Source organism: Chiloscyllium punctatum, chromosome 39 (genome assembly GCF_047496795.1).
Source record: "Chiloscyllium punctatum isolate Juve2018m chromosome 39, sChiPun1.3, whole genome shotgun sequence".
Taxonomy (NCBI): domain Eukaryota; kingdom Metazoa; phylum Chordata; class Chondrichthyes; order Orectolobiformes; family Hemiscylliidae; genus Chiloscyllium; species Chiloscyllium punctatum.
Window position 1 is genome coordinate 25,193,644 of NC_092777.1, and position 139,937 is coordinate 25,333,580.

Here is a 139,937-nt window from a genome sequence, read left to right on the forward strand (position 1 = left end):
TTCAGAACTGAAATCTAAACTGGCTGGTCTACACAGCCAATGTGTTACAGGTATCATTCAGTTCTCATTAGAAAACTGTTGTTTCATTGGCTGTTTACAGCCTGTGTGTTAATCTTTTTCTTTTACTTTGAGAAAAGGACAATGCTGATTTTGTGGCAGGGCTTAGCCCTTGCACTCTGATTTTCTTTTTTTTGCATGTGTTTTCACTTTTTTGGTGTTTAAAATGAGGTCCTGTGAGGAAATGCACATTTCCAGATGAACTATTCCTCTGAATGTAGGCCTGGGCCTTATGGGTGAAGTCGGCCTCTGTAAAGATTTAACCTGCGTGTGTGCTGGGAGGTGAGAATTTGCTGCATCCTAGAGTGGACTCTGCACACTGGAGTGGACTCTCCTTTTGGTTGTGGACTCTGTTTCCTCCGACAATCCAAAGATGTGCAGGTCAGGTGAATTGGCCATGCTAAATTGGCCATAGTGATAGGTCCATTAGTCAGAAGTAAATATCAGGTAGGGGAATGGGTCTGGGTGAGTTACTCTTCGGAGGGTTGGTGTGGACTTGTTGGGCCAAAGGGCATGTTTCCAATCTGTTGGGAATCTAATCTAATCTCAATGGTCTCTGCATACTGGAGTGGATTCTATTTCTGACAATGCACTCTGCACACTGGAGTGGACTCTGTTCCTGGGAATGGACACTGCATTCTGAAGAGAACTGTTTATGGTAATAAACACAGAAGGGACTCTGTTTGTTGGTAATTGACTCTGTCTTGCTGATTGTCAGGTTTATCACCTGCACTGTCTTGTGTGTCCCTGGGTCTGGCAGGCCTCATTGGGAGCTGGGAGATGGGAGGCTCATAGGTCGTCCTGAAAGCTATCACCTCGAGAGCTGGAGGATGATTTGGGCGCTCTCTGGGTGGTCCGAAACCTGTTGATCTTCCAGCTGAAGGAGTTGACCCCGACTGAGTGTTGCAGACTGGCACATTCCAAGGTCCAGGACTACATGTTGAGGGATGCGCTGAAGCTTGGGGCAGCTGCCGCCAAGGCGTGGTGGGGAAAGACCACCGTGTAAGATCGGCCTGCCTAAAGAAGAACAGGGGGCCCATGCGGACGTTTTTTGGGCTCTGCTGATGCCTCAGCCAAATATATGTTTCAGATTGAAAAAATGCACAGACCTGTATATGACAAGGATAAATTCGAATCTGTGTTTGTAAATGTGGATATATGTATGGCATGACCAAATGTCCAGACCATCAAATCATTTTATGAATAAAGTATATTTTTGAAATAAAAAAAAGCTGGAGGATGATTTGGTCGTCCTGAGAACCGGAACGTGGGTAGGCTGCCCAGAGAGCTGGAAGGTGGGTAAGACCACTCTGATGCCGGTCACCATGAAAGCCAGAAGGTGCGTAGGCCATCCTGATCGGCTGTCGTCCTGAGGAGGGGTGATCTGGATGGCCTGTCCTAGAGGTGGGCCGAAGGTGTGTCAAAGCTGCCAAGAGCCAGAAGGCGTGTAAGGGCAGGCAGCGATCCAGAAGGCCTGTGGGCTGCCCTGTGCACCATCGCTGCCAGGGAGGGGGAGACTAGCTGTTCTCAATGCAGCCTGGATGTCTGTCAGTGCCAGCCCACAGGCTGAATGGTGCATCAGAGTGAGCGAGAGCCAAATGGTACGTAGGGGCAGACTGAGAACCAGAAGGCGGGTAGGCTGTCCTCTGCACTGTCATGCCAGGGGGATACATGGGTGGGCTCTTTGAGAGGTAGCTGGAAGGTGTGAAGCGTGGTCAGGAAAGCCAGAAGGTGGGTAGGCATCCTGACCGCTGTTGTCCTTGGGTGGGTGTGGGGAAATAGGATGGACTATCTAGAGGTGGCTGGAAGGTCTACCAGGGTGGACTGAGAGCCGGAAAGGGCATTGGGTGGACCAAGAGCTGGAAAGGGTGTGGGGTAGGCTGCCTTAGAATGGCCTGGTGGGAGGGACAGGTGGCTTGCTGGGTTGCTAGAGGGTGGTCTGTATTCTATGAACTGTTTCTCTTTTTGATTGGACTGTCTTACATGTATTTGTTACTTTTGTGATGACTGGAAGTGGGATTTGAGGTTTGTCCTCATTTTCCTGAAAACTGGTTGTAAAGTGAGTTTTGGGATCTGACTTTGCCGCCGCTTTCCCCTGTAAATTGCTGTTTCTTTTATACGGCTGTTCATGTTAACTGTTTGTAATTTGTACCCGTTAATAAAATAAAAATATATATAAACTGGGGATCCGTGGAGAAGTTATGCTAATGTAATAATACAGTATAAACAGGGGATTATCATCTCAGTTCAGGGCACTGACTCTGAGCTGGCTGGTCACACAGCTAGTGTGTACTGCTGCTGTTGGTTTCTGTGTTTTTTGGGGGAAAGCTGATTCCTGAACCGGCTGATCTACACAGCCAGTTTGTTAACTGGTATTCCATTTTTTAAATTGAGGACTGTCTTCTGAACTGGCTGATCTACACAGTCAATGTGTTACAGATGTATTTCAGTTCTCATGAGGGAATTTGATGTTTCACTGGTTGGTTACAGCCTGTGTGTTACTCTTTACTTTTACTTTGAGAAAAGAACAATGCTGATTTTGTGGCAGGGCTTATCCCTTGCACACTTTTTTTTTCTTCCTTTTGTTTGCACATGTTTTCACTTGTTTTGGTGTTTGGACGAGGCCTCTGTGAATCAATTACACCTTTCCAGATGAACTCTTCCTCTGTGGGTAGGCCTGGCCCTCTGTGGGTGGACTAGGCATCTGTATAAAGTGAACACCTGTGTGTGTGTGTGTGTGTGTGTGTGCTGGGAGGTGAGCATTTGCTGTATGCCAGAATGGACTGTGCCTGTTGGAGTGGACCACCCCCTGTGAGTTAACTGAACTGTTTATAATGAACTGTATTCCTGTGAGTGGACCTGGTCCTCAGTGGATGGACCAGGCCTCTATGGAGACTGTCCATCTGTGTGTGTGTGTGTGTGTGTGTTTGCTGTGAAGTCTGCATTTTCTGTCTTCAGGAGTGGACTCTGAATGCCGACAATGTTTGTCAGGGAGAAGACTGCGATACAGGGCTACTAGACTAGATGGATTGAGATTCGCAAGGAGGAGATGTTAGCATTTCTGGAAAGTGTGAAAATAGATATGTCCTCTGGGCCAATGGGATTTATCGTAGGATTCTCTGGGAAGCCAGAGAGGAGATTGCAGAGCTTTTGGCTTTGATCTTTATCATCTTTGCCTGAAGGATTAGTGCCAGAAGACTGGAGTATAACAAATGTTGTCCCCTTGTTCAAGAAGGGGAGTAGAGATCTAGTAATTATAGACCAGTGAGCCTTACTCCGGTTATGGGTAAAGTTTGGGAAAAGGTTATAAGAGATAGGATTCTTAATCATCTAGAGAGGAATAAGTTGATTAGGGATCGTCTATACGGTTTTGTGAAGGGTAGGTCGTGCCTCATAAACTTTACTTGGTTCTTTGAAATGGTGACCAAACAGATGGATGCGGGTAAAGCAGTTGAAGTGGTGTATATGGATTTTGGTAAGGTGTTTGATAAGGTTCCCCTTGGTAGACTAGTGCACAAAATACGGGGACATGGGGTTGAGGGTGATTTAGCAGTTTGGATTAGAAATTGGCTAGCTGAAAGAAGACAGAGGGTGGTGGTTGATGGGAAATGTTCATCCTGGAATTCAGTTACTAGTGTTGCACTGCAAGGATCTGTTTTGGGGCCACTGCTGTTAGTCGTTTTTACAAATGACCGAGATGAAGCCATAGAAGGATAGGTTAGTAAATTTGCAGATAACACTAAGGTTGGTGGAGTTGTGGATAATGCTGAAGGATGTTGCAGGTTACAGAGGGTCATAGATAAGCTGCAGAGCTGGGCTGAGAGGTGACAAATGGAGTTTAATGTGGAAAAGTGTGAGGTGATTCACTTTGCAAGGAGCAACAGGAATAAAGTGTACTAGGCTAATGGTAAGATTCTTCATCATGTGGATGAGCAGAGAGATCTTGGTGTTCATGTACATAGATCCCGGAAAGTTGTCACCCAGGTTGATGGGGGTTATTAAGAAGGCGTACGGTTGTTAATTTTTATTGGTAGAGGGATTGAGTTCGGAGACACAAGGTCATGCTGCAACTGTAAAAAAACTCTGGTGCGGCCACACATGGAGCATTGCGTACAGTTCTGGTCACCACATTATAGGAAGGATGTAGAAGCTTTGGGAAGGGTGCAGAGGAGATTTACTAGGATGTCACTTGGTATGGAGGGAAGGTCTTATGAGGAAAGGCTGAAGGATTTGAGGTTGTATTTGTTGGAGAGAAGAAGGTTGAGAGGTGACTTAATTGAGACAAATAAGATAATCAGAGGGTTAGATAGGGTGGACAGGGAGAGCCTTTTTCCTCAGATGATGGTGGGGACGAGGGGACATGGCCTTAAATTGAGGGGTGATAGATATAGGACAGATGTCAGAGGTAGTTTCTTTAACTCAGAATAGTGTGGAAGGCAACACACTGCCTGCAACAGTTGTAGACTTGCCAACTTTAAGGGCATTTAAATGGTCATTGGATAAGCATATGGATGACAATTGGAAGTGAAGGATAGATAGGCTTTAGATTGATTCCACAGGTTGGCACAACATTGAGGGCCAAAGGGCCTGTTCTGCACTGCAGTGTTCTATGTTCTACTGGAGTGGACTCTGCTTTTGGTTGTGAACTATGTTTCTGGCAATGGACTCTGAGTACTAGAGTGGACTCCTATTGGAGTAGACTCTGTTTTTGGGAATGGACTCTGCTTCCTGAAAAGAACTATTTATGTACCAATAGGGACTCTGTTGATAATTGACTCTGTCTTGTTACTTGTTGGGTTTATCACCCACACTGTCTTGGGCAGGCCTCACTGTGAACTGGACGGCTCATAGGTCACTCCAAAAACTGTCGAGAGCTGGAGGGTGGGTAGGGGCAGGCTGAAATCCAGAGGGCCTATGGGCCTCCCTGTACGCCATTGTCCCAGGAAGGGGGATGAGCTGGTCTAGACATGGCCCAGACGTTTGTCAGCACAGCCATTGATGCATTGGAGTGGGCGTGAGCCAGATAATATGTAGGGGCAGATTGAGAGCTGGAAGGCGGGCTGGGCTCCTCACCACTGTCACCCTGGGAAGGTACTGGGATGGGCTGTCCTAGAGGTGGTCGGAAGGTGTGAAAGGCAGTTGCGGAAGCCGGAAGGTGGGTAGGCCGGCCTGATAACTGTTATTTGGGGGGGGGGGGGAGGATTGGGGAAACAAGATAGGCTGTTCTAGAGGTGTGTCAGGGTAAACCAAGAGCTGGAAGGAGCGTGGGGCCATCTGCCTTTGAGTGGCTGAAAGGTGGGTGGGACAGGTGGTTTGCTGGGCTGTCAGGGTGTCTGTGTTATATGCACTGTTTTATTGTTGAGTTTATTGGACTATTTGTATGTGATTGCATCTACTGTTTCCTTTTTGATACAATAAGTTGGGATTTGAGGTTTGTTCTTTTTCCCTGTGGAATTGTTATACGGTGGGATTTGGGGGTCTGGCTCTGCCACCCCTTTCTCCTGTAAATTGCTGTTTCTTGTAAACTGCTGTTCATTGTTAACTGTTTGTTTGTAATTTGTACTGTTTAATAAATTATTTTTAAAAATAACCCGGAGATAGGAATCTCCTCAGAACAGGCAACAGAAAAAAAACATTTTTTAATAAAATTTTAAAAATTAACAGAAAAACATATATAAACAGGGAATTTGTGGGGTGGTTATGCTAATGTAATACAATATAAACAGGGGATTTAGAATCTCCTCACTTCAGGGCACTGACTCTGAGCTGGCTGACCACATAGCCAATGTGATCCAGCGAGGAGAACTGATTTCTGAGTTGCAGCTGTATGTACTGTTGTTTGTTCGAACTGGGAGCCAGGAGGAAAGCTGGCATGGGGAGGGTCAGGTAGTGTGCAGGGCGGCCAGAGACCAGAAAGCTGACAACTGGTGCAGAGAAAAGTGAGTTTAGATTAGTGGTGCTGGAAAAGCACAGCAGTTCAGGCAGCATCCGAGGAGCAGTAAAATTGACGTTTCGGGCAAAAGCCCGTCATCAGGAATAGTGACCCGGGTGATCCAGTCAGTACGCGGACTGGCTGGGAGCTGGCTGGTTGATGATCAGTCCAGAGGAAAGCGAACCTCAGGAGGGTCAGTCGGTACGCAGGGTGGCCAAAGACTGGACGGCCAATAACTGCTCTGCAGGAAAGCTAACCAAGGTGTGTGTGTGTGATTAGTACACGATGTGGACTGGTGCCAGGGGGTGTGAAGGGTACCTGGTGACCGGAGGGTGTTGGGGAAAGTTGAGTTGTGTAATCAGTGTTTTTCATTGTTGCTTGCTGTTTTCAGCTATGTTGTGTTTTGAAGGTTGTTTTCTCTTGTGCCTGGGGCGGGCGCTGTGTAAAGCGTCTGAAATTATATATATTGTGAGCTTTTGCCTGCTGTAAACCTTACCCTTAAGGGCTGAAATGGATTGTTTTATGGACTTCTGTTAAAAGGACAGTAACCTGTGTGCAAACTCTATCTTTTATGTAATATTGTTCTGTGAGATTTTGGGTGGCCTTATTTTTCATGTATTGCTAATGCACTGTATTTTGTATAACTATGAATTTAAAAAAAAGAGGATTTAGAATCTCCTTGGTTCATGGGACTGAATCCGAGCTGGCTGAGCACAGCCAGTGTACTAATGCACTAAGTAAAGTAAGGGACCCGGCTCTGTGCCGTTGTTTCAGCATGGAGGCTTTGACCGGGCCTCTGTGTATGGGCTGACAGCGCCATGTGTCGGCTGAAAGCACGGGGCTAGGTTGAAAATCTTCAATGTGAAAAATATAAACAGGGGATTTCGAACCTCCTCCGTTCAGTGGGCTGAATCCAAGCTGACTGGCCACAGCAGTGTACTGTGCACAAGTAAATAAAAGGAGAAAGTGAGGACTGCAGGTGCTGGAGATCAGAGCTGAAAATGTGTTGTTGGGCTTTTCCAGCAACACATTTTCAGCACAAATAAATAAAGGGTGACTTGATAACAGGATACTGGCCTTTGTGCAGTTAAGTTTTGATTAGAGCTGAAAAAGGTGTTGTTGGAAAAGCGCAGCAGGTCAGGCAGCATCAAAAGAGAAGGAGAATCGACGTTTCAGGCATAAGCCCTTCTTCAGGAATGAGGAGGGTGTGCCAAGCAGGCTAAGATAAAAGGTAGGGAGGAGGGACTTGGGGGAGGGGCGTTGGGAATGCAATAGGTGGAAGGAGGTTAAGGTGAGTGTGATAGGCCGGAGAGGGGGTGAGGGCAGAGAGGTCGGGAAGAAGATTGCAGGTCAAGAAGGCGGTGCTGAGTCCGAGGGTTGGGACTGAGATAAGGTGGGGGGAGGGGAAATGAGGAAGCTGGAGAAATCTGCATTCATCCCTTGTGGTTGGAGGGTTCCTAGGCGGAAGATGAGGTGCTCTTCCTCCAGGCATCATGTTGCCATGGTCTGGTGATGGAGGAGGCCAAGGACCTGCACGTCCTTGGCGGAGTGGAAGGGGGAGTTAGTGTTCAGCCACGGGGCGGTTGGGTTGGTTGGTGCAAGTGTCCCAGAGGTGTTCTCTGAAACGTTCCGCAAGTAGGCGGCCTGTCTCCCCACTGTAGAGGAGGCCACATCGGGTGCAGTGGATGCAGTAAATGATATGTGTAGAGGTGCAGGTGAATTTGTGACTGATATGGAAGGATCCCTTGGGGCCTTGGAGGGAAGTGACGGGGGAGGTGTGGGCGCAGGTTTTGCATTTCTTGCGGTTTCAGGGGAAGGTGGCGGGAGTGAAGGTTGGGTTGGTGGGGGGTGTGGACCTGACGAGGGAGTCGCGGAGAGAATGGTCTTTTGGGAATGCTGATAGGGGAGGGGAGGGAAATATATCCTTGGTGGTGGAGTCTGTTTGGAGGTGGCGGAAATGACAAAGGATGATATGATGTATCTGGAGGTTGGTGGTGTGGAAGGTGAGGACCAGTGGGGTTCTGTCCTGGTGGCGATTGGAGGGGCGGGGTTCGAGGCCGGGGTTCAAGGTCGGAGGTGCAGGAAGTGGAGAAGATGTGTTGGAGAGCATCATCAACCACGTCTGAGGGGAAATTGTGGTCTTTGACGAAGGAGGCAATCTGGGTTGTTCGGTATTGGAACTGGTCCTCCTGGGAGCAGATGCGGCAGAGGCAGAGGAATTGGGAATATGGGATGGCGTTTTTACAGGGGGCGGGGTGGGAGGAGGTGTAATCTAGATAGCTGTGGGTGTTGATCGGTTTATAGTGAATGTCCGTGTTGAGTTGGTCGCCCGAGATAGAAATGGAAAGGTCTAGGAAGGGGAGGGAGGAGTCTGAGACAGTCAGGTAAATTTGAGGTTGGGGTGGAAGGTGTTAGTAAAGTGGATGAACTGTTCAACCTCCTCGTGGGAGCACGAGGTAGCGCCGATACAGTCATCGATGTAGCAGAGGAAAAGGTGGGGGTTGGTGCCAGTGTAGCTGCGGAAGATGGACTATTCCACATATCCAACGAAGAGGCAGGCATAGCTGGGGCCCATGCAGGTGCCCATGGCTACACCTTTGGTTTGGAGGAAGTGGGAGGATTGGAAAGAGGAGTTGTTGAGGGTGAGGACCAGTTCAGTCAGTCGAAGTAGGGTGTCAGTGGAAGGGTACTGGTTGGGTCGGCAGGAAAGGAAGAAGCAGAGGGCTTTGAGGTCTTTGTGATGGGGGATGGAGGTGTATAGGGACTGAATGTCCATGGTGAAGATAAGGCGTTGGGGGCCAGGGAAACCAAAATCATAGAGGAGGTGGAGGGTATGGGTGGTGTCCTGAACGTAGGTGGGGAGTTCTTGGACTAAGGGGTTCAAGATCGTGTCGAGGTATGCAGAGGTGAGTTTGGTGGGGCAGGAGCAGGCTGAGACAATGGGTCAGCCGGGGCAGTCAGGTTTGTGGATTTTGGGCAGGAAGTCGAAACGGGCGGTGCGGGTTTGGGGGACGATGAGGTTGGAGGCGGTGGATAGAAGATCCCCTGAGGTGATGAGGTTATGGATAGTCTGGGAGATGGTGGTTTGATGGTGGGAGGTGGGGTCATAGTCAAGGGGCCAGTTGGAGGAGGTGTCCGCGAGCTGGCGTTTAGCCTCAGCAATGTAAAGATTGGTGCGCCAAACTATTACTGCGCCTCCCTTGTCTGCCGGTTTGATAGTGAGGTTCGGGTTGGAGCAGAGGGAGTGGAGGGCTGTACGTTGCGAGGGTGAGAGGTTGGAGTGGGTAAGGGGGGTGGACAGGTTGAGGCGGTTAATGTCGCAGCAGCGGTTGGCTATAAAGAGATAGAGGGCGGGTAAGAGGCCAGCACTGGGTGTCCAGGTGGGTGGGTGGGTGTACTGGAGGCGGGAGAAGGGGTCGTCAGTGGGTGGGTGAGAATCCTGGTTGAAGAAGTAGGTGCGTAGGCGAAGGAAGAATTGATCAATGTCTCGACGCGTGTTCAACTCGTTAATCCGGGAGCGTAGGGGAATGAAGGGGAGGCCTCTGCTGAGGACTGATTTTTTTCCTCCTCAGGGAGGGGGAGGTCTGGAGGGATGGTGAAAATGCGGCAGGACTGGGAGCTTGGAGCTGGAGGTGGGAGTGGGGGCGGGGTTGGGTGTGGGGGTGGAGATCTGCGTGGGGATGGGGTTTTGATCAGTCCTCAGCTATGTTTAGCTAATGTCCTTTATGGAAGGAAACTGCCATCCTTACCTGGTCTGGCCTACATGTGACTCCAGACTCACAGCAATTAGTTGACTCTTAACTGCCCACTGGACAATTAGGGATGGGCAATAAATGCTGGCCTAGTCAGCGACATCCTCATCCCATGAATTAATTTTAAGAAAAGCTTTTGGGCTACTGGGGAGACCAAAACAATTTTCAGATTCAGGTCTGAGTGAGGTCTGTTCTAAGTAGTAGACACCAAATAGGTATTCCCACTGCAACTCACCATTGTCTTCTAATTAATTTTCCACCACAAGAAACAGTCTGTTAGGGTGACTAACTAAATGAAGAATGTATTGAGTGCATGCTGTTAATAGATTGGTATATTTTGTGAACACTTTGGTCTTCAGCAAAAATCCAGAAATATACATTTTCAGAGATCCCTTTGAGACTGACCAGCTACACCTCTTGGCACTTAGAATGTTGGGTATTAACTCTCAATGTGCTCTGCTCATCACCTGAGCAAAACTCTCAATTGAGATCATACAAGAAATTTAGGATTGCAATTTGCATAATTAAACAGCATCTTCCCTAAAAACTGAACCAGGCAGGCAGATAGTGCATGAAGTCACTCACTGATGAGAAATGGTCAGCTACTAGTTGAAAATTCCAACCCAACTGCTTAAATTTTTAAATAACTGAAGAAGTCAAACTGATAGTATGCTTTAACTCCACATTGGTAATATTAGATGGTGTCTAATTGTAGAATGCTATTGTTGGTCATAGAAAAGTCAGACTGTGCATTGATGGAAGGTGATGTGATACTGGACAGTCTCTAAATTAAAGTAAAATAAAATGGATTAAAACTACTTCAGTACCATACCATTCAGCAGTTAAACTACAACGCTTGACAGGGTTACATGATTGCTTTGCCTAAGTGGATTTCTCAAGCTTACAGTTTCATAAACTGTTAAGTGTGCTTGGCCAAAAATATTATAATATTCCAATGGCACCCAAACAAGTTTGTGATTTAATATCAAATTTGAGGCACCAGAAGTTCTACTGAATTTATTCTGATTGTGGTTTCAGTTAATTAGAAATGTATTAAAATCTTATTTCAACTTTTCTCCTCCCACCAACCTGGAAACAAAGCCAGCTAAACTATCAGCTCCAAAGGCAGCCTATTGACCGAGGTAACTTTATAGTCTAACAAGTTTCCACAGCCATAAGCCTCATTGTCTATTTATAATGTTCTTTGAGTTTAAAAAAAGATCTGAAATTTTATTCTGAAACCTGTAAAAAGCTGGAACAGCAGTTCAGCCAGATTCTAAACTACTATTTGAAAAGTCAACAGTTTTCTTGGATAGTTGGGACTGCCCTTTGTACGACTATGTAAACCCACGATGAAAAGTTTATGGATATAATGAATGGAAAATGCTGATATGTGTTTTGTGCCTTTTTGTACTGGAACTGGTTTTCTTTTTAAACTTAAACTTTCACTGTTTTTAATGATGGAACGGACTTTGGCTGCTTAACACCACAAATTGTAATAAATGCTGATGATGCTCATCCTGAGGAAATAGGAGGATAATGCAAAATTTTCAATGTTATTTTCCCACCTGACAAAATATATTGCCATAATTTTTCATGTCCTACCATTGAAATGAACAGCAAGTATGAGATTTTGAAAATTAGGACCTGGCTCTTCATTATGCAATCCCAGGCTGCATAGTTTTCAAATGTGTGATGACGTAGGATATACAACTTCATAAACTGAGAGCATTCCTTTAATTGCAAGGCACAATCATATATGGCACCCTAATAGAAACAGAATATACTGGAAATGGCCTTCCCACAAAAACGTTATCAACATGAAACACTAAATTTATTTCAGTCTCCAAAGACATTAACTGACCTGCTGTGTATTTCAAGCATTTAGTATTTATTTCAGATTTCCAGCACCTGCATTTGCAATAGATAGCATCCATTTTGTATAGAAGCATTACACATCAATACCATTATTTTCATGAGGCTGTTTTGGATTTGCACTCAATGTTGTTTTGACTGATAGTTGGGACAAAAAAATCCTTACACAAATCAGTGGTCATTGTCCAGGAATCAGCTGCAATATTTTTATTGCATAGCATTTTAGGAGATGAGTAGCATTGGATGATTCCTCTGCGCACAAGATCATTGTTCAACGTGACAAATAGCAGACAAGTACTTTAGATTGGACACAGTCTAAAAGAGTGGTCTGAGTGAACCAAATAAGTACAAAGTGAAGATGTTGCATTTCCAGCACTTGGTGGGAAGGTCAGCAAGGGATATGGGAAGCGGAACTTTTGCTTTTGGAGTGACCAGCATTGCTTGTTGAGCTAAAGTTCACAACACTTTTATCATTCAATGCCCAATGAGGAATCTTCTTTTCTCACCCAAGCCCAAGAAACATACTAAATAACATTATCATAACTAATCAGTCTGCCAATTCAGTCAATACTTTCAATCCTCCCCTGATCCATTATCACAATTCCTAAACAGTAATTTCTCAGAATTATGCTCTGGTCACTCATTATGCAGATACTCAAAATCAAGGTTTTCTGTAAATTAAGCCTAAATTGTATGGCCACTTCAAATTGTTTAAAAACAAAACAGAATGAACAAGTAAATTCTTGTAATTTCTATTAATTTTCAATTATTATTCTTAGATAGGCTGCATATGTTGCTGGCTGGGCCAGCAGTTATTGCCCATCACTTGCCCTTCAGAAGTTGGTGGTGAGCTGCCTTTTTCCTCACCCAGTGCTGTTAGGGAGTTCCAGTTTGAAAGTCACAAGTTTGAAAGATGTTTTCAAAGAACCTTGCTGAGATATTGCCATGCATTTTATACATACTGCTGCTATTGTGTTGGTGGTGAAGGTGGTAGATTAGGTGCCAAACTACTTACTTTGTGCTGGATGGTAAGCTTCGAAAGGATTCTCGGCATGGCACTCATCCAGGCAAGAGTATTCTGACACAGCCCTTATTTGTGCCTTGTAAGCAACTTGCTGCAAAAATCTGCAGCTCTCACCTGTTTGTGTTGCCAAGTATTTATATGGCTGGTGCATTGCACCTTTTGGTCAATGGTAACTGCAATGGCAATGGGGGGAGATTCATTAATGATAACCATTGTTATTTGGGCTCCAGCGTGAAGTGATGCCTTGGTATAAAAGGCAGTCATAATCACCTCCCCGCTGGAGTTCAGCTCTTTATTCATGTTTGGGCCAAAAAGAGGGGTTCTAGTCTTGTTGCAGTTGGAGGGGTGGGGTTCAAGGGCGGAGGTGCAGGAAGTGGAGGAGATGCACTGGAGGACACTGTTGATCACATGGGAGGGGAAATTGCAGTCCTTGAAAAATTGCTCCTCCTAGGAGCAGATACAGCGGAGGAATTGGGAGGAAGGGGTAGGAGGTGGGGTGGGTATAGTCCAGGTAGCTGTGGGAATTGGTGGGTTTTGAATTTGACATAATGATCTTATGGGCGGCACGGTGGCACAGTGGTTAGCACTGCTGCCTCACAGCGCCAGAGACCCGGGTTCAATTCCCACCTCAGGCGACTGACTGTGTGGAGTTTGCACGATCTCCCCGTGTCTGCGTGGGTTTCCTCCGGGTGCTCCGGTTTCCTCCCACAGTCCAAAGATGTGCAGGTCAGGTGAATTGGCCATGCTAAATTGCCCTTAGTGTTAGGTAAGGGGTAGATGTAGATGTAGGGGTATGGGTGGGTTACGCTTCGGCTGGGCGGTGTGGACTTGTTGGGGCGAAGGGCCTGTTTCTACACTAAGTAATCTAATCTAATCTAATCTTCTCTGAATAATTATGAAGTAATACATTTGTAATTCCAACTGTCAGCAGAGATCGTTCTTCAGAAAGGAAGGCAGAACGAATCAAAGTATTGAGTTTTTCACTGATGTGGTCAAAATCAACATATGTAATTGACTATCAGTTGCACTGTTGGTCTGACTGGTACAGACAGGCCACTTTTGCCTTTGTGTCACTTGATCAAATACAGACATGTGTTTCCTATAGAATTATTGAGGTAAAGTACAACTCAAAACTTACACATAGAATGCAAATGCAAATACAGAATTGAATACAACAATTATTGGCAGTTACGCCACTTCTCCAAACTTTTTGCATTTCATCAAGATGCAGGTACTCAAAGTAACTGCATCTTTACTCTTTTTAACAGAAGCATTTTGTTTATGAAACCCACCATAGAACAATGGCCCAGGCTGTAAAGCTGCCAGTAATCCACTCAAATAATTGAGCCACCATCAGCAATAAGACAGGAAAACCTAGGTTGATATTTCAATCTTTTTAAAACAGACACATATACTATCATTTTAAAGTACACTTCTGGTGAGAAAAACATTTTCCCCCAAAAGATATTTTAATTACAAAACATTATGGATAATTAACTCAGAAATCTTTGACCACATACTGTTAAACATTTCTACCATCATCATCTTTGGCATTTCTGGTCAGCTTAGCATTATACATCTTAGTTTAATAGTGTTTTTTTCTTTCTGTACAAAACAACAAATTGTAGTCCCACAAGGAAAATTATATTTACAAATGACCAAGTTAGTATTAATCCACAATAGTTAACAACCACCAGAGGAACTTGAAAATGGATTAATGTACAAATTCATAATAATTCTCAGCATATGATTTTTACATACAAATTTGAAGGTTTTTTCTGGATGGCTGCAAATTGTCAAGACAAGTCACATTCCCAGAAACAGACCTTCAACTGTCAGGAAGAATCATTTCCTGGCTTTAATATTTAAGAATGTTTTGAAAACAGAGTATAGCTTACAGTGCAATTAAAATTCCAACTCCCAGTATAACTTTAAATATTCAACAACATCACACATGCCTAATTCCTCCAATCTACTCAAAACATTCAATCAGATACAATTCAATGTCTGGTTCTCACAAAAATGGACAAGTATAATATTGACTTTGAGCTACGATAAAACAAACTTTCGCTCCCATCTCAATTGAAACAATCAGTCCAGAGAATCAGAGATCCCTGTGAGTAACACACCTTTTGCAATCACTTTTTAAATTAGCAGCATAATTTCTTACTCCCTTGTGCAAATTTTGAATCAACAGTTTATGGGCCCTTTTCATTTCTAGTTGTTGAAGAAGTTCTCTCACTGGAACAGCCAAGATACTGGCATGGCAAGGCGGCATATGTAGTGATCAGATATACAATGTTCGTTTATAACACATGGACATAGCTAAGAGATTTTACAGCTGTTTCGACTGCAGCTCTGTGTCGGACTTTGGGAAGGACGAATGATCTTGGATTTCTTCAGACTACTTTGCTTACCACCATTAGGAGTTAGAGAGTAGGAACGTCCATGCATCATCCTAGCATTCAGTCCATTGGCCATAGAAAAAGACTTAAGGTGACTCTTTAAGGTAACAGGAAGGGGTAGTTTGTCCACTAGATGTACATGCGTGCATGAAACAATGGCTCGGCAACACAGATCTTGTAGGCTTAGCACTGCAAAGAAAACAATACATCAGAGATAAGAATTAGTTACCTTGGAGTAGTTATAACAGGCCTCAAGAACCACCAATAATCAATCCCAATAGCAATATACTGCTAATTTATTGCAAGAAATAAAAGATTTGAATTTCAGGCTACACTAAATTTGGTTTTCTGATCTTGCTCCAGATAGGCCAAGGTTGGGCCAGCAAACGACCCCAAAAGGCAGGCAAGGCAACTAAATATGTTCAGATCCTGAGGAAGGAGACCTAAACGAGGTTAATTAGGATTCTCCAGTTTCCTGATCTGATGAGATAGTTTAACTGCCTGCAGGTGAGCTGTTGGGGTAAGGCAGGGAACAGATCATATACAGTGAAATCACAAACAAATAACAGGACAATAACAAGATTATCATTGAAAATTGTTAAGTGCTTATTTGCATCAGTGTGAGAAACATTTCTGCTTTTAGATCTTCACAAATTGAAGCCTAGTCCCAATTTTCTTAACCATATGTCCTGAAAGTATAGTATTGAGAAACATGGTCCTGAAAAAATAGCAAAATGAAAAATGGAAGTCTCAGAATGAAACATTTACTGCCCTAACAAGATATTCATTACCATAGTAGAATAGAAAGAGGTTTCAGTTTGATCCCCCTCACCTGGAGAATTAACTGCAATTCTAGCACCGTTTAATAAGAATGCTGTTAAATGTGAAAGTTTAGTGCATTGTTTGTTAGCCCATTCACCAGATGGTGGCAGCATACTATACATTCCAAAGCTAGGTTGCCTGTCCAGGAAAGCAGATTTTCTTTCAATCTGTTGTTTTAAACTGACCACTCAGCATAACTCACGGTTCAATCTTGCGGACCCTGTAACAAACTTTTAAATAAATGCTGGATTCAGCTTGGCAAATTTGATATGAATTCATATTTGAGTAAATCAATAAAAATTAAGTTGCAGGTCAAGATAACTCTCAAACTGCTGCACTCCCTTCAAGATTGTTCATAACTTGGGCAATATATTCTTCTATCTGCTCCTTGATTGTAACTGATTGCTGTGAACTAATAGATACTTCATGAATCCTCTGGCTTTTGTAGATTACAGACTTATAAACTTGTGATAGATATTCCAGTGTACTTATACGAACATGGAATTTGAAGCAATATTAGGTTATTCAACGTGTTGAGTCTGTCCCAATCAATCAACAAGATCATGGCTGATCTGTTCATGTTTCATATTCTATATTTCTATCCAACCCCCATAACCTTTGATTATCCTGCCTAACAAGAATCTATCTTTGCCTTAAAAGTATTCAATAATCTTGTCTCCACTACTTTGGAGATAGAAAGCTCCAAATTTGGACAACTTAGAAAACAAAGTTCTCCTCATCCTTGCCTAAAAGAGTGATCTCTAATTTTTAAAGTGGTCTTCCTAGATACCCACAGGAGAGGCATTATTTTCAGACCCATTATATCAAGAGCCATTATATTCAAGACCTTATTCAGTTCAATCAAGTCAATTCTCATACTCCAGCGGGAATGGGTCCAAGTCTCCCCAATGTTTCCTCTGGAGACAATCCACTCATTCTAGGCATCAGTCTCATAAATCATCTCAAATACCTCCAACAGATTTACATCATTTCTTAAATAAGGAAATCAAAATTGTACAAAGTATTCAGGATATGATCTCATCATTACACTGTAAAACTAAAGCATAGCATTATTGCTTTTATATTCAATCCCTCTTGTAATAAAGAAATGCTCACAATTGCTTATTGTACTTGCATACTAACGTGTTATGACTCACTCCAGAACTGCATATTTGAATTTTACAGTTATTCTCTACTTAGGTAATACTCTTACTTATCCTTATTTTAAAGTGAACATGTTACCACGTAATGCTCCATCTGCCTGGTATTTGCCCATTCACTGTAACACATTTTGATATGCATATTTCCTATCCTCCTGTTCTTCATAGCATACTTTACTACCGATCTTTGTGTCATCTGAAATTTTAGCTACCATGTGGACACTCTCTTCCTCTAAATCAATGATATAAATTGTAAAAAGATGAGGCCCCAGCAAAATCTTTGTGGAGCGTCACTGTTACATTCTGAAAGTCAGAAGAAGACCCATTTGCACATACACACTGTTTTCTGTGAGCTTGCCAATTTCCTATCCATACCAACAAGTCACCCACTATACAATGAACCCCTACTTTGTGCAATCATCTTTATGACTCCTTTCCAAATGCCTTTTGGAAATCCAAGTACATCTACAGGCTACCTTTTATCCACACAGCATGTTACTCCTCCAAAAAAAAAACACCAATAAGTTGGATTAAAATGGTTAAACTCCATTGATTCAAATGACTTTATGGATCCATGATAAGAAATTGCTTAAAAGCAATAATTTTCATGTGGTAATCCAACCAATTCTCTACACACTAACCAGTAAATGCAAGTAAATTAAGACACACAAACTAAAGAAAAAATTTAAAAGAGAAGTTACAAACAACCTGATTTGGATGGAGAGAAATAAAGAGGATGAAAAAGGACTAGCATGCAATTGTAGAGCAAAGAAACCAGGGAACAAAAAAAAAAGGTGAAACTGATTTTGGGCATGATAAAGGAAAGGGGCATAGATAGGATAAATAAACAAGGTCTTTTCCTTGGGATGGGGGAGTCCAGAACTCGAGGGCATAGGTTTAAGGTGAAAAGGGAAAGATATGAAAGGGACCTAAGGGACAACTTCTGCACACAGAGGGTGGTGCATGTATGGAATGAGCTGCCAAAGGAAGTGGTGGAGGCTGGTACAATTACAGCATTTAAAAGGCATCTGCATGAGTACTTGAATAGGAAGGGTTTAGAAAGATATGGGCCAAGGGCTGGCAAATGGGACTAGATTAGGTTAGGATATCTGGTCAGCATGGACGACTTGGACCAAAATATTAGATCAGATCACTTACAGTGTGGAAACAGGCCCTTCAGCCCAACAACACCATAGAACATAGAACATAGAACAATACAGCACAGAACAGGCCCTTCGGCCCACGATGTTGTGCTGAACTTCTATCCTGGATTAAGCACCCATCCATGTACCTATCCAAATGCCGCTTAAAGGTCGCCAATGAATCTGACTCTACCACTCCCTCGGGCAGCGCATTCCATGCCCCCACCACTCTCTGGGTAAAGAACCCACCCCTGACATCTCCCCTATACCTTCCACCCTTCACCTTAAATTTATGTCCCCTTGTAACACTCTGTTGTACCCGGGGAAAAAGTTTCTGACTGTCTACTCTATCTATTCCTCTGATCATCTTATAAACCTCTATCAAGTCACCCCTCATCCTTCGCCGTTCCAACGAGAAAAGGCCGAGAACTCTCAACCTATCCTCGTACGACCTACTCTCCATTCCAGGCAACATCCTGGTAAATCTTCTCTGCACCCTCTCCAAAGCTTCCACATCTTTCCTAAAGTGAGGCGACCAGAACTGCACACAGTACTCCAAATGTGGCCTAACCAAAGTCCTGTACAGCTGCAACATCACCTCACGACTCTTGAATTCAATCCCTCTGCTAATGAACGATAATACTCCATAGGCCTTCTTACAAACTCTATCCACCTGAGTGGCAACCTTCAAAGATCTATGTACATAGACCCCAAGATCCCTCTGTTCCTCCAGCTGACCAAGAACCCTACCATTTACCCTGTATTCCGCATTCTTATTTGTTCTTCCAAAATGGACAACCTCACACTTGGCAGGGTTGAACTCCATCTTCCACTCCTCAGCCCAGCTCTGCATCATATCTAAGTCCCTCTGCAGCCGACAACAGCCCTCCTCACTGTCCACAACTCCACCTATCTTTGTATCATCTGCAAATTTACTGACCCACCCTTCGACTCCCTCCTCTAAGTCATTAATAAAAATTACAAACAGCAGAGGACCCAGAACTGATCCCTGCGGAACTCCACTTGTAACTGGACTCCATGCTGAATATTTACCATCTACCACCACTCTCTGACTTCGACCAGTTAGCCAGTTTTCTATCCAATTGGCCAAATTTCCCTCTATCCCATGCCTCCTGACTTTCCGCATAAGCCTACCATGGGGAACCTTATCAAATGCCTTACTAAAATCCATGTACACTACATCCACTGCTCTACCCTCATCCACATGCTTGGTCACCTCCTCGAAGAATTCAATAAGACTTGTAAGGCAAGACCTACCCTTCACAAATCCGTGCTGGCTGTCCCTAATCAAGCAGTGTCTTTCCAGATACTCGTAAATCCTATCCCTCAGTACCCTTTCCATTACTTTGCCTACCACAGAAGTAAGACTAACTGGCCTGTAATTCCCGGGGTTATCCCTATTCCCTTTTTTGAACAGGGGCACAACATTCGCTACTCTCCAGTCCCCTGGTACCACCCCCGTTGCCAGTGAAGACGAGAAGATCATTGCCAACGGTACTGCAATTTCCTCTCTTGCTTCCCACATAATCCTAGGATATATCCCGTCAGGCCCGGGGGACTTGTCTATCCTCAAGTTGTTCAAAATGTCCAACACATCTTCCTTCCTAACAGGTATCTCTTCTAGCTTATCAGTCCGTTTCACACTCTCCTCTTCAACAATACGGTCCCTCTCGTTCGTAAATACTGAAGAGAAGTACTTGTTCAAGACCTCTCCTATCTCTTCCGACTCAATACACAGTCTCCCACCACTGTCCTTGATCGGACCTACCCTCGTTCTCGTCATTCTCAGGTTTCTCACATACGCATAGAATGCCTTGGGGTTATCCTTGATCCTATCCGCCAGGGATTTTTCATGGCCTCTCTTAGCTCTCCTAATCCCTTTCTTCAGGTCCCTTCTAGCTATCCTGTATCCCTCCACTGCTCTGTCTGAACCTTGTTTCCTCAACCTTATGTAAGCCTCCTTCTTCCTCTTTACTAGACATTCAACCTCCCTCGTCAACCAAGGCTCCCTCACACGACCATTTCTTTCCTGCCTGATCGGTACATACATATCAAGGACACGTCGTATCTGCTCCTTGAAAAAGTCCCACATTTCCACCACATCCTTCCCTGACAGCCTATGCTCCCAACATATGCTCCTCAAATTCTGTCTTACAGCATCGTAATTTCCCTTCCCAGACCGACCCTCCGAAGAGCAACTCACCCAGATCCATTCCCTTACACTTACCCCTTCACCTAACACTTCGGGCAATTTAGCATGGCCAATTCACCTAACCTGCACATCTTTGGACTGTGAGGAAACCGGACCACCCGGAGGAAACCCACAGAGACACAAGAGGAATGTACAAACTCCACACAGACAGTTGCCTGAGGCGGAAATTGAACCCCGGTCTCTGGTGCTGTGAGGCAGCAGTTCTAGCCACTGTGCCTCCCATAATGGTCTGCTTCCGTGCTGTATATCTCTATGACAAAGGAAAGAAGAGGCAATGGGAATGAGACATTACCCAAGATGGGGAAAGCAATTCCAATGTAATGTAAAGAGTCTAAAAATCCAAGGTGATTAGTCAACGATTTGGTGGAAATGGGATCAAGAGAGCAAAAGGTGAGCCTCATTGACAAAATGGCTTTGAAGAAAGCGTTACTATAAAATTATGAAAGATACTATGTAAATGCATGCTTTTCTTTCTTTTTAGAGGAGTGTGAATGCTGAGGGATGGTGGGGGATCTCATTTGATTGGAGTGTCTCAATTTTAGTTGCTAAAATGTTCATGAGTCTGCTCGCACATGCTGTTCAAGGTTAGGGGAAAAATAGGGAGCAGCATCTCAGAAGAAAACAGATAGCGGAGAAAAGAAACCCACAATTATCTTCTTCCAACGTCATACTAAATTAGTTAATTTTAGCTATACGGAGTGAGAGGTTGATGGAAGCACCAGGAGAGCAATAAAAGATGAGGATTTCAAAGGGATAGGCATCAAGGCTGAAACAAGATGATGACCTATCGTCAGATATATCCTGAGCCAATGTAGCCCAGTGACAGGGACAATGAATGACAAGACACAGTCAGCAAAAGACAACATAAGAAATGTAATCCAAAGGCAATGAAGACATCCCTAATAGTTCCATCTGGTGGTGGGAGTAAGGAGGAGTGAAAGCAGACCTAAGTGCAACTTAGTTGCCTTGATCATTGTAATGAAATCTGACGCATAGCTCAGAATTGACAAGCCATTGACATCTAGCTAGACTGTGCACCCAGGGAGAGGGATGATTATTTCAATTTAGGATTGAAACATCTGGAAAGTAGCATTTTGTACTGATTTCAGGTTGCAATAAACACCACAATTATGAATAGAAAAAGAGTTCCTGTATTTACAGTTATAATATTTTAAGAGTTTCATTTTGGGTGTTGGCACCTTATATCTTATAACTTTGGAGAGGAAAAATAAATTTCTCTAACTTAATAGCATTAAGAAAATTAAAATCTTACCTCGGTTAGGCCTCCAAAGCCTGTCCATTCCATGCCGCATTAAAACGATCCTTGCCAATTCTGTGAATGACTCAATGATGTTAAAGTTGCACAAAGGGCTAACTTCAAAGAATGTCATGCCTTGCCGTTCAGCATAAGCTTGAGCCTGTTCTGTTGATACCTGCCGCTTAAAGGCTAAGTGAAGACGATTTCCAACCAGGATCTTAGGTACACCTGGGGCATGCTGAGTAAAGGAAATCAGAACATTACTCAAAGAGTTGTTTTGTGAGTGAATTAGAAGTTCAGATGTGTGGACAAATGATCCAGTTCACATGTGACTCCAGAACCACAGTAGTATGGATGATTCTTAACTGTCTTGTGAAATGACTCGCAAGCCAGTCAACAATATACAAGAATAAAACCAGGCATCTATTCTACATTGACCAAGGAGAGTACTTCTCACTAACATCTGGAATTTGTTCCAAAATGGGGAGAACAATCTCAAAAGACTATTTGAGTAAAATGTGCATTCATACTAATCTAATCATCAAAGATAGATCTGTCCATGAAAGTATTGGCAGGAGTAACCATAGCATAGCCCTTGAGTCTTCACATTAGGCTCAACTTAGCGGTAGAGTGCACTGGAACTCAAGCCTCACTATTTCTGAAGTTGTCCCATGAAAACTGAATATCCAACATTTTCAATTTGCCCGACTGACAAATCCATTCTACCAGAACCCAATAAGTCAAGGGACCAATATTGGTTCAACAAAGTTTTCAGGAGAGCATGATTGGACCAACTATACCTAAAAATAAGATCCAAACCTGCTAGCCCACGAGGCTGCATGTAAAACAAAAATTGTGGAGCAGCATGTTATATGGTAAAGCTAAATAATCTCAGAACCAACTGGTCTAATCAATATTTTGCAGTTCTGTTGAATGCAGGTTTGAGTAGTAGTGGGCAGTTACACAAATGGGAGAATGCTTCTCCATTAACAACTCCATCTTCAATGAAAGTAGAGAAAATACAACACACTGCAAAAGCGAAAGATGAAACATTTGCATCCATCTTCTGCCTGAAGTACCAAGTGGAAGGCACCCATACCTCACCACACAATTCATCTCTTTTGTCCATCATAGGATCAAGATTATAATGATACTTGGAGTCAATTGGTCCTCATGAAATAATATTCCGCAAATTCAACATACACAGAAAAAAAAACACGGCGGTCAACTAACCTTTTGTTAGTAGTGTTCATGACTTCATTCAACTTCCTTTTTTCTTAGTTCATGTTTCAATTTAAGAATATTGCTCTCTTTTTAATCATAGAATCCCGACAGAATGGGAACAGGCCATTAGGCCCAACATGTTCACACCGACCTTCTGAAGAGTATCCTACCCGGACCCATTCGCCTGTCCTATTACTTTACATTACCATGACTAACTCACCTAACCTACACATCCCTGGATACTATGGGCAATGTAACATGACCAATTCACCTAACCTGCACACCTTTGGACTCAAACTAGAAATAACTTGACTAACATAAACCTATTTGAATTAGTCCATCATAACAACAAGTTCTGTTTTACAGTTTAATGCACCAATTGTATGAAAGCATTATCTTCATAAGACTTCTTTTTTATTGCCTAAATCAGAACAGAGACAGATTTACCCGAGGTTACAGAGGAAGCTAAGGGAGGATATTGCTGGAGCCTTGACAGAGATCCAGCAGGCCAAAACTGTGAAAAGATTGGAGAACAGTGAATGATGTTTCTTTGTTTAAGAAGGGCAACAGGGGTAATCCAGAAAATCATAGGCCAGTAAGCCTTACATCGAAGGAATGGAAATTATTAGAGAAGATTCTTAGGGATGGGATTTCCTCGCATTTGGAAAAAAATGACCTTATTACAGATAGTCAGCATGGCTTTATGTGGGTGAGGTCTTGTCTCACAAATTTGATTGAGTTTTCAAGGATGTGACAAAGATGGTTAAGGCTAGTGCACTGGATGTTGTCTAAATGGACTTTACTAAAGCATTTGATAAGATCCCTTAGTAGCCTTCTCCAGAAGATTAAGTCACATGAGATCCACAGTGAGTTAGTAAGTTGGATGTAAAATTGGCTTGGTCATAGACAGTAGTTGTGGAGGGACGTTTTTCTGACTGTGGTGTTCTGCAAGGGTCAGTGGACTGGGACCTCTGTTGTTTGTAATCGATATAAATGATTTGGATGAAAATGGAGGGAGTTTAATTAGAAATTTTGTACGTATATGAAAATTGATGGTGAGCTGTGGATAGTGAGGAAGGTTGTCAAAGGGTACAGCAGGATATACATTGGTTGTTAAACTGGGTGGAGAAATGACAGATGGAGCTTAATCCAGACAAGTGAGAGGTGATGCATTTTGGGAGGTCAAATGCAAGAGTAAGGAATACAGTAAATGACATGATCTTTAGGATCATTAATATACAGTGAGATCATGAGGTGCAAGTCCATACCTCCCTGAAAGTGACAACACTTGTATCAAGTGGTCAAGATGGCATATAGCTTGCTTGCCTTCATCGGAGTATAAAAGTTGACAAATTACATTACAGCTGTATAAGAAATTTTAACTGTGTCACATTTAGAGTATTCACAGGAAGGATGTGGAAGCTTTGGAGATTTTGCAAAAGAGGTTTACCAGGATGTGGCCTGGATTGGAGTGTATTAGTTATATGGAGAGGTTGAACAAGCTTGAATTACTTTCACAACAGCATCAGAGGCTGAGGGGGCAACTTGATAGAAGTTTAGAAGATTTCGAGAAGCATAGATAGGATGGATAATTTGAGTATTTTTCCCATGGTGGAAATGTCAAATGCTAAGGGGCATGGGTTTAAAGTGAGTGGGACAAGTTTAAAAGGAGATGTGCAAGGCAATTTCTTTTAAATACAGATAATGACTGGAATGCACTGTCAGGGAAGTTGATGGAAGTAGATATGATAGCAACATTTAAGAGGCATTTAGACAGAGATTAATAGATGGAGAATAGAGGAATATGAACCATGTGCTGGCAGATAGGACTAGTTTAGAACGGCAGCATGATCAGCATAGATGCAGCAGGCTGAAAGGCCAATTCCTTTTCTGTACTGTTCTATGTTCTTCATTTATCTCCAGTTCAAATTCCAATAAAATTATCTTCATTCTTCTTCAGTATTTAGGTTAGTCACCTTTGCTCACAAACCACTCGAGATGAAATGTGCCTTACCTCATCTATTTCTTTGATCCACCTGTCAATACCATCAAATGACCAACGATTTGTAATGTCGTAGACCAAGATGACACCCTATAAAATCAAAGGCAGATGATAACAATCCAATTGTTTCCTAAGTATTTTGCAATTTACAAAAGAAAGTTTTCTGACAAAGCATTCTCTGACATACCTACCCAGCTAACAATGCCTATCTTCTCACTTAAAACATATTTTCATTCCTATATTCATTTATTTTCTTCACCCTACGCATTACTTTCTTCTTCCGACTTTAATTTTTCATACTTTTATTTTTCTGCTCTTCTTCCTTTGTCTTGGCTCCACATTATTTTTAAGCTGCAGTTATTTTGTTTCCTTTTTTGTTTGGATTTTCAGTACTTTTATTTTGTCAACATTTTTAAAACAATTCATGCACTGAATGCTGGTTTCACTGACTATGCCAGCATTTATTACACATCCCAACTACCCTTGAGAAGGTTGTGATGAGCTAACTTCTTGACCTGCTGCAGTTCATCTGGTGTAGGTATATCTATATGACAGCTAGCAAGTACAACTTTGGTCCGAAGACAGCAAAAAGAACAGGGATATATTTACAAGTCAGGATTATGTATGACTTGCAGATGGTGGCATTTCCATGCATTTGTTGTTATTGTCCTTCTCTATGGTCCAAATCAAGGTTTGAAAGTTTGAAAGGTTTGAAGGTGGCTTGAAGAATCACTGCAGTGCATCTTATAAATGATATATACTGCTGTTACTAAGTATGGAGGAATTGAATGTTTAAGATGGGCTGACACAACTGCAAATAAACAAAGTAAATACTATATGAAATTTAGACAGTGAAATATGGTTAATGCAATTTTTTTATGCATTTTGGCTTTTTAATATGGACATCCCCTTTGAGACTTGTTGCCTTTGGACAGTTTGCTAATTTTAGAATGATTCTGTCAAACAGTGTAAAGTATCAGAAATGATGTGATGTTAGTCACAAAGTTGTTGTGGTTCTGTTCGCCGAGCTGGGAATTTGTCTTGCAAACGTTTCGTCCCCTGTCTAGGTGACATCCTCAGTGCTTGGGAGCCTCCTGTGAAGCGCTTCTGTGCTGTTTCCTCCGGCCTTTATAGTGGCCAGTCTCTGCCGCTTCCAGTTGTCAGTTCGAGCTGTCTGCTGCAGTGGCCGGTATATTGGGTCCAGGTCGATGTGTTTGTTGATGTGTCACTATACTGGCCACTACAGCGGACAGCTCGAACTGACAACCGGAAGCGGCAGAGACAGGCCACTATAAATGCCGGAGGAAACAGCACAGAAACGCTTCATAGGAGGCTCCCAAGCACTGAGGGTGTCACCTAGATAGGGGACGAAACGTTTGCAAGACAAATTCCCAGCTCAGCGAACAGAACCACAACAACGAGCACCCGAGCTACAAATCTTCTCCCAAACTTTCGTCACAGAGTTTTAAGCCACTGATGACAACGTTATCATTCTATGTTTTACTCTTTATTAATAACCTTTGAAAAGTTATTTACAGATTATTTCTCAATTGCTTTCTACAAATGCAACTAAATTAAACATTCCATCTGTACCATTCAATATGTTTCTTTCTTCAATCTCTATGTTGCTGGTGATTCAAACTTCCTTTTCACATTTCTTACCCTAGGCTGCTAAATGGAACATCAGACATCACAGCTATATCTTCCAAGCTCAAAGCTCAACAAAAATACATTTTCTGGTCTATGCTATCTAAATTGTGCTTAATAATAGTAAATATAGTGGAAGTAGCAAGATTAACTGGAAAGATCTATGACCAAGAGTACACAAACTTCTGGCTGCAAGGAGGATGCACTTTATTCAGAACAATGAAAAGTAATTTTAAAAAAATTGTTCTGCATTTGGTTCTTTTATGTAATATTGAAATATAGATGGATACCATATGCAAGGTGACCAATTAATCCATTGTCCCTGTGCCAGCTTTACAGTAGAGTGTTCACTTAAACACGTTCCACTGCTTTCAAGCCAGAACTTTGTATATTTTCCCTTCACGTATTTATTCCATTCAATGAATGTTGCAATTAAGTCTGCTTGCATCCAAGTGTATCAAAAGTTACAGGGAGAAGGCAGGAGAAATGGGGTTGAGAAACATGTCAGCTATGATTGAACGGCAGAGCAGACTTAACGAGCTAAATGGCTTAACTGTGCTCCTCTACTTTAGGGATAAATTTCGGGTTGGACTCCAGAACAGAACCCATTCACAACCCAGTGGACTGCAAAGAGATTACCTCGGAAAATCTGGTCCATAGTTTCTTGTGCACCTGTTACCTTTATTTATTGGACTTGTTTACTACTTAGATAGTTAATAATTTTTAAAAGCTGTAGTCACTCATTTAACAGGCTCTTTGATGGATAGCAATATTTTTTCCACTTCTGATCCACAGTCCAAAAATAAGGAAAAAAAAATATGTGAACTTTACAATGTGTTCTCTACCCCTACTCCAGCGACCAAAGATCAAAATCTGAGAACAGGACATGCCTGAAGTACTGTACAATGACCAGATAGGATGGCAAAAACTCCTTTGCGAATGTAATGAGTAATAATGAAGGTGCACATGAATAGAATAGAATAGAATAACTATTGATATCCCACGAGATATCAAACATTCAAAGTTGAGCCATAAACAAAACATCAACAGGTAATACAAGAACAATTTCTATTTATATTACACCTTTAACGTAGTAAAACATTGTAAAGCATCATACACAAGTGTTATCAGAAGATGCAAGAGATGGAAAACTGTGGGGGGAAAAGAGAATTCCAGTGCTTACGTTCATGGGAATAGAAAGTGATTGACAAGGAATGATGAAAATCAAGGGTGTAGAAGAGGCCAGAACTGGGTTAGTTGGGTCATTGAGTACTGCCCTGCTCATCTTTTACACTTAACTGAAATGGAGACGGAGTCTCATTTAATATCTCATCCAAAGGCAGTAGTTGCAAAAAGATTATATTTCCATTGTGTGTTTGAATTGTGTGATGCTTGTTATGGAAAGAGATGATATTTTCACTGTTCTCAGCACAGAGTTGCAGGAAGCTGGGACGCTGCTCCAACAAGCTGTTTGAGAGTACTGAAACAGTGAAAGGTCATGGGAAATGCTATGCATTACCAGTACATGAGTGAAAAGCTGACCTCATGAGTCAAATGAGTCTTTATTACTTGTGGTTATGTTGTCGTAAGAAATTAGTGTTGGATTTATAAATTGCATGAGATAACAGAACAGATGAACCACAAATATAGCTAAAACAAAGAACAAAAAAGTTCTCTCAAAAATAAAGGATTAAAGGTTTTTTTTCCAAAAAACCTGTGTTTTACACTATACTATTGTCAAGTTACCTCATGATTAGCAAACTAAAATCTTCAATCAGTTCATGTAGACATATACTTCATATGTAGCAGTTACACTGTAATCATTGCAGTTCAAACAGTGAAAAATTAACATTTACATCAAGATTTCAATTAAAATCTATTTCATTGTACTAATCAAGCTGTTGTGCAGTTTGCAAAGATGGTCATTAGTTTTTGCTAAACAAGCTATGAAGCAGTAATTTATGTGAATCCATACTGTACTCTATTGCTTACCAGGAAGAGAGATCCATTGATGGTAAATAGAAACTGAAGTACTTCAGGACATTTCAGAGTGGTTCACCAAACCAAAATGTGTCATATAAATAATGAAGACATACCCAACCAGGAATTTAAAAAACAATTTTTCAAAACAAAATAAACATATTCTTTGGCAGCACAGTAATTATCTTCACATTATCACCTTTTTTAAATTGGGACTGCTCTTGCATCTTCCACTTCAAAATTATTTCCGCATTCTCTTAGTGAATAAAAATGCTATTCAACCTTCAGGTATAGCACGTGAAGACAACATGTTCAACAATACAAATTTTAGTTCAAAACATAGTTTGCTTTACCTGGGCTCCTCGAGAGTAGGAACGGAAGATGGTGCAGAACCTGCCCTGACCAGATGTATCCCTGTAGATAAAATTAAACAGTAAAACATTTTTAAAAAATCAATTAAAAAACAAAGAATGTTGCCATTATTTAATAAAGGAACAGAATTATGCATTTTTCAAACTTAGATATTTTACAAGCACAGACTTGCAAGTACAACATAAAGGTTGCAAGTAGAAAAGATGACAGCAGCATGTTTCTTAACCCCTTTGGACCATCATTGACCGTGTTTAAGAAAAATGTTCCATTGTAAAAAAACGAGAGTATTGTGGTCAGTGCAAGGAATGCAGTTTAAAATATTTGAAAGCATTTTTCTCAGCCTTTGCTAACACCACACTGTATTTAACATATATAAAGATGTGAATGTAATAACTTGATGGGTGGCACGGTGGCACAGTGGTTAGCACTGCTGCCTCACAGCGCCAGAGACCCAGGTTCAATTCCCGCTTCAGGCGACTGTGTGTGTGGAGTTTGCACATTCTCCCAGTGTCTGTGTGGGTTTCCTCCGGGTACTCCAGTTTCCTCCCACAGATTAGGTGAATTGGCCATGCTAAATTGCCCGTAGTGTTAGGTGAAGGGGTAAATGTAGGGGAATGGGTCTGGGTGGGTTACGCTTCGGCGGGTCAGTGTGGACTTGTTGGGCCGAAGGGCCTGTTTCCACACTATGTAATCTAACCTAATCTAATCTAATATCACTGGTCTGGGGTTAAGTGCATCCCTGCACCAGGCAGAACTCTCTCACAGCTGCACTTCCATGATTTTAATTCAGTGTTCTGTCCTATCTCAATGATTTAACAAATAAACATATCACTTGGTGGGATTTTTGAACAATGAAAATCCAAATGTAATTATGGAGCAGTACCAGGTTAGGCCAAACATGGGAAGGGAGAAAAGTGAGACTTAAGGACCGCGGGAGATGTGAAAGAGAAAATAGGCGAAAATTAACTTCCTTGAAGTCCATACATCTTTTTGCACCCATGCCCATCTTTCACGGTTGCAGGGGCCATCAAGAGTGCACTGGCAGGTAATGCTGCAGCTAAACACGAATTGAAAAACAAATAAACAAATTTCCTTCAACAGAATCACTTCGGGATAAAATAATTTGAATATTTTAAATAATTACATTAGTCTGTGTTCTGCACTTTAAGATTTAAATAAACTTGACACGCTGATTATCCATAGCTTGTGATTTGTTAGTAACTGCGTTTTCAGTCTGTCATGTATGATAAAGAAAATATTAACTATTTGTGACTGTTCACAAGTGCTTAGTTGTACAGGTTTCATTGTTCACTGTACACAGTTCCAAAGAGTGACTGAATTTGAAACAGTTTTTCTCTCCACAGATACTGCCCAACTGGCTGTGTTTCTCCAACTCTGTTTTCAATTCTTTCACTTTTTGCTCTCCAGCATGCACAGTATTTTGGTATTCAAAGGAACAAATAAAGATGAGCAAGAATTAGACAATAGGCCAGTGCATTTTTATGTGGGATAGAATGAAAGTAGCTTTTCAAGGAATGCTTTGTTTCATTGAAGGTGATGAGAACAATATAGGAAATCTAATGGTGTGCGCAAGATAGAATAGCAATAAAGATTACATAAATTCAGATATTTGCATACACAAATGAGAGAATGAGGGGGTGTGAGAAAACCAGCAAGGTTAGAACCTTGAATTTTTTTTCTTTAATTATCCACCTTAGTGGATGGAGGAAAACTATTGACATAAGGTGGATAGAGTAAGTGAACATATTCTGGGGTGGGGGAAGGAGGTTAGTCACTACTACAGGGAGCAAGACATCACGATTTGAAGCTCAGAAGAGAGACAGAAAAGGAAGAAAGGTTTAGGATTGTGGCAAGATGGAGATACAGGATGTAACTGACAAAGAGACCAATTGAGGTTTTCTTGAGGAGCTGGGAGGAGCTCTCCTGCTCCTGCTAGCTGACAAGGACTGCAAAAAGGAAAATTTATTTTCTTCTGCTCCCAGTTCCTTTTCAGTACCAGGTTTCCCAAAACCTTGGAAAATGGCAACTTATGTGCCAACCATTAAATAGTTATATGTCAGGCTTCCAGTTGTGCTGCAGGAACCAGATTTAAATATGTTAATAGAGTGATTTATTTCCAACGTGGGACTTCCATGATAAGAAAACTGTTGCTGTCAAAACATTTCTGCTAATCCCATGTCCCTGGTAAGTAGACCTATCTGCTCTCCTTGGCTGCAGCAGCAGGCCCAAGCAGTTTGGTGGCTTCCAAACCAACTGGACTTCAACCTGTCCGACTGACTACTGTGAAAACCGGCAGAAATTTAAAGGGACACTGCAGGTGAAAAATATAGGATGTCCAAGAAACCTGTTCTTCCAAAATTTCCTGACCTTAAAGCAATTTCTTGCATGGAATGAGATAACCTAACCCCATCCGCAGGCTAAAATTTAGGCTGCAATGTTTATTTTTTTTAAATGTGGCATTACAGATTAGTTCATATCAAAGACTACAGAGAGACTGAGGGATATTGTTTTGTAATTGTACAGAATGTTTTTGGTGAACTCAGAATCTACGAAAGGAATTGTATTTCAGGACCTTAGGAAATGGGACAGCAATTAGAGAGAATGGAGGATCAAAGATAAGCTTTTACATATGAGATCATTGTGTGAGGTTGAAACTGTGAAGGAAACACTGTTCAACACAACAATACAGTTGACAACGTCAGCAAGCACTAGGCAATGGAGGGGTCATAAGAAGCCTAAGAACTGGAAGTATAGAATGACAAGAATTAGGAGACGTATCTTATGAATGGAGATTACTTTGGTGATAGCAGTTTGGGACAAAGGAGAAGTGATAATGTTGTCAGGTATGGATCAAGGTGTGGTGGAATGGGGAGATCAAAATATGGTCAAGAAGTGCACAGCCCAGATTTCTTCTCTCACATAAAGAGTTTCCAGAATCAGGCCTCACGGTCTAAAGATACAAGACATACCAGTTAGGACTGAGATGTGGAGAAATGTTTTCATTCAGAGACTGATGAGCTTGTGGAATTTGCTACTACAGAAAGTAGCCAAGGCCAAAACATTAGGAGAAAGTGAGGACTGCAGATGCTGGAGATCAGAGTCGAAAAGTGTGGTACTGGAAAAGCACAGCCGGTCAGTCAGCATACGAGGAGCAGGACAGTCCACCTTTCGGGCATAAGCTCTTCATCAACATTCCTACGAAGAGTTCATGCTCGAAACATTGACTCTCCTGCTCCTCAAAGGCCAAAACATTGTATGATTTCAAGAAGGAGTTGGAAATAGCACCCGCGCTAAATGGATCAAAGGATATGAGGGAAAACAGGAAGAGGCTACGGAGTTGGATGATCAACCATTACTACAATGAACAGCGGAGCAGATTCTAAAAGCTGAATGTCTTACATCTGCTCCTATTTTCTAATGTAGTAGGCAAGTCAATTCATTTCAGATATTAATTATTGAGTAAGATTCAAAATCACAACTTACTTTCTGACTGTACACACATTTTGGCTGGGTAAAATCCTTACCTGCTAAACCCCTCTATCATCCCTTTTTAAAAAAAAGTACAAAGTGGGAGGAGAGACGTAGCATTATTTGATTGTTACTGGTACGACATGAAAATACCTTATTACTTGCATAGCTACTGTGTACAGATGAGAAATTGGGAAACGCATCAAATATCCCTTACCACATACCTCAAACCTCTGATTCCACATCCTTCATATCACTTACTTTGTAAGTCTCCATAAAGTAGGGCTACCTTTAATTTTGCTGAATGACAGATCGAAAGATAATACTAAAATAAAATAGAGTGGCAGAAACATGTTTAAAGTAGGGAAGGGGGGGTTGGCCAAAATCATTAGTTCCTAGCATTAGTTCATTAATGTCCATGTGAAGGATCTGTGGCAACATATTGCAAGGACAATGCCATTTGGGCTATCTAAGCTCCCCTCATGCACAATAATTTATCAACTTAAAATAGCAGGAATTAAAACTAATTTAATAAGACACAATGAACGAGCACCTGGTGATGTAGGATAATGCAAATCCAATAGTGCAAAGTTCAGCGAGAGTAACACTTACACAGAAACCAAATGTGCATCATCAAAATTCATAAGGTCTACTTGGGGGTAAATTACATTGTATATCAGGCAAAGAAAAACTTCATCAGCTAACCATTTCAAATTCCACTTTCCTTTCTGAGATGTCACAAAAACATATGGTGTGCTAAATACCAAGGAGGAAAGTCTTAGATCATAGAACATTATCAACAGATTAGTCAGATGAACAGATGGAAAATAGAATTATTCTTGAACATTGTGAGATGATGCATTTTGGGAGGACTAACAAGGCAAGGGAGTACACATCGATTGATAGGTTTCTAGGAAGAAGAGAATATCAGAGTGACCTTGATGTGCAATTTCCACAGATTCCTAAGGAGGACAAGGTAAGTAGGTAAGGTAATTAGGAAGCACATGGAATATTGCCTTTTTTAGATGAGACATGAAATACAACAGCAGGAAGGTGATAGTTGAGCTGTACAGGATATTATTTGGACGACTGGGGGAATACTGTATGCAAGTCTGGTCATCACACTACAGGAAGGATGTGATTGCATGGGAGAGGGTGCAGAGGAGGTTCACTAGAGAGCTTAAGCCCAGAAGATAGATTTGACAGGCTGGGACTATTTTCCTGAGAATGAAAAAGTTGAGGGTCGGGGTGGGGGTATATGAGTGGTGTAAACACAACTGAGGGGCATAGATACAAATGAACTTTTCCCCTTAGTACATGGGCATAGATTTAAAGGGCAAGAAGTTTAGAGGGGATTTAAGGAAGAAATCTTTTCACCCAAAGGGTGGCAGATATCTGGAAGTTAATGCCTCAGAAGTATTACAGCATTTCAGAAGTATTTAAATGATTACTAAAAGCACCATAAAAGCCTAAAATGTTACAGGCCAAATGCTGAGAAATGGGACTAGAACAGATAGGTGCTTGATGACTGGCATAGCCACCATGAGCCAAAGGACCTTTTTGTGAGCTCGGGTCAATTCGGATTCGAAATGTATTCTTAAAGGAAACCTCTTCTAAACTAATAATAAACACGAATGCCCAGTTTCCGTGAAATTATACATTGTTTCAAATACTTCAAAGAAATAACATTTTACATTTAAAGAAGTTAAAATATTTGTGAAGTCTCAAATTCCACTCAAAGCAAATTCTCAACAGTGTCATTAGCCTTGGTGACTTGGAGTTAAGTGAAACTGAATTATTATATGACTGTGTACTCATTTAACATATATGTTATTTTCAGCACAAAAAGAAATTAAGCATTAGGAGTAAGAATAACATAATAATCAAGTAATGTTCATGCTGTCATATTTCATGAAAATCAAATAATAAATAGAGGTTCTTTGCAAAACTTTGATTGCAAAAGTAAGGGATCATTAGTTCTAACCATTTACTGATTAATGGGGATCATCTAATGATTATAGCATCGTTCAGTCTTGTAGCTATTGTCTGTGTTATGGACTAGGCCAGACCACTCAAGACATTCTTAAACGGGCAGCTCAGACTGTAACTTTACAATTTGTCTTTGTAAGTGTACAGTGAAAATTACCCAGAGTAAGTTAGCTCAGTTGACTACCAGGTTTTAAAACAGACAAATATTTATTCACAAAATTAGGGAAAGAAACACAAAGAACAGAATATAGAATACCCACAGAACTCACCCTATCCCAGACTAGATTTAATTATGCTGTTTTGAATACAGAGGAAACTCGATTATCCAAATATCAATTATCTGAACAGAATCCGAAGGCCTCATGAAACCATTATAACAAAGTGGTGTTGCTGACATTGGTCTTTTGTTAACAGTACAGGATCAATGACGGTTACCTGCACTGAAGAAGATGGGACTAGAACTGATAGTTGCATAAAAAAGGTGTTAATAATATTGGTGCAACACCGAAGTCAGTCAATTGCAGCAGTGTTAAAATAATTTTAACTGACCAATGGTGCAACGATCGCGCCTTTAGTTTAATTGAGGACTACGGGGTGGAGGGGGGTAACTTGCACAGAAAGTGGTGTGCAAGCATTGCAGCGAAGAGGTCTTAATGATTCTGGCGCAACAATCTTAGTCATTCAATTGTCACAGTGTTGAAAGAATTTTAACACATGAAAATGACTGACATGCCGAAGGATTCAAAATGCATAACAAAATCAGTGGTGTCTTCATTCCCTCTACAACTTTTTTCTGAGTTCGTATCTGGTGTAACTGATCGAGTTTGTTGTACGTACTTACCATGTCTGTGAAAAGAAAGCGGACCACAGTGACAAAAAGTAAGATTTTACAGTGTTTGGATCATGGTGAAAAGGCATCGAAGATTGCACAGGAGTACAACATTGGAATAGCAACCTTGTCCGACATCAGGAAAACAAGACCGGCAATTAAGAAATTAATCAGCCAAGTGACACGGCAAATGCTCTAAAAAGAAAATTCATCAAGCCAGCAAAGGATGAGCAACTCAACCAAGGTTATATTTTTGTGGTTTTCACAGCAGCATGAAAAGGGAATTCCCGTATCTGGCCCGATGATACTGGAAAAAGCTGCCAGTTTCCATGAACTATTCCACTCCGATGAGTCTGATCACAGCGTGTCATTGGGCTGGTTACAGCACTTCAAATATCGTCACGGCATTGGGCAATTCAGCGTCCTTGGACAAGAGAAGTCTGTGATTGACAGCACCATGGAAGGCTACAGAATGAAACTGCAATCCATCATTAATGAAGGAAAGTATGAACCTGAGCAATTATATAATAGTGATGAAAGTGGATTGTTCTGGTGTGCACTACCGGATAAAACGCTTGCGTTCAGCACAGAAAAGGAGCTATCGGGACATAAAGTGCAGAAAGATCACATCATGATTTTCCCTTGTTAACGCCACGGGCACTCATAAATTACCGCTTGTCTGCATTAGGTGATATGTTAATCCGCGTTGCTTCACAAATTGTAACAAGATCTCATTTCCCGTGAAGTACAAAACACAAAATAAGGCATAGATGACATATTCACCTTTGTCATTATGATTCCATGAAGGTTTTGTACCAGCTGTCAGATCACATTTGGCAAGCAAAAAACTTAAGCAACACACTTTACTGCTTGTTGACAACACGGTGGCACACACTGTGAAAAGCAGCCAGTTAGAATCAGCAGACTGAGCTATCAAGTGTTTGTTTTATCACCCAACACCACTTCAAGATTACAGCCGCTTGATCAGGGAATCATTGCAATTCTGAAAAAATATTATTGCTGTGACATATTTCGTGCCATCCTGGGTGAAGACAATGCAGAGAAAGGACTGCAGAAAATGATGAAGGCATTCACAGTCAAGGACACTCTGTTCATGATTGCTGAATCTTGGGACCACATCAAACCATAGACAATCCCAGAGTGTTGGTACAATGGCTTGCATGTTAGGAGCCATGCCAGTGAAGGGGACACCCGTCCAGAACAAAGGCTAACCACTGACATCACCAAAAGCTGCAAACAGGTGGGTTTAGGAGACATTTTAGAGAATGAGATCAATGGTTGGGTGAACTTTGACAACGACATTGGAACAGAGACACTCATTGATGATCAGCTAGTCAACATAGTCACAGAAGAACAGCAGGAATGTACGGATGGCGTGGATACTAAGGAAAATCTGATACAGACACCACCTCCAGTCCCCATTAACAAAGCCATTGAAGTTTGTGACTTTTCATGGAGTGGTATGAAGCACAAGATGAAGTTGATGCATCTTTGCCAAATGTTACTGTTCGCAAAAAAAAAGAGACAGCAGCACCTCAAGCAACAGTGGCTGGATATTTTCTTTGGAAACAATAACCAACTTCCACCTCAAATGAATTATTTTTACTGCTCAGGTACAGAAAAAGTGATTTGATTTGTAAAACATCATGAATTTTAAGTGACAGCCAGTGTTTATACAAATTTTAGAGATTGAATGAAAACAAAACTCTGTAAACATGCTTTTTAACGCGATTATGGGCAGCTCAGCCTCCTTTGTTTAAGGTCAAATCAATTTAAAGTATAACCAATTATTTGAATGAAAACCTGCCTGCCCATGGACAATCAAGGTTCCTCTGTATACAAAACAGTCGCAGTAAACAAACACACTTAAACACCATAAAAATGAAACAAAGGCTTACAGGTCTAAGTTAGAAGGGCAGAAGGAGAGAGAATTTAGCAGCCTGTTTCCACGCAGCTCCACAGCTGAACTCCCAACAAGGTTCTGAACTGAACTGTTCAGCTAAAGAGCTGGCCACCATGTCCCCTTGACTTATACAGGTTACTTTTAAAAACATGAAAGCTTTGGCCTAAAGTCTCACTATCCTTTTATCTCTGTACCAAACCCAGCCGTTTCAGAGCCTGGCCTCTTTACAACCCCTCTGAAAGAAAAACCAAGGACACAGTACCCTGGAGAAAAGGAACAGCTTTGAGAAAAAAGGACCAGCTTTGTGACATCTGCATGGATATGATTCATATTATCACAGCTGAACTTTTCACTAACCAGCTATCAACCTCAACATCTAAATCACAAAATATAGCACAAAAAAAATCAGTAAATGAATCCAGTAGTTTTGGTGGTAACTAATTAAAATTATAGATACTTATAACTGCATAAAATCAATTCTATTTCCATTCTGTGGATTCCAATAAATGCTGCAGTCCCCAAGGTCTCCAACTCAGCACCTGGAGTTCAGCATGAAATGGATACATCAGCAGAATGCCACTGTTTCTAAATCCTGAACATATCCTGGTTGGCAGGATTGGATGGGGTAGGCTGAGCTTTTCAGATGGCTGGGCCTTTAACTGGCAATTAAATGTAGTTGGAGGGCTCTCAAAAATTGAGGGCCAGTTGACAAAAAGGCAACTAACTTAATATTTTCAATTTTTTAATTCCAAGTGCATTTCCAGCCAGAGGTATGAGGTGACTCACTGTTGGGGTGGGAGGGAAGCCCTCATTCACAGGACAGCTACTTTTGCATCCAAGCAAGCTGAGAGTGTCTCTGTGCCTGCTTGGAGTGCTGAACTCAGGCTTTCCCAATATATTCCCAGTCTGCGAAAAGATACCCTCCTCCAAGTAATCAGTGTGGTGAACTAGAGGCCTCAGGAAACACAAAGCCATCCCCTTAAATTTGTCCCTAAATAAGTCTCTGTGAAACTGATCAGTTTGGGCAAGTAAGGGGAATCTTGCATTTTGGTTCCACAACTAATTTTCACTCCTCTTGCCTTTGACTGTCATCCCAACTGAGTTGGAAATCCTGCCCAGTGTGCAGAGGAGGGGGAAGACTTCTAAGATACACTTGACAATTGAAACCTGATTTTTATAAAACATTGGAAAGCAGAGTTCCCAGTTATAATCTACAAATAACTTTAAAGGTCCGTTTGACTTGTGCATCTAATGTGAAAGATGGCAGGAGGGGCACCATTCTGTGCTTCTTTACCTTGCTACACATGGAGTTTTTCAAATGTTTTATTACATGCAGTTATTTTTCAGAGTTTTCATTTGGCTATACATTATTGTATTGAAGATCTCAAATTTATGCTGTATTTACTACTCTGCAATTATTTTGGTGCAAATGATGCTTGACTTCAGTGTTCCTTAGTCTTCTTTCTTCACTTTGATATTACACTGCTTTATCACAAATTCCCCATTTTTCATTGTTTCCATCAAACTGAATGAAAGTTTTTGACGTTTCTTCTTGAAGGGATCATGAGAATTTGAGTGCACTTATTTTTCTTTAAATTATTTAATCTTGGCACATATCCATACATGTCAAAAGTTTCAATCTCACCATTGTTAAATTGTGGGTTTGCAACAGGAAAGAAAACCACAACTAATTCACTTACCATCTTCATAGAAGAAAACCTGTCATCTCGATCACATCTAGTCTCAGTCAATTTTCAAACCCTTTCCGGCAATGAATGACATCTCTGCCGAGTTACACATTCTTACACAAAAAAAAGTGTCCCCTTCATAGGCTACCTGGTTTTTACTGAAGACTACAGATTAGCTTCTTATTCTCTTTATTCTGTCTTTCTTAATGTAATGGCTTTTACTTCTTGTCAAGTGAAATAAATTACCATCATTTTAAATGGAAAACACCAAGTTGGCTTCTTTCCAAGTTGCTTTATTTGACCAAAGGAAATGTGAGAAGCGCTACTGCCACTTAGCCAACCACTCAAACTTTGAAGCAGACAGGAAAGTGTGCAAGTGTTACTAAACACCAAAATTGTTACTTCATCATCTTTTACTTCTACCTGTCTTTACCTAGAACAATTCAATTTGACATCAAAATATCTACACTTAACAGCAATTCTTTCACATTGTTTAAATGTGGCAATTGTTGGTGACCTTGATGGTATCTTAAAATATCAGATTAAATAAACTAATAGGACATAGCTCACCTCTTCAGCAAACTGCATTACTTTCTTGTACGAGTGGGGCAATTCCTTGCTGGCTATGTACTGTAAATTTAATCTAAAACAAATGGGTTATTACAAACCACAGTTGGATTGATTCGAGTCCTGGTTGCCCTGTGAGTATCTGGTGAATTAACTTAATTGGGTTTGCAGACTGTGTTCCAGTGGCCATTGGTCTAGATGTACTAGAACATCTGGAAAGGTCTGGTAGGAGGTGACAATACCTATATTCTTCGAGATCTGCAGAATATTCCAATTCAATTATATTATTGCACAGCAGTCCTCCAGAGAAGAATGTGTGAAGATCATTTTGAAAAGAAAGATTAATTTTGAAGAATGGATTCAAAAGGTTAAAAGCTAAGGACTGAGTTCAACAGGAGTTTTTTTTATATTTTTATGAAATCGAGTGAAATTGAATTTGCTTTTGCAAAGTCTAAATAGAAGCTTTTATGAAAATGGACATAAACTGAGGCGGTTCCTTTCCCACATCCAGAGAAGAACTACGCAAGTGAGATCTCCAAGGATAATTTGACATTAATTCAAAATCTTACAAATTCTGTTAAGTAGCATACAATTGCATTTTTAGTTGTTAACATTCTACTTTACTGGATTCTCCCAACACACTGAAGAGGCTTTTATGTCATAATAGGGAAGATTCGGGTATGGAAAAATTCCCTTTTCATGGCTCTAAACTGTCTTTTCGAAAGAGTACCCGCTATGATATTTGGAAAGCGCTTCATTACACTCAGTCAGTACAAACCCAATTGGAGTTTGTGAAACAAATCCCCACACTGAAAAAGATGAACAAATTAGTTTCTTTCAGAACTGTTATAAAGCACTTACCAGAGTTGTAATTTCACCCGACGCCCATCTAACAGAATTGTTGTTGTCTTGTAATCAATACCTGTCAGGAAAGAAAAACAACTGTTCACAGATTTTTTTAAAAAATCTGGAATGGGTTTGATTATTTAACATTTAACAGAATCAATAAAGTTACAGAAACGTTTTGCTGCATTGATGATTACCCAGATGTGTCTCAGTCTGGGAACATAGTGATAGTGACAGAATACTGCTGTGTATAACCTTAAGCCATGATTTTCTGTTGAGGAACAGAGAGCTAGGCAGAGTAGTAAAAGCAGAGAGTGCTCATGTTATTGCATTACTGCATTATCCAAAATACTGCAGTCTTTGAAAGTGATCAAATTGAGTGTTTGCACAAGACAATTCTTGCAATACTGTAACTTACAAATAACTCGAGATATAATTAGAAAATTGGGGAGTTTGTTGGCCTTTCTTCCTCCTTCCGCCAAAACAAAAGGACTATGTTAATTTTTTTTTACAACTTAGTTACTAAGATCAAAACTAAATAACTTCAGAATTACATTAATTCTCTGGGAATATCATACATGTTAGGTGTCAAATTTATAAGCTAAAGTTTATTTTTTGGGTTCATGAGAGAATTTTATTTTGTCTTCAAACGATACATCAGATACCATCATAATTAAGAAAGACTGTTAGCAATGTGGATCACATCATATTGATATTTGAACATACATCTGTTATGATTTGGAGGTGCCGGTGTTGGACTGGGGTGGACAAAGAAAAATCACACAACACCAGGTTATAGTCCAACGGGTTTACTTGGAAGCACTAGCTTTCTGAGTGCTGCTCCTTCATCAGGTAACTAGATTAGATTCCCTACAGAGTAGAAACAGGCCCTTCGGCCCAACAAGTCCACACCGACCCTCCGAAGAGCAACCCAACCAGACCCATTTCCCTCTGGCTAATGCAGCTAACACTCCTTTGGAGTCATACCTAACAAAAAGAAAGATCCTTGCAATTGTTGGAAGTCAGATGTATCAGCTGTAGGACATCATGCAGTCTAAAAGCTGTTTGAAGTTGCATTGCAACCACACCGACCCTCTGAAGAGGAATCCACCCACACCCATACCCATTCCCCTATACCCCTATACCTAAGGCTGCGGGCAATTTAGCATGGCCAATTCACCTGACCTGCACAGCCTTGGACTGTGGGAGGAAACAGGAGCACCTGGAGGAAACCAAAGCAGACACGGGGAGAATGTGCAAGCTCCATACAGACAGTTGCCTGAGGCGGGAATTGAATCTGGGACTCTGGTGCTGTGAGGCAGTAGTGCTAACTACTGAGCCACGGTGGGACAGGGTCATAAGACACAGAATTTATACCAAAAGATCAGTGTCATGCAATTAAAACAATATATTGAACAAACCTAGACTGCTGTTAATCAAGTCTTTCATCTTCTGCAATGGGTTGCAGGTTTCAGTTAATTCATATGTAAATCCCAGAACTTCCTTTAGGTCACATTCTCGAGATAACTTAAGGTTTATAAAAAAGGGTGACATCTCAGCTCAGTAAAGGTACAATCTGTCCATATCCCAATCTTGAGTCAGACTGGTTCTATTTCCAAATTAGGAACTTATAAAATGTTATAAGGATTGCCTGCCTGGAAGGTGTGTGTTTTTGAGCAAATTCACCCCATAGACTTTGTCTGCATGTAAGAGAGAGAGAGAGAGAGAGAGAGAGAGAGAGAGAGAGAGAGAGAGAGAGAGAGAGAGAGAGAGAGAGAGAGAGAGAGAGAGAGAGAGAGAGAGAGAAAAAAAAATGAAAATACATCAGAAAATGTGTATTTGCGTGAGTGTGATGGTCTATGTGAGAGGATGTGTGCATGGGTGTGAGTGTTATATTATAGGAACGTAATAGATATACCAGGGAGGTACAGAGAAACTTTACACAGATGATACCAAAATCTACCAAGTATATAATTCAGATCAAATTAGATTCCTACAGTATGGAAACAGGCCATTTGGTCGAACAAGACCTTCCAAAGAGTAATCCACCCAGACCCATTCTTGATGAAGGGCTTATGCCCGAAACATTGATTTTCCTACTCCTCGGATGCTGCCTGATCTGTGCTTTTCCAGCACTACACTCTCGACTCTGAGCTTGAGCATCTGCAGTCCTCACTTCCTCCTAGACCCATTCCCCCACCCTATATTTACCCCTGACTAATACACCTCACACAATGGTCAATTTAGTATCTGATCTGCACATCTTTGGATTGTGGGAGGAGACTGGAGCAGCTGGAGGAAACCCATACAGACATGGGGAGGAAACTCCACATAGACAGTCACCCAAGGTGGGAACCAAACCTGGGTCCCTGGTGCTGTGAGGCAGCAGTGCTAGCCATCGAGCCACCATGCCACCAAAGATTGACGGAATCTCTTTTCCTTTAAAAGAAAAGTTTAGTGGTGACCTAATTGAGGTTTTGTAATTAGGTAAGGTTTTGAAGGAGTGGACAAAAGGAGACCTTTTCACCATAATTGGAACCAGGGGTAAATACAAACAGAGGAATTAGGACTGGGTTGCTTGGGGGGGGGGGGGTGGGGGGAGGTTACCATTCCCACCAATAACCTTAGTTTCTTGACTAACAAGACAGTCAATTTACCTCTATCATAAAAGTATTTAATGTTCACGCTACTACTGCTCTCTGGGAGGAGAAAATTGGATGGGCTCATGATCCTAAAAAAAACTTCTATACTGCCTTAAATGGGAGATCCCCTATTAAATTATGCCCACTAGTTCTGGTCTCTCCCAGAAGGAGAGAGAGCCTTTCAACACCTGCCCTGCCATGTCTCCTCAGGGTCTTTTATATTTCAATAGAATCAACACTCATACTTCTGCACTCCAATGGATTTGGATACAGCATATCAAACTTTGCTCAATAACTGGTCACCAATCTAAGGTAGTAATCAAGAAATCTAATAGGGATTTCAGAGAAATGTCCTTACCCAAAAAAAAGAGTTGTCAATGTGAAACTTACTACCTCTGGAAGTGGCTGAATTGAACAGGACAATTACATACCAAAAAGGTGAATCTGGTTAAGTGCAGATTCCAGTAAGTTTAGCTGAAGTTGGGAGGAAATTCAAGTGGACCATAAATGTTGGGTTGAATAATACGTTTCTGTACTGGCTACATTATATGGTGATGGACTAAGCTTTGTCCTCATATTTATAAGAATATATGAAATAGGAGTAAAATTAGGGCAGACAGTTCCTCAAGCCTAATCCATCATTCAATAAAATAATTTTCCCCGACCAAATTGCATTTTGCTGTGACCACTGATCTCACTTGAGATCATGAAAAAGATATTACCAGATCAGGTCACTCTAGGCTGCCTCACAGCTGTGGATTGCACTGTAAAGATCTAGCAGCAGGTAATGAAATGCTGCATGGCACAGGACAGCCTGAAAGAAAACATTTTATAGGAGAGGGTGAAAACCCTTATTGGGTTGAACTAGTTCCATAAAATGTTGTGGTTAGGCATTTAAATTTTAAGGAGAATAGGCCATTACGAAAGACTAACTTCTCAGCAATCATTATTATTGAAACCACAAAATCCAATCCAATAACTTCTCCCTTGCATCATAATGTTACTGCCAAGTGATGTGAAAAACGTCAAGAAAAATATTTGATGATTGTTGATCTTTATGGATTTTATTTCTTCAGATGTATGAAGTCACCCATATCCTACCTTATGAGCAAATGTGGAAACAATATGTGGCAAACTAGTAAAAAAAACAAGATAGTTAAATTTGTCACATAACATTTCAGTGTTTTTGCAATGTTTGAAACGAGGAACATCATTGCTAAGCTGCTATACTACATAATTTGGTGGGTGCCTAGAGACTGAAATTGAGTTAATATTTTGTTGTTTCCGTATATTTTCACATTACGATAGTAGGAATTTGGATCTCTCATTTGTACATTATTTAAAGTTGCCATAGTTTGCAGAGGATCATAAAACTGCTTTCTCAGAGAGTGGTGGTTTAACCGGAGGGTTTACCTGATAACCTCAGCTGCTGCAGGAAATGAACCTTGCTGTTAACATCACTCCGCATTGCCAACCAGTCATCTGGATTAACTTATGTCTCGATTATATAAGAGTTTCACAAAAATTCCTTCCTCTGCATTCAGTTGGACAGAATGCAAGTTAAGTTTAGATTAAGTAGCTACTTTCAGGTGTCAAGTTGATCTAAAACTCTACCTTGAGCATTTCTCATCACAAGTAGTCCTCATTTAACAGTGTCCCACTTAACGTTATTTTATTTTAATGTTGTTTATTCTTTGGGCTTGTTTTACTTTAGTTAAGTGTCACCATTTCAATTTTAGCATAATTTGCATGCATTGTTAGCATTTATCATCATCAGAAATCTGCATCGAGGACTGCATCCTAGATTTGTTTTGGTTTTGCACAAGGTGTCGCCTTGATATCCTGCCTTGTTTCACTTCTTGCCCCCCTTGAGTCAAGGTTTGGTCTGCCCTTAACTCCTGGGTTTTCACTTCCCTCCTGAAATTTAACTGCAGTCCGAGATTCTGCTTATGTTGGTCAGTGCAGGTCGTCCTGGAAGTCCAGCGACGCCGATGAACCTGTGCCACTAGATGGAGCCTGAATAATCTAACAATGCAATTTATGATATTTATATTTTTTATTTTAAAATTTATTTTTGTTATTTCATTTCCCAACATAAAAACATAGCAATTGAAAGTACTGGTGGCATTGTATTTCAGTTTAGAGGGTGTAGGTATTTTTCCCTCTCTGCTGAGGAAAGCTTGATACAGCTTAGCTCCAGTTTTAACTTAATACTTCACCCTTCACGATCTTCAGGAATGCAATCCTGGCTTTAAATGAGGATACCCTGTAATTTTTTGCCCTGCCTTAAAAAAAACAACACACTACAAAGTGACTTCAAAATGGAAAACAAGAAGAATGGACAAAATTATGTCATTGCATTCGTTGAGCCAAAGATAGTAGCTGAGTCAGGAATAAAATCAAAGTGGTTAAAATTATGATAAACGTACAATGTTTTTGGAAAAGGGAATGCAGAAGTCTTTCCAAAATACTATTATTCCAGCTGATGGTAAGACTGGATAAGTCAGATTGCAGAGTGAAATTTGGTTTGATTGCTCCCCCGATTCTGGTTCTCCTTATCTATTCTAAGAGATTTCTCCTCAAAAAATTGATAGATTTGTTAAGCATGACTTCTCTTTCATTAACCCCTGCTGGCCTTATCCAATCCTATTAATGCTTTCCAAATGTTCTGTTATGTCTTTTACAACGCACCCTAGCATTTTTCTCACTACTGGTGTTAGGCTAATTGGTCTGTAATTCTGTTTTATTTCTTTCTCTCATTTTAAATATAGAGGGGCTACATCTGTAGGAACGGCTTCAAAGTCTATAGATGACCATCAATGCATTCAATATGTCCAGAGTGACTACTATCGTACTCTAGGATCTAGAGATTATGCCAGTCTTTAATCAGCACCAATTAATTTAAATTTCCCGAGAACTGTTTTTTTTAAACTACCACTGATTTTCTTAAATTCTCCCTCTCATTAAACCTTTAATTCCATAGCATTTGTGGGAGGTTACCTGTGCCCTATTTTATGAAGTTAGAACCAAAGTATGTTTTCAATTCTTCTGCCATTTCTTTGTTCCACATTATAACTTCCACAGCTTGACTGTAAGGGACCTATATTTGTCTTTATTAATTGTTTTCTCTTCATATATTTCTAGCAGAGAAGCACAGAAATGAAGAGCTTTCATTGCCTATTTCCAGATGAACATAGGATAGGGGTAGGCCTGCTCCACTACTCAACAGGATCGTGGCTGGTTGAACACTTCAATGTTTCTCTTTACATATACTATTGCCATAACTCTCTGGATTTATTAATACCAATGGTCTATCAAGCAAGCTCTAGTCAGAGTCACACAACACTGAAACAGACCCTTCGGTCGAACAAGTCCATGCCGAACATAATCCCAAACTAAACTTGTCCCATCCACCTGTTCCTGGCCCAAAACCCTCCAAACTGTTCCTATTCATGTATATATCCAAATGTCTTTTAAATGTTGTAATCATACCCGCATCCACCACTTCCTCAGGGATTTAATTCCACATTTGAACCATCCACTGTGAAAAAAATTTTCCTCATGTCTTTTTTAAATCTCTCTACTCTCACCTTAAAAATGTCCCCCTAGTCTTGAAATTCCCCGTCTTAGGGAAAAGACGACTACCATTAACTCTATGTTGCTCATTATGTTATAAACTTCTATCAGGTCATCTCTCAGCCTTGACTTTGGACATACTCAACGATTGAGATTTCAGTGTCCTCAGGAATAAAGAATACCAAAGTTTCATAACCCTCTAGGTAAAGGAAATGTTATTCATCCCAGTCCTAGACATCATTTCCCTTTTTTATTATTAAAATTGTTCTGCCTTCCCCCACCCCCAAGTTCTAGATTTGAAAAATTCTTCTGGCCACTTTAGAACCCTGGTTTTTCTAAGTAATAGTAGTCTTCATGACAACATCACCATCCATTATTTTTCCTGGTCTCACGACCACACACGAACATGCCAACTCACACTCACTGGATGCAGCCTAGGCCACTGGCTTTGGCCACATTCTGGCAGTAGTGCTCCAGAAATAGTCACGTCCTGACTAGACTGCTTCAGTACTGATTAAACACTGGCTTTTACCCACGTGGAAAATTGCTCAGACAGCAATATTCCAATCTGCAACCTCTACCACCAATAAGGACAAGGACAGCAGATATGAAAACATGACCTAAAAGCTCCCTTCCAAGCTACACACCATCCAGACTCAGAACCGTACTGATATTTCTTTACTGTTGCTAGGTCAAAATCCTGGAATGCCTCTGCTCGTAACACTATGGTTGTATACATACACTCCAAGGACTGCAGTCAATCACAAAATCAGCTTACCACCACCTTCTAAAGGGAAATTAGGGTAGAATAGCTATCTGCTGGCCTAGCTAGTGATGCCCACAGTATCTTAAATGGGAAAAAAAGCGCAAAGATAAGATGGGAAGTCTTTCCTTGGTGAATTTTAAGAGCAAAGTAAATAACAAACTCCAGTTAATTGTTCCTTGAGCAAAGTCTGTGTTTTTGCCCATTGATTAAAGTTCCTACATAGTATCTAGAGTCTGGATCCAGCAGGTATCAGCATTTTTATAGATAGTTTTGGGCATTTCACATCAAATTACATGCAAGTTTGAAATGATTTTACTACAAAACTGCAAGAGAACAATTAAAATATGCCTCATACTAACGACATCTAAAAGTGCTTCAGTAAACAATTTCAGAATTACAGTTTCTGTTGTTCATCTTGTAAGAAAAAGCAACAGCAATAATCATGGATGATTTTAGTAAGCATATAAACTTGAGGGAGTCTATAAGCATATAGACTGGAGATCATTTCTCAGAGAAATGTGTTTTGGAGCCAACCAGGGAGCAGACTTTTCTGATTTGGTATTATGTAGTGAGGTTTAATACATGATTCTCTAGGGAAGATTAATCATAGCATGCTAGAATTTCAAATTCAGTTGCAGGGTGAGAGACTAAAGTCCTACACTAGCGTTCTGGTGTTCAACCAAAAGTATGCACAGGTATGAGGATGAATCTCAACCTAGCAGACTGGATAAGAAGCCTAAAAGATAGTCGATGAGTAGTGGCAGATACTTAAGGACATACTCAATTGTTCCCAACTAAAATATATTCCAGGAAAAAAGAAAACTTGTAAGAGGGCTAAAAATATCCATGGCGAAAGTGAGGACTGCAACTGCTGGAGATAAGAATTGAGAGTGTGGCGCTGGAATAGCACAGCAGGTTAGGCAGAATCTGAGGAACAAGAAAATCAACATTTCAGGCAAAAGCCCTTCATCAGAAATGAGGCTGGGAGCCTTGAGGTGGGAGATAAATGGGATGAGAGTGGAGCTGGGGAGGGTCCTGAGTCCTGGGTCTCGGCCATCACCACTCCCTTACCATCTGACTCCTGGAGGAAGAACGCCTCATCTTCTGCCTCAGAACCCTCCAACCCCATGGCATCAATGTGGATTTCACCAGTTTCCTCATTTCCTCTCCCCCCACCCCCCCCACCTTATCCCAGTTCCAATCTTCCAGCTCAGCACTGCCCTCATGACCTGTCCTACCTGTCCATCTTCCTTCCCACCTATCCACTCCACCCTTTCCTCTGACCTATCATTACCCCCACCTCCATCCACCTACTGCACTCTCAGTTACTTTCCCCCCCAAGCCCCACCCCCTCCCTTGTAGCTCTCCACCTGAGGCACCTAGCTCATTCCTGATGAAGGGCTTTTTGCCCGAGACGTCGATTTTCCTGCTCCGCTTTTACAGCACCACACACTCGACTAAAAATATTCATGGCTTAGCAAGAAGGTTAAAAGATAACAGGTACAAGTTAGACTGAAGGGTTTGTTTCCATGCTGTATGATTCTCTAACTCCATAATGTAAAGACAAAAACCAAAGCATACCATATTTAAAAGGTGAGTAGCAGGCTGGAATATTGGGGAAACTTTTAAAGATCTACAAAGGATTATTTAAAAAGTCACAACAAGAGAAAAGGTAAATTATGAAAGAAAATTAGTGCAAAGTATAAACATGAATGGCAAAAGCTCTGTAAATATATAAAAAGGGAAGAGAGTAGCCAAACTGAATGTTGGGTCCCTTGGAGGATGCGACCAGGGGGAAGTCAGAAATGGCAGTCACTAAAACAATATTTCATAGAAAGCGGAGAACAATCAACACCACCAGGAAAAAGCACTGGGTAAACTATTGGGATTGATGGCAGGCCAGTTCCCAGTGCCTGATGGTCTATATCCTAGGATCTTCAAGGGACTGAGATTGTGGGTCCATTGGTTGTAATATTCCAAAATTCCCTGGATGTGGAAAATGTTCCAGCACACAATTATTTCCTATTATCTTCACACTTCAGGAATAGTTGAATTTTTTTTCAGTTGTTTAGTTTTCATACACACTGTGACATGCTTTAAATACAGAAAACTACATTTTACTGTGGCTCATTCTGTTTTCACCTTAAATCACATTCATTGAACTCTCAATTTATAAACCATTGGTGTTTTAAATAAAGACTATACATCATATAATTTTGTTTATATCTGGACAGCGATTTCGATTCATATTTGTAGGCAAACATTACAGGAAGGCAAAAGATAAATTATAGCTCACTTAAATCTAGTGTGGTTTTGAAGGCTAACTGATATGCTTTTCATTATTAGTTAAATTATTCTAACAATATTACGTACAATAAAGAATGTATGTCAGAAACTATAGACTTATGCAAAAGCAACTGATTGCATGACTGGCAAACAGCTGCAATTGTAATTACTTCATTTTAGTTTTGGTGAATTGCTATTTCTTTTCTGACTGAATGCACAAGGAGAGTTTAATTCCAAAGCTCAAAACAATAAATGCTGGAAGTCTCAAAAGAAAACAGAAAATTCTGACATTGGCCTTTGCCTTTGGCCTCAAACTGAGCTCAACATATGCTGAAGGAACAGAAGCACGTCTTTCGCTTGGGTGTTTTTCAGCTTTGCAGACTCAGCATTGAGTTCAACATTTTCAGACTGTATATCTCCACACCCACGTTTTTGGGCAGTGATGACTGTCTTTCCCATTTACACATCCTGCTCTCAACCCATCTTCTGTTTCTTCACTTGTTCCATCTCCTTTTCTCAAATGATTTCTCCTCCTTCAAGCGACTGCATGCTTTTACTTTTGCGGCTCAATTCAATTAGACTTGCTTGTTCATTACCCATAATGCCTAATATTTTCCAGTTTCTGTTCTCTTGGAACAGATGTTGCATGACCTACTGAGTAATGCCTTCTGTAATTTATTTTTGTTGCGGTGGATTGTTTGTTTCAATGCACAGTTTTTTTGTTTTGGTGCATTTTCGTAAATGGGATAGTTTTTGAGTAATATCTGCAATGCCTTCGTGATTGCTGTATAGAATTCAGTACTAGGCCTACTGCTTGCTGCTTTTTATATATATTATTGATTTAGACTTGGGGTTGCAAAGTGCACATTATGGAATTTGAAGTTAACAAGAAACTTGATAATGCAGTAAACACACAGAGGAACCTGGGAGATGAAATTCATCATGGACAAGTGTGAGATGATAGATATTATGATCAAAATTGTTCAATGTAAAACTTTCATCTTTTATCAGACACTTATTTGATATTATGATCAGAATTGTTTGGTTATACACTTTGTTGGGATGATTGAGGAGAAATAGAGAGTCATAGAGATGTACAGCATGGAAACAGACCCTTCGATCCAACCCGTCCATGCCGACCAGATATCTCAACCTAGCCTAGTCCCACCTGCCAGCACCTGGCCCATATCCCTCCAAACCTTTCCTATTCATATACCCATCCAAATGCCTCTTCAATGTTGCAATTGTACTAGCCTCCACCACTTCCTCTGGCAGCTCATTCCATACGCACACCACCCTGTGTGAAAAAGTTGCCCTTCAGGTCTCTTTTATATCTTTCCCCTCTCACCATAAACCTATGCCCTCTAGTTCTGGACTCTCCGACCCCAGGGAAAAGACTTTGTCTATTTATCCTATCCATGCCCCTCAATTTTGTAAACCTCTAAGGTCATCTTTTCTAAAGAGCGGTGACTACGACTGGGTGAAAATATTCTACATGAAAGCCAACCAAAACTTCTTAAAAGGTTCTGCATAATATCCTTGCTTTTGCACTCAATATCTTTATTTTGTGAACTCAATATATCCTGCCATCAGCATACATAGCTCTCCCAGGTGCCTCTATCCTTGCATATTCTTTAAAGTGTACCACTAAATTTATATTGCCTATCCCCAAACTGCTAAAATGCATCAGTTCAAACTTGCATATTAAATCACATCCGCTATCGATCTGCCCATGCACCACAACAGCTCACCAAGGCTCCTTCAACAGAGCATTCTAAACTCCCAACCTCTACCCCCGAGAAGGATATGTGCAGCTGGCATGGGAGTACCATACCTGCAAATTCTCACATCAGCCTGAACCAGCGTTCCTTCACTCCTGGATGAAAATCTTGTCATTCCCTTAGTACATATTAAGCAGTATAATTTTAAAGAATTCAAGCAGTGACAGATCTAGGCAATGGAAATATTTAAAAAGCACAGAACAGCTTAACAACACAGCTAAAAGAGCATAAGGGATAAATAAAGGCACAGAGCAAAAAACTAGAAAGTCATGCTCAACCTACATAATTTATCCAGAGCCCAGATTATGGTGTGCAATAGTTAAGAATAGACTTGAAAGCTGTGGAGAAACAGTTTAATCAAATTACATAAAGGATAAATGATTACACCTATGTAGATAAACTGGGACATGCTGAAGTTCAAAAAATTAATTTTCTATGGGGTAAAGGGGTGAGCACTGCAGTCTAACAGCGGTTTGAAGTTGTATTGCAAATCTCCTCGGTAGGATTTTTCATGTACATACTTAGGAGGTTGACCACAACACAGTAAAAAGTATGGTTCAAAAAACTTTCGATCTGTGGCTCCTCCCCACTTCCAATTGCTCTCCACTCTTGGATAAGTGGCACAAGGCCAGACGGTGCCTTGAGAGCTTCAAAGTCTAAGATTTGAGAAGATTTGATAGAAGCACTTAAAATCATGAAGAGTTTAGGAAAAAAGTCACTGGAGTGAAACTCTTTCTCATGAATGAAGCATTTACAACTAGAGGGAACAAGATAAATGGCAAAACAATGAGAAATGGTAGGAGGGAAAAAGAAATTCCATTATGAACACTGCCTGATTAGGAGGAGGAAGTAGGTACAATAGTAGCCTTCAAAAGAGAATGTGACAAACACTAGAAGGAAAAACAATCGCAGGTATGTCTGAAACAAATGGGGATGGGAAAGTGAACTGGAGTGTTATTTTAAAAAAAAGTTGAGATAACACCTTGAGCCAAATGGTAGCATCCTGTGCTGTACTGATTCTACATGTAGGCATTGTAACCTAGCTGAACTTCCAAAGGAAACTAAATGGAATTGTTTTGACAAACTGAAAAATACTTGAGAATGTGAGCCATTTTTATTCTAATATCTGTCATTATAGCAACTGAGTGAATTAACTTGTTCTATGAATCTGCCGGAGCAACTGTGGTCTTCATTAATTCTTAGGATGCAATAAAAGCAAGAAATTCCGATTGCATATATATCCTGTTAATGGATAGTGATGTTTATAAATGAAATTTTACACATGTCGGAGGTCATCTGAAGTGCCACTTGAATGTTGTACATCCAGAATGCGTCATGAATTACAGTATTTGGATATTAGTTATATCACAAAGAACTTGTTAAGTCCTGGCCTTGGTTACATTATCTGAGTACAATTGCCTCCTCTTGCAGCTCCCAGCAATTCCCCCAACAGACAACTGAGTTTAAGGACCTTCTTTGTTTCTTCAAATGAAAATCTATTGTTGTTTATAGTATTTTAAAAAATTAACAAGGTCTTTCAAGACCTGTGGGTGGTACAGTGGTAAGCACTGCTGCCTCAGTGCCAGAGACCCAGGTTCAATTCCCGCCTCAGGCGACTGTGTGGAGTTTGCACATTCTCCCAGTGTCTGTGTGGGTTTCCTCCGAGTGCTGCGGTTTCCTCCCACAGCCCAAAGATGTGCAGGTTAGATGAACTGGCCATGCTAAATTGCCCGCAGCCTTAGGTATAGGGGAATGGGTATGGGTATGGGTGGGTTGCTCTTCAGAGGGTCGGTGTGGTTGCAATGCAACTTCAAACAGCTTTTAGACTACAGTGATGTCCTACAGCTGATACATCTGACTTCCAACAATTGCAAGGATCTTTCTTTTTGTTAGGTATGACTCCAAATGAGTGCTGTTTTTCCAGATTTCTATTGAGTCGTCTTGGCAATGCTAGACACAAAGCCATAATTGTTGAAATGCTGCTTGGATGTCAAAGGAAGTGACTCTCACCTCTGCAGTTCAGCTTTTTCGTCCATGTTTGTACAAAAGGTGTAATGAGGTTAACAGCCAAATGGCCTGGCAGACTTGAGAGCAATGGCGACTTGAGAGACCTTTTCTGCTGCCCACCTGACAGAAAACGATCAGACAGATGCAATCCGAAATGCCTTGCACGGCACCCTTCAAAAACCCTTTGATCTTACAAAAATTCTAAACTGTAAACCTAAGAAAGATGACGATGGTCTGGACTTTTATGACAGGTTCTGTTCCACTTATGCCACCTATGCTGGCAATACCTCCTTTAATACAGGTATAATTTCCGCCCAGTTCAATGCACCTTTAATGGAGTGTCTCTCTAATGAAATAGATGAATCCATCCATATTCATGCCCCAGATTGGTCATAAAAACGTAGGTCCCAGATGAAATTACTGGTCACCCATTTCTGGAGTTTGACCAAGTCTAGCCCACCTGTGTCTGTTAAGCACGAAATAGTTCAGAGCCCTGTCTGAGATATGACTGCACTACATGACACCGCAGGCTATCAAATGGCACTGCTGCCCTATATCTCAGGGTGGGGTGATCCATACAGCAATGGCTATGCCAAATACCCTAATGGTCCTGTGGCACCTCACTATACACTAGGCTTCCCTCCTTGCCCTGGCCCAATAAAAATGGCCAGGGACCTCAACACATCCCCCAGACAAATTGTTTCACCTGTGGTTCCTTCGGCTACTGGAGGCACGACTGTCCACACAAACAGTCCTTTGTCAGGCCCATTAGCCGCCCCCCCCCCCCCCCCCCCCCACACACACACACACAACGACAGAGTCACGCAGAACTACAAACACAGTGCCCTGTTCTCCACTCACAACCAGTTCTCTCACTGACTAGCACTTGGCAGACAAGGCCCCTCTCTAGAATGCAAAATTTTCCCATCCTCACCTCCTCTTCTGAAGAGGAGCCCATCCTTTACCTTTGAGTTGAGTCTGCCTGACTACCTTTCCTTTTAGACATCGGTGCTATATCCTTTATGCTAGATGCCGACGTCTGCTCACAGTATCAATCCCCCTTAACTGATGAAAAGCTGATCCTCTCAGTCCTTTCCTCCCAGGTCCAGGAATTTCCCTGACCTCTAAACTCATGGTGCGTTATGGGCAACAGAGTTCCCTTAATAAGTTTGCAGTCACGCCCTCTCTGGGCCTCAAACTTGCTAGTAGAGACATTCTCTGCCATTTGAATCTAACAGTCACTTTGTGTGGATGGAGGAATTAGTATTTCCAGAGTTGCTGACCATCATACCCTTTGGGTACATAGACCACCCCAATGGTGGTCCTTGGACATCTCAGACTTTTCCCTGCCTCCTTACGTACCCCCACCCAGTGAAAAATTCAAACCTCATGCTACTGTTACATACAATCTGGATGTTCTGATATACCAACAGCCCTGTTTGCTCTCTACTTAGGATGGAATGTCCCCATTATGATCCATGCCCTTGTTAACAGCATGCTGGGTCTGTTGTTGTTAAAGTACGTACTTTCCTTTGGCACCAGACACCAGGTGTCAGCCCTCACATTTCACAGGCCACATGGCCATCCAGCATGAGCAGTGTAATGAGGCCCATGGATTTTAAAGCCTTGGCTAATATTGACCCTGTGCTCTGCGGTTGTCCCACTTGGCCATTGGCAACCTACTTCCCAGGACTGTACCCTGTCTGGGGCACTGGGGACCAGCACACAGCCACTAGAAACGTGGTGTCTCAGGGGAATTTTGCGCTGCCTATAAAAAACCTTCCCACCCTCACTGCCAGGCTGGCAGCAGGTTACAGTGTAGCAGGCTTTTTCTCCCTTGGGGCTTCTGGGCTAACATAGTTGCCCAGAACTGTAACTATCTCACATGTGGACTTACCATGTTGGGCAATACTACCTGAGGGGTGCTCAAGGTCATCACCCAGAACCTGAACCAACTCAGATTTTTCTCCATGCAAAATCGCTATGCATTGGATTACCTCCTCAACCGTCAGGGTGGAGTTTGCCCTACAATACAGGACAAATGTACCGTGGATCTGGATGACGTCACCGATAATTTCACCCATTATGTCCACAAGATAGGTGAACAATTAGGGTCTATAAAGGCGGCAAGGGATGTGCCAGATGGGGTGACTGGGGGCTCGGAGGGTGGAAGGACCGGTTAGTTAACATGGCCATTTACACAGGGGTAATTATTATAGGAATCTTCCTGGGAATAGCTGTCCTGAAATGCATCTTACATCGAATGATAGACTCCATGCAAGGAGTATTTCCAAAGGACGGGCTTTGATGACTCGATGTTTAGATTAGAGTGGTGCTGGAAAAGCACAGTAGGTCAGGCAGCATCCAAGGAGCAGGAAAATCGACGTTTCGGGCAAAAGCGCTTCATCAGGAATGGAGGCAGGGAGCCTCCAGTGTAGAGAGATAAATGGGGTGGGGGGGCTGGGGAGAAGTTGGCAAAGAGTACAATAGGTAAATGGGGGTGGGGATGGAGGTGATAGGTCAGAGAGGAGGGTGGAGCGGATAGGTGGGAAGATAGATAAGTAGGACAGGTCATGAAGAGGCATCCAGTCTTCCCAATGTAGAGGAGACTGCATTGGGAGCAATGGATACAATAAATGACATTGGTGGACGTGCAGGTGAAACTTTGATGATTCAATACCCAGCTAATGTGGATTCAAACGACGACAGCACTGAGGTCAGCCCCTTTACCACAGGTTATCATGAAATGACAAAAGGGGGTAATGAGAACATGTATTGGGTATGAACAGGTTGGGAAAGAGTTAAATTTTGTGTTTTGTGAAGCAAGGTTCAGTTGAGCATGAGTCAGATCAGATAAGAACTTGCAGTTAACAGTGGAGTGCTGGAAGCAAGGGTAATGGGTTAACAAGGTGGAAAAGCATTCAGTCTGTAAAGCCATTTAACAATATTGGAAGCATTCAGTATGTAAGGTCAGCTAACAAGAGAAAAAGTATCCATTATGGGAAGTCAGTTAACAAGGTTAAGAACATTCATTGTGTAACAGCAAAAGGCTTAATCTCTACTATTGACACTCTCTGATTGTAATGGTCACCCAATTAATATGTATGTTTCCTTATCTGGATGCTCCTCCCTGTAAAATGACTAAACAGTTCATTAAGAAACTGCTGTTCGAGAGAAGACTGAGAACTCATGTCCCTGCGCACATGGGCAATCATTCTCTCTCTCCCCTCAGAGCCTGGAATAAAGGAAGGTAAACCTACTGTGTCTCTGAGCATTTTGCTTCAACTGAGGTGGGAACGGGATGACAAGATGACTGTCTTTGTGGATCTGCATATTCTCCCTATGTTTGCATGGATTACCTCTGGTTTCCTCCGACAGCCCAAAATTGTGCAGGTTAGATGGACTGGCCATGCTGAATTGTCGATGGTGTGCATGGATGTACAAGTAGGAGGATTACCCATGGGAAATGTAGGATTATAGGGTGGGGGGTGGGTATGGGATGTTCTTTGAAGGTTGGTGTGGACTCGATGGGTCAAATGGCCTGCTTCCACCCCATAGGGATTCTATGATTCTATTGCTCCAAAGTTCTCAGAGCCTACAGCCATTGCCATAATTCAGTGCCTTGAGCCATTTCACGATATCACGTGAAGTGAATTAGCTGAAAACTGGCATATGTGATACGGAGTACTTTAGCAGTAAGCCAAGATGGAGAATTCATTCCTGCTGGATGAATTTGGATACTTATAAATACTTACTTAACTTTGTCTTCAGCATTCATTCTTCTAGACTCAATGAGGTTTAGATAATAAGAGAGCACTACACTCTTTTCTATGTGACTTTCAAGTGTCATCTGGTTTCTCAGGTGGACATAAAAGCAGAGAAGTTCTCCTGGTGGCCTAGCCAATCTTTATCTCTCAATGAACACCACAGGTTGAGATGATCGAAAATTGTAAATAATGTTAGAAAATAAATAATGAACTTGCATTTATACAAGTCTATAAAGGACGAATCAAAGTGCTACAGAAGTTCTGGATTTTAGTACCATTTAGAGTGAGGCAATAGGATAGTTATGTTATTGATCTAATAATTCAAAGGTCCATAATCCAATGCTTTAGGGTACATGGATTTAAATTCTACCGCAGCAGCTATTGGAATTTAGTTTGGAAATTAATAAATATGAAACAGAAATCCAGCAATGATGACCATGCGGATTATTGATTGCCACAAATATCCATTTGTTTCATTAACGTCCTTCACATAAGGAAGTCTCACCAATCTCTAACTCCAGACCCACAGCAACGTGGTTGACTCTTTAAAGTCAAATCAGGGTTGGGAAAATCCAACTTCTGTACAATGTGGTGGAGAAGCGATGCCAACAAGGAGAAAATAAATCAGATAATCTGGAATAACTCTTGATTATATATCGTTGAATTGCATTTAGAGTCATAGAGATGTACAGCATGGAAATAGACCCTTTGGAGAAAGTGAAGACTGCAATGCTGGAGATGCGAGTTGAACAGTGTGGCGTTGGAAAAGCACAGCAGATCAGGCAGCATCAGAGGAGCAAGAGAATCAACGTTTTGGGCATAAGCCCTTCATCAGGAATTGCTCTTTGGATTCTGCAAATATACGCTTTGGTTCAACTTGCCCATGCCGACATGATTATCCAAAACAAATCTAGTCCCATTTGCTAGCATTTCGCCCATATCCCTCTAAACTCTTCCTATTCATGTACTCATCCAGGTCCTTTTTTTGTTTGTGTAATTGGGATCAATTACACAAAAACTGATGTGAGACATTAGCTGATCCTCTATTTACCATGAACACAAATTCATTGAAAGGAGCCAAATGGAAGAGTCAGCTCCAGACTAACAAGGTGACATGCCATTTTAGAAATGCTGCTTTAAAATGCATCCTTGATGATTCACAGAAAGGTTTATATTTAGAAGTGATTTCTTGGCAGTTATTATCTTAACTACATATCCCAAATACAAATTCTAGCAACTTGAAATAACCATGATCTACAGAATACCATTCCATTACGTTATAGAACATAGAACAGTACAGCACAGAACAGGCCCTTCAGCCCACGATGTCGTGCCGACCACTGATCCTCATGTATGTACCCTCAAATTTCTGTGACCATACGTATGTTGAGGAGTCTCTTAAATGTCCCCAATGACCCTGCCTCCACAACTGCTGCTGGCAACGCATTCCATGCTCTCACAACTCTCTGTGTAAAGAACCCGCCTCGGACAGCCCCTCTATACTTTCCTCCAACCAGCTTAAAACTATGACCCCTCATGTTAGTCATTTCTGCCCTGGGAAATAGTCTCTGGCTATCGACTCTATCTATGCTTCTCATTACCTTGTATGCCTCAATTAGGTCCCCTCTTCTCCTCCTTCTCTCCAATGAAAAAAGTCCAAGCTCAGTCAACCTCTCCTTATAAGATAAGCCCTCCAGTCCAGGCAGCATCCTGGTAAACCTCCTCTGAACCCGCTCCAAAGCATCCACATCTTTCTTATAATAGGGCGACCAGAACTGGACAGTATTCCAAGTGCGGTCTAACCAAAGTTTTATAGAGTTGCAACAAGATCTCACGACCTTAAACTCAATACCTCTGTTAATGAAAGCCAAAACACCATATGCTTTCTTAACAACCCTGTCCACTTGGGTGGCCATTTTAAGGGATCTATGTACCTGCACCCCAAGATCCCTCTGTTCCTCCACACTGCCAAGATTCCTATCCTTAATCCTGTACTCAGCTTTCAAATTCGACCTTCCAAAATGCATCACCTCGCATTTATCCAGGTTGAACTCCATCTGCCACCTCTCAGCCCATCTCTGCATCCTGTTAATGTCCCGCTGCAGCCTACAACAGCCCTCGATACTGTCAACGACACCTCCAACCTTTGTGTCATCTGCAAACTTGCTGACCCATCCTTCAATGCCCTCTTCCAAGTCATGAATAAAAATTACAAACAATAGAGGCCCAAGGACAGAGCCCTGTGGAACACCACTCACCACAGACTTCCAGGCAGAATATTTTCCTTCTACTACCACTCACTGTCTTCTGTTGGCCAGCCAATTCTGTATCCAGACAGCTATGGTCCCCTGAATCCCATTCCTCCTGACGTTCTGAATGAGCCTACCATAGGGAACCTTATCAAATGCCTTGCTAAAGTCCATATACATCACATCCACAGCTTGACCCTCATCAACTTTTCTAGTCACATCCTCAAAGAACTCAATAAGGTTTGTGAGGCATGACCTGCCCCTCATAAAGCTGTGTTGACTGCATTTAATCAAGCCATGCTCTTCCAGATGGTCATAAATCCTATCCCTCAGAATCCTTTCTAACACCTTGCAGACGACAGACGTGAGACTTACTGGTCTGTAATTGCTGGGCATTTCTTTTCTTGAAGAGAGGAATTACATTTGCCTCTCTCCAGTCCTCAGGTACTACTCCAGTGGAGAGTGAGGATGAAAAGATCTTTGCAAGTGGCGAAGCAATTGCGTTTCTCGTTTCCCAAAGCAGCAGAGGACAAATCTGGTCCGGGCCTGGCGACTTGTCAATCTTAATGTTTGACAAAATTTTCAGCACATCAGCTTCCTCTATCTCTATCCATTTCAGCATGCACACCTGCTCTTCAAAGGTTTCATTCACTACAAAGTTCGTTTCTTTCGTAAAGACAGAAGCAAATAACTCATTTAGGGCTTCCCCTACCTCCTCAGACTCCACAAACAAATTTCCTATGCTATCCCTGATCGGGCCTACTCTTTCTTTGACCATTCTCTTATTCCTCACATAAGTGTAAAATGCCTTTGTGTTCGCCCTAATCCGTTCTGCCAAGCCTTTCTCGTGCCTCCTCCTGACTCTCCTCAGACCATTTTTAAGCTCCTTCCTTGCCTGCCTGTAATCCTGTAGAGGAGAAAGTGAGGACAGCAGATGCTGGAGATCAGAGCTGAAAATGTGTTGCTGGAAAAGCACAGCAGGTCAGGCAGCATCCAAGGAACAGGAGAATCGACGTTTCGGGCATGAGCCCTTCTTCAGGAATGAGGAAAGTGTGTCCAGCAGGCTAAGATAAAAGGTAGGGAGGAGGGACTTGGGGGAGGGGTATTGGAAATGCGATAGGTGGAAGGAGGTCAAGGTGAGGGTGATAGGCCGGAGTGGGGTGGGGGCGGAGTGGTCAGGAAGGCGGTACTGAGTTAGAGGGATTTGACTGAGACAAGGTGGGGGGAGGGGAAATGAGGAAACTGGAGAAATTGGAGTTCATCCCTTGTGGTTGGAGGGTTCCTAGGCGGAAGATGAGGCGCTCTTCCTCCAACCGTCGTGTTGCTATGGTCTGGCGATGGAGGAGTCCAAGGACCTGCATGTCCTTGGTGGAGTGGAAGGGAGAGTTGAAGTGTTGAGCTACGGGGTGGTTGGGTTGGTTGGTCCGGGTGTCCCAGAGGTGTTCTCTGAAACGTTCCGCAGGTAGGTGGCCTGTCTCCACAATATAGAGGAGGCCACATCGGGTGCAGCGGATGCAATAGATGAGGTGCAGGTGAATTTGTGATGGATATGGAAGTATCCCTTGGGGCCTTGGAGGGAAGTAAGGGGGGAGGTGTGGGCGCAAGTTTTGCATTTCTTGCGGTCGCAGGGGAAGGTGCCTGGAGTGGAGGTTGGGTTGGTGGGGGGTGTGGACCTGACGAAGGAGTCACGGAGGGAGTGGTCTTTTCGGAACGCTGATAGGGGAGGGAAGGGAAATATATCCCTGCTGGTGGTAATCCTGTAGAGCTAAGCTTGACCCTAGCTTCCTCCACCTTACGTAAGCTACCTTTTTCCTTTTGACGAGAAGCTCCACCATTCTTGTCATCCAAGGTTCCTTTATCTTACTACTTCTTGCCTGTCTCAGAGGGACATATTTATTCATCACTTACAACAACTGTTCCTTAAACAGTCTCCACATGCCTTTACCGTGGAACAATTGCTCACAATCCATGCTTCCTAACTCATGTCTAATCGCATCGTAGTTTCCTCTTCCCCAATTAAATATTCTCCCATTTTGCCTAATCCTCTCCTTCTCCATAGCTATGTAGAATGTGAGGCAGTTGTGTTCACTATCACCAAAATGCTCTCCCACCACAAGATCTGATACCTGCCCCGGCTCATTGCTGAGCACCAAGTCAAGAATGGCCTCTCCCCTCGTCGGCCTGTTAGGAAACCCTCCTGAACACACCTTACAAAAACAGCTCCATTCAAATCTTCTGCTCGAAGGAGGTTCCAATCAATATTGGGAAAGTTAAAGTCACCCATTACAACAACCCTACTACGTCCACACTTTTTCAAAATCTGCCGAGCTATGCTTTCTTCCATCCCCTTGCTGCTATTGGGGGGCCTGTAGTAAACCCCTAAAGAGGTGACTGCTCCCTTGCTGTTCCTAATTTCCACCCATACTGACTCAGTAGGCAGATCTTCGACAATTATATTAAGAACAAATGCTTAACAACAAGGATATACTGCGTACCAAGAAAATTATGGTCAATGACAACAGGACTACATCCTTGCAAACTAGTTCCTCTGTTATTTCACATCATCTTTCTTTTAAAAACATATTCAAGCAACAAATGACGATAATAATACAAAAGAGCATATTCGCATATTTCCAGAATTTGCCTAATCTCAAAAAAAAAGTAGATAACAAAGCTGTTCTGTGCCCCACCCTCACTGATTCTTTACGGCTGTGTACTAATAAGAATGAGAAGGCAACAATGCAGTACAGAATTTTTGCCATGACAAAAATACACTACACACACTAAGCAAACACTACCATTCTTTTACACAATTCCAGTAAGTCTCAGGACCTTTTTTCCCCACCTCCAAGGGATTGAATGATACACATATGATTCTATGACATCTAATTTCTTTAAGCAAGCTAAAACTGTAGAATTGAAAAGTAGGTGACAGGGGGAAAAAAAAGGCAAGAACGAAGTTCAACCACGAACAAAACTATTTCAAAATTTGGCACATTCAATTGCTCCTCTGAAGTAGAGCAATAAAATTTCTGCAAATCATTAACTGCTCAATTTGGAAAATTAAATAATTACAGCAATAACATAAGCATGCATCATACATTAATTTGTCTTAGAATAAAGTCAGAAGATCATTTAAGAAAGAATAATTTTCAGCTAGCTTTCTTAATCAAAGAAAAAAGCTGTTTCCAGATTACTGTTTAAAAACCACATTTACAAAGAAACCAAATTTACAACACAACTGAGCTACATTCCTGTCATAACATTGCTTTTTTTAAATTTCTGTGGCTAGCAAGCAACTGTAGTTCAATGTCAAAGTTGACAATCTAATCAGTGGCTTCAGCTGACAGTATGGTAGTGACCGCACAGGGATGGTTCATTATTTGGACAATAGTCTGATTTGAATATCCAGAATTTAACTTGAATTGATCCCTATCGTCCTTTGTGGAGCAAGTAGCTACATCTTCCCTGGCCCATCCTAAAGCAATTGAACACTGTCTAGGTTTTCCATACAAAGTCGAAATCTGGGACTTACCATTTGTCATGACCAAAGTTGTTTGTTGATATTTGCAGCGAAACAAGCGGTATACCATTGCAAGTTGGAATTATTACCAATTTGTAGGTGTAGCGCGTGGTCTACAGAATCACAGAATTGCTATGGTGCAGGAGGTTTTTCAACACTTTGCATCAATATGAGCTCTCAAAGCAAACATTAAACCTCAGTGCCATTCTTCTATCTTTTCCCTATACTCTGGCACACAGAGTTTCTATTCAAACAATGATTTAATGCCCTCTTGCAAGTTTCAATTCAACCTGCCTTCAACCACACAGTGCATTCCAAACCCAAACCACTCATGTAGAAAAGTATTTTCTCACATTACATATACTTTTTTTGCAAATCAATTTACATCTGTCCCATCTTGTTCTCAATCATTTTACAAGCAGAAATAGTTTCTCCCTAACTACTCTACCCAGTCCCCTCATGATTCTGAAATTACATCTCCTCTTAAGCCTTTTTCTCTCCAAGGAGAACAGTCCCAAACTCTCCAATCTATCCTCCTAAATGAAGTTTCTCATCCTGGGAACAGTTGTGTAAATCTCTCTTTCATTTTCTCTAATGTATTGACATCCTGACCATAGCATGGCACACAGAACAGTATGCAATATTCCAGATGAGATCTGACAAGTAGCTTCTATAAGTTCAGCATAACCACCTTGCTCTTGAACTCCCTGTTCCTATTAATAAAGCCAGGATTATTGCACCACCCCTTGATATTCAATGGCTTTACCATCACTGTGTCCCCACAATGAACATTCTGGGGATTATCCTAAGAGCAGGTCCGTTGCGAGGAAACCTTACAACAAGTAACTCACCTGCTGACTCCCCAAAGCCTGTCCACTATCTATAAGGCACAAGTCAGGAGTGATGAAATACTTTCCATTTACCTGCAGGAGTGCAGCTCCCACAACACTGAAGCAGCTTGACAACACCCAGAGCAAAGTGATTCACTTGATTGGCACCAGGCCAATAAATGCGCACTTCCTCCACCACAGACACAGATATTCAGTAGCAGCAGTGCATCCCATCTACAAGATGCACTGTGCAATTCACAAAGATCCTTCCACAGCAACTTCCAAATGTCAGACCCACTCCCTTATAGAAGGGTAAGGGCAATTGACACATGGGAAACACCACCTTCTACAAGTTTTCCTCCAATCCATTCCATCCTGATTTGGAAATACATTACAACTCCTTCAATGTTGCTGGGTCAAAATCCTGAAATTCCATCCTTAACAGCAAGATGGTCTACCGAGAGCAAATGGACTGCAGCTGTTCAAAACAAGAGCTCATAATCACATTCTCTGGGGAAATTATGGATAGGTAAGCCAGCACTGCCAACATCCAATCACTGAAGAGTTTAAAGATACACATAACAATATTGCTTTTATATATAGGTACACATTAACAGAAATCCTATGACAAAGGTTTAAAACCATATGAATTCAAAAGCAGCTGCAATAAGTATTACTAGAATAAAGTTATAATTACAAATCTGCAAGTAAAACACAAGACCACATGATACAGGAGTAGAATTAGGCTGTTCAGCCCATTGAGTCTGTTCTGCCATTCCAATAGGTTTCTCAATCTCATTTCTTGCCTTCTCCCCATTACCCCGATCCCCTTACTAATCAAGAACCTAGCTTTTTCTGCCTTAATTATACACAAATAACTTGGTCTCTACAGTCCTCTACAGCAATGAGTTCCAGAGTCACCAGCCTGTGGCTGAAGAAATACAAAAACCAATTAACGATTCCATAAATTTATATTTATTCTAAAGTTCAAAAATGACATTATTTATTCAAAAGAAGTTTGCCTTTTTATTGTAAGAACAGTGTCAATATGGGCAAAACACAAATAACGTCATGTAAATCTTATCACAATTTACACTGAAAAGTGAAAAATCACACAACACCAGGTTATAGTCCAACAGGTTTATTTGGAAGCACCGGATAGGCACCGGCACCACCAAATCTTAAAAAAATGAGAGATAGATTTCTTCTGAAACTTGCAACAAGACAGCAGATATGTGAACAATCACAAAATGATGCATGAAATGTGATGACTAAATATTATAAGATTATTGCACCTGATTCACTTCTTCAGGCTGTACCATATATTGGATGTGATCAGTGAGAATAGCATTAATTATTGATTACACTTATAGTCAGACATTCCATAGGTTTTTGCACTGAACCTTGCTTTGATCAGGATACCATTTCAGCACAAATCACCTATATAGGTTTGAAAACTATCTGAATGGTTCAATTGACAGTTATAAATTCAATTCCTTACCAAGACAAGATTTACATTAGTAAGGTTTGAATCAGAAGGTATTAGTCCACGAGATACAAAGCAAGTTCAGGAAACCAGGATGCAGAAAGAGTTGGTTAAGAATAATAGAAGATCAAGGTAGGAAGTCACTTGTGAGAGTGGTGTCTCGGTACATAACAAATAACATATGGTAGGATATGGTGGGCGGCACGGTGGCACAGTAGTTAGCACTGCTGCCTCACAGCGCCAGAGACCCGGGTTCAGTTCCCGCCTCAGGCGACTGACTGTGTGGAGTTTGCACGTTCTCCCCGTGTCTGCGTGGGTTTCCTCCGGGTGCTCCGGTTTCCTCCCACAGTCCAAAGATGTGCAGGTCAGGTGAATTGACCATCCTAAATTTGCCCGTAGTGTAGGTAAGGGGTAGATGTAGGGGTATGGGTGGGTTGCGCTTCGGCGGGGCGGTGTGGACTTGTTGGGCCGAAGGGCCTGTTTCCACACTGTAAGTAATCTAATCTAATCTAATCTAAAATATAAAACGAAGAAATAATTGGAGCTATTCAGCAAGGTATGGCACTAATTATGCCAGATTTTTATCTAAACATAGACTGGAAAAAATTTAATGGGCACAGGTAGTCTAGATTAGGAGTTCATAGAGAAAGAGTGTTTTCAGATTATTCTGTTCGAACAGTATACTCTGGAGCCAGAGAGCAGGCTATATAGATAAAAACTATATAGACGTGGCATTATGCAATGAAGTAGGATTAGTTGATGATCTCATTGCAAAAGTCTCCCTGGGTGAGGGAGTTTGAGGGAAAGGAGAGCAACTCCCCGACTTGTGTTTTAAACTTTAAAAAAGGGAATTATAGGAGTGTGAAAGCAGAGCTAGCTAATATGGACTGGTAAATTGGGTTAGGAGATAGGTCAATGGAGTTGCAATGGCAGACATTTAAGGGGATATTTCAGAATGCACAGGTAGTTATATTCGAGTGAGAAACAAAATTTCCAAGGGTGAATGCATCATCTGTAGTTAAGTAAAAAGTTAAAAATAATATCAAACTTACAAGAACAAGTATAACATTGTGCAAAACGGAGTGGCATGTCAAAAACTGGACAGAATATAAAGAATAGCAAAGAATGACTGAAATATTATCAACAAAGGGAAAAATTAAAGCACAAGGGAAAGCTAGCCACAATATAAAAATAGACAGCATTAAAAAAAAGGACATGTATCCTAGAGAAAGGGTGTCTTGGGAATTAATAATGGAAACTAAGGAGATGCCAGGTTAGCTGAACAGGTATTTTGCACTGGTTTTCATTGTACAGGACACAAGTAACAGCCCAGAAATAGCGGTTAAGTAGTAGAATGGAAGGATGAACTCAAAAAAATTACAATTATTAATTACAATTACTGAGGTACTGAGCAAACTGTTGGATCTGCAATTTCACAAGACCCCCAAGAACTGATGACATTCATTGATGTTTCCATAATTTCCTAGATTCAGAAAAGTTTCTATTAGAACTTAATGGGAAATAGTGAATGTAATTATTTCATTGGGGTTTTGGTGAGGGGGGTGGAACGCTGTTTGTGATGGTGGCAGCACACAGCAATCCAGAACCCCTAGGTCATATCTGGGTACATGAGTTCAAATGGTGAAATTTGAATTGGACAAAAAAATCTGGAATCAAAAACTAACTAACAATTACCATGTAAATTAATTCATTGACAATTATTGTAAAAACCCATCTGGTTCACTCATGTCCTTTAGGGAAGGAAATCTGTCATTATTACTTTTTTGGTCTGGCCAACATGACTCCCGATCAATAGCAACATTGTTAACTCTTAATAGCCGTCTGAGCAATAAGTGGTGGGCAATAAATGCTGGCTAGCCAGCAATGCTGACATTGCATAAACAAATTTTTAAAAAGTAGATGACAATGGGAGGCAAGCAGAAAGCAGAAAACTGTAGGCCAGTTAGCTTAATATCTGAAAGAAGGAAAATTTGTAAAGTATTATTGATGGCATTACAGCAGGACACTTTGAAAATATTGATGCAACCAAGCAAAGTCAATATGGTTCTATGAAAAGGAAATTTTTAACCAATTCATTAATTGAAGAACAAACATGGGTTGTGGATAAAACAGCGGCTGAACTGTACTTCGACTTCAACAAGACAATCGATAAGATGCCACATCAAACATTATTAATCAATACCATGATTTAGTGAGTAGGATACTGGCATAGTTAGAAGATTGGCTAAATGGATCTTTCTCTGGTTTGTAAGATGTAATAAACGTGTGCATAGCTATCAGTGCTGGGGCTCCCACTTTTCACAATTTATGCAACTGACTTGGATTAATGGACTGGGTGTACAGTTGCTAAATTTGATGACAAATTCATTGAAAGCAAAGTAATTTTGAAAGATTAATATGTGGTGACTACAAATGGACATATAGATAGGTTAACAGAATGGGCAAAAATCTGACAAATGGCGTATAATGTGGGAAAATGTGCAACTGTGAAACAGGACCTAATAAAAATAACACTATTATTTAAATGAGAGAGATACAGACCACAAACTGCACTAAACAGCCTTATGTATAAATCACAAACTATTAGTGTGTAGGTAGCACAGGTAATTTTTTATAGTTGATTAGATTAGATTAGATTAGATTAGATTAGATCACTTACAGTGTGGAAACAGGCCCTTCGGCCCAACAAGTCCACACCGATCTGCCGAAGCACAACTCACCCAGACCCATTCCCTTACATTTACCACTTCACCTAACACTACGTGCAATTTAGCATGGCTACTTCATCTAACCTGCACATTTTTGGGGATGTGGGAGGAAACCGGAGCACCCGGAGGAAACCCACGCAGACACAGGGAGAATGTGCAAACTCCGCACAGACAGTCGCCTGAGGCGGGAATTGAACCCGACTCTGGCGCTGTGAGGCAGCAGTGCTAACAACTGTGTCACCGTGCCACCCATACAAGGGAATTGAATACAAAAGCAGGGATGCCAGCCAGTATTAAGATTGATCAAAGGATTCAAATGTTATTTATGTGGAGTGGAAATTCTATTCTTGTCTGGTGAGTTGAGAGAGCATCTACAACATTACATGAACAATGTGTTTTAATGCCAAAATCTTTGATGCAAAATTTTAGAGCATAGCTTCTGGGGATCGAAATTACCAGATATAATGTTGTGGGTACCACACAGATGTAGATGCAAAGGATCAGGGCTGGTAGGTAAATATCCAAGGTTACGCATCTTATCAAAAGGATAGGCAGAGGGGCAGAGTTATCTTGTTAGTAAGAAATTAAATTAATTCACTTATTGCTAACAATTTAGAGATGGAAGATGTAGAATCTGTGTGGGTACAGTAGAGGAACTACAAAGGAAAGTACACCCTGCTGGGAGTTATGTACAGGCCTTCTAGCAGTAGTTAGGATCTGCATGTAGGCTTTCTCGTTGAGCTGGAAGGTTCATTTTTAGACATTTTGTCACCATACTAGGTAACATCTTCAGTGAGCCTCCGGACGAAGCACTGCTAGTGTTTCCTGCTTTCTATCTGTTTGGGTTCCCTTGGGTTGGTGATGTCATTTCCTATGGTGATGCCATTTCCTGTTCTTTTTCTCGGGGGTGGTAAATGGGATCCAAATCAATGTGTTTGTTGATAGAGTTCTGGTTGGAATGCCACGCTTCTAGGAACTCTCGCGCATGTCTTTGTTTGGCTTGTCCTAGGATGGATATGTTGTCCCAATCGAACTGGTGCCCTTCCTCATCTGTATTTAAGGATACTAGTGAGAGTGGGTCATGTTGTTTTGTGGCTAGTTGATGTTCACGTATGCTAGACTTGGATCCCATTTACCATCCCTGAGAAAAAGAACAGGAAATAACATCACCATAGGAAATGAAAAGCAGGAATTTGCTGCTGAGACATTCATGCTCTGGTCAGACCACATCTGGAATCTTGACAGCAGTTTTAGGCCCTGTATCTAAGGTATTTGCTGGGGTTGGGGGGGGCTCCAGAATGAGAATTCTAGGTAGAGTGCAGGTAGAGAAGATCTTTCCAGTAGTAGGGGAGACTAGGATATGAGGGCACAGCTTCAAAAGGATGACCCTTTAGAACTAAGAATAAATGAATCCTTAGAGTGGAAGCAAGCTAGTTGACCCTTTGAGTCCATAGTGACCTTCGAAAAGCATCCCTCCGAGATCCACTTTCCTACTCTATAACCCTGTATTTCCCACAGCCAATCCACCTAGCCTGCACAACCCTGGACACTATGGGCAATTTAGCATGGCCAATCCACCTAACCTGCACATCTTTGGACTGTGGGAGGAAACCAGAGCACCCGGAGGAAATCAATGCTACATAAGGAGAACATGCAAGCTCCATACGGACCACCACCTGAGGGTGGTATCAAACCCAGGTCCCTGGTGCTGTGAGGTAGCTGCACTAACCACTGAGCCACCGTGCCACTCATTGGAGAGGAGGAGGATTTTCTTCAGTTAGGTGCTTGTGACTCTGTTAAACTCATTGTCGCAGACGGCTGTGGAGGCCAAGACACTAAGTGTATTTAAGGCAGATAGGTTCTTGATTAGTAAGGGGAACAAGGGATTACAGGGAGAAGGTAGAACAATATAGAGCTGAGAAATGCAACTGAATGGCGTAATTCTACTCCTATATATTATGGTTTTATGGTGAGCACAACAGTTTCCTGGTTTCTTTCTTTAGCCACTTCAACATTGAGTGCTGAAAGCCTCGCTATTACTTTTACCCCAAAATCTGGGTTATATTACTTTTCACATACATTCCATTTCAAGGTCTGTGTAAAGATTTATAGCTCAGGTTCCTGTTGCTGTGGTTGCGGCTATGTTTGCCGAGCTCTGCAGTACTGCAGCGCCTTGCTGAAGATGTCACCTAGACAGGGAACGAAATGCCTGGCAATCAACTTCCCAGCTCGGCAGTCATACCCACAACCACGATTACATTATATTTATTAGGAAAGGCAGAAAATTTCTTCCAAAAAAGGGGCACAAAAAGGAGTTTATGTGCACAACCTCACATTCTCTTGGACAACACATCTATCTTGAGACAGGCTAAGCAAAGACATGCCAGAGAATTTCTGAGGCCTGGCACTTCAACCACAACGCCATAAACAAACGCATAGATCTAGATGCCATCTATCAACCCCTCAGAAAATGAACAGGAAATGACATCACCACAAATCCCAGGAACCCCATCCAGGACAAACATATAAATAGAAAGCAGGAAACAACAGCTTCGCTTCACTTCACTTGGAGGTTGCCACTGATGATGTTATCTAGCCAGGTAATGAAATGTCTGGATATCAAACCTACAGCTCAGCGAGCAAACCTACACCCTGAACGAGTCAGACTTCATCCCTCTCCCCGAGTCAAAGGTACCACCATCAATGTCAACACTACTCAGTCTGTCTTTATCCTGGTGGTCTGTCAATTTGTTTTAACCATGATGCTTAAATATACAAACATTAGATTCATTTTGCACCAAATTTCTATTTGGTAAAAGTGTTAATTTAGCATGCGTTTTCAAAATTTGTTCATCGGATATGGATGTCACAACTTATTGCCCACTAAATTTTTTAAAATTCATTCACAAGTTGAGACAATATCCAGAGGATATTGTTGTGCATCTGGAGTCACATGTATGCCAGACTGGGTAAGGATGGCAGTTTCCTTCCCTAAAGGACATGAGTAAATCAAATAAGTTTTTCCAACAATCAACAATGGTCACCAATAGATTTTAGTTCCAGATTTTTATTGAATTCAAACTTCACCATCTGCCATGGTGGGATTCCAACCAAGGTCCTCAGATTAAAAGTGCAGTAATAATGGCAGCAGGCCAATGCCTACCCTCATGTCCAAGAGAATGTGAAGTTGTGCACATAAACTGCTGCATGTCAGTGTGAAGATGGGGAAATCCAGAATTTTGACATAGCAACAATGAATGAACAATAACATATTTCCAAGTCAAGATGGTTTTTGACTTAAGTGTGATGATCTTTTAAAATACCTACTGCCCTTGTCCTGTCCTTGCCGAGATCACTGGTGGGTTGTCAAATTCTTGGCAAGCTCAGTCTTGTAGCTATGTCCTTCAGTACACAGACAGCTAGGTTAATAGAGACACCAGCCAGCCATATTTAAGTATTGGAATTCAATGTCCATTAATCAGAGTGTATTTCTGTGCACTTGCAAGTGGCAATGTTTAGAAGTACTGATTCAGCAATCGAGGCCGCAACAGGTGGCAATTAGCAGGAAGTTTCTTTGCTCCTGTTTGACCAAATGCTGAGACTTTATGGAATGGGAGTCAATGTCCATTAACACAGTGTTGCCATCACTGGTGGTTTTATCCTGGTAGTTGGAGAGAATATATCCAGAGATGATGATGCAAAGGTATTATTCCATGAGCATGATTATGTCAGCCTCTTAATTTTATTACAAATGCCCACATGCTCACAAGCAGGACTTTGCAGATTGACCTTTGCTTGGTGTGACTTTGTAATGTCAGAGTCGAGTGCTCAGATGACATCAGGAAGACAGTCTTGTTTTATACTTAAGTACTTAGCCATCGTCACCAAATAGTTTACAAGGTTATTTCAGAGCACTGTTCTTGCTGTGTATCTGCAAATAGGTTGGAAACTAAGACCATAAAATAAGAAAAGTAAGCTAATCAGCCTATCGAGTCTGCTCTGCCATTCAATGAGATCATAATTGATCAGATAATCTTTAATTCCACTTTCTTGCCTTTCCCCCTCACACCTTTGATTCCCTTACTGATTAAAAAAAAATCAGTCTATCTCAGCCTTGAATATACTTCCTGACCCAGCCGCAACAGGCCTCTGCAGTGAAAGAATTCCATGGATTCACCACCCTCAGAAAAAATTCCTCATCTTAATCTTAAATGTAACCCTTTATTCGGAGATTATTCCCTCTGTTCCTATACTGTCTCACAAGTCGTAACAACCTTTCCACATCTATCCTGTCAAGTCAGATCATTAGTCCAACCTTCTGAATTATTAACCCAGTCACAAAATCTCCATGCTACTACACTTGTTGCTGCAAATGTTGTACAACTAAAGCTGAAGCTATATTTATATTCCTACTTGCAATCTAATCTTGAACTTTCAAGCAGCTCTTAAAAGCACAAAAATAATAGCTTTCCTGTAGACTGGATGTCCTCTTTTCCAATTTACCAATGTGATATTGCAGGATTACACTGCTACTACAAATACAACAATTCATGTTATCAGTCATGCAACGACTACAAGTGCTGTAAGTTACCCAGGTTGTCATAGTTACAGCACAAAGAAGCAAATAAAAGATATTTCTGTTATGAATAATTATGACACTGTCGTGTCACCAAGAACAAAAATAGATTAAAATGCCTGACACTTTCAAAACTGCAGATGTTGTTCTCTTCCCAAAACTTACAAGTCCAGAAAGCTTTGATTATAAGCTCCATAATTATGCCAAGCACTGTTCCATTTCATAAACTACCATTTAACTGCTTCTTTATTTAAATGCATTTTCTGATCTTTCAACTCATCACCTAACTGCTGATACCAACTCGGTGAGGTTCCATCAGAACTAGTAGATTGGCATTCTTTCTGAAAAGGTCAAATCTAATTAAGAACATTTAGTATAACACCAAATCAACACATCTTCCATAGGAGAATGCAAAAGTTCAAATCTTCAGATTTCTTCTGCCATATATTACAGTTCCTCTCAAGTTGGTGGCTTATGCTGTAGTGGGGTTCCATATGCTCTGGTGGTCTGCCATTTCTTGCCTAAGTGGTCATGTGATCAGTGAGTCAGCATGCTCAAATGGAGAACATGACAGCCAAATTCAAATCAGTCATTACAGGAAGTACACACCTGGCCATTTCAGAACGGAACAATTGGATAGTTATCAATAGCAGAGACCACAGCCTATTTTACATCTTTCAAGTTCAGAGGTTCAGAGTACAAGTATAATATCACAGACAGGTGACTGTAACAAAAAACTACTGTATTTTCTGTACTTCAGACCCTCATGGGTAGTACACCTGGTCCACAACTTGTGGTTGTATTCCTGAAAACTCCGTGAAATCACATTAAGTAAATCACAGGTTTCCATAGGAATTAATGTTAAAGCCAGAGTTAAGTTCCTTCAGACATTTCTCAAGTAGACAAACTAAAGTTGAAATTCCGTATGTACAGCATAGCACTGTGTATTCTTAGTTGAAATAACTTACAACTTACAAACCAAAGTAAACTATGAAATGTAAAATACATCAATACAGGTCTGACTACATCTACACTCACACAGATATCTTGGAGGCCTGGAGCTTCCACTGTTTGAAATTGGAGACAGAAGATTAATTTTAAAAATGCACAGTGATGAGCAGAATATACTAAAAATATTCCCACATAACTAAGTGTTGCTTCTTTGTATATAATGCTTCCTTCTGGATGCATGGTCTCTCTTTACCTTGAAATTGGTAAAACTGCCATGAATGCACTTGGCCTACACAATAACAAGGCTGTGATTCCTCCAAAGTACAAAAGGATTCCATCTTGCAACTTTGCTGAATATGAACATAATTTCATTAATGAAGTCAAACAAACTTAAATGACAGCTAACTCATCCATTCAAAAATAGACGACCCTCTGCTTTTAAAGGACTATTCCACAACTAGCTCTGCTTCACATTGAAGGTTCAAAACAAGAAAAAAGTCTGTGTCCGCCTCTTTATAGCTTCTCTCTAAATAGCCCAAAAGCACATAATTATTGTAACGACTGCACTGCTTTCAGAATTATTCAATGCAAGCATATAAATCATGCTTTGAAAACATTTTAAAAACTTATTCCAAATGACTGCATCTATTATAGCATACTGTTATTTCATATCATAAGTAATATACATTGTTATGAATGCATTTTATGAACCAGTTCAATCAAATTGAGACTTCTGAAATGGATAAAATTCATCTTCATAACAATATAATAATTCCTGATTAGAGTTCACCAAGTTATTCGATCCTATTTAAAATTCTCAAAGAAATTTATTTTAAAAATGCCTTTAAATTCACTTAAAATGGCAGTGGATCATTCATAAAGAAGTTGAATATATTTTGGTCAGCATAAATATGGTGGGCAAAGAGCCTGTTTCTATGCTGTATGACTCTATTTGGTGTAAGGTAAACTTGACCTGTAATTTGGAACTATTACTCAGAGATAATTAGATGAAACTTGCAAAGACTTGTCCATGTTACTATTGCTTGTCTAGACATGCAGAAATTTACAATTTTTTAAAATAAATCTTACTTGCTAAAATTGTCTCATGAATGAATAGTGCTGGGTGAATCATTTATTTGAAGTATAGATTAAATTACGATTTTTAAGATTGTGAGAAGGACAGCTTCATGTCTATTATGCGAGTATCAAAATAATTAACAAAGGGGAATTTTGTTTTGCAACCTTCAAAGTGGCTATTAATATTACACCACACAGCGATACTTTGCGTTGCAGAGTACTTGAACCCCAATGTAAAATATTATAATTTAGATCATCACTTTCAGGAAATAAATTTCACACAACATTGCCTATTTTCCATTGATGACTTAGGAGCAGAATAACCAGAACAAATTGTCAATTTTGACGCAACAAGTATATATAGTTATTTTTCTTGCGTCAATTGTCCTTGCAGTGTGATTTTAAAAAATTAAAAATGAACGTATTGGAGCTACAAAGTATCCCCCAAAGATTACACCCCTGGCTTTAGGTAAGTGAAGTACCTGAACACTTCAACTGCCTCAAGTAAAATAGTCATCATCTTCAAATATTTTTTCATTCAAGTAGCAGTACTTACATGGTCTGCCAACCTGCAAGGGCCATTCTTCGAAGGATAACCATTCTCCAACAATCTGTCTCAAAGCATCATGCCCATTTCAAGCAGATCAATTTTTATTTTTAACAACTGCAATTTAACTTAACTAATGGAGACCTAGGTTCACTCTCCAATTTCAATTTAGTTCCCACAATTTGGTCAGTAATTAGAAAAAGTCCAGGCATAATCCTCTAAATGAACAAATGTAGGGAACATTGCATTTGCCATTAACTGCAACAAAATGAACATCTTGCCTGCATTACATTTTTATTGTAAAATAACTGAACTTGAATTGTTCTTTGGACTAAGAACAGATTAATTTAAAACCCCTTCAGTTTCATTTTGTTTACTTTGGCAGTAAAGTGGAAGCTAAACAATCACAATCATAAAATAAAGAGCATACTGCACCAATTATCATGGGTCCGAGTTTGTAGAAACTTTTAAAAGGAATTTCGTCTGAACATCAAATGTAAATGCAATTTTTTTTCTGTTATGTTCGTGTTTGGCTACAGAATTACTTCTATAATTGCAGAATTAATATAAAATCTTAACAGATGTAATGATACATGGTATGAGGTTTATTATATAATGCATGTTATTACCAAATGTTAAAACACATCATTTCACATCATGTATTCAAATATCTTGGAAGTACTTCCATTTGGATTACAAAATTATAATGTGCCTCACTGGAGTAACATGCTGATAATCAAGACATGCGATTCTCAGAATTATCTCAAAAGTAAAGCTTGTGAACAATATGTAAAATTTCATAATAACCTTTAGACCCAGATGACAGAAAGCATGGAGCAGTTTTCTGTACTTGAGAAGATGACTATTTATTGCAAATTAAGAGATTGTAGCTACAGATAATCAATGATAACCTGTCACTATGTAATTCTACTAGTTAAAACTCGAGATGTTCTCTGAAGCATTCTGCGAGGAGGCGTCCGGTCTCCCCAATATAGAGGAGACTGCATCTGGAGCAATGGATACAATAAAGGTGTGGAAGTGCAGGTGAAACTTTGATGGATGTGGAATGCTCCTTTGGGGTCTTGGACGGAGAGGAGGGGGAGGTGCAGGCACAGAGAGGTCCACCCTCCCCTCCTGGCACCTTCCCCTGCCACCGCAGGAATTGCAAGTCTATGCAAGATGCACTTTGAGGGTCAGTATGGACTCAATGGGCTGAATGGCCTACTGCCACATTGTAGGGATTCTATTCTATGAAAAGGTGGTGGAAGCAGATAAAACTTTTTTTTTAAGGTAAGGGAAAATATATTATTTGTAAGCAAGGCAGTGGAAGGTTATCAGGATTAGGCAGAAACGTGAATTAATGTTACAATCAGGTCAGCCATGATTCTCTGAAATGATACAGCAGACTTGAAAATCAAATGGTGTACTCATGCTCCTTGTTTGTAAATGCTGCAATTGTGAGAAAAACTCTCAAAAGGAAACAGTCTGTTGTGGCTGTAAACATAATGAATGGCAAGTCTCACTTACCTATTGCTGATAGCAAAAATCAGGACCATACAATGAGATTGAAGTCAAATGCATGCAAGTTTCAAATTTGAATTCAATCTTTTTTAAATTCCTCTCTGGCCACAGGGCAAGTGCCAGAGGACTGGAGAATGGCTAATGAGGTTCTACTTTTTAAGGGTGGTAGCAATGAACCAGGAAATTACCAACTGGTAAGTCTCACATCAGCAGTAGGGAAACTGCTGGAGGAGTGAATTACTACCCACTTGGACAGGCATGGCTTAATTACAGATAGTCAGCATGGCTTTGTAAGAGGGAGATCATGCCTAACAAATTTGTTAGATTTTTTTGAGAACCTGATTAAGTGTGTGGATAAGGCAAGTACAGTTGATGTAGTTATATATGGCCTATAGCAAAGTTTTTTTACAAGGTTCCACAAGGACTGATTGAGAAGGTTAAAACATATGAAATTGACAGAAAGTTGATGAGATGTATCAGAAACTGGTTTAGTAATCATCGTCCAGTGATGTATGACAAGGATCAGTACTGAGACCTTCATTATTTGGAGATGCTGGTGTTGGACTGAGTTGTACAAAGTTAAAAATCACACACCAGATTATAGTCCAACTGGTTTAATTGGAAGCACTAGCTTTCGGAGCGCTGCTCCTTCATCAGCATAACCACCTTGATGAAGGAGCAGTGCTCCCAATTAAACCTGTTGGACTATAACCTGGTGTTGTGAGACCTTCATTGTTTGTTATATGCACAAATGATATCGATGAAAATGTTGGGAAGAAATATTAAGCAAATTTGCAGATGACACCAAGATTGGTAGAGTGGTCAATAGCAAAAATGGTTGTGAGTTACAGGAAGCTATGAATGTGTTGATCAGATGGGCAAATCAACGGCAGATGGTATTTAACCCTGATAAGTGTAAGGTGATGCATTTTGGAAGAAGAAACAAAATGAGGGAGCATTTAATGAGGATCTTAAGGTAATTATGCACAGATCCCTGAATTTGGCAGAGCATGTGAATGGGATAGTTCTGAAGACAAATGGGACAATTGCTTTCATTAGTTGTGGCATAGATTAAAGGAGGTAATGTTGGAGCTGCATAGAATGTTGGTCAGGCCACAACTAGAATAATGAGTGCAGTTGTGATCACCTCAAAACATGAAGGCTGTGCTAGCACTACAAGAGGTTCACCAGAATGTTGCCTGGGGTGGTGAAACTGAGCTACAAGGACAGACTAAATAGGTTAGATTGTTTTTCTTTAGAGCAGAGAAAACTGAAGGGAGACGTGATTGGAGGTGCATAAGATTGTAAAGTATACGGACAGGGTAAAGAGGAGCAGCTGTTTCCCTTGGTTGAGGGGTCAATCATGCGAGGGAATAATTTAGGGTAAGGGGATTTGGAAAAAACGTTTTCACTCAGCGGGTGGTGGAAATCTGGAATGACTGCCTGGGAAGGTAATGGAGACTGGAAACCTTACTACCTTCAAAAATATTTGGATGAGTACTTCAATTATCATAAATTCATGATATGGGACATGTGGAGGAAATTGGGATTACCGCACTTTTAGTGGTCGTTATGTCAGTGCAGACTGGATGTGTGAAAGGGCTCTACTCTGTATGAATCTGTGAGACAATGAAAATGAGAAATTCAAAAAATGCTCATGTTTGATCAAATTAGTATTCACCCCATCTGAGATTTATTTTTATTTTAAATTTACTTAGATCCACTCTTCATTTGTTTAACAGTTATCTAATATATAAATTAATTTGAAGTAAGAAACTAACCAGTTTTTGCATACACATAAATTACTCCAATTAAGAAATAACAAATTTAAATAAAAGAACACAAATATATTTATGCAAACTTAAATATACATCTCCACACCAACGTGAAGAGCATACTCAAAATCTCTGAAAGCTGTATTTTTAAATTACAGGGTTTTTTTGTGGAGCTATTTACATTTCCCCAGTTAGCCAGTGTTATCAAAGGAAGAACATGTATTTATATAGTACCTGTCAATTTGTTGGTATCAGTCAAATATATATATTTGAAGTGTAGTTACTAATCCAAAATTAACAATATGAATCACCAGAATCCATGAAAATAACGAGATACATAGTTGGACAATATTAAGTTGGTGTCAATTCATCTGCCACTGAAACCTTCGTTCATGCCTTCATCAACTCTATATTCAGCTGGGTCGACAAACTCTGGGTTCGTCTCTAACATTCCACACTCCATAAAACACAAGGTCATCCAAAACTCTGCTGTTTGTATCTTAACTAGCAGGAAGTTTCATTCCCCTATCACTCCTGTGCTTACTGTCTGATATTGGCTGCCCGTCAAACAATATCTTGACATTAAAATTACTCCAAAATTGTTTTCAAATCCTTCATGCCTCCACACCTCTGTCTCTATAATGTCTTTTAGCTCCACAATTCAGATACTTACACACCTCTAATTTCTCTCTTGAATTCTCGATTTTAAATGTTGCAACATTGGTGGCTGTGCTGTCAGCTGCCTACACCCCAAGCTCTACAACTTCCTGCTTCCAATTCACCACCTTGCTTTTCTCCCTTTCATAAAAATTCCGGAAAATACCTCTTGGCCCAAAATTCCAGTCATCCTAGTTAGTATGTCTCTGTGTTATACTTTGTTCTATACTTTGTGAAACACTGACATTACATTTGCATGCAGACACCACATAAATATAATTTGTTGTGCTGATTGAGGGAAAAAAGAAAGTTGGCCAGAACTTGAGAAGGATTTCTCTCTGCGACACATAGAAATCTTTCAACTACATGAAGTCACAGTCCTACATCTCAGACATCACACCTCAAACAGTATCGGCCAGGATCATGTGCACAAATCTCTTGAAAGAACTTGAACCTATTACTTTATGACTCACATGGAAAAATGCTGCTGTCACCAAAATTAGTCTCACACTTTGAAAAACATTAGAATTCCATTTTCACGAAATTTCACGTTTTCTAATTAGATGCATAGTGCAATGAAAACAAATTATTGAAAAATAAAGCTGCTAATAAATGGAATTAGGATTTGACAATCCTAGGAACAAAACAAAAGTCACATCTATAAATCAACATCTTTCACCCCTCCCAAAGTCTAAATGCTGGCCCATTACAAATAATTAATTCTGTTGAATAAGCACACCTGCATCTCAATTTCACAATAATACAATTTGCAAGCTTAGTTACATTTCTTCTCACTTTTGGTCTTCAAAACAGATTGAACTGAAATATCTTGGAAAAGTTAAGGAAATCTGACTGAATAAGCACGAGATTACCAAAATCATGCATATCTAAATTATTTTTATTGAACTAGATGAGATTTTTAAACTTCACCAAGAATGCAAATACTGTCCACACATCACACAACAATAATGCAACAACAATACGTTGTACCTAAATAGGTCCACTGCAAAACTGCTATGTAAATGACAACACTTTACTTGCTTGGATAACTTTTATAATTAATTCAAGTCACTAAAAACGCTCAAGGTAGGAAGTAATCTGGACGTTTTATTGCACTGACTGCATATCAAAATCCACACTACTAATATTGTGGCTTGTTTTGTTGATAATTAATAAAAGGCTTGGATTGCCCAAGTTGATTTCAAACAAACTATGTTCTTTTCAAATCTAGTCATTTTTAAATTTGTTTGCCTAATTACAGTTTCAGCATGAAAACACAGCAAAACATCTAGAGCAGATGGGTTATATTCATCAATATGGAAACTGAAGTCAAATGAGAGAATAATTGGATAAATAATTCAACTTTACTTTCTTTGAAGCAAGTGTGCAATCTCAAACTATTAATATACTTAGAACCTGTGATAGATTTAAGCTCAAATCCAGGACTTGAATCCATTTTGACATATCAAATATTTTGTGACATTATGATAAAAGTACACTTGACTCTTCTCCATTCCAACTATGGATGCTTCCTGACTGTAGCAGAAAGACTATAGAGGGTAATGGGGCCAAACATCACACCAGTTGCCAGCTTTGAGATGACATGCTAAGATATACTAAAGCTTGGAGGAGCATGGCAAAAGTACTTAGGGAAAGACCACCATCTTTCATAGCGAAACAGGTGGCTGGAAGAACACAGCAAGCCAGGCAGCATCAGGAGGTGGAGAAGTCAATGGTTTTATACCTGAAACATTATGGACCAATTGTTGGCAAATGGGACTAGATTTAGGTTAGGATATCTGGTTGGTATGGATGAGTTGAACCAAAGGGTTGTTTCTGTGTTATACATTCCTAAGACTCTTAGTGCTGCCTGAATTAAATTGAAATGAATCGAATTGAACTGAACTGAGTTGGATTGGATTGAATTTATTGTCACGTGAAAAGAGGCACAGTGAAAAGCTTTGTCTTGTGCGAGCAATACAGGCAGATCACATAATTAAGTAGCATAGATAAGTAAATAATAGGTAAACAGCAGCAAAAACAAAAACACAGGTACAGGTGAACGTAAAGAGTTTGAGAGTCCATTCAGTATTCTAACAACACTAGGGTAGAAACTGTTTCAAAACTGGCTGGTGCGTGTTCAGGCTTCTGTACCTTCTCCCCAATGATAGAGGCTGTAGAAAAACATTGCCAGGGTGGGATGGATCTTTGAGAACACTTGCTGTGTTCTTCCAGCCTCCGGTTTATCTACTTTGGATTCCAGCATCTGCAGGGTTTTTTTTGCCTCTATCTAAATCCTTTCAGCCATAGTGCAGAATATATATTACAATAGGTAACAATAGTTTGACATTGATGAATACTGGAAGTATTAACTAAAAGTAACAACATACCGTGTTGGAAAAGACTGATTTGGTTTATAACCTACGTAGTCAACTTTGACATTACAGTTATGTAATGCTTCCCTTATAAATAAGGTATATTTCTGGATGAGGAAAAAATATAGCCTGGTTGTCATCTCTGTTTACTGTTCGTCTTCCAAGGAGAGGCCGTGTTTACTACTCACCCATATTGTAACCATAGGGAGATTCGCTCGCTCCATCCTGCAGGCTGGCCAGGATCTCTCCTTTCCCCACATCACTGTCACCCACCAGCAGGAATTTCAACAGAAAGTCGTAAGCCTTCACGGGGCTGCCTTTCTGGCTCATCCTCTCACGAGCTACGCTCCATGCTGGGGCGGACCGAGGACAGTTCCTTTCGTTGAACAAGTAAAAATTCATCAAACAAGTTTCAGCTCGCCCCGCTGCTGCTGCTGCTGCTGCTGCCGCCACCATTCACTTTCCAGAGGAAAATTTCCCCAAGGAGCTCTCGCGCTGCCAACCATTCGCCGCCTGAAACAACAACCGTCCTCGCTTCTCTTAGCCCATTCCCTTTTCACCTCCACCTATTTTTCGAACTGACACACATTTTTACACACATAAATATTTTCCACCTCCGATCTTTCGGACGCAATCCAAGCCACTTTAAAACCACCTCTAAACACGGTCCCAAACCGTCCGCCGTCACCATGTACACCAGCGACCTCCCCCCCTTTCCGACGCTTCGACACCCCTTTTGGCCGTCTGGTGCGGCCCCCACACCCCAACCCGCCCCAACTCAGCCGTCATTGGTCGTCTCTCCACGAAAGTTGGCCCCACGGGTCAACTTTCCCGCTGTTGATTGGGTACATTATCCGTCCATCAGTTATAACCCCGCCCCATCCACCCCGCCTACTCCCTTGTTTACACATCGCTCCCGCTGAGGTCCTGGCCCTCCAGGAAGTCTGGGACATGTAGTTTATCCCATTGGCAGGTGTCGGCTTTCAACACCCCCATTTCGTTCTTATATTTTTTTGATCCCTGAAATTTAAAAGTGAAACTGTCGGACCTCCAGAAAATTAGTCTCAGGTGCACGAAATACACGATGTAAGAGTTTTTTTTTCAGGTCAGCGGCAGGCGGTCCATAGACAGATCCCTGCCGAAGTCCCGCTGCGAGTTGAAGAAGATGGAGAACTTGTTAAAGCGGGAGCTGAATACAGTTCGTCTGAAACAATTGGGATATGCAGGGGGTGGGTGCATTAGTCAAGGGCAGAGTTATGAGACGGATACAGGAAGAGTTTTTGTCAAAGTCAATCACAAAAATCAGGTTAATGTATTTTCTTTCCGGATTGTTTGAATGTTTTGATGTGTTCCATGAATAGTCTGAGACAATTCAATGTTGCAGGCCAGTGCAAAGAGTAACACTGATGCCTCCAGTCAAAATGATAGAAGGGGCAGGGTGTGGTTGGGCTTTTCACCCTGCAAAGATAGTAGAAGAACACTCTATAATTAGGAGTTATAAGTGAAAAGTGAATATTTTTAAATTGTGGGACTGAAATACTACTGCATAGGTTATTTTAGATAAGCAGGAGGCTGGAAGAACACAGCAAGCCAGGCAGCATTAGGAGGTGGAGAAATCAGCGTTTCAGGTATAACCCTGCTTTAGGTTAAATTAGCAACAGCATATGTAGAATTGATAGACAGGGAATGATCACGTATGACATACATTTCCAGAAAGGAGGAACCATTTAGAAGCATATGCAGCGAGGGGGAAAAAAAATGAGGATTTAACAGAGAAAATTTGGGTGAATTGTTTTTGAATAGATGTATTAAGCTGTGGTACAATCGGAGTTGCCAGCACTTTTTTTGATATCTTCCTTGCAATTTCATCATACCATCTCCTATCTCCAGTGAAACTGTCCTTTCTTTCATTTCCAATAGAGTATTTCTATAACTAATAAAGGAAAATGTTCAAATAGATTTAATATATGATTTTTACCCCAAGATTATAGCAGCACTGTGTAGATGGTTAATTCATTAGAGAGTACAGAGCCATTGTGCAGGATTGGCAACCTTAAGTTAATTTCCTGCTTTTATTTGCAGTTATTTTATGATTTTAAATGTGGCACAAAATAGGAGGGAATATGTTCTGTACGAGACATGTTTAAGGCTGGCAGAATCAAATGTGAAGAAATGTACTGAAGATATACAATACTTAATTTGTCTGGTAGATATTTATTAACATATGTTCTTGTACATTTATGAATAGCACAGTAGCATCAAGGAAAAAGTAATGAAAACATTGCTTTTTGTGAAAAGATTGTAAAAATGTGTACCTGTTACCATAAATCAGAGCTACTGAGGCTGGTTAAATCATATCATTAAAGAGGAACTTAGAAGAAACAGTTACAAAATCTCATGTAGTACAGGGAAAATATGATGAAAGTAGATAGTATATGTAATAGATGTTATAACATAGTAGATGTTATAATGCAAAGTTAGTCACAGCTAAGCCATGGTGCACCAATATGACATATTTCTAATAAGGTGAGTATTTTAATGTGTATATTATTCCTCAAGAAAGGTTGGATGCGTCATTGGAAATGTAAACCACATTTTGTATTATAGTTCTCTTATACTGGCAGCAGCTATCTTAATGAAATTTGATTGATTTGTTTCAGTGTGTACATGTTCTTTTAACTGAGATTTATTAACGACCAAAATGTGCAATTCACTGAATTTGGAAATTTAAGTCCTCACTTGTCTTGATGCTCCTGCAATCATGAATATGGGCAGGTTTGATGGACTAGCTGGTCTTTTCCTGCCTACTAGTTTTGTATGTTGAGAAACAAAGTTCATTGGTTTAAATTCCTTTTAATGTATCTACATTTTATGTTCTTTTATAAACCATGCCGCACATATAGTAATGGATAGGTAACATCTTGTTTTTGATGCAGAAGAAACCTAAGTAATCAGTACCTGTGGTTACAATAATGGATTTTATTTCTTTGTTGTAAATTCATGTGGATTACAGTTAATTTGTCATTTTTCCTCATTTCCTAACACTTGTGCCTACTGGGAGTTACACTTTCAGTAGGCTTCAAAGCAAGCTATTATATTTGAGAACAGAAATATTATTAATCAAGATGAAGTTACTTACAAACAATGAAGAGTGAACCACAAAAATGTTACATAAATTAAAAAATTGATATCTTTTCCATTTCTTTTGTGGTTTAATTTTTTTGATCCTCAAATAATTACAAGCACACCAAGATGAATGTATCCGTAATAAGCTGAGACAAGCAGATCCTTGAACTATATTTCTTTATATTTGAGGGAAAATTTCACCATGGTTCCCATCCCTTATTACTGCACAACAAGCTCTGCTGTCATATCCCTGAGAAAATTTTAGTTGGATTTTCCCGTTATAAGCTGTCAGCCACATTATATCTTTGGCTGCTTCATAAAAAATAGAATCGATATATTCCCATTCCAAAACTTAGGCAATTTTGTTCTGACTCTGCTAACTGAGAAGATCCACCAAATACTTGAAGATATTCTGAATGAATGGTGCCCAACTAAATTAATCAGTTTTATTTTCAATAACTAGTTCTTGAATCCAACTAATTAACACACTATGCTTCAATGCCAAGACCAATAACTGAAGTTTCTATGAAGACTGATGTTTCACAACTCAGATGAAACTGCTACAGAGCCCACTAGTATATTGATCTGACACTTTTAATCAGTCAAACTTCATATAGTTTCTTTTCCTTTCATGGAATGTTGGTATCGCTGACAAACATAGCATTTATTGCTCTTCCTTTATTGCCTTTGAACTGAGTGTTGTGCAAGACCATTTCAGAGGGCAATTGAGTTCATTATTTCACTGGGGTCTGGAGTCACATGCTGAAGACTATACTAGATAAAGATGGTAGATTTCCTTCCCCTAAAGGGCATTAGCAAACTATATGGGTTGGTGCAACATTTGAAAATAGCTCAATGGTTAGCATTACGAAGATTAGCTTTCAACTTCTGATTAATTAATTAAATTCAAATTCACTGCTCTTTTAGGATTTGAAACCATTTCCCTAGATCATTAACCTGTCCCTCAGGATTATTAGTCCAGTGACACGACCATCATGCCACCATCTTCCCAGGGTAAATAAAACTTTGAAAGTGGGTCATGGATAGGATAAATAGAGAAAGTCTTTTCCCTGGGGTCAGGGAGTCCAGAACTAGAGGGCATAGATTTACGGTGAGAGGGGAAAGATATAAAAGAGACCAAATGGGGCAACTTTTTCACACAGAGGGTGGTGCGTGTATGGAATGAGCTACCAGAGGAAGTGGTGGAGGCTGGTACAATTGCAGCATTTAAGAGGCATTTGGATGGGTATATGAATAGGAAGGGTTGGAGGGATTTGGGCCGGGTGCTGGCAGGTGGGACTAGATTGGGTTGGGATATCTGGTTGGCATAGATCAGTTGGATTGAAGGGTCTGTTTCCATGCTGTACATCTCTATGACTATGACTCTAGTGCTGAATGAAGACACATTTTATCAAGGCTCTTCATCCTGCACTCTTCAGAACAATTCACAAACTATGCCAAAGTAAAGGGAAACCAACATTTCAACTCTGAGAGGAGAGTGCGAATTGGTTTCCAAGTGGACCCTGATTGATGGAGGCATTGCTATGGAGAATACAATATTAATCATGGTTGAAAGTTAACTGGCAAGCTTCATTTAAATTTTTGAAACATGGCAGGTCAGGGTATTGCTACAAGAAATGAACCAACGAATGACGATTATATATTGTGTTCATGTTCTCTCTGCTTAAGACAGGATCCTGTGTATTCATGTAGCTTCAACTATATGCAGGTGCACCATTGGCTCTTAGCATAATTCTTCACTCACTCTGGATAATGTAGCAAATGTCGTCCAGTTGAGATGTCATATCTAATTGCATGGTGAACAAATGGCTGGGGCCTTTTTTATGAGGTGCTATTAAGTCCGAGCTTCTACCAGGTGGAACTGTAGGAATGCCAATGTGTACCCTGACTAGAGATGTTAGATGTGCAGAGGCAGTAATAGAGACAGCCCTTGTCAATTTCTCAGTAAGAGCAGGAAGGAAAGGGAGCTGATATGTCAGCTCCATTTCAGAGGTGAATGTGATTTCAGGATTGAGCCCATTAAGACATGTAAAGAAGTTCTTAAATGCAGAAGCAAATTCAAATATGATAAATGTATCTTCTATGTATCAGAACAATGTAAGGGGTAGGAGCTTAGGTCTCATTCCATAAAATGTGTATTTCTAATGGAATCCAGCAAATATATTTGCTATAGCTGGGATGCCGTGGCAGTGCCCATCTGTTTGGCCATACGTGGTATTGTTACGGAGAGGAGGTTGAGCCTTCCTCTGAGAGTTAATAATCTAAACACTCTAAGGGAGCATCTTGACATATTTTGAACCTGTCATTTAGAATGATGTGTATTTTGATGTTCGAGTCACACTTATTGAATGTTGTTTTACCCTTCCTTTGGTATTTCTTGCAAATTGTCCTGATGAATGCAGGATGAAAAGCTTAGTCTTTTTTCAGCAATATTCATTCAACAACGTTGCATTATCTGGTATGTAATATAAATGCGTACAATGGTATGTAATATAAATGCGTACAAAAATTGAACCAGTATAAGCAAAAATTAAATCCAATTCTAAAACTTAACTCTCAGGCCAAGGCTGTTTCTGCCCTTATATGTGCTAGGAAACAATTATTTTGGCTCTGATTGTTTGTGTGCATATATTCGAATTATGGCCATCTATTGATAGGTAGATGGCAAAAATTTCAGGACCAGGAAAGGAAGAAAATTAGTTTAAAATTAATTGTTGAAAAAAAAGACATCCTTCCAAAATCTTTCATCTCATACTCATCACGACAAAAGCAAGAATATCAAATTTTAAACAATCTTGTCACTTTACGCAAAAGGAGAAAGAAGTAGTGATTGATTGGCAGAATTATTCTGATTGAACCAAGGTGTTATTACTGAATGTCACAAAGCTGGTCCTTTTCTCAAGAATACTGTGTCTTTGTTTTTTTTCAGACGGGTTGTAAACAGGTCGGGCTCTGAAACGGCTGGGTTTGGGACAGAGATGAATTGTCTCTTTGTTTATGCGTAGATAGATGAGTCTTTAGGCCAAAGCATTTATGTTTTTCGAAGTAACCTGTATAAATCAATGGGACTTGGCCAGCTCTCTAGCTGAGCAGTTCAGTTCAGCGCTTCAGTTTGAGAAGCTCAGCTGTGGAGCTGTGTGGAAACAGGCTGCTAGACTCTCTGTCCTTCTAACTTCACCCTGTTTCATGTTTTGCTCTGTGTTTAAGGGGTTTGTTTATTGGGACTGTTGTGCATATTTGGTACACTTACTGAAACAAATTGCAAAGTTATGGTCTGGGCTGCTTGCTTAAGAATGTTTTGAGTGGTCTGGCCTTGTTCGTAAAACAGATTGATGGCTCTTTGCGGGATTTAAACAGAGAGTGGTCAGTGCTAGTGTCTTTATTTTGGGCGTTGGTTTGATTGGGTAGACAAAGCTTGGGATAACAATGGCTCCTTCAGTCGCCAAGAGTTTTCTGGAGGTGGACACAGTGACTTTGGAAGTTTTACAAAAAGTGAATAAGACCAAGCTGCTGGAATTAGCAGACAAGCTGGGGTTGGAGCTGCCTCCTTTTGTGAGGAAAGGAGAGATACGTACAGCAGTAGCTTAGCATTTAAATTTGCTGGAAACACCATCAGAATCTGTAGAGATGGCAAGAATTCAATTGCAAATGAAGCAGCTTGAGTTAGAGGCGAGAGATAAGGAAAGGGCAGCAAGCACGATGGCTCAGTGGTTAGCACTGCTGCCTCACAGCACCAGGGTTCCAGGTTTGATTCCAGCCACAGGTAATTGTCTGTGTGGAGTTTGCACACACTCCCTGTGTCTGCGTGGGTTTCCTCCAGGTGCTCTGGTTTCCTCCCACAGTCCAAAGATGTGCAGGTCAGGTGAATTGGCCGTGCTAAATTGCCCATAGTGTTAGGTACATTAGTCAGAGGGAAATGAGTCTGGTTGGGTTACTCTTCGGAGGGTCGGTGTGGACTAGTTAGGCTGAAGGCCTGTTTCCACACTGTAGGGAATCTAGTCCAAATGAAACAGTTTGAGTTATGACTAAAAGCAGAGGAGAGGGAAAAAGAGAAAGCAGCAGAGGAGATGGAAAAAGAGAGCAGCAGAAGAGAGAGAGAGAAAAAGAGATCATGTTTGATCTTCAAAACCTGATGCTTAAAAAGGAAAGAGTGAGGACTGCAGATGCTGGAGATCAGAGCAGAAAATGTGTTGCTGGAAAAGCGCAGCAGGTCAGGCAGCATCCAAGGAGCAGGAGAATCGACGTTTCGGGCATGAGCCCTTCTTCAGGAATGAGGAAAGTGTGTCCAGCAGGCTAAGATAAAGGTAGGGAGGAGGGACTTGGGGGAGGGGGGTTGGAAATGCGATAGGTGGAAGGAGGTCAAGGTGAGGGTGATAGGCCGGAGTGGGGGTGGGGGCGGAGAGGTCAGGAAGAAGATTGCATGTTAGGAAGGTGGTGCTGAATTTGAGGGATTTGACTGAGACAAGGTGGGGGGAAGGGGAAATGAGGAAACTGGAGAAATCTGAGTTCATCCCTTGTGGTTGGAGGGTTCCTAGGTGGAAGATGAGGTGCTCTTCCTCCAACCGTCGTGTAGCTATGGTCTGACGATGGAGGAGTCCAAGGACCTGCATGTCCTTGGTGGAATGGGAGGGGGAGTTGAAGTATTGAGCGACGGGGTGGTTGGGTTGGTTGGTCCGGGTGTCCCAGATGTGTTCTCTGAAACGTTCCGCAAGTAGGCGGCCTGTATCCCCAATATAGAGGAGGCCACATCGGGTGCAGCGGATGCAATAAATGATGTGTGTGGAGGTGCAGGTGAATTTGTGGCGGATATGGAGGGATCCCTTGGGGTCTTGGAGGGAAGTAAGGGGGGAGGTGTGGGCGCAGGTTTTGCATTTCTTGCGGTTGCAGGAAAGTCAACTTAAAAGGCTGGAGATAAAGGCAGAAGGTAGGTTTAGTGAGGAAGAGAGTGAGGAGGAGCAAGCCCCTGGTATTCAGAAGCCTAGTCTAAGTACGTTCAGGAATTGCCTAAATTTGACGAGAAGGAGATGGAAGCCTTTTTCACCTCATTTGAAAATGTGGCTGAACAACCACTGGCCAGTGACCATGTGAGTTTTGTTGATCCAAACAAAACTTGTAGGTAGTGCTAGTGAGATATTCGCATTTCTATCAGAGGAGGTATATGGGAGTATAAGGAGGTGAAAAAAGCTATCTTAAGTACATACGAGCTTATACCAGAAGTCTATAGACAATGTTTCAGGAATCTAAGGAGAGACTCTGGTCAAACCTATATTTAGTTTGAAAGGATCAAACAGAGTAATTTTGATCGATGGATAAAAGCTTTAAAAATAGAGCAAACCTACAATGCTCTTAGAGAGATCATTATTTTGGAGGAATTCGGAGATTCATTGCTTAAAGCAGTGTGAGCTCGTGGAAGAGCAGAGAGTTAAAACAGCAAGGTTAGCAGCTGAAGTGGCTGATGATTATGAGCTACTCCATAAAACACAGTTTGGCTTCCAGAATCAATTTCAGTCCATGAGGGATAGAAATTGGGGCAAAGAGAAATCCTCATGTGGAAAGGGAAAGGTAGATCTCAGTGAAGATCATTAGGAGAACTTACCACAGGATATAAAGGAAATCCTTTAGGGGGGGTGGGAGACAAAGAAGTTAAAACGCTCTGGTGTTTTCATTGTAATAAAGTGGGCCACACAAAATCACAGTTTTGGTGGGCCAGGAGAAAGCCAGATGTAGGACAACAGGATAAGCCTGGAAGTGCCAGATCTGCTTAAAAAATATACGTGCAAGGCTAAGGTTTATTCACATAGGCCAGGAATAACAGGTAAAGAGGTTACAATATTAGGGGACCCAGGATACTCTCAGGCTGTGATGCTGAAGGATGAGGAGAGATGTACTCCTGAAGGATTATTGTCAGAAAAGGTTGGAAGACTGTGTTGAAAAGGTGGGACAAGCAACTTACATTTCCAAGTTAGACTTGTGCAAAGGCTACTGGCAGGTACCTTTTTCAGAAAGAGCAAAGGCAATTTCAGCTTCCGCAATGCCAAATAGACTACAGCAATTTTAAATCATGCCATTTGGTATGAAAAATGCTTTGGCTACGTTTCAGAGACTGACTAATAAGGTCATTACTGGGTTACCCAACTGTTTTGTTTACATTGATGCGCCAGTGATTTTTAGTCATTCATGGAGTGAACATTTACAGCATTTATTGGACTTGTTTGATCGATTTCAGAAGGCAGGCTTGGTGGTAAACCTAGCTAAAAGTGAATTTGCCAAAGCCCAAGTCATCTTCCTGGGCCATGTTATTGGACAAGGACAAATGGCCCCATGAGATGCAAAGACAAAAGTAATAGGGGAATTTAGCCGTCGACAAAAAGAGCAGTACGACAGTTGCTGTGATTGAGTGGATTTTGCCACAAGTTTGTGCCGAATTTTAGCAGTATGGCTGTTCCACTCACCGAATTGTTAAAAAAGGCAAGAAATTTCAGTGGACAACAGACTGTCAAAAGGCATCTGACAGCCTATAAAATGTGTTAACCACTGCCCCAGTATTAGCCACACCGGATTACCCAAAGCCTTTCAAGATGGCTATTGATGCCAGTTATGTGGGTGTCGGTTTTTGCTCCTGCAGGAGGATGATGAGGGAATAGAAAGACCCATCGGGTATTTTTCCAGGAAGTTGAACATTCATCAACAGAAATATTCAGTGGTGGTGAAAGAGACTTTGAGCTTGGTGTTGGCATTATAACATTTCAGTGTTTATATTGCCAGCAACACAACTGAGACAACCATGTACACTGATCACAACCCTTTGGCATTTGTGGAGAAATTCAAGGACAAAAATGCCAGACTGCCTTAGATGGAGCTTGTTGTTGCAGCCATTCAATTTGACAATTGTACATGTGGCAGGTTGTTAAAACATGATTGCTGATGCGTTGACGAGACTCGAATGAGATTCGGTGACGTTCGGTGGCGGGTGTGCCACGGCCTGAATTTGCATGTGGTTGTGCATATTTGCATGTGGTCGTGTATATGTGTATTTTACACTACTAAACAGTTTTTTTTTGAAGGGTTTTAGAAATGAAGCCATCTTCTAATAAAGCTACCTCCAAATCATGACTTTGATATTGATGGTTCAATTTTTTTTAAGGGGGAAGGTGTCACAAAGCTGGTCCTTTTTTCGAAAAGCTGTTCTTTTTATCAAGGATATTGTATCTTTGGTTTTTTCAGAGGGGTCGTAAACAGGCCGGGCTCTGAAACAGCTGGGTTTGGTACAGAGGTGAAAGGCCTTTTTGTTTATACATAAACAGGTGAGACTATAGGCGAAAGCTTTTATGTTTTTCGAAGTAACCTGTATAGGTCAAGGGGGCATGGCCAGCTCTCTAGCTGAGCAGTTCAGTTCAGCATTTTAGCAAGAGAAGTTCAGCTGTAGGCTGTTTGGAACCAGGCTGCTAGACTCTCTCTCCTTCTGCCTTTCTAACTTCAACCTGTAAGCCTTTGTTTCATTTCTTGCTCTTGTTTAGGGGGTTTGTTTATTGTGACTGTTGGGCATACTTGGAACAGCATAATTAAGTCTAGTTTGGACAGACTGAGGTGTTCTTTATTCTGTTTTTTGTGTTTCATTCCATAGTTTTGTGAATAAATATTTGGCTGTTTTAAAACCTGGTAGTCAATCTAGCTAACTTACTGAGTAATTTTCACTGTACACTTAGTGAAACAAATTGCAAAGTTATGGTATATATCTGATTGGCTAAGAATGTGCCTGCTTAAGAAGGTTTTGAGTGGTCAGCATATTCCATAACGTGACAAACAGGGAACTCTCCATTCCCCATTCTGCTGGATAATTTTCAGAAATGTACTAGGCATGAAAAGATCCTTTTGTTTGCAGAGAGTAAGTCAGTCTGCATGAATGTAGGTTTTTTAGCAAGCATAAATGAGCCTGTTACAAGCTTGACTGATTTTTTTTAAAGTACTGTTTGTGTAGCACTTAGTGCATTCAGGATTGTGCTGCAGGTGCTGTCGAATTTCAGAATCATATCTCTATAATATAAAACTATAATATCTTTTGGGTTGTGCAAGCATGATCAGCATTTTGCCTGTTTTGAATAACTGATACAACATGCTGTTTCATTTGATCAGCCAATTCTTGGGACATAGGGTTTGGGTATATGACATCACATCAGTACGACAATTCATAGTCAATATTGTTAAGTTGTGTGGTAGGCAGAAATGTTTTTGGACTGTTAGTGGAAAGTAATAATTGTTTCCAATTGAAAGAATTTTGAAAAGTTACTAATTGCATTTACTTCATCATAACCTTCCATCTTCTGGATGCATTCCTTTGAGCTTCTTGATTTATGTTCTTTTAGTTCTTAACTTTTCAATATTTATCTCCCGTAGTCACTCTTACATGTTTCTTTTGGTTACTGTTGCAGTTATCTAGCTTTCATCATCTGTAAAAACTGAGGAAAGATACTCATATCTCATCTTTGCCAGTCCCTTACTGTTTCATCCACAGTTCCACTCTTTACAATGTCAACAGATATATTAGGAAGGTGCCACAGTGAGTAATCTGGAAGGAAGTAAAGAAAATGGATTGAAAGGATGATTTCATCTGAAATCATCTTGTGATGAATATTGTGGTTGTATGTTTAAAATGAAATAATCAACTGTTCTGAATTATGGTTTTGAACCATGAAATTAATTGTATTCAGATAGTCTCATCTTTTGAAATACAACAGTCTTGTTGTTGGGTGAAGTGTGAATTTATGTGAGAGACAGCTGCTCTGCATGCTTAATTGCTGGCTGGTGATGTATAAACATTCATGGGTAGAAGTGTCTGCCTTTTGAATCATGGTAATGTTGATTGAGTCAAATGTTATCATTTCTAGGGTCTTTCATAATAGCTTTTGTATTTAATTCTTCTCAAGAATTAAAAGGTTGTTGTGTTAAGAAATGTTCTTTGTGAAATGAGAATTTCAATGTTACTTTTTTGGTGCAATTTCCTCTGGTGTGTCAATAGATTAAGCTTCAAAGCAAATTTAACCTGATCAACTGGTTACCTTGCTGAAAGAAGAACCTCACTAAAAACTGAAGGAGAGATCTCAGGAACACACAGTACGCAGCGGAGTGAGAATTGAAGTTTGTGTTCACACAATACTTTGTCGAGAACTTTGCAAAATGGACAGTTAATTTTCACTTTGTCATAGATTTTAGCATATTTTAAAAATCCCTGATGTAGACAGCAATTTATGCTCACCATTTCTGTATTGAGGATTAATATCATGAATGTTTTTGGCAAAATTACAGCTAATTTTATTTTACAGTAGTTCAGAATTGTGATTTTTTTGGTGTCTAGATTCAGTGTTGCAGTAGGAACTTACTGTAAAGTTCAAGATAGGGTGCACTAAAATTGGAGATGCTGGTGTTGGACCGGGGTGTACAAAGTTAAAAATCACACAGCACCAGGTTATAGTCCAACTGATTTATTTGAAAGCACTCGCTTTCAGAGCGCTGCTCCTTTATTAGGAGGTTTTGGAGTACAAGATCATAAGACACAGAATTTATAGCAAAAGTTTACAGTGTGATGTAACTGAAATTGTATATTGAAAAAGACCTGGATTGTTTGTTAAGCCTCTCATCTTTTAGAATGAACATGTTGGTTTCAGTTCGTTCATATGTAAATTGCAGAACTTTTTCAAAGTTACATATCACGTGAACTTTAACAATTGGTGTCATGTCAGCCCAGATAATGCATTGAAGGTGTGAGTTACCCTGTGTGAGACTGTCTATGCCACAATGTTCAGACTGATTCTAATCTCAAAAACAGATCTCCAGAATTTTTTATGGATTCATGCAGTTTTTGAGCAAAATAAAATGTAATTCTGCAAGTACACATTCACCCCACAAACTTATATTTATGTGTGTCCATATGGGTATGTGTTTGGGGTGGGGTGGTTATGAGTGTCTGTGAGAGAGTGTGTGTATGTGAGAGTGTAAAGGGGTATAAGTCTGCGAGAGGGTGTGAGTGTGTGTGGGAATGTACATGTGAGCGTATGAGAGAGAGCTTCTGTGTGGGTGTGTGTGTGTGTCTATAGGAGTGTCTGTGTCTGTGTGTCGTGCAGTGAGGTCACCTGTAGTGTGACATGAACCCAAGGTCCTGGTTGAAGCCATCCCCCTGGGAACCGGACTTGGCTATTAGCCTCAGCTTGGCCACTTGCATTGTTGTCTGTCCCGAAGTCCGCCATGGAGGACAGTCACCCGAAAGTCCAAGGTTGAATGTCCCAGACTGCTGAAGTGTTGTCCAATTGGAAGGGAACGCTCCTGTCTGTTGATTGTTGTACGGTGTCCATACGGCCATTGCCGTAGCCTTTGTTCGGTCTTGCCAATGTACCATGCCTCAGGGCATCTTTGTCTGCAGCATATGAGACACTAATTGTTAAAGTTCACTTGAGAATATAACTTTAAAAGATTTCTGCAATTTACATATGAAAGAACTGAAACCAACATGTTCATTCTAAAAGATGAGAGACTTAACAAACAACAGGTCTTTTTAAATATATAATTTCAGTTACATCACACTGTAAACTTTTGCTATAAATTCTGTGGCTTATGATCTTATACTCCACAACCACCTGATGAAGGAATAGTGCTCAGAAAGCATGTGCTTCCAAATAAACCTGGTGGACTATAACCTGGTGTTGTGTGATTTCTAACTAAAATTGGATTAATTGTTAGATCTGTGTTGAGGAAGAACAAGTAAAACAATTATTTCTGAGAGAAAATCTACTTAAAAACAATAGTGTATAATGACTGAAAGGAAGAACTCATTTAAAAAATTGCAACAGTGGTGAATGTTTAAACTTGCTTCTTAACTAGTTGTAACTGAATCAAAGTCTGGTTTTGCTTTTAGAGTACGGCAAACTTTTGTTTTAACTGGCACTGTATGAATCGGCACTCTGGATAGGTCAGCAACAATTATATACCTCAAATACGGCAAAGCTTACTGTACTATTCTATTCAATTATTATAGTTTTTAATTTAATTATCGCAATCTAAATAGACTTGTTCAATCGAATGGCCACAGGTAATATCAACACTTCATTAAATTTCAAGTCAATTTTTCCTCAAATACCCCAATCTACTGCGATATCCAAGTAGTCAGTTGAGGGTGCGAGTGACAAACTGTCTGCCCGTAAGTTTTATTTAAAGCAAAGTTGCATTATTATTTAAATGATTAATGCTGTAAATAAAGTAAAACAATGATGTATATACCCATTGCAATACAATGGGTCTATTACTTAACATGTGTTTATACTTGGATTATGTGGATCTCTTGGTTATCCAGTGGATTTGATGAACTGGCGCACTCCTGGTCGCATGGGTGCTGATTATTAATAAAAGGTTTGCTTTACTACAGTACTTAAAAATTTATACTGTATCAACAGCACATCTGGAGAAGGCAAAAAGATGATTTTGTGCACCGAATAACTATTTATAGCTTTAAATCACTAAAATCCTTTTTGATGATTTTATTAGTCTATGGGATTTGTATTATATTAATAGTTAGGTGAATAACAAGGACAATCAGCAACAAGAGCTAAAACACAATTGGCCAGTTTTGTACCAATTCTCTAGCTGATCCATCCAAGTGTAGCCATTTCTGGCACAGTAGACTCCTCTTCCTAGACTCTTGTTGCTGATTACATTTGCTAAATGACTCAAATGTGAAATACTGATTGCTGAAATAAAACCAGAAAGTGCTGGAGAAACTAAGAATTCTGGCAGCATCTGTGAAGATATTGAGTCCAATTCGACTAATCTTTGAAATGGAGGAAACATTGAGAAGTTTTGAGTTTTAGCATGTAGAAAAGGTGAAGAAATATAGGAAAACAATAACATGAATTGAAGTGGACTAGCTGCAAGAGTAGATCATAATTTAGGAATATTGCATCAAGTATCTCACCTCTTGACTTTCACGATGACAGTTCACCATCTACAAGGCACAAGTCAAAAGTGTGACAGAATACTCCCCACTTGCCTGGATGGGTGCAGGTCCAAAAACACTCAAGAAGCTTGACATTATCCTGGATAAAGTAGCCTGCTTGATTTGTATCACATCCACAAGCATCCATTCCCTCCATCACTGGACACTCAGTGGCAGCATTGTGTACCATTTACAATATGCACTGCACAACTTTACCAAAATTCCTTAATTAGCACTCTCCAAGCCCACAACCATTTCTTAGAAGGTCAATGGCACAAGATATATGGGAACACCACACGCACATTCCGTTCCAAGCTTCTCACCACGCTGACTCAGAAGTGTTCCTTCAATGTTGAATCAAAATTCTGGAATTTCTTCCCTAATGATATTAAGGGCATTTCCTCCCCAGTCAACTGCAGTGGCTCACCACCACCACCTTCTCAAATGTGACTAAGAATGTGCAATGACGATGCCCCAGCCAGCAATGCCCACATCTCAAGAAGTAAATTTTAAAAATATATATGTATAACATGCTGCCTTTCACAGGGTCAGAGTTGTATAGTGTGGAAACAGCCTCTGGGAGTTATTAATTTGAAGAGCGTAGTTGCAATTAAAAGGAAGCCTAGGTAAATACCTACGAGGTAAGAGATTTTGAGAGCTGTGCTGATACGGTTGGCTGAAGTAGGGAGATGGAAGCAGACTGAGGCCAAATGGAAATTGGAGGAACAACACCTTTATGTTTTGCCTGGGAAGTTTACAGCCCAATGGCCTCAATATCGACATCACCAGCTTCAAAGTCCCTCCTACTCCAGCCTTATCCCATGCCGAGCCTCTCCTCCTTGCCTCCCTGACATGTTCTGACCTGTCCATCTTCCTATCTACTCCACCGTTCCCACTGACCAATCACAATAACCCTACATGCATCCACGTATTACCATCCCACCTACCCTTCCCCAGCCCCACCTCCCCATCCCTCTTTTTTACTTATGGACTCCTCTTCCCCCTCCCCAGTACTGACAAAGGGTTTTGGTCTGAAACTTTCTTACTTCTCGAATGCTGTTTGACCTCATGTCTTCTTTCAGCTTCACATCTATTGACCCACACACTAGCATTAGCTTGACCCACACACTTTTCAATTCTAAGTGATTGAATCAAAGGTTAAAATAATGCATGGGGCCAATTAAAATATGTAATCCTTAGCTGCAAACACCCAAAGCTGATCTATGACTTTTTTTTAAATGAGGTACAGATTGTTGCTTGCACAAGAGAATTATTAAAGGTGAATGCACAGAAGGACATTTAAATAGTTGCCTGTTGTTGGGGAATTGCATTGACTGGATTCTAGCATTTGGTTAAATCAATATAAATGTAGCATTTAGGAATGGAGACAATAGTAACACAGGAAGCTGTGTCACAGACATGAACTTAGTGGTTGCTGATAGAGTCATACAGCATGGAAACACACCCTTCAGTCCATGCCAACCAGATTAGTAGAGAAAAGAGAGAAATTTGGACAAGTTTTAGTAGATAAATCCTCAGATTTTTAATGATCTATTGCTTGTTACAGCACATGATTAACTCTACATTTAAATGACATGCAAGAAGCAAAGTTACAGGCGAAGTGAAAGTAGTTGTTTGGTAACTGGGTGCCTCAAAATGTTCTGGTTTGATTGATGTTGGTGATACTTTAAGTACTTTGGTTCTTGGAATTGTTGGTAATGTTCGTGATCTCACTAACCACGTTCTTTGAAACAGGCCAAGACGATGTTTGATGGAGAAATGGCAAGTCTGGAGGCAATCTTGAAAACCAGCACCATGAAAGTGCCAAAGCCAATAAAAGTGATCAGCCTCTCGGATGGTGGAGCAATGTTTGTTATGGAACATTTAGATATTCATGGTTTAAACAGGTAATCTATAATCTGAAAATAAGACAGTTTCATATCATCATTCATCCAGTGTGAACCAGCTAATTTTAAAAATAGAAACACAATTTCCAAGTGAAAAGCTTGTTTTATACTCTGTGCTTTTGGAGATCAGGTGAGGTGGGTCTGCAGATAAAAGTTGGGATTCAACTCCATAATGGTGTAATTACATCTCGCATTTTGGTGTTTGTGAATGGGATGTATATGGGATGTGAACGCCACTGCTTATCCCTAACTAAAGTTTAAGGGTCAACTGCCTTGCTGTGGGTCTGGAGTCCAATGTCGATGCGTAACAAAAGTAGATTTTCTTCCCTGAAGGATAAGTGAATCTGACGTATTTTTATGACTATCAACAATGGTTATATGATGTTTGCTAGGCAAGCTTAATGATTGCATCAAAAGTAGACAGTATATTTGTAAGTTGATGGCAAAAATATTCCTTTCAGTTATGTCTGTTAAGTTTTGTGATTGCAGCTGATGAGAATGCTGGACAAATTGGTTCTCCGAGTGACTTGATAAATCATAAGTTTTATTTTTCTTATTTACTGTCTCTGAACATTTTCATAAAATGATTCCAATATGCTATTAACAAAAAACATGAACATTTATTTCCAAAAGGAAAATAAATCATAAACTGTTTTATATTACGCAAGAACATTTGAAACAAACTCATTACAATTATCAGTTTAAAAAAAAGTTCAAAATACTTATCCAACAACAACCTTATGGATACCAAAACCTAAGTGAAGGTTCTATCCCTGTCTCCAAAGTCAAGTTCCTTGTTCAATTGAGATGATTAATTGACTTATTTTTGGCATAATTCTGCATTCATTCATTGTTATCTTCTTTTGTTTAAGTATTTTCCTAGTCATTTAAACAAGCTGCTGATTCAGTTCACTTACTGACTATCATCTTCCTAACTGAACTGGTTTGTGTCTGGATGAACCAGCCCTTGTCTGCCTCAGGTTGTATTCCATAAGTCAGCAAACAACTTAGCAATTATCTCAGTGGCTTGCTAGTCATTTGGCTAAATTCAGATATCTTGGATGTGTGAATATCTTAGAAATACTGTTTTTAGTTCTTTGTACAAAAATTCGTTTCTGGCTTTTTTTTGTTTAAAAGGCCAGTTCTTCACGGAATTGCAAATAAAACTTCATTTTACTTGAATTTAGAACCTAAGCTTTCAAACAAGAATATGTTATGAACTTTCATCTCACAGTTCATATTCTCGTGATATTTGCCATCTTCACAAAAGAATGAAAATAGAACAAAAGTCATTGAAACTCCTTAGAGTGCATTGTTTTTAAGTATATGGAAAAATGATTTTAATGGTCATCTGTGTCAATTGGAAGCTTTGAAGTTTCAAATTCTTAATGCAGGACATTGTTCACATGCTTTGGTTTGACTACTGTCCTGCAATACTCCTGAATTTTAATTCCTACATTATATAAAAGACTTCTAGAAATCTTATGGTATGCTTCTTGTAGGAACTTTATCATGAATCCATAATAATGATGCCTCAGTCCTTAATTTGTTTGAGTGATTTTGATCAGGTGAAAGTATTATGGTGCCCAAGTTAGCAATTGTTGTCCAGACTCTTGTGGTGCTGTGGTAGTCTCCCTACCTCTGAGTCAGCAAGCTCTATTTCAAGTCTCAGTTACTCCAGAGTTGTGCCATAAGATCTCTGAACAGGATTTTTTAGAGAATATCTATTCTGTTGAAAATCTCTACCTGTGTTACTTTTGCAGAAGGCAGTGGTGAAGTGATAATGTCACTGGGCTAGTGATCCAGAGGCCCAGCTAATACCCAATAATGGGTTCAAATCCCATTATTATAGTTGGTGGAATTTAAATTAATCTTTTAAAACAGCAACTGTTGTCAGGACTCTTATGGTGCAGTAATACTGTCCCTGCCTCTAGTTCAGGAGACCTGAGTTCACCTCCCACCTGTCAAAAGCATCTCTGAGCAGGTTGATGAAAATAATCTTTGTCAGAGCTCTTGATGGCACAGTGGTAGTGTCTCTTTGAGCCAGAAGGCCTGAATTCAGGTCACACTTGCTGTAGAGGAGTGAACAGGTTGATTAAAATTAGCAACTGTTGTCCTGAAAGTAGATTAGAAATATTGTTTGAAATCTATTTTGTTATAAATATAGTTATCAGTAATGTTTCAATGCACTGATTTCTTCGTAGACTGGTAGAGTCATACTACAGTTGTTGAGATTAATTTTGTTATAAATAAAGTCATACAGCAGGGAAACCGGCCCTTCAGTCCAACTCGTTCATGCTAACCAAGTTGCTCAAACTAAACTAGTCCCACTTGCCTGCATTTATCCCATATCTCTCTCAACCTTTCCTATTCACATACCTACCCAAATGTCTTTTAAATGTTGTGATTGTACCTGCATCTACAACTTTCGCTGGCAGTTCATTCCACATATGAACCACTCTCTGTATGAAAAAGTTGCCCCTCAAGTCCCTTTTAAATATTTCTCCTCTCATCTTAAAATTTTGCCCCTTAGTTTTGAGCACCCCCCCACACACACACACACACCCCAAGAGAAAAGATCTTTGTTATTCACCACTTCTCTGTCCCTCATGATTTTATATCATTTTATAAGGTCACCCCCACCCCAGTGAGAAAAGTTCCAGCCAGTCCTTGTAACTCAAACCCAGAGTGCAAGCTACATCCTGGTAAATTTTTTCTGTGCCCTCTCCAATTTAATAATATCCTTCCTAAAGTAGGGCAACCAGAACTGTAGACAGCACTCCAGAGGTGGCTTCACCAACATCCTGTACAACCTCAACTTGACATCCCAACTCCTACTCTCAATGGTCTGAGCACTGAAGGCTAGCATGCCAAATGCTTTCTTAACCAACCTGTCTATCTGTGACACAGCTTCCAAAGAATGATGCACCTGAGCCCCGAAGTCTGTCTGTTTGACAGTAGTATATTTGTGCTGAGATGTTGGATCTGCTTGTGAAATAATTACAGCCAGTTTGTGGTGCAGTAACCTAAGCAACACTTCAAAAAGACAAGCTAGGAATTAGATGGAATTGGGCAAAATCAGAAATGGAATGTGAGTCATTGAGTTACACAGCAGGGAAATAGACCCTTTGGTTCAACCAGTCCATGCCGAACATTATCCCAACTAAACAAGTCCCACCTGCCTGCTCCTGGCCCATATCCCTGCAAACCTTTCCTCTTCATGTATCTATCCAAATGACTTTTAAACATTGTAATTGTACTCACATCCACCGCTTTCTCAGGAAATTCAATCCACACACGAACCACCCTCTGTGTTTAAAAAAAAGATGCTTCTTACATCTTTTTTAAATCCTTCTCCTCTCAACTTAAAAATGTTCCTCCTAGTCTTGAAAACACCCATAATAGGAAAAAGACAACTACTATTAACCCTATCTATAACCCTCATTATTTTATAAACTTCTATCAGATCACCTGTCAACCTCCTGCGCTCTAGTGAAAAATGCCCCGGCCTATCCAGCCTTTCTTCACAATGCTGACCTTCCATGCCTGGAATGTTCTGGTAAATCTCTTCTGAACCCTCTCCAGCTTGATAATATCCTTCCTATAATCAGAACTGGAAACAGTATTTCACAAGAGTCCTCACCAATGTCCTGTACAACCTCAAAATGACTTCCCAACTCCTACACTCAAAGGACTGAGCAATGAAGGCAAGTGTGCCAAATGCCTTTTTAACCATCCTGTTTATATGTGACGAAAACTTCAAAGAATTATGTACCTGCACCCCTCAGTCCCTCTGTTTTACAACACTACCCAAGGCCCTATCATTAATTATATAAGTCTTATCCATGTTTGTTGTACAAAAATGCAGTATCTTGCATTTATCCAGATTGAACTCCATCTGCTATTTTTCGTTCATTGACCCATTTGATCAAGATCCCTTTGGAATCTTAGAAAACCTTCTTCACTATGTACAATGTCACCAATTTTGGTGTCATCCACAAACTTACTAACCATGCTTTCTATATTCTTATCCAAATCATTTATGTGAACGACAAACAAAAGAGGACCCAGAACCAATCCCTGTGGAACACCACTGATCACAGGCCTCCAATCTGAAAAGCAACCCTTCACCATTACTCTCTGTCTCCCGGCAGTAAGCCAATTTTGTATCCAGTTGGCAAGCTCATCCTGAATCCCATGTGACCCAACTTTACTAATTAATCTACCGTACTGAACCTTCTCAAAACTTTACTAAAATCCAAATAAACAATGTCTACTTGCTTCAATCTTTTGAGAACAGGTCTCTGAGCTCTTTGGATCAATCTTTTTGTTAACTTCCTCAAAAAACTCAAATCAAGTATGTGAAATGCAATTTTCCTTGCAGAAAACCATGCTGACTGTCTTTAATCAATTTTTGCCTCTCTTCAGGTCTGTAAATCTTATATTTTAGAGTCACCTCCAACAATTACATACAACTGAAGTCAGCCTCTCAGTCTCAAGTTCCCTGGTTTCTCCTTACAATCTTTCTTAAACAAAGGTACAACATTAGTCACCCTCCAGTCATCAGGCACCTCAACTGTAGTTATAGGTGATGCAAATATTTCTGCAAAGGGGTCTTCTTCTCTTACTTCCCATAACATTCTTCGATACAATAGATCAGATCCCAGACATTTATCCAACTTTATAGTCTTTGAGACCTCCTGAACTTCCTGTTCCATAATGTGAACTGTTTTTAAAACATCAAGGTTTATTTCTCTGCATTCTCTAGACTCCATTTCTTTCTCCACAGTAAAAACTGACGTGAAATAGTATCTCTCCCAAAGTTCAACATAAACTTATTCTTTGAGGGGCTCTACCCTCTCTCTCGTTACCCTCTTGCTCTTAATGCATTTGTAGAATCTCTTTGGATTATCCTTAACCTTATCTGTCAATGCTATCTCATATCCCCTGTTTGCATGGAATGGGTTTGGCATTTTACTTTTGGGGAAATGAAAGCAGAGTGCTTCCTGGAGTTAAGACTGGAAGGTTGAATATGATGCACATTTGTAGATGTTCAAAGAGTGGCACCAGACAATAGATACTCTTAAAAATATAGTATTGATTCTTTGTTTTGCAGTGCCTATAAGTAGTGACAACTGGCCAATCAACAGATTCTTCTTGGTTTGCTTGTTCAACGCGTTTTGAAAATATGTTGCTATTTCCAATTCTGGTGTTGTTGTTTCCTTCTAGACATATGGCCACATTAGGAGAGCAGCTGGCAAATCTGCATCTCCACAATGAAAAGCTAAGGGATCGGGAAAGTAAAGATGCACATACTGTTGGTAAATTTATTTATCGTTGCTATAATCTAAGTGTTGAGCTTCAGTTTCATGAATTACATAATCCAGATTCTTATATATTTTTTATTGACACCAACACAACCAAAGGGAAAAATCATATCTGGTGGTTGTGGATAATTTTTATGTTCTGCAATCCCCTTTGGACATTGTCAGATGTTGACATTATAAGACCCCTAGGGTCCCAAACTTTTAAGTCGTATGTATGAACTGGAGTCATATTTGCAGATGATACAAAAATAGATGGAAAGGCAGGTTGCGAGAGGGATGCAAATAGTTTACAGAGAGATATTGACAGTTTAAGTAAATTGGCAAAGAGTTGGCAAATGGGATCTTGTGGAAAAATGTGAAGTTGTTCATTTTGGATGAGAGAACAAAAGAACAAGGTATTATTTCAATTGAGAAAAGCTGCAGATAGCTTCAACACAAAGGGAACTTGGATACTTGTGTACGAAACACAGAAATCTAACAAACAGGTGCACCATGTAATCAGAAAGACTGATGGACTGTTGGCCATTATTTCAAGGGGGTTGGAGAGCAACAGTAGTCGTGTTCTTAGTGCAACTGTACAAGGTGCTAGTGAGACTACATCTGGAATATTGTGAGCAGTTTTGGCTCTTTATTTAAGGAAAGATATTATATCATTTGAGGCATTTCAGAGAAGGTTCGTTAGGATGATTCCCGGTATGGAAGGATATTTTTCTAAGGAAAGCTGAAACCACTTGTGACTCTCTTCCCTGGAGCTTAGAAGCATGAGAGGTGATTTCATTGAAACATAAAGAATTCTTAAGGGGCTTGACAAGGCTAAATGCTGAGAGGATGTTTCCCCTCATGGAACGGTCTAGGACCAGAGGGCATAGTCTCAGAATAAAGGGATGCCAATTTAAGACTGAAATGAGGAGGAATCTATTCTCTGAGAGGATTGTGAGTCATTGGAACCCCATGCCATGGAGAGGTGTTGGTGCAGAGTCTTTTGAATATTGAATGTTAAGATAAGTAGTTTCTTGATCAATAGGGGATTCAAGGGTTATGGGGAAAGGGCAGGAAAATGGATGTGAGAAGTGTTGGATCAGCCATGACCCGGTTGAATGGTGGAGCAGACTCGAAGGGCTGAATGGCCTACTCCGTCCCTAATTGTTATGAATTATATTTGGTTCATTATTGGCTGGTGATAGATGATACACAACTCTGTTTGGAAAGTAGTATTAAAATTGAATGAATGTAGTTGTACTTACTAAAATCGTGTGAAGACACTGGTCTAAACATGCTTTTTTTCTGTCTGAGATAGGCAAAGGACCAGGACAGTCTGAAATCCAGTATGTGAGCAGATTTGGGTTTCATACCACTACCTGCTGTGGTTATATCCCACAGGTAGGCTAATGTTTGTATTCCTTGCACACATATAGGACTTCAACACACTCAGATGCATTCTTAAGAAATTGTTGTCAAATTATTGTGCTTTTTAAAATTAAATTTACAGACTTGGATGATAAAGAAAACCTTCATTATATTGTCTCTGCTTCATAAATTGCTTCAAAACTAATGAAGTATTTCTGAAGTGGAGCTAATATTAGAACGTAGTGAAATGCAGCAACCAGTTTGTGCATAGCATAGTCTTCCAAACAGTGACCTCTTTATCTCCAACTGCCTCACCTACTCCAACCTTTCATCCTTGCAATGCGCAGCCTTCCACTCCATCTGCTCCAACACCAACCTCACCACTAAACCAGTGAACGAGATGGAGGGGGGGTTGCAGTGGTAGTAGGGTGCACAGACCTCCACTTCACCAAAGCCAGATGCCAACTTGCTGATATCTCCTCCTACTGCTCCCTCAACCACGAGTCCACCTCTCATCACCAAACCATGATCTCCCAAATTATCCACAACCTCATCACCTCAGGAGATCTCCCATCTGCTGCCTCTAACCTCATAGCTCCCCAGCCCTGCACTGCCCAGTTCTACCTTACCCAAAATTCCCAAACCTGACTGTCTCAGTCAACATATTGTCTCTGCCAGCTTCTGTCCCATTGAACTCATCTCCTCATATCTTGACTCCGTCCTGTGCCCCTTGGTCCAGGAACACCCCACATACGTTTGGGACACCACCCATTCCCTCCACCACCTCCATGATTTTCGATTCCCCAGCCCCCATACCTCTTCTTCACCATGGACATCCCTATACATGTCCATCCCCCATGGCGAAGCCCACAAGCCCTCCATCCCTTCCTCTCCCACCAACCCAACCAGTACTTCTCCATTGATGCACACATTTGTTTAAGGGAACTGGTCCTCACCCTCAATAACTTTGAATCCTCCCATTCTAACAAACCAGAGGGCTAGCCATGGGCACCCACATGGTTCCAGCTATGACTGCCTCTTCATAGGATGCATTGGACAGTCTACCTTCCCTATTTATACTGGCACCATCCCCTATCTTTCCCTCCGCTACATTAATGATTATATTGGTGTCACCTCATGCTCCCTTGAGGAGGTTGAACAGTTTATCAACTTCACCAATACCTTCCAGTCTGAACTCAAATTCACATGGATCATTTCCAACACCTCCCTCTCCTTTCTGGACCTCTCTGTCTCCATCTTTGGCAACTGACTAAATATAGATATCTATTTCAAACCCAAAGACTCCCACAGCTTCCTTGGCTGCACCTCTTCCCAGCCCCCTTCTGTAAAAACACAATCCCGTACTTCCAGTTCTTCTGCCTCCACTGTATCTGTTCTGAGGAGAAGCAATTCCACTCCAGGACATCCCAGATGGCCTTCTATTTCAGGGATCGAAATTTCCCTCCCCACCCCTATCAGCATTCCATAGAGACCATTCCATCTGTGATTTCCTTGTTAGGTTCATGCCCCCGCCATCACCGTCCCACCCCCCCACCAACTCACCCTCCACATTCGGCACCTTCCCTTGCCACTGCAAGAGTATAAAACCTGCGCCCACACTTCCACTCCCCCCATCCCCCATCATCTCCGTCCAAGGCCCCGGTGGATCTTTTCACATCCGGCAGAGATTTTCCTGCACATTCACTCACCTCATCTACTGTGTCCATTGCTCGCGATGTGTCCTCTACATTGGGGAGGTAGGATGTCAACTCGTGAAGTGTTTCAGGGAACATCCCTGGGACACATGCTCCAAACAACCCACCGCCCTGTGACCACTTCCCATTCCCCCAATGACATGCAAGTCCAGGGCCGCCACCACCGCCACATCAAAGCCACCTGCCAACTGGAGCAACAACGCCTCATCTTCCACCTTGGGACCTTTCAACCACACAGTATCAATACCAACTTCACCAGTTTCCAAATCTCCCCTACCCCCACCTCATCCCAGAACAAACCCTCCACTAGGCACTGCCAGCTTGACCCGTCCTACCTGTCCATCTTCCTCCTCACCTATCTGCTCCACCCTCCCCACCGACCTATCACAATTGCCTGCTAGCTGTATCCACCTATTGCCTTTTCACCTATCCTGTGCCCCACTCCCACCCCATCATTTATCTCTCACCCCGTTTCCCCTCCACATTCCTGAAGAAGAAGTGCTTATGGCCAAAATGTCGAATCTCCTCCTCTTCGGATTCTGCCTGTCCTGCTGTGTTTTCCTAGCGCCACACTTTTTGACTCTGACTCTCCAGCATCTGCAATCCTCACTTTCTCCTAACAGTGATAAAGGAGCAGATAATGATTTGTTGATGTTGATTTAAGATTCAATGTTGATTGGGACACTGCAGAGATTCCTTTACACACACACTGCCATGGTACCTTTAAGGCCCATTTAGACAGCATGTGTGTTGAAGTACATTTGTTGCAAAAAAAGCCCTCTGACCTATTTATGTAGAAGTAAAATACTACAGATGCTGGAAATCTAGAATAAGATATGAAGAAGAGTCGTATTGGACTCAAAACATTAATTCTGTTCTCTCTCTCCATGGATGCTGGCAGACCTGCTAAGTTTCTCCAGCATTGTCTGTGAGTATTTTAATGTATGGATAGCAATTATATCTAGAACTGAATTTCAAATTTGCTAAGGTGCAAATAAAACTTCCCATGAAATTCAATTATAAATCTTGATCTTTCTGAATTTTGTTGAGTTACTATACATTTGTGGTTTAATCAAATCTGGAGGGGTAAGTAAATTCACTCTCTTACTCCAGAGTTTGTTTATAACAGAGTAGATTATTTTTATGGAGGTGTGTTTCTTTACTGTTTAAGCTGAACTAGAATTCAGATTAAACAATAAAGACAAAAAAACGCTGCTCCTTCATCCAGGTGGTTGTGGAGCAAGATCATAAGACACAGGATTTATAGCAACAGCATTGCAGTGTCATGGAATGTAATATTAAACAAATTTATGTCATTCTAAAACATGGAAGACTGTAGGACTTACTGCAGTGTATCTTGTATATGGAGTGCATTCCTGCCACTGTCCATTGATTATGAAGGGAGTGAATGTTGAAGATGGTGGATAGAGTGCCAATCAAGGGAGCTACTTGTCTTGGATGGTGTCAAGCTCCTTGCAGATACAGCCATCCAAGCAAGTGGAGAGAATTCCATCACACTGCTGAATTATACCTTGTAGATGGAGGACAGGCAATGAAGAAGTAGGTGATAAGTTACTTGCCTTAGAAGTATGATCTGTTCATTGTAGCCACAATACATATTTGATTGTTCCAGTTTATTTTCTGGTCAGTGATAACTCCCAGGATGTTGATGGTTGAGGCATTTGGTGATGGTAATGCCACTGAACACTAAAGGTTAATGGTTTAATTCTCTCTTAATGAGAATGATCGTTTCACACCACGTACGTGATGCGAATTTCTCTTGATCTCAATAGCCCAAGCCTGGATTTTATCCAGGTCTTGCTGCAAATGGATATAGACTGCTTCAATATCTGAGGGCTTATGAATTGTGCTGAGCAATATCAGCGAGCAGGGTCACTTCTGGCCTTATGATGAAGGGAAAGTCATTGATGGAGCAACTGAAGATGGTTGGGCCTTGAACATTACCTTGAGAAAAGTTTTCCTCAGCATTGAAAGAATGACCTCCAAAAACTGCAAGGTATGACTTAACCAGTGGAAAAAGTCCCCTGCCCTCCCAATTGTCTCCAGTTTTGCTGGGTTCCAACCTCGGGCAACTGTCTGTGTGGAGTTTACACATTCTCCCCGTGTCTGCGTGGGTTTCCTCCGGGTGCTCTGGTTTCCTCAAATGATGTCCAAAGATGTGCAGATTAGGTGAATTGGCCAAGCTAAATTGCCTCTAGTGTTCAGGGATGTGTAGGTTAGGGGCATTTGTCAGGGGTAAATAAATGTAGGATAATAGGGAAATGGATTGGGTCTGGGTGAGTTACTCTTCAGAGGGTTGGTGTAGACTTTTTGAGCCAAAGGGTCTGTTTCCACTCTAGGCATTCCATGATTCTATGACTCCTTCATGCCATACTTGGTCAATTGCTACTTTTATGTCGAGGGCAGTCACTCGCACTTCACCTCTCAAGTTAAGCTCTTTTTATCCATGTTTGAACCAAGGTTGGACAAGAGGAGGAGGAGTTAATTTACACTGATGGAAACCAAATTGAGCATCAATGAGCAGGTTATTCCTTTGCAAGTGTTGCTTGATAGTTCTGTTGACTACCCCTTTCATCAGTTTACTGATGATTGAGAATGGACTAATCGGCTGCAATTAGCCAAGTTGAGCTTGTCTACTTTTTCTCTATGGGACATATCTGGGAAATTTTCCACATTGTTTGGTAGATGCCAGTGTTGTAGCTGTACTGCGATAGCTTGATTAGAGGCACTGCTAATTTTGGAGCATGTCTTCAGTGCTAATGCCAGAATATTGTCAGTGCCTGTAACTTTTACATTGTCCAGAGCCTTTAGCCACTTCTTGATATCACGTGCAGTGACTTGCATTGGCTGAAGATTAGCATCTGTGATTCTGTGGACCTCTGGAGGAGGCTGATGTGGCTCATCCACTTAGTACTTCTGGTTAAGGATGGATGTTAATGCTTCAGCCTTGTCTTTTGCACTGATTGGTTGTGCTGTCCAGTCATTAAAGATATTTGTGGAGTGTTCTCCTCCCATTGGTTGTTTAATTGTCCACCTGCAATATTGATCGAATGTGGCAAGACTGCAGAGTTTTGAGCTGATCTATTAACCATAAGACCATATAAGGTAATATGATATAATAATATATAAGACCACATAAGATAAGATATGTAAAAAACAGAATTAGACCATCGAGTCTGCTCTGCCTTTTGATCATGGCTAATGTGCTTCTCAAGCCCAATCTCCCTTCTTCTCCCCATAACGCTTGATCCCCTTACTAGTTAATACCTGTCTAACCCTGTCTTAAGTACTCAGAATGACTGAGCCGACACAGCCTTTTGCAGCAATGAGTTGGTTGTGAAATCACGTAGCCCTGTCTATTGCATGCTACTTCCTCAATTTAGCATACAATTTAGCAAACAAACCTGTGTTGCAGCTTCACCAGATTGCCACTTTATTATAGGTAGACCTGGTGCTGCTCCTGCATGGCCTCCTGCACTTCATTGAATTAGGGTTGATCTCCTGGCTTGATGATTTGTAGCATACTGGTTAGATACTGTGGTTACTATAATTCTACTGGTGACCCAGAGTGCCTCATGCTGCCCACTTTTGTGTTGCTAGGTTTGTTTGAAATCTTTCCCATTTAGCAGAGTGCTCATGCTGCACAATACAATAATAGTGCTCCACACCTTGATATAATGACAACTTGCTGCAGGCTATCTGAAAACATAAAATGCAATAAGTGAGTCTTTGTCAATGGCCAATTATTTTATGTAAAATTTCCAATTGGGAACAATTTTTTTTCTCTTTAAGAGACAATTTTATACTTTTGGAATTAATTGTCTCCATATGCAGTGAAATCAGAAATAGGGATAAAAAATTTGTCTGTTGGTGCCTTCTCAGCTGTTTGACTCCCTAAAACATAACGTCAGAAAATAATTCATAATTCAGCAGTAAATAGAAGATTATAGGCTTGATACTTAAACATCTGGAAGGGACTGCATTGAAGATATAAGGCTGCACAAAAAACAATGGTCTTTTCATGTCAGTCTGGCAATGCAAATGTTTTTAGAACTTAGCTTAATACCCCCAGTATGAAGTGTGGACCTTACTACCACTTTTATACAACCTGTGTTTTGTGGTGTCAATGAATGTATGACGCTTTACTGATTTTATTCTGTGAGGATCTTTGAAGTAATCTGTGCAAAAACTGCACACATCATAGCCATTCAATCCAAAGATATTATTTTGTCTGCAAAGAAACCTGTTAGCGAACATAAATATTTGAAGAAATGAAGCTTCCTTAATACTAAATTGTTTAAGTATAGGAATGGATGGTGGATGGTCATAGAATGTGAGTTCACTGACTGGGGTTGCTAATTGATCCTGGCTGACAGATATAAACGGGAGTGTTAGAGATTCTGTTCACTCTGAGAACTAGCTGTGAATGAGCTGGATCAGTGTCAAGGACTCTCCCTGTTTAAATAAAGGGTGATTTGGTGATGGGATACCAGCCTTTGTGGAGTCATTTCAAGTACAATATTTGCACAATTGTATAGATTCTATCAAGTAGCAAATTGTATTGTTCTACACTTATACATAGTCTACAGAATAGAAAAACAGAACACTTCCACCATCATCAAATTTTAATATTCTGCTACTGCAGCCTGCATTTCTGTAAATAACTAAGAATGTGCATCTAACATGAAATTTAGATTGGTTTTGTTGTAGCAGCTCTGCAAAAAGAATTTTTTAATGTTTAGCAGAAAACAATACTTGTAAGACAAGCATTGAGCCACAATAAAATAAATGGCCATTTAAATTAAAATGTTCAATTTTCTCTCATCAGAATAATGACTGGCAGAGTGACTGGGTTAACTTCTTTATTCGGCAACGTCTTCAACTACAGTTGGATTTAATTGAAAAGGAATATGGTGACCGTGAAGTTAGGGAACTCTGGTCAAAGCTTCAGGTACAATTACTATGGCACAAATCTTTCATGCTGAAACTCAGCCAATCAACTGATTCAAATTTGATTGAATGATCTCAGTAGACTGAAAAGCTTATTTTATTAATTTATTTATTCATTGTTACAAATTTGATAATTGTGCTTTCCGTTTTTAAAACTGGGGTTCATAGGAACACACTCACCTGAATACTTGACATTTATGGGTTGAAATCCTGTTGTACACTAAGTATGGATTGATCAGGATATTTGCTTATGTAGAATCTTCCCTTAATATCTCCTTCTCTTGGGGGATTTATTCCTATATTTTTAGCGCAACAGAGCTTGTCTGTGCCATTGAATAAAAAACACGCTCCCAAACATGCCATAGTGTATGTCAATGCACACCTAGACCACACGTTGTGTTTCTTCTCTGCGTTACACTAACTGTTGACACTTTAATTTACAGTTGAAGATACCTGCTCTATTTCATGATGTGGAAATCACCCCTGCTCTCCTTCATGGAGACCTGTGGGGAGGAAACATTGGACAAGTAGAAGATGGCCCTGTCATATTTGACCCCTCCTCCTTCTATGGCCACTCTGAGTACGAATTATCAATATCTGGAATTTTTGGGGGGTTTAGCACAGCATTCTACACGGCATATTATAACAAAATTCCCAAGGCATCAGGATTTGAGAAGCGACTGACACTTTACCAACTCTTCCATTACCTGAATCATTGGAATCATTTTGGGACAGGATATAGAGGGTCATCTATAAGCACGATGAAAGCATTACTGAAGTAATGATATCATCCTCTTGGATCAAATAATATTAAAAATGATTCCAGACTGATCACAAATTAATTTGTGTTTACTTTTTAAAAGTGGTAGCACGAAACCTATACTTGGATGAAGATGAAATATTCATAATGAATTAATGAATTCATGCATTATTGCTAACTGAACAAGATTTCATTGTACATTAAAGCTTGAAACTAGCTGTGATTTCACACTTCAAAATAACATTTGCAGTATCTGTGTAATAACTAAGCAAATAAAGTGTGATAACTGTTAAATGTGAGATATTAACTTCTGTTGAATGATGTTTTTTATGAAACTTAATGCATCATTTTGTAACTGACTCTGATCGATCACACAACCAGGTGAGGAAGGGAACTGGCTCTTCTCATTTTAATCCTTCTCATTTGGTAGCTATAAATATTTTTAGTTCTGTTTAGCAGAAGCTATCACATTTCAATATAATCTTTAAAAAAATTAGTTAACAAGGTTCGTTTGAGTTAAAGAATGAGGAACTTTGTTGTTTACCCACCCTGAGACAAAATAATAAAAATATTATATCAAGTACACACACAAGAACAGGTAATAAATTTAAAAATGAAGGTGTACACACAGAGAATAAAAGTTTTAAAGTTTAAGTCCCGAGAATTTTTTAGGTCTTATAACTTGAGACCACAGTTCTTTTATTGTTAACTGGTATCTTCAACATTGGTGAGGTTTGTAGGTATCCTTGAGTTCTTGGTGAAAGGTTGATTCCACTGTTTGCTTTTGCACTGGATTCTGTTTTTTGAGATGGTGAGAGAAGCAGGTAGGGAGAGAGAAAAGCTTTCAGTTCTGGCATACAATTCAATTTCCATCTCTGTTCTGATACTCAAAAGCAGCAACTGAAATTTAGTTCAGTGTGTGTTCCTGCGTCTGTATCCTTTCTCAAATCTGTGGTTAGGTGATCACTACAGTGATTTTGTGTCAATATTTCTTCCTCTTTGAAAGCCATTTAAATTCACGATAGGTCTCAGATATAACAATCAGATAACAGAAATTAAAATGTAGTCTATATTTGCCACTGTTGTAACATAGATAAAACTGAGATCTCAGTTGTGAGATTTATTATAATATAACAAGAATAAATTACCAGTGCAAATTCGTCATTATGAAGGAAAATGTAAAGAAGGTGAAAACTCCACAGAGGCCGGTACCCCATAAGTCACACATTATTTACACGTTCACAGTAATTGACACTGGTCCACCTCCCTCAGAGCCAGCTCTCGGACTAAATCGAACCTCTGACATTAGTATTTCCTTTGTTTTACCGATTAACCCCCACACTACTGCCTAACTGCGGTAGTGCTTATTTTTTTCCCCAGCACCCATCGTGTGGGTGTGTGCAGGTGTGAGATACAGTGAGAGACACAAGGTTTACGAATCTTTATTCAATTGCCACCACCAGGAAGAAAGGAAACACCCGAGTGGCCAGTGACAAGCACTGCCCTTCACATCAAAGGGCAATGCTGTATGATCAAAACAGTGAAGGGGAGGGTAGGGACTAAATCAAAATAGAGTTGGAGAGGGAAATAATGAACTCCACTCCCTGCGGCGCCCACCTCTCCCTGAACAACTCTAGGGTGTTGGTGGACACCGTGTGCTCCTTCTCCAGGGACACCCGGGCTCTAATGTAACCCCGGAAGAGGGGCAGGCAGTCGGCCCTAACGACTCCCTCCAAGGCCCGCTGCCTCGACCTGTTTATGGCCAGTTTGGCCAGGACACTAGTATTTCTTTTTTTTTCTTTTTTTTTCTTCAAACCACAGGGCAATGCTGTGTGAATGATTTATGTTTTCTTTTTTTTTTCTTTTTTTTTAAAAATTTAACCCCCACACTACCGCCTAACTGCGGTAGTGCTTATTTTTTCCCCAGCACCCATGGTGTGTGTGTGCAGGTGTGAGACACAGTGAAAGAGACAAAGTGTACGAATCTTTATTCAATTTCCACCACCAGGAAGATAGGAAAAGCACCCAAGTGGCCAGTGACAAGCACTGCCCTTCAAACCACAGGGCAATGCTGTGTGATCAAAACAGTGAAGGGGAGGGTAGGGACTAAATCAAAATAGAGTTGGACACTAGTATTTCTTTCTTTTTTTTTTTTTTTCTTTCTTTTTTTCTTTTCTTTTTTTTTCTAGTCCCCTGTTAATTTTTTTCCTTTTTTTTTTTTTTATTTAACCCCCACACTACCGCCTAAGTGCGGTAGTGCTTATTTTTATTCCCCAGCACCCATGGTGTGTGTGTGCAGGTGTGAGACACAGTGAAAAGACACAAAGTGCACGAATCTTTATTCAATTTCCACCACCAGGAAGATAGGAAAAGCACCCAAGTGGCCAGTGACAAGCACTGCCCTTCAAACCACAGGGCAATGCTGTGTGATCAAAACAGTGAAGGGGAGGGTAGGGACTAAATCAAAATAGAGTTGGACACTAGTATTTCTATCTGTCAGCCGTTACTCCCTGATTGTACCAGGTTAAAAGCCTTAATCAGGAAACTAATATTCTAGAAGGTCTATCTGGCTGACCTCATTACAATCACTACAGAATGTTTATGAATGAGGTTGGCTCTATCTTCTATCTCTTTAATATTAATTAATATTTTTCAACAGTTTTTTCTTTTAATTATAAAAGTCTTTGTGAACGCGACATCAGAGTTTGAGAGAATCTAATTGCTGCCAGTCGTGGAAAAAAAAACACTTCCATTGACACAAAAGCAGAAAATCAATAGAAAGTAGGAAACTACTGAAACAAAATGAGACAAATTATATTCACAACAGACACAGCTTAGTACAGATTGACATAATAATAAACCAGGATATCCTCTGAGAGCCAATGCTTGGGATCAGTACTGAATAAAATGTTTTATTTCCTAACTATTAACTATTTGAAATGGCTACCAAAAGATCAAGATATAGAGTATTCCTTGTGTAATGCTTAAATGTTTATTGCCACTATACTCAGAATCCCTCAGCGTGGAAGCAGGCCTATTAGCCCATCAAGTACACCCCAACAATCAGAAGGGCATCCCATCCCAACCACCCTATCCCTGTAACCCTACATTTCCCATAGTTAATCCACCTAGCCTGCACATCTTTAGACTGTGAGAGGAAACCAGAGAACCCGGAGGAAACCCACGGAGACACATGAAGAATGCGCCGACTCCACATAGACAGTTGCCTAAAGGTGGATTTGAATCTGGGTCCCTGGCACTGTGAGGCAGCAGTACTAACCACTGAGCCACCATACCACCCCATGTATTAAATAAAGAGATTTGATACTTTATGACACCAACTAGAAGCTTAGTTATTGGAAAGCTAACATTTTGTTATACGAAGGCTATTAATGTAACCATTTAACTTACCTTTGCTTTCCTGAGCAAGCCTTTTCAGATGTTCTGTTTCATCAAGTTTGATGCAAAAGTTAATAAGTGAATCAATAGTAGAATCATGGAGGATTGTGAGGTATTTACTGTTGTTTTCTGTTGTAGCTTGATCTATATTTGTAGCTTGTCCAAGTTTCGGCAAGGTTGCATATATTTTAAAATATATTTCTGGTACTTGACATCTGCAAAATGCTCATATCTGTACGGCCCTCTGCTAAATGTTATAATGAAAAAAATGCCTTGTACTAATTTTAGTATTTCAGTTGTGATTAATCCATCTGTTCAAGAAAAATTAATGTCATCGTCCTTTTGATGTGTGACAAATTATCTCAGCTGTGATCCATAAGTTATCAATGACTCTGGTCAGTTGAACATGTGGGAGCAGTAGTTTATATGTCACAGTTGCAGAGGTCAACCTTTTCTGACAAATCTTTGAAACAATTATATAACTGTAATAAATAATCTCCAAGGTAGAGGAGAATTTCTCTACCTGCAAAATGTCCAGCAGCAACATTTGAATGAAAGGTATTGGTGTGAAGGTGAATTAGAGATGTCTTGAGGATATATCACCTAGGTGTGTGAACTGGAGGTGTGTGTGTTCACTGCCCATCATGCTCTCTCAGTGCTGATGAAAAGTCATCTAAACTTGAAACATTGCTCTCTCTCCACAGATGCTGCCCAAACCGCTGATATTTCCAGCATTTTTTGTTTTCGATAATAATGAGATTTAATGCATACAATAGGCATCTCACTGCAAATGAATGAGGATGTTGCCTCACTGTTCAGCCCTTAGTTGAAAAATACTACATTTTACTCCCCACACTTGCCGCATCATTCACCCAACTTTTTCATTTGGCAGCTGGGCAGATTCTGCCCATTAAGTAAAGATGTTCACAAGGTCAACACCATGCTAAGATTCTCTTTTGACACGGAACCCATCAGGGACAATTTCCTTTTATTGATATGTAAATGAATTGGCAGTTACAGCAAATGACATTGGCAGAATAACTTGCTTAGATCCTGTATTGTAAACAGTGTATGATAATGTTGCAAAATGAGTGGTCAACGCAGTATTGGATTCAGAAATCAGACCATGTTATCAAGGAGTGGTCAGTTGATAAAAGCTACATGGGGAGGCAGCGTTGTAATTCTGGAGAGCTACAAATGACTTAGAGTCATAGAGATGTACAGCATGGAAACAGACCCTTCGGTCCAACCCGTCCACGCCGACCAGATATCCCAACCCAATCTAGTCCCACCTGCCAGCACTTGGCCCATATCCCTCCAAACACTTATTCATATACCCACCCAAATGCCTCTTAAATGTTGCAATTGTACCAGACTCCACCACATCCTCTGGCAGCTCATTCTATACCTGTACCACCCCCGTGTGAAAAATTTGCCATGTTGACTATCCCTAATCAGTCCTTGCCTTTCCAAATTCATGTACATTCTGTCTCTCAGGGTTCCCTCCAAAAACTTGCCCACCACTGACATCAGGCTCACTGGTCTATAGTTCCCTGGATTCCCTGACCCCAGGGAAAAGACTTTGTCTATTAACCCTATCCATACCCCTCATAATTTTGTAAACCTCTATAAGGTCACCCCTCAGCCTCAGATGCTCTAGGCAAAACAGCCTGTCAGCCTCTCCCTATAGCTTAAATCCTCCAACCCTGGCAAACATCCTTGTAGTGCTATGTGATCTTCATGATCAACATTTTGGGATGAGTTCATCAAAGAGTCCAGAGAGAAATTGTTTTTTGTTGGATAGGGTCAGAGAAAGAAATATAAGTCACAGTGAAAATAGAATGAATGTCCAAAAGAGATGGAATTGGTGAGTTAGGGTGTGGCAGGGGCTGCGTAATAAATTTGCAGGATTTGAAGGTTAGCAGCTATTCAAATTATATTGAGGTGTTTTGACTGAAACAAGCAACAACCAGCAAGAATTTAGAGACTTTGTGTAAATTGATTTTTGCTTATGGGTTCCCAGAGAGAATTGTGTCCAGCATTGGAGCTTAATTTTGATCAGTAGAGTTGACAAATTTCATGAGAATGAATGGGATAAAACATACTACAATTACATCATATCATCCTGCTTCAAATGGAGCAGCAGAAAGCAGACAAATTGTCAAGTTTTCTTGTGTTCAACAAATGTTAGATATGGCTAAGAAATGTCAAATGTTATTGAATCACAAATGGATGGATTTTATCTTCATTCACTACACCTCATTCTCGTACCAGTAAAATGCCAGCTTAATTGTTTCTTGGGAGACGGTGTAGAATGAGGTTTATATTGCTGAAGGCACATGTAGTTAGTGGAAGATAAATAAACAGAGAAAGAGTCATGATGGGATAGAGTGAGAGAAAGAACCTTGAAGATGAATCAGAAGGTTCAGTTCAAAGAATATCATAAATGGTTGGACTAGCTACCATGGAGAACAGTAAAAATATGTTTATCTTGCACACTGATGAAGATATTGGTAATGAAAAGATTAGGTTGTCCATGTAGATCAAAGATAATATTGAGAGTTTCATGGAGAATGACATCATTGGTTGGAGTCGCATTTGAGTCTGATGAGTCAGATAGTTGGGGTTATGAGTCCAGCACTAATAGTTACTTCAATTTAAATTGTGCCTGAAACTAGTTCAGATCCGAATGCGACAGACATATCTGATGAAAGGGAAAATTCAATTGAAGGTCAAGGTCAAAAATCAGTCCTTGTTGGTGAAAATGTTTCCTCAGGCCCAGCTCAAGACAGGTCATGGTCCATCCCCAGATTTTAAACTTTTGAGTCAAGAAGGAGGATATTCAATTCGGAATTGGCAACTAGTGGTTACGTTAGATTTGTAAAATGTAAAACAAATGATCTATACAAATTGTATGGATTTTTCATATTGTTAATCATATTCACTAAGGGGGGTGGGGGGAGAGAGTAATAGCATTTTCTTATGGTAATTTGTAAATGTACATACCAGAATAAATTGATTTGAGTTCTGTGTTGACTCCCGTGTGCTAACACTGTCCTGCACTGCTATCACAAAGTATAGTTGAGTTTATTAAGTAAGAATGGTAAAATATACTTAACAAAAGACCAAATTCAAAATCTTGAGCTGATGCAAACTGCTTCACAGTTGTAAATTTTGCTAGCAGCCTGTTTCAACTGTTTTATTACCCCACAACAAGCAAGAACTTAAACTAAAAATGTAGCTAACGAGGTTCCAAAATATTAGTCTTAATTAGTATAAAATCCTTACATTGGTATATTATGAGGTAGAGAGGTGTAAAGATGATATTCCAGTGCTGATTCATTCTGCAGTAATTTAAATACAGCCACTAGTTTCCGTGTTTAATTTCTGTCCTGATGGCAATTTATGGTGTTGCAGCGCAGCTATCTAGGAAGAGTAGAAATAATACAGCACAGCAGAAGGATATTCAGCTCACCGTGTTATGCTGACTCAATAGTGTAATTATTTAATACATCTCTCTGCTTGTTCTTTCCCCCCAAGGCCAGCAATATTTTTCTTGTTACAAACACCAGTTTACTACTTTATTGAATGTTACTCTTGATTCCAAGGTTTGCAGGCAATGCAATCTTGACAAAAATAGCTGTGCAAGAAATGAGGTTTCCTCATGTCAGCTCTGGTTCTTTTGCTAGTCATGTAAAAACTATGTTCCAATTAATCAATATCTTTCTGCCACGGCAAATAGTTTCTCCTTCTTTATTCTAGCAAAGAGAATTCATTCATTTAAACATCTGTTTCTAATCTCTTCACCACTTCGCTCAAAGAGAAGAACCCCAATTTCTCGAGATAACTGAAGTACCTGATACCATTTCAGTAAAATCTTTCCTGCTCCCATTCAAAAAGATCTCAGCATAACTTCTGAAGTGTGGTGGCAGAATGAGGCTACTTACTGCGATGAGAGCTTATAGTGGTGGATAGTACATTGGCAGGAATAGAGGCATGGCTAATTAATAGAGGACAGAGTTGGGGCGAGGGAAGCATCTTTAGGATAACAACTTGCAACCAGCATTTTAGGATAACAACAAAGAATGCTACTGGGGTCAGTGCTGAGGCCACAGTTATTTATGACTTGAACGTGAGAAGCGAATGTACTATTCAATATAAATTTTTTAATTTTATAAATTACGTTGAATTTTCAAAAATCAAGTTTTTATATTGTCATTGATAGAATTGTTTGAATGATTTTATCAAACAGCAGCATGGTTTCACTGCAGTAGCGAGTAAGCCAGCTCGATTTTGCACACAGGGCTACAAAAAAATACAACAGATTTTAAAAAGAAAAACATTTTTCTTCATTGCATCTCTTCATAATTTATATTGCTTATTGTAACCTACTTTCAGGGTGCGTATTGTAACCTACTTTCAGGGTGTTTCTCTCTACTATTTTCAATGAGAATTAAATGGATATTTTTATTTGACAACATTGACAAGGGTGGCACGGTGGCACAGTGGCTCAGTGGTTAACACTGTTGCCTCACAGTGCCCAGGACCCGGGTTTGATTCCCACTTTGGGCAACTGCGTGTGCGGAGTTTGCACATTCTCCCCGTGTCTGCGTGGGTTTCCTCCGGGTGCTCCGGTTTCCTCTCATAATCCAAAGATGCGCAGGTCAGGTGGATTGACCATGGTTAATTGCCCATCGTGTTAGGTGCATTCGTCAGGGGTAAATATAGGGCAGGGGACTGGGTCTGGGTGGGTTACTCTTCAGAGGGTCGGTGTTGGGCTGAAGTGTCTGTTTCCATATGGTAAGGAATCTAATCAAACATATTTGTGGAAATCTTATTTTTTTTGACTGGTTAGGGGATAGCTGTTATTAACAATAAATGCTATGTTACATTGATTGATTATAGAAGTAATTTTGAAAAGACACATTTCCAAAATATGTTATTGCTGTTGATTTATACAACAGTTTGCATTTTTCTTGTCTTGTTGGAAGACATGACAGGATACATTATATTTTGCAAATAATTTGACTTGCAGTTTTTAACATGCTGTGTCTTATGTCCCATTTACTTAACATTCAGGTGGGACCATTCTTTACGGAGACAACCACCTTACAGAGATAAGTGGGAAAATGGTGGTTTGGTTGGATGGTTTTTTGAGTGAGGTATTGGTACATGCACATGGTCAAAGATATATGTGCATCACACTTAGTGCCTGTTATTGTTAAGCCAATTTAAGCTCATTGCCTGTGGACACGGCATTCTCCTGGTGTTGTTTAAAAATACCACTGAAATCTATAATAAAACTTGAAAGTTGGCAGAGTTGTCTTGAATTATTTTTCATGTCCAACAAGCTGACAGGGTATTGCAAAGACTGGTTTTCTTGATCACTATCATTGTATTCTGAGGATGTCCGATTTCATATTTATAACTCATAGCATTCCTACAATGTGGAAGCAGACCATTCAGCCCATCAAGTCTGCACTGACCTTCCAAAGAGTATCCATCAAACCCCATCTAATTCCTGTAACCGCACATTTACCATGGCTAAGCCATCTATCCGGCACATCCCTAGATACTACAGGGCAACTTAGCATGACCATTCACCCAACCTACACACTTTTAGACTGTGGGAGGAAACTGGAGCACCAACAGAAACCCACACAGACACAAGAAGAACGTGCAAACTCCACACAGATAGTGTGGAGGCATGAGTGTTAGTTAATCGATTAAATGTAGCATGTGACATGCATAAGGCTAGGTTTTTCATGAATTTATTTTGTTTTAAAATCTTTACCTGTTAACATTGCAGACAAAAGAACAAGTTACATGGTGGCCTTCAAATGGAAGTTGCAGAAAGCTCATGGTAACCGTGGTAACATGGGACTCCAGTAATAATGAGCCAAATGTTAGACTTTGTTGAAACTGAAAAGACCAGCCAGGGTTCACAGCCAAGCAAACCGAAGACTTGTACGCATGAAAGGAAAATGCATCACCTACACCTCAAATAACAATATCTGGAATGTATTCAACAACAATGAGCCAATTGACATGCTGTTGGAACTGCAGAAATTTGGTTGAAAGACCTTCACACCATTTGGAGCTCAATTGCACACTTCAAGCATCTTCAGAATGGTGAACTCTCTTCATGCAAAAGCATAGTATGTCCATATGTACATGACCTTCAATTGTGCAATGCATAGCTGATGATTTTGAGGACAGCTCTATGAGCACTAGTGCTATATCATAAAGCTGCAAAGGCCCCACTACTGAAGTGTCTCCCACATTGCCAACACTGATCAGGCGCACTTCACGGTTAGCATTTCTTCATCAAATATCAGTTAAAGAACCTCTTTTTATATACTTGTAAAATCTTTGTGTTGGTTTTCCTGTGAAGTTTGCGTTTTTTTTGTACTGCTCCATTTTATAAACAAATGTTTGGTCATGCTTAGCTGCAAGTGAGATTTACAATAATAAAAATATTTACTACCTGACAGCTCTGGTACCATTCAGGTTCTTATGCCTTGCCTGCATGTTCTTTAGCAAGTATAAGGTTAAATCTGATCATTATACACATGACCTGAGATATGAACTGAAGGAATAAATGATAACCCTAAAGTATGAGACAAAGAATTTTAGTTAGGTCAAAAGATATATTTTCAAATTCTACCTCTAATTATAAAACTAAATAGCTACCATTATAACTGAATGAAAAACAAAGAAAAACTGAGGTTTAAAAGCTTTAAGGCTGTCTCTCCTCTGTCTTGCACTTAATATTATTCTTTGACTGTTATCAACTGCAGCCTATTTCTTCTTCATTAAGTGTAATAATAGTTTAATTAATTAACTTCAATATTGGTTATTTTTAATATTGCTCATTTTAAGTCTTTCCATGTTGTCTCTGATTCATACTAAAGATTAACTACAGACAAATATCCACCTATCAGTGAAGGAGGTTTACAGATATCATGTTTACGGGGAGAAATACATTATTATAGTGACAATTTAATTTTGAATATTGGAATTCAGCTGGATGAACATTGCAAACTGTAATGTATCTGTAACAGAACCCAGGCTATCCAGCTGAAGATACTTCATAGGGCCCATATAGCACTGGTTCGATTGGCAAAATTTAAGGCAGGACCATCCCCAATGTGTCCCAAATGCAAAATAGAGGTGGGCACTCTTGTACATTGCCTATGGACCTGTCATAAGATCCGTAGATATTGGACTAAAGTAGCAATTACCCTGACAGAAATTTTAGGAACGGAAATTAAAGTGGACCCTGTATCTCTCCTTTTGGGCTTTTTGAACTTTTCCTCCCTGGACATGTACGGGAAGAGACTATTTTCTATTCTCTCTTTCTGTGCAAGGAAAAATATTTTGGTGAACTGGGTGGCTGAGGGCCCCCCTTGACTTTCAAACTGGTACAGATTAATTATGGAATGTATTCCCCTTGACTTCCTTACAAATATGGTGCACCGAAAGACCGAATTATTTTATAAAATATGGCAGCCCTTCTTGAATTACATAAATACAGATATTTCGGCTATCCTAACAAGGGCTTTTATTTAATTGAGATTACAAACCTGGCTGGTCCTTAGGAGAGGAATCCTTCACGAATACGGGTTTTATTACATTTGATGTTTACACATTCCGAGCATGTAAGAGACTTAAATATACACTCTGGTTAGTTGTAGGTTAGATTAGTAGACAGCTGAGTTTTGTTTTTTTTTTCTTTTTCGGTTTTTTTTTCTTTTGTTAAATTTTGGCTATTGTATATTTGATTTAATTGTATATCAATGTTTGTATTTGAGAGTTTTGTTTATTTTTGTAAACTTGTAAAAATGTTAAATTTCTAATAAAAAAATCTATTAAAAAAAAGAAATGCTGATCTTTGTGTCAAAGCAAGTATTATAATTGATTCAAGGCTGACACCTAATCACAGGAAATCTTCCCGTATTATTTTCCATTTGATGGTACATTTTTCTTGGACAATCAGATGAATGATGCGATTGCAGAACCTTTACATTCTATTTCCTCAAAATTAAATGTGTAAAGACAATTCTTATTTTTCTTTTCATCTCTGAAGCATTCACTGAAGCTCTCATCCTGCCATTCTGGCCTCAAATTACTAAAAATGTCTTCTTATTGTTCAAGAAGGTTCACCAAACCTTTAAGCATTTCTTTCAAGTCATTATAAACCAGGTGAGGAAACACGTTTCCTTGGGTACTGATGACAAGCTTAAAACTTGGAAAGAACAAATGGAAACATGCTCAGTACGTTAGTCAGAAGCAAGCTTCTGACATGAGTATGTACGATAGGCATATTTCTTGCCTTGACTTTCTTCTTTTATTTATAATAATTCAGATCTGTAATAATCTCAAGCAAATCATCTGAGAAAAACAATATCAAACATTTGTTTCCCTACTATAAGCCTTACTGGGGAGATAAGAACCCATAATTTGTCCTGTTTTTCTTTGCTGAAGTAGAATGGTCAGTTCACACTCTTCTCTCTGATGACTTGAAGGAGTAGCAACATGGTCAAACAGCTGAGTCTTAAAAATCTCCATACTGAAGAGTGGCTGGGGAAAGAAAACAAAAACAAATTCATTCAGCTTAAAATACTATTACATCTTGGTGCCTTTTCATTCAACATCACTTCAATTACACGAATGCTAAAACGTTTACAATAGTTCAATATGGTAAATGGAAACAAAACCAAATTAAGCAGAAAAATATTGATTGTAATTTTCTAAATGCATAATTTTGTCTCCAAAAACTGTATCTCAAAGTTAAAGTGTTTACTATACTTGGCTACTAATTAAATTGCATTTTTTTCATCTGGTCCAAAACAGCTTTTCAATATGAATTACAAATGATAATGTGTACCCATTGGAAACATGCTTCAATTGTATTTCTATTAATTCTTCCTGTTTCTGAGGCATAGATGAGAACTAGTCTTGTTTTTACCAGTTATCACTGGAAAACTTATATTTCTTTTAAAAATTATTAACTTTATCACGAATTTTTTTAACATTTATTGACATTTGTAGGGGTACAGTTTGAAACAGTTAAGAGATGAAAACTGGTTGTCACAATACTTAATATTTAAAGTTACAAATAATTTTTTAAACTGCATAAAGTATCACCTCAGGCATTATTTTCATATTTGTTATTCACTGAAGCAGCATCATCCCAAAGAATGTCATCTTCTAAATCATCCGTGGAATTTGAGAGACAACACTTCTTATGCCATACACATCAGGGATAGATCAATGGCATTCTAATGTTTTTGATTCCTTAGGCAATGGGCAAAGTATCTTGTTTCTTCTGATTGCCTGACAATACAAAGGTACTTGCTAGAGGAGAGCCACTTGTTCCACTTTATTGTGCACCTGTTATTTAAATAGTTAATTGGAGGTGAAATTCATTCCTTGAAACTGCTCTTCCATGTCCTCAGGAATATTGACAAGATATATGCTACTATCATCTGGAGTATCTTGCACGCTTGCACTTGTTGACACCTAAGTCAGAGAGAATCTGAGTACAATGTTCTTAAGAGGAGCATTGTACCATAACCACCCAGATCTTCATCCATTCAATCTTTTTCATACTCATTGATGATCGCACAATGGGTCATGTTTTATTCATTAAGAGTTTTCATTTGAAGAAATAAATAATAATATCTTTGTTCTATCCCTGTGTTGTATGATAGTATCAGTGGTCTTAAGGAGATTGATTTTTTTTCTGTTGCTTCTGCTGGTTGGGGAATCTAGAACACAGGAGAGCAGTCTCAGCCTAAGGAATTGATCATTTAACATAGTAGTGAGGAGAAATTTCTTCACACGGAGGTTTAGGCATCTTTGGAACTTCCTACTCCTGAAGGTTGTGTTTCATCATTGACCATTTTTGAGGCTGTTATCAACAAATCTTTGTCAACTCAAGGAATCAAGGGAAGCAAGTGAAAAATTGTAATTGAAACCCAATGATTCATGTTCACACTCAACATTCTTGATTGGCCCAACGATCTACTTTGTTTCCTTTCTTTTGTTGACAGTTAATAAGAAGCTTTTGGTTTTTGATATTGGATTTGACAATGATACTTACTTTTCAGGCTTAGTTCAGAAAATTATATGCCTAATGTTCTTCTGATTGCTTGCAATCCACAACTTCTCATTAAAAAAGAAATATTCCATCTGATTCATGGAAATTGGAGCACCATATCATCTCTAATTTGATCACATATTTTCCATATGACTATCGGTTTAAGATATAACAGAAAAATTGCACTTATTACATATATACTGACTCATACTTTTTCCGTCCATCTCATCCAACAATGGAAATCACTTGGAAGCATCGATCAAATGAATGGGTAAAAAAAAGCTGTGTCATACAGAAACTTCTTTGAAGTGTCCTCCAGGTTGTTGACAATAAAGCTTGTATCCATGTTGCCACATCTGAGTACCATATCTTAAACTAGTCTTCCTCATTGCCTGAGTGGTTTATTGTTTAAATGTAGATTTCAAGGATTTTATTCGAGTGTGGATTAACAAAATGTTGTAAAATCTAATAGAGGAAAAATGACAGAAGGAGAAAAGATGAAGGTTTGTGAGAAATATTTGATGGTTGAAAAATGAGCTGTAGATAAAATGTTTCAAAGAAAATAAGCTATGATACTGCAGCTAGAAATATTGTCTTCTTGCAACTGTTGTAGACTAATGTCTGGAAGAGGTTAAATGTTTCATGATGTTGTATACTAATTTTAATTTTATTTGAGAATAAATAATGTAAATATTATATAATATTTGAACCTGGGGTTAAAGATAATTTAATAAAATGAAAGGGCAACCATTACGTTTCTAAATTAGTTAATGGCTGGGATTTTGCAGTCAGTAGTTAAGAGACAGCACATGCGGGTGATCTCAAAGAAAACTGTCCACAAAGAGTTCACTTTTCCCAATGTTAGCTTCATTCAGCATTGGCGTTAGCTATAGGATTCTCCAGTGTCCAGCAACAAGAATACCTCTGTTTTATCAAATGAGTGTGGTCTAATTGCAATTAATCTTACAAATACTACTTCTAGAGATACTTTCCAAAACTACTCTTTATTCAAAGCAATGTAAATACACATACATTCTAAAAACTAGACCACAGCTTCTGCTCTCCTCGCATTTACATAATCATGTGACATTGGCATATCATTTCATTATAATACATCACAATGATATAAAAACAGAAAATGCTGGAGAAATGCAGCGGGTTTAGCTGTGTCTGTGGAGAGAGATACAGAGCTAACATTTTGAGTTCAGTGGTTCTCAAAAAGTTCATGGTTTTCTCTCCAAAGATGATCAGACCTGGTAAGTTTCTCAAGCAATCTCTGCTTCTGTTTCAGATTTCCAGCATCTGTAGTTATTTGTTTTAGCTCCATTGTACATTTTGTTAATATATCAAGCCATCACAAATTTTAGTGGACTGGATCATCTCATGATAATTCATTTAGATTACTTATGCATCTACTTATTTTTAGTCTTCAATCATATAGATGTTCATGATCTTATACAACTTATATGATGTAAGCTTTACTGATTTGTTTGGGAATCTATTCTACACATTAGTTTGATTTAATTCAAGCAAGTTACTTATTTCTGCATTATTGTCAACTTCCAGAATTTGAAGGCCCTTGATGTTTTTCCCAATTAAATTTTCTTTTTGCTCAACTAAATCAAAATCAGTTTGGTCAGCCTTGTCCAGCAATGTGAAAATTTTCCTTCATTCTTGCCAATTTTCAAAGTGATGTATTTTTAAATATAGGATTTGAAAACAGCATACAATGGTCCAAGTACTTTTGTTACCAAAGACATTAATAGATTGTGATAAAGGCTAACATACAGAGTAATTTAACAGGTCAGTCGTGATCTCTAAAAATGGTGAACAGGCTGGAGAGTATAAATGGTTTTATTCTCTCAGTAATCAATATTAGAAGGGGGATTTATAATTCAATGTCTGTTCTTTTTCTTCTTTTACCCTAATGCAAAATAAATTATTTTTTAAATTCTTGGATCTAACAAGTTGGAAAAAGGGGATAGTGCATCTCAGCCTTGTGTTTTAAATCAATCCATGATGGAGGATTGGTTGGATAACAGGGTCTAAAGAGTGAGAATAATCGTGTCCTTTTTCGGTTGGCAAACGTAACCAGTGGATTGCACAGGCATCAGTGCTGGGGCCTCAACTATTTAAAATCTATATAAATGATATGGACAAAGGGATCTACACCATGAATTTTTTTTTGTGTTGGAACTTTTGATGTGGCACCTTTAATATATCTTTTGAAAATCAATGTAATTCCAGTTACAGCGGCCTCTTTTTATCTCGATACTTGTTACTTCTATAAAGAATTTTAATAAATTAGCAAACATTAATCTGTTGGCAAGAAGAATAGAGAACATTATTATTATTTAACTAGTGAAAGCTTGCAAAACTCATCTGTAAAGAGTGATCAGAATGTCCTGGTACATGAATCATAAAAGGTCAGTATGCAGATATGAGAAGTGATTAGGAAGTGAAATGGAATGTTATCATTTATTGCAAGGGGAATGGAATGTAAAAATTGGATATTTTCCTGCAATTGTATAGTGCATTGCTGAGGGGAGATCTAATCTACTATGCACAGTTTTGTTTTCCTTATATGAGAGAATCTAAGTGTATTAGAAACAGTTCAGAGAAGGTACATTAAGCTGATTCATGGGATGAAGATGTTATTTCTAAGGTAAGGTGACTTTTACAGACTGGAGCCGATCCTCTTGATGAGATCCTCAGGGGAATGGTGGATGCTGAGGGGATGTTTTCCCTTGTGGAACAGATTAGAATTAGGTGACAATTTAAAAATAAGGGGTCGCTCATTTAAAGTGGAGCTGAAGGTAATTCTTTTCATCTCAAAGGGTGGCTGGTTTGTGGAATTCACTTTCCCACACTATGGCAGAGGCAAGGTCATCAAATATTTTGAAAACTGAATTATATTGATTCTCTTGTCAATCACATATCAGAGGGCAAAGCTGTGGACAGGAAAGAAGAGTGGAAGGCCACAAACCAACCAGTCATTATCTTAAGCAAATGGCGAAGCAGGATCCAAGGGCTCAATAGCCTATTCCTTTACTTGATTTGTATGTTTATATATTCTTAACCGGTTGATTACTATAAGCATAATACTTCATTTTTAAAAAAGTCGCATTTATATAATGACTTCCATGCTCTAAGAATGTCCCAAACTATTTCCCAACCTCTGACTGTACCACTACCAGCAGGAAGGAATTTAACTTTGCCAGGCTGTTGTTAAAAGTACTGGTATCCTGAAACTTGGACTTATTTTCAACACCATGAGGATGGAAACTGGTGGAACAGCATGTTGAATAATGTACTTGGCAAAGAATCAATGGAAGGAAGTGTTGGGCATCACAGTTTGAGAATTAGTTTCTGGCTTGCAGTATCTTAAGTAGTGTGTAGCTGAACTTGAAATGTGGCAACAAAAGAGTACAAGTCGGCAGGTCCAATCAGTGGTGAGCACTTTCACCACATGATTCCCAAAAAACATAACCAACATCTTGGGTTGCATAACTGAAATGTAAGATCACCATGAGAAATTCATCCTGTACATGCTGGACCAGTACCATGAACCACACCCGTCACCACCCTTTAATGAAATGGGATAATTCAGTAACAATACAGGCATCTACCCTGCTTTAGATTAGATTAGATTAGATTAGATTACTTACAGTGTGGAAACAGGCCCTTCAGCCCAACAAGTCCACATCGCCCCACCGAAGCGCAACCCACCCATACCCCTACATTTACCCCTTACCTAACACTACGGGCAATTTAGCATGGCCAATTCACCTGACCTGCACATCTTTGGACTGTGGGAGGAAACCGGAGCACCTGGAGGAAACCCACGCAGACACGGGGAGAACGTGCAAACTCCACACAGAAAATTGTCCAGCCATGTTTGGTCCAAAAAAAAGACATTTCCAAACCAGCCTGGGATTATGGTGGCTGTAGATCAATCAATGTCTTTAAAAGAGTACTGGATAATTATCATGAGAGAAAATGTGCAGGACTATGGGGAAAACATGAGGGGAATGGGTCTAGCAGAGTTCCTGTTGTAGAAAGTTGGCTTGGGCATGAGGAGCATGTAATTTGATCATTGCCATTTTTTCTAAAATGGAGTATTCAATATTTTCTATCGATCAGACAACTCTTTTTACATCCATTCCCCTCTACATCAGCCAAAAGAAGGTCTTTCTAGCAACTATCATTCCTTCCTTTGAGCCAGAGGTTCTAGGTTGGAGCCCCACCTCAGGGCTTAATGACCATAGAGGGTGCATTCACAACACAACAGTCAGAGGTTGGGAAATAGTTTGGGACATTCTTAGAGCATGGAAGACCATTTAGCTCCTCATGCCTGCTCCACCATTCAACAGGACCATACTGGTCCTTTATTCTCTACATGTGACTACAAGCTTGGAACAACTGCACAGAGGTTGGTATCCCATAACAATCCACCCTTTATTTACATGTGGTCAGCTAGCTCACAGTCAGTCCCTGAATTGAAGAGATTTTGAATCCTCTGTGTTTTTTTTTAAATTTAGTGCTTATTTCCCTCCCGCATCCATGCCATCTGTGTGTAGGTGTAGCACACAGTGAAGAAGTACTGAATGCAGAAACCTTTATTCATAGTCTACCACCAGGAAGCAAAAAAACCCAAGTGGCCAGTGACAGACAGTGCCCTTCCCTTCAGGGGCAATGCCTCGATGATCGAAAACCTGAAGGGGATGGTAGGGATTAAATCAAAATAGAATAGGAGGGGGAAGTAAAATACTCCATACTGCATGGTGCCCACCTCTCCCTGAAAACCTTGAGGGTACTGGGAGACACTGCATGCTTCTTCTCCAGAGACACCCGGGCCTGAACGTTCCCCTGTTTATATATTTTTTTCTTTTTTTTTCCTTTTACCCTGACAATACCCAGCCAGCTTGGAGTTCAGTCCCCTGAACTGTCTCCTGGTTCTATATATGTTTTTCAAATTAACCCCCAGACTACCACCAAACAGCAGCGGTGCTCATTTTTCCCAGTACCCATGTCTTGTGTGTGCAGGTATAAGACACAGCGAAAAACAATGTAAAAATCTTTATTCATATTCCACCACCAGGAAGAAAGGAAATGCTCGAGTGGCTAGTGACAAACAGTGCCCTTCTCATCAAAGGGCAATGCCTACGTGATCAAAAAAGTGAAAGGGAGGGCAAGGACTAAATCAAAATAGAATTGGAGGGGGAAATAAAACACTCCACAGCCCACGATGCCCACCTCTCCCTGAAAACCTCAAGGGCATTGGTAGACACCACGTGCAACTTCTCCAGGGACACCCGGGCCTAAACATTCCCTTGTTTATATTTTTTTAAATGGAGAATCCTTGACACTGATCTAGTTCCCTCAGGGTCAGCTGTCAGAATGAACAGAATCTCTGACACTCCTATTTTTGTTTGATTTCCAGTAGCCACACAAAAATAATTCAACAGAGGCCAGTAGCCCATCACCTAGTCACACTTTATTTCCACATGGAGTGTCATTGACGCTGATCCAGCTCCCTCAGAGACAGCTCTCATATTGAACCTCTGACACTCCTATTTACATATTTTTCAACTGTTTGGTTTTTGACTGAGTGCATAAAACTTTATTTATATTCTGTGAGAAACAAAGCCCACTCACTTCAATAATTTCAGTCCGAGACAAGATCTGAATCAGTAGTGTCATTTATTTTACACTTGCAAGTGGGTGTGATGTTCAGTGTCTATAAGGCAGAGGACATACCCACCAAATTCAATTCATACACAACATTTATATAATTTGATTTCTTTTGTTTTACATTGCTCCTCCCCTGCTTACATCTTCCACTTCCCTAAGACCGGCCCCCATTACCCCTGTTTATCTCTTGCCTTATCTGGCCTTGTTTGTGACAAAATGCTTATTTCTGGCCTCACAAGGCTGTTTGACCTCATCCTGCTGTAGGTCATTGTTAGGCATATTCTTTCTTCATCATTATCTACCCCCTCCATCTGTGCCTTTCCCGAGGCTGTTCTGATCCCTATGACCCTTTTAATTGGGATTTGTTCCTGTGTTTTCGTAAAAGTGGGAAACAGATGTTTATACCTACTGTTTGTACAGGCGTATCTAGCTTAACTTCATCCCCTCACAACATCTTATCTATTTGCCCGTAATGTCTACCATTGTTTTTCTGTCACATCTCATTCTGACATACAATTTTAGTTAATACAAAAACAAATATATAGTTCCTCCACATCGTTTCCATTCTTGTTGACTCAGCTCTTGGCTAAAACAATTACACACTGGTGTGAGCTCATTTACTTTGTAAAATGGAATTGCAGATGTGCAGAAGTAACATTAATTTACCTATATCCCACATATTCCACAACTAGGAAGAAAGGAAACACCCGGGTAGCCAGTAACAAGCATTGCCCTCCATAACAAAGGGTAATTAAATCAAAATACAGTCGGAGGGGAAATAAAGCATTTCACACCCTGCGGTGCCCACCTCTCTCTGTAAAACCTCAAGGGTGTTGTCAGACACCATGTGCTCCTTCTCCAGGGATACCCAGGCCCGAAAGTTCCCCTGTTTATATTGGTCAGTCAGGGTTTCCTGACTCACCAGGTTAACAATCCCAGTCAAGGATCTCATAGTCAATGAAATCTACCTGGTTCCAATCACTACAGTGCCTTTTCCCCATTACCCTCGATTCCACGACTCATCAAGAAACTAATTAGTTCAGCTTTAAATATACACAAGGATGCTGGCCCCACAGCTCCCTATGGTAAGGAGGTCCAAAGACTTACAACCGTCTGAAAGAAGAATGACTCCTCTTCTCAGTCTTAAATTGTTTATTTTCAAATAAGAGTCCAATTGCCTTCTGGAAGCCTCCATTAACCCAGTCACCACCACAGAGAGTGCAATCCTGATCCTAACCACTCTCTGCGTGAAAAGAAAACTCCTCGGGTTGCTATGGCTTTTGTTGTCAATGATCACAAGAATGTGGTTGTTTTGAGCGACAGGGTATACCACGCCCAGGCCACGCTGAGGTGGAGCTTGCCGCTGGCATCAAGTGGTGGAGCTGTTTCGGAAACTCGCTCTCACTCTTTCTGTCCCAGAGTGAGCGCCGTACCTGGGGGTGAGGGGTCAGAGACACCAGGTGGTTGCCAGGGCAGCGGCCGGCGGTCGGCAGCAAATTGGCGGCGGATGGCTTTCAGCGAGAGCCGGCCCGAAGCGGCCGAGGTGGAACAGGATGAAGGGGCGGGAGGGGAGCCCGATCTCATCGCGAAGGCCAACTCACTGCAGACCTTCAGTGAGAGCGAGGAGGTCCGGAGCCTGCTGCTAGGCCTGGGGAGCGCGGGCGCCGCTGAGCCGGCCCACAGCGAGATCATCAGCCAGAAGTTCACCGGTGAGAGCCCGCGCCGCCTACTCCCTTCTCCGCATCCCAGACCGTTACTCCACCCCCCCCCCCCCGTCTACCCCTCTCCCCCCCCCGTCTACCCCTCCCCCCCCCCCCGTCTACCCCTCCCCCCCCCCCCCCCGTCTACCCCTCCCCCCCCCCCCCCCCGTCTACCCCTCCCCCCCCCCCCCCCGTCTACCCCTCCCCCCCCCGTCTACCCCTCCCCCCCCCCCCCCGTCTACCCCTCCCCCCCCCCGTCTACCCCTCCCCCCCCCCCCGTCTACCCCTCCCCCCCCCCCCCCCCCGTCTACCCCTCCCCCCCCCCCCCTCTACCCCTCCCCCCCCGTCTACCCCTCCCCCCCCCCCCCCCCGTCTACCCCTCCTCCCTCCCCGTCTACCCCTCCTCCCTCCCCCCCGTCTACCCCTCCCTCCCCCCCCCCCGTCTACACCTCCCCCCCGCGTCTACCCCTCCCCCCCCCGTCTACCCCTCCCCCCCCCCCGTCTACCCCTCCCCCCCCCGTCTACCCCTCCCTTCCCCCCCCCCCGTCTACCCCTCCCTTCCCCCCCCCCCGTCTACCCCTCCCTCCCCCCCCGTCTACCCCTCCCTCACCTCCCCGTCTACCCCTCCCTCCCCCCCCGTCTACCCCCCCCTCCCCCCCATCTACCCCCCCCTCCCCCCCCATCTACCCCTCCCCCCCCGTCTACCCCTCCCTCCCCCCCCGTCTACCCCCCCCCTCCCCCCCATCTACCCCCCCCTCCCCCCCATCTACCCCCCCCTCCCCCCCATCTACCCCCCCGTCTACCCCTCCCCCCCGTCTCCCCCTCCCTCCCCCCCCCATCTCCCCCTCCCTCCCCCCCCCGTCTCCCCCTCCCCCCCCCCCGTCTCCCCGTCTCCCCCTCCCCCCCCGTCTCCCCATCCCTCGCCCCCCTCCCTCCCTCGCCCCACCACCCTCCCTCGCCCCACCTCCCTCCCTCGCCCCCCCTCCCTCCCTCGCCCCCCCTCCCTCCCTCGCCCCCCCGTCGCCCCCCCTCCCTCCCTCGCCCCCCCGTCTCCCCCTCCCTCCCTCGCCCCCCCGTCTCCCCCTCCCTCCCTCGCCCCCCCGTCTCCCCCTCCCTCCCTCGCCCCCCCGTCTCCCCCTCCCTCCCTCGCCCCCCCCGTCTCCCCCTCCCTCCCTCGCCCCCCCCGTCTCCCCCCTCCCTCCCTCGCCCCCCCGTCTCCCCCTCCCTCCCTCGCCCCCCCGTCTCCCCCTCCCTCCCTCGCCCCCCCGTCTCCCCCTCCCTCCCTCGCCCCCCCGTCTCCCCCTCCCTCCCTCGCCCCCCCGTCTCCCCCTCCCTCCCTCGCCCCCCCGTCTCCCCCTCCCTCCCTCGCCCCCCCGTCTCCCCCTCCCTCCCTCGCCCCCCCCTCCCTCCCTCGCCCCCCCGTCTCCCCCTCCCTCCCTCGCCCCCCCGTCTCCCCCTCCCTCCCTCGCCCCCCCGTCTCCCCCTCCCTCCCTCGCCCCCCCGTCTCCCCCTCCCTCCCTCGCCCCCCCCTCCCTCCCTCGCCCCCCCCGTCTCCCCCTCCCTCCCTCGCCCCCCCGTCTCCCCCTCCCTCCCTCGCCCCCCCCGTCTCCCCCTCCCTCCCTCGCCCCCCCGTCTCCCCCTCCCTCCCTCGCCCCCCCCGTCTCCCCCTCCCTCCCTCGCCCCCCCCCCGTCTCCCCCTCCCTCCCTCGCCCCCCCCGTCTCCCCCTCCCTCCCTCGCCCCCCCCGTCTCCCCCTCCCTCCCTCGCCCCCCCCGTCTCCCCCTCCCTCCCTCGCCCCCCCCGTCTCCCCCCCCCCCCCCCCCCCCGGTCTCCCCCTCCCCCCCCCGTCTCCCCCTCCCCCCCCGTCTCCCCCTCCCCCCCCGTCTCCCCCTCCCCCCCCGTCTCCCCCTCCCCCCCCGTCTCCCCCTCCCCCCCCGTCTCCCCCTCCCCCCCCGTCTCCCCCTCCCCCCCCGTCTCCCCCTCCCCCCCCGTCTCCCCCTCCCCCCCCGTCTCCCCCTCCCCCCCCGTCTCCCCCTCCCCCCCGTCTCCCCCTCCCCCCCCGTCTCCCCCTCCCCCCCGTCTCCCCCTCCCCCCCGTCTCCCCCTCCCCCCCCCGTCTCCCCCTCCCCCCCGTCTCCCCCCTCCCCCCCGTCTCCCCTCCCCCCCCGTCTCCCCCTCCCCCCCGTCTCCCCCTCCCCCCCCGTCTCCCCCTCCCCCCGTCTCCCCCTCCCCCCCGTCTCCCCCTCCCCCCCGTCTCCCCCTCCCCCCCGTCTCCCCCTCCCCCCCGTCTCCCCCTCCCCCCCGTCTCCCCCTCCCCCCCGTCTCCCCCTCCCCCCCGTCTCCCCCTCCCCCCCGTCTCCCCCTCCCCCCCGTCTCCCCCTCCCCCCCCGTCTCCCCCTCCCCCCCGTCTCCCCCTCCCCCCCCCTCCCCCTCCGTCTCCCCCTCCCCCTCCGTCTCCCCCTCCCCCCCGTCTCCCCCTCCCCCCCCGTCTCCCCCTCCCCCCCGTCTCCCCCTCCCCCCCCGTCTCCCCCTCCCCCCCCCGTCTCCCCCTCCCCCCCCGTCTCCCCCTCCCCCCCCGTCTCCCCTCCCCCCCCGTCTCCCTCCCCCCCTCCCCCCCCGTCTCCCCCTCCCCCCCCGTCTCCCCCTCCCCCCCCGTCTCCCCCTCCCCCCCGTCTCCCCCTCCCCCCCCCGTCTCCCCCTCCCCCCCCGTCTCCCCCTCCCCCCCCGTCTCCCCCTCCCCCCCCGTCTCCCCCTCCCCCCCCGTCTCCCCCTCCCCCCCCGTCTCCCCCTCCCCCCCCGTCTCCCCCTCCCCCCCGTCTCCCCCTCCCCCCCGTCTCCCCCTCCCCCCGTCTCCCCCTCCCCCCGTCTCCCCCTCCCCCCCGTCTCCCCCCTCCCCCCCCGTCTCCCCCTCCCCCCCGTCTCCCCCTCCCCCCCCGTCTCCCCCTCCCCCCCGTCTCCCCCTCCCCCCCCGTCTCCCCCTCCCCCCCCGTCTCCCCCTCCCCCCCCGTCTCCCCCTCCCCCCCCGTCTCCCCCTCCCCCCCCGTCTCCCCCTCCCCCCCCGTCTCCCCCTCCCCCCCCCGTCTCCCCCTCCCCCCCCCGTCTCCCCCTCCCCCCCCCGTCTCCCCCTCCCCCCCCGTCTCCCCCTCCCCCCCCCGTCTCCCCCTCCCCCCGCCGTCTCCCCCTCCCCCCCCGTCTCCCCCTCCCCCCCCGTCTCCCCCTCCCCCCCCGTCTCCCCCTCCCCCCCCCGTCTCCCCCTCCCCCCCCGTCTCCCCCTCCCCCCCCGTCTCCCCCTCCCCCCCCGTCTCCCCCTCCCCCCCCGTCTCCCCCTCCCCCCCCGTCTCCCCCTCCCCCCCCGTCTCCCCCTCCCCCCCCGTCTCCCCCTCCCCCCCCGTCTCCCCCTCCCCCCCGTCTCCCCCTCCCCCCCGTCTCCCCCTCCCCCCCCGTCTCCCCCCCCTCCCCCCCCCCGTCTCCCCCTCCCCCCCGTCTCCCCCTCCCCCCCCCGTCTCCCCCTCCCCCCCCCGTCTCCCCCTCCCCCCCCGTCTCCCCCTCCCCCCCCGTCTCCCCCTCCCCCCCCGTCTCCCCCTCCCCCCCCGTCTCCCCCTCCCCCCCCGTCTCCCCCTCCCCCCCCGTCTCCCCCTCCCCCCCCGTCTCCCCCTCCCCCCCCGTCTCCCCCTCCCCCCCCGTCTCCCCCCTCCCCCCCCGTCTCCCCCTCCCCCCCCGTCTCCCCCTCCCCCCCCGTCTCCCCCTCCCCCCCCGTCTCCCCCTCCCCCCCCGTCTCCCCCTCCCCCCCGTCTCCCCCTCCCCCCCGTCTCCCCCTCCCCCCCGTCTCCCCCTCCCCCCCCGTCTCCCCCTCCCCCCCGTCTCCCCCTCCCCCCCGTCTCCCCCTCCCCCCCGTCTCCCCTCCCCCCCCGTCTCCCCCTCCCCCCCGTCTCCTCCCCCCCCCTTCCCCCTCTCCCTCCCCCCTCCCCCCACCCCCGCTCCCCCCTTCTCCCTGCCCTCCCCCCCCCCCGCCCTCCCCCCCCCCCCCCGCCCTCCCCCCTCCACTGCCCTCCCCCCCCCCCACCTCTCTCTTCCCCCCCCCTCCCCCCCCTCCCCCCCCCCTCCCCCCCCTCCCCCCCCTCCCTCCCCCCCACCTCTCTCTTCCCCCCCCTCTCTCTTCCCCCCCCTCTCTCTTCCCCCCACCTCTCTCTTCCCCCCACCTCTCTCTTCCCCCCCCCCTCTCTCTTCCCCCCCCCCTCTCTCTTCCCCCCCCCCCTCTCTCTTCCCCCCCCCTCTCTCTTCCCCCCCCCTCTCTCTTCCCCCCCCCCTCTCTCTTCCCCCCCCCTCTCTCTTCCCCCCCCCTCTCTCTTCCCCCCCCCCTCTCTCTTCCCCCCCCCCTCTCTCTTCCCCCCCCCCCTCTCTCTTCCCCCCCCCTCTCTCTTCCCCCCCCCCCTCTCTCTTCCCCCCCCCTCTCTCTCCCCCCCCCTCTCTCTTCCCCCCCCTCTCTCTTCCCCCCCCCTCTCTCTTCCCCCCCCCTCTCTCTTCCCCCCCCCCTCTCTCTTCCCCCCCCCTCTCTCTTCCCCCCCCCTCTCTCTTCCCCCCCCCTCTCTCTTCCCCCCCCCCTCTCTCTTCCCCCCCCCTCTCTCTTCCCCCCCCCTCTCTCTTCCCCCCCCCTCTCTCTTCCCCCCCCCTCTCTCTTCCCCCCCCCTCTCTCTTCCCCCCCCCTCTCTCTTCCCCCCCCCTCTCTCTTCCCCCCCCCCTCTCTCTTCCCCCCCCCTCTCTCTTCCCCCCCCCCTCTCTCTTCCCCCCCCCCCCTCTCCTTCCCCCCCCCTCTCTCTTCCCCCCCCTCTCTCTTCCCCCCCCCCTCTCTCTTCCCCCCCCCTCTCTCTTCCCCCCCCCCTCTCTCTTCCCCCCCCCTCTCTCTTCCCCCCCCCTCTCTCTTCCCCCCCCCTCTCTCTTCCCCCCCCCCCTCTCTCTTCCCCCCCCCCTCTCTCTTCCCCCCCCCTCTCTCTTCCCCCCCCCTCTCTCTTCCCCCCCCCCTCTCTTCCCCCCCCTCTCTCTTCCCCCCCCCTCTCTCTTCCCCCCCCCCTCTCTCTTCCCCCCCCCCTCTCTCTTCCCCCCCCCCTCTCTCTTCCCCCCCCCCCTCTCTCTTCCCCCCCCCCCTCTCTCTTCCCCCCCCCCCCTCTCTCTTCCCCCCCCCCCCTCTCTCTTCCCCCCCCCTCCTCCCCCCCTCTCTCTTCCCCCCCCCCCCCTCTCTCTTCCCCCCCCCCCCACCTCTCTCTTCCCCCCCCCCACCTCTCTCTTCCCCCCCCCCCACCTCTCTCTTCCCCCCCCCCACCTCTCTCTTCCCCCCCCCCACCTCTCTCTTCCCCCCCCCCACCTCTCTCTTCCCCCCCCCACCTCTCTCTTCCCCCCCCCACCTCTCTCTTCCCCCCCCCCACCTCTCTCTTCCCCCCCCCCACCTCTCTCTTCCCCCCCCCCCCACCTCTCTCTTCCCCCCCCCCCACCTCTCTCTTCCCCCCCCCCCACCTCTCTCTTCCCCCCCCCCCCACCTCTCTCTTCCCCCCCCCCCACCTCTCTCTTCCCCCCCCCCCACCTCTCTCTTCCCCCCCCCCCACCTCTCTCTTCCCCCCCCCCCCACCTCTCTCTTCCCCCCCCCCCACCTCTCTCTTCCCCCCCCCCACCTCTCTCTTCCCCCCCCCCCACCTCTCTCTTCCCCCCCCCCACCTCTCTCTTCCCCCCCCCACCTCTCTCTTCCCCCCCCCCACCTCTCTCTTCCCCCCCCCCACCTCTCTCTTCCCCCCCCCACCTCTCTCTTCCCCCCCCCCCCACCTCTCTCTTCCCCCCCCCCACCTCTCTCTTCCCCCCCCCCCCACCTCTCTCTTCCCCCCCCCCCCACCTCTCTCTTCCCCCCCCCCACCTCTCTCTTCTCCCCCCCCCACCTCTCTCTTCTTCCCCCCCCCCACCTCTCTCTTCTCCCCCCCCCACCTCTCTCTTCTTCCCCCCCCCCACCTCTCTCTTCCCCCCCCCCCACCTCTCTCTTCCCCCCCCCCCACCTCTCTCTTCCCCCCCCCCCACCTCTCTCTTCCCCCCCCCCCACCTCTCTCTTCCCCCCCCCCCCCTCCCCTCCCCCCCCCCCCCTCTCCCCCCCCTCTTCCCCCCCCCCCCACCTCTCTCTTCCCCCCCCCCCACCTCTCTCTTTCCCCCCCCCACCTCTCTCTTCCCCCCCCCCACCTCCCTCTCTCTCCCCCCCCCCCCACCCTCTCTCTTCCCCCCCCCCCACCTCTCTCTTCCCCCCCCCCCACCTCTCTCTTCTCCCCCCCCCACCTCTCTCTTCTTTCCCCCCCCCACCTCTCTCTTCTTTCCCCCCCCCCCACCTCTCTCTTCTTCCCCCCCCCCCACCTCTCTCTCTTTCCCCCCCCCCCACCTCTCTCTTCTTTCCCCCCCCCCACCTCTCTCTTCTTTCCCCCCCCCCACCTCTCTCTTCTTTTCCCCCCCCCACCTCTCTCTTCTTTCCCCCCCCCCACCTCTCTCTTCTTCCCCCCCCCCCCACCTCTCTCTTCTTTCCCC

At 42.1% G+C, this 139,937-nt stretch overlaps 3 protein-coding genes across 4 annotated transcripts in view; 2 read left to right on the plus strand and 1 right to left on the minus strand.

Moving 5' to 3' along the window:
* Window positions 1–11,433: 11,433 nt before the first annotated feature.
* LOC140463878 (ras-related protein Rab-40B) lies at window positions 11,434–82,070 on the minus strand. Its single transcript, XM_072558321.1, has 6 exons — window positions 81,527–82,070; window positions 40,233–40,293; window positions 28,867–28,927; window positions 24,899–24,976; window positions 21,676–21,898; window positions 11,434–15,234 (listed from the first exon to the last, which is right to left on the minus strand). The coding sequence occupies exons 1-6, from the start codon at window positions 81,792–81,794 to the stop codon at window positions 14,966–14,968; spliced, it is 960 nt and encodes a 319-aa protein (XP_072414422.1). The 5' UTR covers window positions 81,795–82,070; the 3' UTR covers window positions 11,434–14,965.
* A 417-nt stretch (window positions 82,071–82,487) lies between these two features.
* On the plus strand, window positions 82,488–112,793 carry fn3krp (fructosamine 3 kinase related protein). 2 transcript variants are annotated; one of them, XM_072558326.1, is made up of 6 exons: window positions 82,488–82,644; window positions 98,221–98,372; window positions 103,602–103,693; window positions 104,997–105,079; window positions 111,611–111,733; window positions 112,176–112,793. In XM_072558326.1, the coding sequence occupies exons 1-6, from the start codon at window positions 82,504–82,506 to the stop codon at window positions 112,512–112,514; spliced, it is 930 nt and encodes a 309-aa protein (XP_072414427.1). In that variant the 5' UTR covers window positions 82,488–82,503; the 3' UTR covers window positions 112,515–112,793. The 2 variants fall into 2 exon arrangements, with proteins under 2 accessions (XP_072414427.1, XP_072414428.1); XM_072558327.1 differs by lacking the exon at window positions 104,997–105,079 and having other exon boundaries at window positions 103,602–103,689.
* Window positions 112,794–132,937: 20,144 nt separating this feature from the next.
* tbcd (tubulin folding cofactor D) overlaps window positions 132,938–139,937 on the plus strand; it is a 282,112-nt gene continuing 275,112 nt past the window's right edge. The window contains exon 1 of the mRNA XM_072558324.1: window positions 132,938–133,399. Within this exon, the coding sequence (XP_072414425.1) occupies window positions 132,964–133,399 (436 nt within the window). The 5' untranslated portion in view covers window positions 132,938–132,963. The remainder of the gene's footprint in view (window positions 133,400–139,937) is intronic.

Bases quoted from the DNA above. Each gene is read 5' to 3' on its own strand.
- fn3krp (XM_072558326.1), top strand. From the start codon at position 82,504: ATGGAGAACTTGTTAAAGCGGGAGCTGAATACAGTTCGTCTGAAACAA. The intron at 103,694-104,996 runs GTAAATTTATTT...TGTCTGAGATAG, and splicing joins TAAAGATGCACATACTGTTG to GCAAAGGACCAGGACAGTCT. The intron at 111,734-112,175 runs GTACAATTACTA...TTTAATTTACAG, and splicing joins AACTCTGGTCAAAGCTTCAG to TTGAAGATACCTGCTCTATT.
- LOC140463878 (XM_072558321.1), bottom strand. From the start codon at position 81,794: ATGGTGGCGGCAGCAGCAGCAGCAGCAGCAGCGGGGCGAGCTGAAACT. The intron at 40,294-81,526 runs GTGAGTAGTAAA...CTTTCCTGACAG, and splicing joins TCCCTATGGTTACAATATGG to GTATTGATTACAAGACAACA. The intron at 15,235-21,675 runs GTAAGATTTTAA...TTTTCTTTGCAG, and splicing joins GCTTTGGAGGCCTAACCGAG to TGCTAAGCCTACAAGATCTG.